The 124763-nt window shown below is 44.4% G+C and overlaps 1 protein-coding gene across 1 annotated transcript; it reads left to right on the top strand.

The window, feature by feature from the left end:
• Window positions 1-34131: 34131 nt before the first annotated feature.
• Window positions 34132-107299, top strand: NPSR1 (neuropeptide S receptor 1). The gene is made up of 9 exons (XM_081165203.1): window positions 34132-34794; window positions 46148-46280; window positions 86864-86967; window positions 87868-87961; window positions 91310-91511; window positions 95900-95976; window positions 98071-98160; window positions 104836-105016; window positions 106442-107299. The coding sequence occupies exons 1-9, from the start codon at window positions 34651-34653 to the stop codon at window positions 106527-106529; spliced, it is 1113 nt and encodes a 370-aa protein (XP_081021329.1). The 5' UTR covers window positions 34132-34650; the 3' UTR covers window positions 106530-107299.
• The last annotated feature ends 17464 nt before the right edge of the window (window positions 107300-124763 follow it).

Here is a 124763-nt window from a genome sequence, read left to right as displayed (position 1 = left end):
CAACCCTTGGTAATGATTCCAGAAACAGGATGGTTAGCAACAAATCTCCCAGGACCCTGGACAGAGCCAAATAGAGCTTGGTCTAAACTCCTAGCCCTGAATATCCATTTAAGGCTACTCCCGTTGCTTAAAGATGCAAAGCCCTCTGGCCTGGACTCTAACACTCAGTCAGCAGTTTGAATCCACGTGATGGGGAGAGCTTCTGTTGCTCTGTCCCAGCTCTCCGTCTTTCCTAGCAATTCAAAAGCACACCCTTGCGAGTAGATAAATGGCACTGCTGTGGCAGGAAGTTAAACGGCATTTCCATGCGCTCTAGTTTCCGTCACGGTGTTCCGTTGCGCCAGAAGCGGTTTAGTTATGCTGGCCACATGACCCGGAAAGCTGTCTGTGGACCAACGCCGGCTCCCTCGGCCTGAAAGCAGAGATGAGCACTGCATCCCATAGTCGAATTCGACTGGACTTACGGTAACTGTCCAGGGGTCCTTTACCTTTTTACCTTTACCTTTACACCCAAATATCCTTTATTAGGCATAGCAAACCACACATTATCAGACAAACACTGTATACAAACTGTGCAGAATACAAGCTCAACATAACAAGGTTTGTCCCAGTCAGATCTTTAACTCCAGAGAAAATCAATTTGCATAAATAATACAATACAACCACTAAATCTCTTTATAATGGCCCAGTCTTTCTACATGGACAGCACTCAAGAATTCAGCCACTATTAAAGTAATTTGATCATTACTGTCCGAAAGCAGGCCCTGAACCGTTGGTAGCATAGAAATCAGCTTATTGAGTTGTAAGGCCTCTAATAATTGTCTTCTGGCATAAATGCCAAAATCACAAGAAAAGAAAATATGCTCCAAAGTATCAGGTCCTGTTTACTACATTTGCAGAGACTCTCTGATTCGGGAGAGCTAAATATCTTCCTCTCACTATCATCGAAGGAAACATATTAAATCTTAACACTTTGTGGAAGAGGCAATTCCATAGTTGAACACACACTGTGTGAAGGAGTACTCCCTAATGTTCAGTGCTCTCTAATGTTCCAATGTTCAGCTTCATTGGATGGTTCAGGTACAGTGGTACCTCGGGTTAAGAACTTAATTTGTTCTGGAGGTCCGTTCTTAACCTGAAACTGTTCTTAACCTGAGGTATCACTTTATCTAATGGGGCTTCCTGTTGCTGCCGTGCAATTTCTGTTCTCATCCTGAAGCAAAGTTCTTAACCTGAGGTACTATTTCTGGGTTAGCGGAGTCTGTAACCTGAAGTGTCTGTAACCTGAAGCGTATGTAACCTGAAGCATCTGTAACCCAATGAGAGCCAGTGTGGTGTAGTGGTTAAGAGCGGTAGACTCATAATCTGGTGAACCGGGTTCGTGTCCCCGCTCCTCCACATGCAGCTGCTGGGTGACCTTGGGCTAGTCACACTCCTTTGAAGTCTCTCAGCCCCACTCACCTCACAGAGTGTTTGTTGTGGGGGAGGAAGGGAAAGGAGAATGTTAGTCGCTTTGAGACTCCTGAAGGGGAGGGAAAGGCGGGATATCAAATCCAAATCCAAACCCGAGGTACCACTGTGCTATGAAAGAGGGCAACTGCTTCTCCCAGTAGGTCTCAGCCCAGGCTTTAAGATCAGCAGGCAATACTCTGCTGGTCTGCATCCCCACTGCAGATGACACAGAGCCTTCACCACTGTAGGATTTTCCCTAACCTTTGAGTGTTCAGAATGGCTTTTTCTTCCAAACAATCCTGCATCACTTTCTAATTACCTGCCCCATAGTTTCACTCCATGCATGTGGTCCCTGTTCCCTTTTGCCTCAATTAAATTTCTTTGTCTTTTTCTCTTCTTGTTCCCGTTTGCCTCACTAGTCTGAATATAGGTCCTGATTTTCTACACAAAGGCATTTTTCTCTGCCTTCATGTGACTCAATAATAACAATAAGCGAGGAAACACTTTGCCAGCATAGTCTTATTTTTCTGAACATTTCAGCCGTGGACTGAGTCAAGAAAGATTTTTTATTTTCCAGTTGGTGGCCTAATGTCTCCAAAGATGTACCACTACAAAATTGAAGATGAAGTCATTGTCGCTTTAATGTCATTTAATGAATGGTTGTGCTGTTATAAATAACGTGATCCTTAGAGTGGGAGGTGATGATTAAAAGTGGCCAGGAATTTACACTGAATTATGTCATTTGAAGAGCTAAATCAATGCTTGATTACCCATAATTAGCTGCTATTGTAGGGAATAATCTCCAATCAGAGTCTTTGGAATGGGCTCTCCAAAGGTGCTGCATAACTATATATTTCAAAATGCTGGAGAAAATTATCAATAAGAGTTTGTGGCGGTGAAATTAGTCTCTATATGATGTCCATTTGCACGTACATCGTTTCACATGAGGCCTGCAATATATTGTTGCAGTCTGGAGTGCTCCTGTTCAGGATATCCCCCCCACTGCAGTCAGTCAGTTTTCTGTGCTTACTGAGAGTGCTTAGTTCATGGCACTAGTTGTGGGGGGAGAGTGTTCCACAATAAGGCCCCCATCCTAAGGTTCATTGTTCTTCTGGGAACCTTGAGGTTTCCCCAAGCTTGCTGATAGGACTCTTTTATGAACTAATAATAATAATAATAATAATAATAATAATAATAATAATTTATTATTTATACCCCGCCCATCTGGCTGGGTTTTCCCAGCCACTCTGGGCAGCTTCCAACAAAACACTAAAATACAATAACCTATTAAACATTAAAAGCTTCCCTAAACAGGGCTGCCTTTAGATGTCTTCTAAAAGTTTGGTAGTTATTTTTCTCTTTGACAGCTGGTGGGAAGGCGTTCCACAGGGCGGGTGCCACTACCGAGAAGGCCCTCTGCCTGGTTCCCTGTAATTTGGCTTCTCGCAGCGAGGGAACCGCCAGAAGGCCCTCGGCGCTGGACGTCAGTATCTGGGCAGAACGATGGAGGTGGAGACGCTCCCTCAGGTATACTGGACCGAGGCCATTTAGGGCTTTAAAGGTCAGCACCAACACTTTGAATTGTGCTCGGAAACATACTGGGAGCCAGTGTAGGTCTTTCAAGATCGGCGTTATTTGGTCTCGGCGGCCGCTCCCAGTCACCAGTCTAGCTCCCGCATTCTGGATTAGTTGTAGTTTCCATGTCACCTTCAAAGGTAGCCCCACCTAGAGCGCGTTGCAGTAGTCCAAGTGAGAGATAACTAGAGCATGCACCACTCTGATGAGACAGTCCACGGGCAGGTAGGGTCTCATCCTGTGTACCAGATGGTCAGGTTTGGGCATTCGGAGAACTATTAGTACGTAAGTGATAATAAAACAGACACCAGGAGTCATTGGTCCACCATGGAAAGCAGCAACTGATCACTCACTTGCTCACAGGAAGCAGCGAATCATGAGCTTAAGAACCAGTCCTCAGGGTCCCTTCCAACTCTACAATTCTGTGATTCTATGACTTTACATTTGCTCAGGTTAAAAACCATCAGGTTTCCATGAATGCCTCTCCCACCAATCCCAGAAATGCAGATGACTCTTCAGAGGAGTCTACCACCTTCTTCTTTTTAGCTCTTGATCTATTGCTTGATCTACACACATTCACACATGATGATGTTGATTTCTGTGCCATATAAAAAATTACCTGCTGATTCTTGCATATCAAACAGCTGTTAGACTGAGGAACAGGAGCAGACCAGGTTGCTTTGTTTCATTATAAGTATTAATATTAGTATCTTATTAAATTTGTTTTTAATATTTTAATATTTGATGTTTTATTGTGTTTTTAATATTCTGTTGGGAGCCACCCAGAGTGGCTGGGGAAACCCAGCCAGATGGGCAAGGTACAAATAATAAATTGTTGTTGTTGTTGTTATCACCACTCAGCAGAGAGAGGGGCAGGCACTGGGCTTTTGTAACCATATCATGACTGGTTGGTAGTGGATGGAGATGAGAAGAAAGAAAAACCAGCATCTAGCTCTTGTAAAGGGTTTTTCATCAATGCACAAAAGGAGAGAAAATGTTTTCCTGGAACAGAAACTCAAACAGTTTGATTTCTGTCACCTTTTGCACTCCTTCGGCGCAGAGCCATCTGCTCTGCTCCATCTCCCCTCTTCCTCCTCCAGTGATCCATCTGTCTGTTTGCCTTCTTGCCCCCCTCCCCAGCTCCCTCCCCAACTTGCTGCTTTCCCATTTTACGCTATTATCCTACTTCATTGAAACTATGAATTTCACACGCGGACCTAAAATGCTTTGCCTAAATATACAGTGACATTTGGCGGGTGCTGTTGATCTCGCTTTGTGTTTGAGGCTAACCCCTTATACGTTTTTCAGGCTCTGGTGGGGCTATTGTTCACAACAACAGAAACCTCTGAACTCTGTGTGAGTGGTCTAAATACAAGCCATTAAATATCTGCTGGTTTTTTCAAGAGATGACATAAGAAGATTATTGTTTTTGCTATAAAGGCCTGTTATCATTATGTCCTCTAACATTTCTCTTTTATATAATCTTCACAAAATCCAAGGTAATTGGAAGTCAAGCCACTGCTCCAGAAAATCACAGAGGCCTTCCAAGTCAGAGTCAAAAATCTTTTGCTAAAACTTTTAAAGTGCTTAATGGGCGCCCATTAAGTATTATTAGACCTCCTGTAATTTTAACAGAGGTGAGAACAGGGCAGGAACGCAACTGAAACTGACTCATCGATATACAGTAATGAGTACTGTGTCTCCCACCACCCCAGTTGTGTTCTGTCTTTGTTCTGTGTCCTTGGCTCAGTAAATGTTAAAAGTAACAGATGACTGAGTACAGTGGTGCCCCGCAAGACGAACGCCTCGGAAGATGAAAAACTCGCTAGACGAAGGGGTTTTTCGTTTTCTTAGCCTCTTCGCAAGACGCATTTCCCTATGGGCTTGCTTCGCAAAACGAAGCTTGCCCCGCAAGCTCCGGGGATAGCGGGGAAGCGCAGCGCATCTTCCCCGCTGTCCCCGGACCTCTTTTGAAGCAAGGGGCGGCGGGGAGAAGATCGCTTCTCCCCGTTGCCAGCCCCGCAATCTCCGGGGACAGAGGGGAAGGCGTGCGCGCCTTCCCCTCTCTCCCCGGACCCCTTTTGAACCAAGGGGCGGCAACGGGGAGAAGTCATTCTCCCCGCTGCCCCTTCCCTTGCTTTAAAACAGGTCCGGGGACAGAGGGGAAGGCGCGCGGCACTTCCCCTCTGTCCCCGGACGGTCTCCATAGGAACGCATTGATTGATTTTCAATGCATTCCTATGGGAAACCGTGCTTCGCAAGACGAAAAACTCGCAAGAAGAAAAAACTTGCGGAACGAATTAATTTCGTCTTGCGAGGCACCACTGTAGAGGAGACCAGGTCTGGGATGCCTTGTCTCACTTTTACAGAGGCCATGCTTTTTATTCATTCATTTCATTTCATAAGATTTATATGCCACTTAACTGTAGAAGAAGAACTCAGAGCGGTTTACAAAATAATAAAACAATAAAATTATCATTTTTTTAAAAAAAATGCAACCATAATTTTAAAAAATACAGAAAGTTCAAGCCGCAACAGAATAGACTAAAACAAATTAAAACTCATACGAACTTTCTAAACATCTATGCTTGGCCATAGCCAATGGTGCTGATGGAATCATAACCGTTGCAAGGAAATATTTTACAAAACCAACTGCTGCAAATACTCTTGAATTCACTGGTTTTTAGCAATCTAAGAGTGAGCCCTTAATGTCTGATGTTTTACTGTGTTTTAATATTCTGTTGGGAGCCACCCAGAGTGGCTGGGGAAACCCAGCCAGATGGGCGGGGAATAAATAACTTGTTGTTGTTGTTGTTGTTGAGCCCAGGGGTGGGGAACCTGTGTCCTTTCAGAGGTTGCGGCCATTGGTCAAGGATGATGGGAGTTGAGTCCATCAAGGACAAGGACTGGGGGGGGGGGTCACGGGTATCCCATCTTTGCACTAGATGATGTTCATTGGCAGTAGGGAAGCCAGCAAAAGATACTGAAGTTGGCAAAGGAGCCAGCAAAAGAGCAAACTCCATTGAACCTTGCACACATTTGCACAAACCTGTCTCAAGCATTGCTCACAAGAACTCGTGAACAGTCTTTGATACCGATCTTCATATATACTTTTGAAATCCCCCTCCCCATTTTCAATCTTCAGTCTTAAGCGCACAAATCTGCTCACAAGGTGCCAAGCCGAGAGGGTGCTGCAGGGGGCACCACAACAATGACAAAAAATGGAAAGTTACAGGTAGGTAGCCGTGTTGGTCTGCGATAGTCGAAACAAAATTAAAAAATTCCTTCCAGTAGAGACCAACTAAGTTTGTTATTGGTATGAGTTTGTTATTGGTATTGTCAGGGAACTGACATCGGAGCCAGACAGTGGCGTAGCGTGGGTTGTCAGCACCCGGGGCAAGGCAAGTAATTTGCGCCCCCTAACCAGTGGATTTGCGCCCCTAACCCTAACCCCAGATGTTGCGGCCGGTGCGGCCGGGCCCCCCTGCACCCCCCACGCTACGCCACTCTGCAGCAGTAGCTTCAAAACCCACCTTGCCAGTTCCCAAAGGGCACCATGCACAGCAAAATCCAACGCCTTTCGTTTTTCTCATTTATTTTTATTATTACTATGTATCTTTAAAAGATAAACATTCAGCGTAACAAAGAACTTAAACAGGAAGCCTTTCTTTAGCGCACACACACACACCCTTAGGGGGATGATCCACCACTCATTTACTCGTGAGCAAGCCCGCCAAACTTGCTGACGAAACCGAAAGCCTCTTAACCCGCTGGCGAGAGGCTTAGCCGGGCCTCGCCCGCCCACCGGCTTCCTCTCGGAGGTTTTTGGGGAGCGCAGGGCGCGGCGAGGCCCGGTGGCGCGTCGGGGTGCGGAGGCTGCCCGTGCCGGCCAGGCGTCGGTGGCGGCGTCGGCGCTGCTGCAGCGGCTGCTCCTCCTGCGAGCAGTGAGTGGAGCGCAGCCGCAGCGGTGGCGGGGGGCGCACGCGCGCTAGGGCGCAAGGCTGGCGGTGGCTGCGGGGAGCCCGGCGGAGGAAGGAACTTGTCCCTTCCCTCTGGACTCGCGCCCCCCCAGATGTTGCGCCCGGTGCGGCCGGCACCCTTGGCACCCCCCACGCTACGCCACTGGAGCCAGAGGCGGAGGGAAGGCTCCCAAGTGATGCTGGAGAAGGGCCCAGCAGGGAGAGAGGCAGCTCATCAGCTGGGGAAGGAAATCAGCGTAACACCAGGGATAAAGGGGGGCAGATGGGGGAATCGGCGAGAGGGCTCCAGGACTCTTCACCGGAGACCAGCAAGGAGAGCACGGGTCCTCTGCTACCCACACCCTCCCTGTGCAGACTTCCGCGCAGGGAGCGTAGGAGGAGACTTGGCGTCAAACAGCTTTTATGCTGGAAAAGGTTTAAGAAACGCCCACTGACGGATTCTGCTAGCGACTGAACAGCCACGAAATGTAGGGCTGTCCAGACAGAAAAGGTTTAACAAGGCAACCTAGCCAGGAGTGGCACCAACTTGCGCACGAGCAACCCCCACGTTTATGACAAGTATGTATCTGAAGAATTGTGCATGCACACGAAAGCTCATACCAATAACAAACTTAGTTGGTTTCCAAGGTGCTACTGGAAGGAATTTTTAAAAAATGGAAAGTGAGAGGTGGTGGTGGTGGTGCACTAAAATTTCAGGTTACTGCTGAAATTTAAAGTCTGCCACTGATGAGATTACAGGGGTTCCTGGTACTCACTTGGGGTTGTGTTTCCATTGGGAAATCAAGACACAGCAGAGAACAGGGCCTTTAAGAAATATGGTTTATTTTAGACATATTTACACCTAGGTCTACTTTGGGGAGAGCTCAGAGCACGACATCTCAAGAAGGCCATGATCCCTCAGAAGTGCAGCACTGGATCCCCAAGGGATCCCGAAAAACTTCTCTGTGCTTCTGCCTCCTTCTGCCAACATGATTCTGCCCTGCGTGGCCTCTGCCTGGAGATACGGCTCCACCTTTCTCTTTCCCCAGCGCTGTGTGGGCACAATGTGTCCCCCCCACCCTGTTTCCTCTGTCATGGAAGCTGGACTCCTAAACCTTTCTCTGCCCATAGTAACCATGGCAACTCTGTTTCACAGATTCAGCAATCCTGCTTTGATGTACTGATGACTGACTATTGTCCATTCACTACACATTGATGGCTTTCCTCCCCAGGCTGTTTCCCAGTTCGGTCTGCTAACATTTACTAATTTTAGGAAATCATAGAGAGAACCTGGCAACCAGGGATGCTGCCTATCACATTTACTTTATTTTAATGCAGATTCTCTTCACGGTTGATGTGACTGTCAGGCCTCATGCATTTGCAAAAGCAGAGGAGAAAGAATTGCCGTATTTTTTGCTGTATAAGACTCACTTTTTCCCTCCTAAAAAGTAAGGGGAAATGTGTGTGCATCTTATGGAGCGAATGCAGGCTTCGCAGCTATCCCAGAAGCCAGAACAGCAAGAGGGATTGCTGCTCTCACTGCGCAGCGATCCCTCTTGCTGTTCTGGCTTCTGAGATTCAGAATATTTTTTTTCTTGTTTTCCTCCTCCAAAAACAAGGTGTGTCTTGTGGTCTGGTGCGTCTTATAGAGTGAAAAATACAGTAAATACACTTTGCTTTTACAGAAGCAGATTTTGACGCCTCCTACCCCACTAAGAAAACATGGGCATAGCCAAGGGGGGCAGGGAGGCGCAGCTGCCTCCCCATCAATAAAAAAATCAATAAAAATACATAGCTGACTGAGGTTCTGCTCCCCTAAAGAAAATCCTGGCTATGCCCATGTAAGAAAACCTTTCCTTTTTCAGTGCATCATGGTAAACCAATATGTTACAATAACTTTAAATCTGCTTACAAATATAGTATTTCTGCTCCAAATATAGGATTTCCTTAAAACAATACTGTTGCTGTTGTTTAGTCGTTTAGTCATGTCCGACTCTTCGTAACCCCATGGATTAGAGCACGGCAGGCACTCCTGTCTTCCACTGCCTCCCGCAGTTTTGTCAAACTCATGCTTCCAGAACACGCTCCAACCATCTCGTCCTCTGTCGTCCCCTTCTCCTTGTGCCCTCCATCTTTCCCAACATCAGGGTCTTTTCCAGGGAGTCTTCTCTTCTCATGAGGTGGCCATAGTATTGGAGTCTCAGCTTCAGGATCTGTCCTTCCAGTGAGCACTCAGGGCTGATTTCCTTCAGAATGGATAGGTTTGATCTTCTTGCAGTCAGTGGCGTAGCGTGGGGGGTGCAGGGAGGGCCGGCCGCACCGGGCGCAACATCTGGGGGTTAGGGTTAGGGGGCACAAATCCACGGATTAGGGGCGCAAATTACTTGCCTTGCCCCGGGTGCTGACAACCCACGCTATGCCACTGCTTGCAGTCCATGGGACTCTCAAGAGTCTCCTCCAGCATCACAATTCAAAAGCATCAATTCTTTGGCGATCAGCCTTCTTTATGGTCCAGCTCTCACTTCCATACATCCCTACTGGGAAAACCATAGCTTTAACTATACGGACCTTTGTCGGCAAGGTGATGTCTCTGCTTTTTAAGATGCTACTTTTGTGTAAAGTAAAAACCCTGCAGAAAACTTGCAATCTAGTTTTTTCTATTTTTTATTTGCAAAACAAAACACATTTACATGAATCATAATCTGTATGATTTGGGCAGAGGCAGAACTAGACTCCTTTGCACTCTTGGCAAGGAGCTGTATTCTCCAACCCCCTCATCATCTCTTGTGCCCTTGCCAATGGGAATATAGCAGCACCTTCAAAGCCAGGAGAGACCATGAACCAGAAACTCAAAAAGTTTGATTTCCATCACCTTTGGCGCCCTGCCAGTGACTTCCTCCACAGCCATCGTGGTCTGGTCTGGTCTGGTCTGGTCTGGTCTGGTCTGCTTCCCCTCCCCTCCTCCTCCTCCATTGGTCCATCTGTCTGTTTGCCTTCCTTTTTTTAATATGAATATTTATTGAATATTATAACAAATAATGATACAAATCTCATCCATCATCTTATATGCAATTATTCTCCCTCCCCTCCTCTGAACTTCCCTCAACTCCCCCTCTGCTGAGTTATTTAGTTTTATTTATTGTATCCTGCTTTTCCTACAAAATAAAATCCCTTATCATTTCTCTGAAATATCTGTTACTCAAATGAAATTGTGAATGTTTATTCAAATCCTGCCAGTGAATCCAGTCCATTCTGTTGTTTCTGCAAATAAACTGTAAATGGTTCCCAGACTCTTTTGAAGTCCTTTTTGTCCTTCCCTTTTAGTTTCTCTGTTAGCTTAGCCAATTCTGCATAGTTCCTCAGTTTTTCATGCCATTGTTCCTTTGATGATTTTTCTTCCTTCTTCCAGTATTGTGCAATCAAGATTCTTTCCACTGTTGTAGCATACATAAATAATGTCCATTTTTCTTTTGGATTTGAGATACTTAACAAAAAGGCTTCAGGACGTTTAACAAAATTCATGAAATTACATGGAAATGGTGTACAGATGGTCTATCACACCAGTGAAAATGGCAAAGATGTTTAGGAAAGAAAATAACAGATGTTGGAGATGTAAGGAAAAGGAAGGAACATTTTATCATATGTGGTGGGAATGCAAATGCATTTAAAAATATTGGGAAAAGATATACAATGAATTGAAAAAAATGTTTAAAATGTCTGCCTTCCTTCCTAAGCCGCTCCGTCTGCTGGCTGTTTCCCCTTTTGCCTCTTCCCTTCATTTTGCCTCCTCTTCCAACTTTTGCCCACTCTCTCCATCTTTCTTCCCTGTAGCCTCATTGGGCACTCGGTTCACACTTCTAAAGGTGCCACCAACCATCTGGGGAGCGGGTGCCATAGGGTTGCTGTGATGGCCCATGCAAGTGACTAGATTTCTCCACTGAGGTATTACTGAGGCATTTGCAGTTTGACAGTCCCACGCCGAGCACCTTCTGCCAATTCCCTCCCTGCAAGAAGCCAAGCTACAGGGAACGAGGCAGAGGGCCTTCTCGGTTGTGGCACCCGCCCTGTGGAACACCCTCCCATCAGATGTCAAGGAAATAAACAACTATCAGACTTTTAGAAGACATCTGAAGGCAGCCCTGTTCAGGGAAGCTTTTAATATTTGATGAATCATTGTATTTTAGTATTCTGCTGGGAGCTGCCCAGGGTAGCTGGGGAAACCCAGCCAGATGTGCAGGGTATAAATAATAAATTATTATTATATATTATTATGACAGATCACTCTGCTTCCTAGGTGAAAAATGGTGAAAACAGGCTTTTTATTGGGCTACAGTGACTTTTGCAGTTACAGTGGTGCCCCGCAAGACGAATGCCTCGCAAGACGGAAAACTCGCTAGACGAAAGAGTTTTCCGTTTTGGAGGTGCTTCGCAAAACGAATCTCCTATGGGCTTGCTTCGCAAGACGACAATGTCTTGCGAGTTCCTGCTGGTTCCCCCCCCCTTTTTCTAAGCCGCTAAGACGCTTATCAGCTGATCCGATCAGCAGTTAAGCCGCAAAAAGCCGTTAATACCGCTAATAGCGCTAATCCGCTAATCCGTCAATGGGCTTGCTTTGCAAGACGAAGAAACCGCTAGATGAACAGAATCACAGAACAGATTCTTTTCGTCTTGCGAGGCACCACTGTATTTTTAAAGTTGTTTTAAGCATGGGACTGAGTGAGGGAGAAATTTCTGGAACAACAGTGGGATATCAGCTCTGCCCAAGGCATGATGGATAACAGCAACACCGGGAAAAGATAGACATAACAATTTACAGGGCAGGAAGAAGCACTTCAGACAGAATAAATGTCACACACAGGAAGAACAAGGATAGAGTTGGAGATCCTCACCTGTAGTTTCATAAATTATTTAATGTGTCAATATGGATAGAAGTTACAAATATTGCAGCTGTTGTATAAGGGATTATTATTACAACTGGAATGTAATTGAAATCAATAAGATTTTGGAATTCAGAAATAAATCATCAGATCAATTCTAGCACCTTATCTAAATTATATAATTTGGTATTTGAATGATTGCTATTAGTAATTGTATTATAAATTGGTATTGTTATAATGAGGCTACTATTGGATGATAATTGAAAATCAATGAAATTATTATTAAAAAGGGGAGGTGCCCAGAGTGGAGAGGCACCAATTTTGTGCCATCCTGGGCGTGGGCACTTGGTCAACCGGTCCAACCCCTAAGTACACCCCTGGTTTTGGGGGGTACTTTTTCGAAACACACGCCACTGAAAAACAGCATAAAAGTCATCACAAACAAAATAAAACCCATCATAAAGTACACAACCAAATTGAACAATGCCCATGTAAACCATAAAAAGATCTAAAAATAAAGAGACGCAAAAATTAATATCAAGATTTGAGTGTGAATTTCATGCTATTTATTCAGCTCGTAGTAGCAATGAATGAAACTTTCCCCCAAACGTCTAGCTATATACAGTGGTACTCAGGATGCGAACGGGATCCGTTCCGGAGCCCCGTTCGAATCCTGAATGGAACGTAAGACACGCCGGCGCATCTGCACATGCGCGGGTCGCGTTTTGCCACATCTGCGCATGCGCGGAATGTCATTTTGAGCATCTGCGCATGCGCAAGCGGCGAAACCCGGAAGTAATGCGCTCTGTTACTTCCGGGTTGCCACGGAGCGCAACCTGAAAGCGCTCAACCTGAAGCACATTCAACCCGAGGTATGACTGTATACATTATTTACACAATGGGCCCCACATGATTGGCTAATTCCGGGCTGCTCCTGTAGGCCAATCAGGTTGTTGATTCACTTAATCCAGGAGCCTGATTGGCTGCTCCTGCAGGCCAATCGGTTCGCTGATTCATTTCCACTTGGAGCTGCATTGCGTAGCTCCTGTGGACCAATCAGACTGCTGCATTCTGGATCCTATTGTTCTAGGATTCAGCTCACTACATAACAATCAATAACAGCAAGACGTTCCCCCCCACCAAGCAAAACCCAAAACTCTTTATTGCTTTCTCCAATTTCCTGTTTCCATTTCTGTAGCTCTGTAGGATTTTTAATTTTGAGATCAGATTGTACTTTAGCTCAATTGCCCAGAAAGGAAGAATAAGTATCCACTTCAAAACCCGCATATCCTGTGGCTCAGGACTGGCTTGAGGTATGATACTGCTGCGCTTGCTCCTTTTGTACAATAATGGGTTTGTATTCTTTACTGATCCTATTAAATTTGAACAGGGTGGTTATCTATGCTGTGGCATATAATTAGTCCTCCAGCAGTGCTTAATTCCAGGATCCTTTATGTAGCAGATGTGCATCTTCACACTGCTGGAATTCAATGGGTCACTTTAGATCTCTGTGGAAAGCATAATGATGTTGCCATGGGGTGATAACACTCTGTAGGAGACAGAAGCTTCCTTCTGACACTCTTTCCTCCACCATACTTCTCGCTTGCTACTTTTCACTTTTCATCTGCTGGGTTTTCTTCACCATATTTACAGAAAACAGATCCTCTCCCTTTCTCTCTCACTATATATGAGAGAAGAATATAAGGCAGCCGGAGATCTTATTGTCATTTTTCTGAATGTTTGATTTGGCCATTTCAGGGTGAAGGCAAATGTAGCATCCAGCCATGTGGTAGAAGTGGTTTGAATAATTTCTCATGGTCTCAAATTTGTACCGAATGTGTGTTCAAACCAAAGTTCCGCCACTCATAGTGGCACTTTCTATCCATGTTCTATCCATATTCTAAGAACATCTGGAGGGCATCAAATTCGCAGACCCGGCCTTATTTGAATCTCACTGTTGTCATTTAGTTCTCAGTGCATCAAACACGGCATCATCATAGGCCTGTAGCTTAGGAATGTCCCAGCTGCCAGATTTAGTTAGAAAATAAATATTGAAAGTTGCTAGAGAGAAATAACTCTTTTTGTTTTTGCAAAGTCTGACTTGGGAAGGGGTGAACAAAAGGAGAGGCTAGAAGAGGGAAAGGAAGCAGAGATGTTGTTTGACCTAGCAGGGATAAATACTTTCACCTCAAGTGTGAAAGTCAGTTTTTATCTTGTCAATAACTTGGAAATAATTGAAATGGTAAGGTTTTGATAAATTCCTAGGAATGTGAACCCCCCAAGTATTTGAGGGATGCAAAGCGTGGTTTTATATCTATGTTCCTTGCAACAAAAAGTTGTGTTGTAAGGCCTGTGTTCCAGAATATAGCCTCGGATTTATCACGGTTAATTTTAAAACCTGAAATCAAGCCTGTGGGGCCTAGTTCTCTCTTCAGTCCTTGCAGAGTCCATTCTGGGTCAGGTATCATTATAGAAATGTCATCAGTGAAAATAATAATAACTTACCATCTGGCTTGGGGCGGGGCCTGGGGCCTCACAAGGCCTGCTCTGCTGCCCAGGAAGACTCCCCTGTGGTGAGTGCCTGAGGGCCCTGCTCTTGCCACTTACCATCTGGCTTGGGGCGGGGCCTGGGGCCTCACAAGGCCTGCTCTGCTGCCCAGGAAGACTCCCCTGTGGTGAGTGCCTGAGGGCCCTGCTCTTGCCACTTACCATCTGGCTTGGGGCGGGACCTGGGGCCTCACAAGGACTGCTCTGCTGCCCAGGAAGACTCCCCTGTGGTGAGTGCCTGAGGGCCCCGCTCTTGCCACTTACCATCTGGCTTGGGGCGGGACCTGGGGCCTCACAAGGACTGCTCTGCTGCCCAGGAAGACTCCCCTGTGGTGAGTGCCTGAGGGCCCTGCTCTTGCCACTTACCATCTGGCTTGGGGCGGGACCTGGGGCCTCACAAGGACTGCTCTGCTGCCCAGGAAGACTCCCCTGTGGTGAGTGCCTGAGGGCCCTGCTCTTGCCACTTACCATCTGGCTTGGGGCGGGGCCTGGGGCCTCACAAGGACTGCTCTGCTGCCCAGGAAGACTCTCCTGCGTGAGTGCCTGAGGGCCCTGCTCTTGCCACTTACCATCTGGCTTGGGGCGGGGCCTGGGGCCTCACAAGGACTGCTCTGCTGCCCAGGAAGACTCTCCTGCGTGAGTGCCTGAGGGCCCTGCTCCTTCTTGCCACTTACCACCTGGCCTAGGGAGGGCCTGACAGGCCTCACAAGGACTGCTCCTGCCACTTACTATCTGGCCCAGGGTGGGGCCTCACAAGGATGGTTGTTGCCATTGATGCTGCTACTGCCCAGGAGGACCCGGAGGAGTGCAGAGCTCTTTTTAACATGTTTTGTTTTGTTTTTGTTTTTTAATATTTCCCTTTCCCTTTCGATTCTATATATGGGGGTGGGATGGATGTTTGGGTGGGCTGGGGAATTTGTTAGATTTTGATGAATTTGTAATTTTTGCAGTTTTTGTTTGTATTGTTTTATTGTTTTCTGGGTTGTTTTTGTTTTTTGTTTTTATTGTTTTAAGGTTTTATTGTTCTAGGCTGCGAAAGAATAATATTAATTGCCATCAATGGAGGCCACTATGAGGCCTGGGATTGCTACCGTGGAGGGGCGAGGGAGGTATGGCGGTGGGGGCAGATGTTACAGGCGAAGGGGATCGAGATATGGATACGCTCGTACCCTTTCCAATCTGCGCCCCATCCCGAGGGACGAGGGTAGGGTGAGCAAGGATTACTCACCTCCGTCACTGGTGCTGTGCAATGCCAGGTCTATAGGCAATAAAACCGCCACCCTGCGAGATTTCTTTATCTCGCAGGGGGTCGACCTGGCTTGTGTGACGGAGACCTGGGTGCGCGAAGGGGCAACAGTTACCTTACGAGAGATGGCGCCCCCGGGTTTCTCTGTCCTCCACCAGTCGCGGACTGTGGGCCGGGGGGGAGGGGTGGCATTATTAATCCGGGAAGATTGTCCTTTCAGGGCTCTACCATCGCCATCGATCCCCGGCATCGAATGTGTTGGCCTAGTGTGGGGCTCCGAGGAGAGCTTGGCTGTCTGGCTGGTGTACCGGCCACCTAGCGCACCAGCAGCCACCCTGTCAGGCCTATTGGAGGCGGTGGCCGGCTGGGCCTTGGAGTTCCCTAACCTATTGGTATTGGGGGACTTCAACATCCATGCTGATGCCACTCCCTCCTCACAGGCTCTGGACCTGGTGTCTTCCATGGTGACACTAGGGCTCTCCCAGTTTGTTTCGGGCCCCACACATCAAGCAGGCCACACGCTGGATTTGATCTTTGGCGTCGGTATAGATGTGATCATGTCTCCTTCGATTAAGGTGCCATGGTCTGATCACTACGCTCTGAAAGCCAGGATTGACTTTCCACCCCCACCCTGCTTAGGTGGCGAGCCAATTTGGGCTCGCCCGCAGAGGCTGATGGACCCTGAGAGATTCCGCCAAGCCTTGCGGGACCTTGCTCCCCCTGGCGACTCATTGACTGAGCTTGTTGAGGGCTGGAATGCCCAGCTCCTGGCAGCCATCGATGAGATCGCACCTAAGCGCCCTCTGCGACCCCGCAGAAACCGGGCTCCCTGGTTTACTGAGGAGCTCCGGAAAATGAAGCGGGACCTCAGACGGCTAGAGCGAGTATGGCGGGGTGCCCGTGATGGAGCCTCAAGAACATCTTATAGGGCTTTTATGAAAACCTACGAGATGGCGGTGAAGGCTGCTAAGAAGTCATACTTCTCGGCCTCCATTGCATCCGCTAGCTCTCGCCCAGCACAATTATTTAGTATAATCAGGTCTTTAACGTCCCTTGAGGGACAGCCAAATTTAAATAATAAATTGACACACGGCTGTGAGGCATTTGCGAGCTTTTTTGTGGAGAAGGTCTTGTCGCTCCGCCATGACCTCCCTGCCAATTTGGATACAATAAAGGAACTGGAGGCCCCTCGACTGTCCTCGGGTCCAGTATTGGACCACTTCGACCAGATATCCCCAGCCGATGTGGACAGACTCCTCCGAGCTGGAAAGCCCACCACCTGTCCTCTCGACCCGTGCCCGTCTTGGCTGATTAGAGCGTGTCCAGACGAGGTGCGGGCCCTCCTGGGGGATATCATCAATTTGTCCCTTGGCACGGGGACATTCCCAGGGGAACTGAAGGAGGCAGTGGTGCGCCCGCTCTTAAAGAAAACATCATTAGATCCTTTAGATCTATCCAATTACCGCCCGGTTTCGAATCTTCCGTTCCTGGGTAAGGTGATTGAGAGAGCGGTTGCTGAACAGCTTGGTGGGTTTCTGGATGAAACATCGGCTCTGGATCCATTCCAGTCCGGCTTCCGCGCTGGTCATGGGACCGAGACGGCTCTGGTCGCCCTAACAGATGACCTTCGTAGACAGCTGGATCGAGGCGGGTCGGGGCTGCTGATTCTTCTAGATCTATCAGCAGCTTTCGACATGGTCGATCACGAACTTCTGGACCACCGCCTTGCCGACGTGGGGATCCAGGGCACAGTCCTTCAATGGCTGCGCTCGTTTCTCTCTGGTCGGGGACAGAGGGTGGCGCTTGGGGGGGAACTGTCATCGCGCCACTCCTTGGTGTGTGGAGTACCTCAGGGTGCGATACTCTCCCCGATGCTTTTCAACATCTTTATGCGCCCCCTTGCCCAGCTTGTTCGGAGTTTTGGGCTGGGTTGTCATCAGTATGCCGATGACACCCAACTCTATCTGTTGATGGATGGCCATCCTGACTCGGCCCCAGACACACTGACCAGATGTTTGGAAGCTGTGGCTGGATGGTTACGTGGGAGCCGGTTGAAGCTAAATCCTTCGAAGACAGAGGTCCTGTGGCTGGGACGGGGCGATATGGGATTGGGGGGGCAACTCCCATCTCTTGCGGGGGCGCAATTAGTGCCAGCACCGTCCGTTAAGAGTTTGGGTGTAATCTTCGACACCTCCCTTTCCATGGAGGCGCAGATTGCAGCTATAACAAAGGCGGCATTTTTCCATCTCCGCCAAGCTAAGCAGTTGGCTCCTTACCTCTCTCGCCCTGACCTAGCCACTGTGATCCACGCGACGGTCACCTCCAGACTGGATTATTGTAACTCGCTCTACGTGGGGCTGCCCTTGAGACTGACCCAGAAACTCCAGCGGGTGCAGAATGCTGCAGCGAGACTCCTTACGGGGTCTTCGCTGCGAGATCACATTCACCCGGTGCTATACCAGCTGCACTGGCTCCCGGTGGAGTACAGGATCAGGTTTAAGGTGCTGGTTTTAACCTTTAAAGCCCTATATGGCCTAGGACCCTCGTACCTACGGGACCGCCTCTCCTGGTATGCCCCACAGAGAAACCTACGGTCTTCAAATAAAAACATCTTGAAGGTCCCAGGCCACAGAGAAGTTAGGCTGGCCTCAACTAGAGCCAGGGCTTTTTCGGCTGTGGCTCCGATCTGGTGGAACGCTCTGTCACAAGAGACCAGGGCCTTGCGGGACTTGACATCTTTCCGCAGGGCCTGCAAGACAGAGCTGTTCCACCAGGCCTTTGGCCAGGGCACAGCCTGACTCCCTCCCTCGGCAATCTTCGCAGAGCTCTGGCCCAATGGTTGCTAGTGGCTTGAATTAATTAAGTTTTTATAATGAATGATTTTAGAATGTTGTTTATGTTGTACTTTTGTACTGTTTTATTGTTGTTAGCCGCCCTGAGCCCGGCTTCGGCTGGGGAGGGCAGGATATAAATAAAAATTATTATTATTATTATTATTATTATTATTATTATTAGAAGAAGAAGAAGAAGAAATAAATAATTTTATTTATACACCGCCCTCCCCAGCCAGAGCCAGGCTCAGGACGGCTAACACCAATAAAATTTCAGTAAAAACATAATAAGAAAGAAAAAAAAATTAAAATACTGGTTAAAATGCATTTTAAAAATGCAGCCTCATTTTAAAAGTTAAAACCATAAGGGGAGGGGAACATAAGGGTCAGACTGAGTCCAAACCAAAGGCCAGGCGGAACAGCTCTGTCTTGCAGGCCCTGCGGAAAGATGTCAAGTCCCGCAGGGCCCTAGTCTCTTGTGACAGAGCATTCCACCAAGTCGGGGTCAGTACTGAAAAGGCCCTGGCCCTAGCTGAGACCAATCTAACCACCTTGCAACCTGGGACCTCCAAAATGTTGTCATTTGTGGATCTTAAGGTCCTCCGCAGGGCATACCAGGAGAGGGGTCCTGTAGGTATGTGGGTCCTAGGCCGCATAGAGCTTTAAAGGTCAAAACCAGCACCTTAAACCTGACCCTGCACTCCACCGGGAGACAGTGCTTAACAGGTGCTGCGAGTTATCAAGTTCATGGCAAGTGAATTGTCTCTGAGGATATTAGCCAATGGGTCTAATGACAAAATAAGTAAAAATGGGGACAAGGGGCAACATTGTTTCACTACTCTGTGAAGCACTGAAGGATGTGAATCAACATTGTTGGCTTGTACTTAATCAACTTGATCGGCACACAGAGTTTTGAGAACACTTCCTCCAATTTGTCACTTATCTGTAATTTCCGCCTCAGGCATTGCAGGAAAGGCCATTCCAAGTGGCCCAGGTCATTTTGTGTGGGAGAGAGATTTTTCATATGAGACCCGGTTTGCATCTGTATCTATACAATTTGATTTTGTAACCGTGACTACAGTGTACGTCTGACGAGAAGCCGCTGAATGGGTGAACAGACTGTTGAAAAATACTGTGTTTAAGGTGGTGTGAGTAAAATGGAAAGTTCATTCTCTTTGTTATCATTGTAATGTCCCATTCATACATGTAAGTCATCACTTGATGTTGCAGTCATCATGTGCTAAGTTGCTCCTGAATTTCACTGGTAAAAGATTTTTGAATTGAGAATGTGAAGTTAAATATATGGTGATGGTGGAATTGAGTACAAAAGTCATTTACTGTATTTGTGTAACTGAAGCCATTCCAAAACAAAATAAAATGCATTACGTGTTTAAAATAATTACTGAGACCAGACATTCTGTCAGATAAGAGTTTTCTCCCCTGATCATTTACCTTATCATCCCTACAAACATTTCTCCTTAAAATTGCCATTGTTTGCGTGGCATCATTACAAAGCCAAACCAGAATGAGAGCAGGTAGGTGTCATGATATCTGAAAGCGAATCAGAGCGAAAGAAATGCTTTTTGCTTATTCATCCTGGGGGTAACACAAGGGGAGGGGGAAAGCGTTTGCTGAAACAGAAAGGAAGAATGGTTGACGCTGCTGCCAGGACCACAAGCAGATGGCAAAGAAGGCTCAAAATGTGTGACAGATAATTTTTGGTTCAGCCTTAGTTTATTTCTTACTTCCTTTATTTACAACCTTTTCCAGAGAATGCTTACTTTATCCCTTCTGTAATTTGTACTGCAGCAAAACTTAGCAAGTGTTCCCCCCCCCCCTTCTCAACTTGAGACTTTTTGTGCGGTTAAATGTCACCAAAATGAATTTTCCCATCTATCTTTGGGAGGAGCAACAATGAAACCTACCCGCCTTTTTTAAACAAACTGCTAAAGATAGTTTCCTCAGCTTTTATGGACCATCCCTGCAGATATGCATCGATTATACATTATTTGGAAAGGCTGTTCAAACTGATGAAAAATGCCCCATTGGCTTGAATACATGGTGATGTTGGTGCCTAAATCACAGCCAGTTACTTAAGAGAGTTTTTGACATTTGCAAAAACTGGGGACACACTTATGACTGTAGAGATAAAGCATAGCCACATAACTGCCCTGGTTCCCTTGCTTTTTCTGCCTTTGCCACTCCTTTAATTAGAGTTTTGAATAAATCAATAGCTCCACCTGCTGACAGCTGAAAGAAATTTCGTTTCCCAACCCATCCACTGTTCTACTGCTACCAATCAACCTAGACCTACCAGAGATGACCCAAGACTGTTCTGCTTTGGGGTGCAATTGGTGATCATGGGGCCTGCATATTTGAGTGACCTCCCATGCGATGTGTGTGTGAGACTGGACCGCTTTCTCAAATATACGGTGCTTAAGTGCAGCATTTGAACATTATGATCAGAACATGGCATTGATTGACCTCAACCAGCTTTTCTTTGATCATGCTGTCCAGCGTCACATTACCAAGCTCATTTCTGTAAAATAATTTTTGCTCCTTTGCTGTACATTATTATGAAGCATCAAACCTGATTTTGAGATGATAATGGAGATGATAGTCACTCGTGCAACCCTCTTATCAAACTGCTGTCTCCCTTGCACATTTTCTACCATGAACCTTACTTCTCATCTGACTTCTCTCTCTCTCTCTCTCTCTCTCTCTCTCTCTCTCTCTCTCTCTCTCACACACACACACACACACACACACACATACATATATATGTGTATATGTATATATAAGGTCTGTATAGTTAAAGCTATACAGTTTTCCCAGTAGTGATAGTATGGAAGTGAGAGCTGGACCATAAAGAAGGCTGATCGCCAAAGAATGGGTGCTTTTGAATTATGGTGCTGGGGGAGACTCTTCAGAGTCCCATGGACTGCAAGAAGATCAAACCTATCCATTCTGAAGGAAATCAGCCCTGAGTGCTCACTGGAAGGACAGATCCTGAAGTCGAGGCTCCAATACCTCATGAGAAGAGAAGATTCCTTGGAAAAGACTGATGTTGGGAAAGATGAAAGGCACAAGGAGAAGGGGACGACAGAGGATGAGATGGTTGGACAGTGTTCTCGAAGATACGAACATGAGTTTGACCAAACTGCGGGAGGCAGTGGAGGGGAGTGCCTGGCGTGCTCTGGTCCATGGGGTCATGAAGAGTCGGACATGACTAAACAACAACAATATATATTAGCAGGTGTTCTGAAAACCTGGAGCTGTTATCAGGAAAAATGAAATGCAGCAATGTGGAGAAAATCAGGAAGTGAAATGAGCATTCTCTTGCTCAAGCAGAGTAGTGAAGCACACATTACCACTAAAAAAAAAAATTGTAAGCAAGAAGGCATTTATTAAGGACAGCAGCACTTTAGAAAGCAAAACAACCCTAATGTGTATGCTTAGCAAACTCATTCTCTGAATATGAATCCAGATAACTGCCATCTATAAGACCAGTGCGGGGAGGAGAGATAAGGAGGACCCAGAACAGTCAGAGAATTTCACTCCCTCCCCCATGATAAAAATACCCCCTCTCCATTTTTGCCATTCTCAGTGGGGCAGTGAACTGAGTGACAAATCCTGAGGAATGCTAAACTGTGGAGTTAGAAAATGTAAAGGTCTATTATACTGCTAGTGCCTGTCCGAGTGTTGGGGGGGGGGGCAAGAGAGAGACTGGTTTTTGTGGGCCTTTAAAAGTTATTCTTGAGAACGAGGGTTTTCAAACGCTGGTCCACAGACCATCAGGAATTCATGAGCTTCAATCAGGTGGTCCACAGCATGACTGTGGAACTGGGCTTGAAGTAGGGTGTGACAGCACATACATTGTATTAAAGGTAAAGGTAAAGGGACCCCTGACCATTAGGTCCAGTCGTGGCCGACTCTGGGGTTGTGGCGCTCGTCTTGCTTTACTGGCTGAGGGAGTTGGTGTACAGCTTCCGGGTCATGTGGCCAGCATGACTAAGCCGCTTCTGGCAAACCAGAGCAGCACATGGAAACGCCATTTACCTTCCCGCTGGAGTGGTACCTATTTATCTACTTGCACTTTGTTGTGCTTTTGAACTGCTAGGTTGGCAGGAGCAGGGACTGAGCAACGGGAGCTCACCCCGTCACGGGGATTCGAACCGCTGACTTTCTGATCGGCAAGTCCTAAGTATTCATATAAATTTTTATTTGCATTTTTATTGTTTCTTTTAATTCTATGTATTGCAATGAAGTGCAGTAGGTTAGAAATAACAGCAAAAAAGTGGAATAAAAAATCCTACAGCATCTAGCACAGCACATCCCAGTGCTCCTTTGTTCTATCATGCTCCACATTCTTTAAGCATGCTCAGTCCTCATTAGGCTGTTTTGGAGTTGCTCTTTTTAAAAATCAGTTTTATTGGTTTTTCAGCGATGCGCACATTTTATACCGTCCCCAAAGAGAAATTAAATATATTGGGAGATAAGGAAAACAACAAACAAAATCCTCCTGCCTATGCTGGAAGCCAGGCAAGGGGTCACATTCATGCTCCTAAGGTTTTTATTTATTTACAGCATATTTTTATACAGTGCCTGTAAGGAAATTATCTGGGTACCACAGAGAAAAACTGTTATCATACAATATAAGCCATGAAAAATTCATTTTCAGCAAAGGCAAATCAATAACACCAAGTGCAGAGAGGTCTGGAAACTTATTTTAAAAACCCCAAAACCAGAGCCTCAAAATCCATAAAAAATATCAAATATCAAAATATCAAAAGAGCTCTACAAATTATGAGAGAATAAAAGTAATACAGACTAGATGCCAGGTAAGCCTTGGGGTGTTATCAGCTGTAGCCACCAGCTGGATCCCCCTATGACCTTGAGAAGGAATAAGTAGGAGGAAGTGATCCTTCAAGTAACCTGGCTCCAAGCCATTTAAGACTTCAACGGTTAAAATTGTGGGGTATATCCATATAGCCAACAAGCTTAACTCTAATTAATGCATGAAGGGGTTAAGACCATAGAGTAAGCTGTCCTGCCAGGCCAGTAGGTCACACACCCTAACCATGCTTTGGGTTACTAAACTCTCTGTTCTCTCTTCTTCCACCATGTGAACTCTAGCAGTAAGGAGGTCTAAGCTGGATGTGCCAAGCTTACAGACCACATGGCTTAAGCAAGCCATTTTTGTGTTTCTATACAAATAATTTAGAAAGATTTATTACTTTTGGGAACCTAAGTTACACTGCCTGTCTTTTCTTGTTGCTGTATAGAAAAGCACATGAATTTGACCTTTGAAGAGTTTGTAAGTAAACCATTGTTTACCAAATACAGTGGTGCCCCGCAAGACAAATGCCTCGCAAGACGGAAAACCCGCTAGACGAAAGGGTTTTCCGTTTTTGAGCTGCTTCGCAAGACAATTTCCCCTATGGGCTTGCTTTGCAAGACGAAAACGTCTTGCAAGTGTTCCGATTTTCCCCCCGCTCCCCCCCTTTTTCTAAGCTGCTAAGCCGCTAATAGCCTTTTAGCTGCTAATCCGCTAATCCTTTAATAGCCGCTAAGCCTTTAATAGCCGCTAAACCGCTAATAGCGCTAAGCCGCTAAGCCGCTAATAGGGTTGCTTCGCAAGACGAAAAAACCGCTAGACGAAGAGACTCGCGGAACGGATTAATTTCGTCTTGCGAGGCACCACTGTATAAGGTCTTTTTCTATGCTAGAGGAAATGAGAATCTTTGGAAGTGGCTTAGAAGGGCATATTTTAAAAGTCCAACAACCTATATTTCCATGTTTTACTTTGCTGCTTGTTTGGGGATTTTAAATCTCTGCTGGGGCTTTCTCACCAAAGAGTACCTGCCCCAAACCTGGATCTTGACACCCAGGATTTCTCCTTTTATTTTACCGCATCTATTTTCTCTTTTACCAAATTCAGCATGCCCACATACAATAGGTCACACCAGGGTTGAGGAACTTTTGGTCTTCCAGATGCTGCTGCAGAGGCAGATTTAGGGCAGCACACCCAGTTCCCCCACACTGGGCACACAAATATCACCATCTCTCCCCCTTCTTTTCATTCTGCACCACTGGGGATGGAGCTGGCTTTGGTGTGCGCAACAGGGCTTGGTGCGCTGCTCCCGGAGGAGCCGATGCGGGTGGTGCTTGGCTGCATGGCGCTGGCACAGTCAAGGCTCCAATGCGCCCATTCCTCTTCCTCCTTCTCCTTTGTGGCTGGTGGTGGAAGGGATGTGATCACTGGCTGAGGAGGCAGCAGCTGGGGGTGCTTGCCTCACACTCTGCCAACGCCAGAGCATTGTGCGCATGGAGCGCATGGAGAGATCTTTCCACATTGCAAGAGCGATAAGGAGGCACTGTCGAGGGCACGGGTGCCTGGCTAGGTCACCTCCCGATCGGCGGAGTCACCTCTTACCGCCCCTGTTTCAGGCCTGAAGAATCTCTCCCTCCCCTCCCACTGGTTTCAAAGAGCTAGGAGAAAACAAGAAAGCTTTTAAGTACAGTGGTACCTCTGGATGCGAACGGGATCTGTTCCAGAGCCCCGTTCACATCTCGAAGTGAACGCAACCTGTGTCTGCGTGGGTCGCGATTCGCTGCTTCTGCGCATGCACGAACACAAAATGGCGCATGCCATTTTGAGCGTCTGCGCATGCGCAAACGACGAAACCCGGAAGTAATGTGTTCCATTACTTCTGGGTCGCCGCAGAGCGCAACCCGAAAACGCTCAACCTGAAGCAACTTCAAGCCGAGGTATGACTATATTATTTATTCAGTCGCTGTGGTAACAGACAAAGAATTCTAGTCTTTTCTTCATGATGGAGCGGCTCATTCTGGCTCCTCTCTTCCCCTTCCCCAACAGCACTGGCCTCCATGGAAGCCTCCCATTGCCAAACGCCGCTGGGTACATTGCTCTTGTACCCTCAACGACTGTCGCGCCCTAGGAGACGGAGGAGCTTCTACACTGTCTGTTGAAGTGTTCGCTGACTGCTCTCCCCCCTCCCTTAATTCTCCCAATTCAGCTTAGCTTGGCTGCTTGCCTGCCCGCCCCTCCCTTGTTATCATTCTCATTGTTTGGCTGCAATTCAAAACTGTCTCTCTCCCCCTTTGTCAGTCCACCATCCCTCTGCCTCTTGCCAAACTGGGCACTCGTGCACCACTAGGAGCCACTTCTCTTAGATGAGGGATTTAAAGAGCTACAGAGGGACGGTTTCATTGCACGCTCCCCATTGGTTAGGACAAAGGGAGGAGAGCAGAACTGTGAGCAGGGAGAAATCTTTTTTTGGGGGGGATGGGGCAAGTTTTGGCCTCGCTTAGGGAGCCATATTGTCTAAGTCTGCCCTGGCTTCTGGATGACAGCTCTGGTCACCCCTGACCATTGGCCAGGCTAGCTGGGGTTGATGGGTGCTGGAGTCCAAGAACATTTGGAGGGCCGCGGATTTCTCACCCCTCCATTACAGAAATCTTAACCAGAACACCGATGACAATAGTCAGGCTATCAAAGTCCCCTGCTTCTTTTTTCCTTTCGTTAGGAATGGGGGGGGGGGCAGCAGCAAATACATGCAACTGCAATACTTTCACATAGCTGGCTAAACCTAGATAGTATTGGTCCAAAGGTAAAAAAAGAGGTAAAGGACTCCTGGACAGTTAAGTCCAGTCAAAGGCGATTATGGGGTTGCGGCGCTCGTCTCGCTTTCAGACCGAGGGAGCCAGCGTTGGTTCACAGACAGCTTTCCGGGTCATGTGGCCAGCATGACTAAGACACTTCTGGTGCAATGGAACACCGTGAAGGAAACCAGAGTGCACGGAAATGCTGTTTACCTTCCCGCCGCCGCAGTACCTATTTATCTAGTCGCACTGGTGTGCTTTCGAACTGTTAGGTTGGCAGGAGCTGGGACAGAGCAACGGGAGTTCACCCCATTGCAGGGATTTGAACTGCCAACCTTCTGATTAGAAAGCCCAAGAGGCTCAGTGGTTTAGACCACAGCGCCACCCACATCTCTTTCATTATTGGTCCAAGCAGCACCCCAACAACAAAGCCATGATAAGAAGTAACATTTTGTGAAGACAATCAGAGGTCTCATAGCTACTATCATAAAACACACCAGGTATCTTTTATTATTATAATAATAATAATTTGTTATTTATACCCCCCCCCATCTGGCTGGGTTTCCCCAGCCACTCTGGGCAACTCCCAATTGAATATTAAAAACACAATACAGCATTAAACATTTAAAACTTCCCTAAACAGGGCCAACTTCAGATGTCTTTTAGGATAGTTGCTTATTTCCTTGACATCTGATGGGAGGGCGTTCCACAGGGCAGGCACCACTACCGAAAAGGCCCTCTGCCTGGTTCCTATTTTGACAGAATAGCTGCAGGATCCCTTTGGCTCTAGACAGTAAGTGCAATTTTATATCTGTCACTATCTGAGTGTGAATGATGTGTCCCATTTCCTGAATTGCTGCTTCCCAAAAAGCTTCCACCAGAGGGCAGGACCACCACATGGTCATGTAAGTCACTCTATGTTCACAACCCTTCTAAGAATGGGGAAAGCCTTGCTCCAATATCTGAGTCATCCAAGCAGGTGTATAACAACTTTATGGAGTTTTCTTCAGGTCAAAGTGGTGTTCCATTGTCATGTACTTGTTCACTTTTTCAATCTCTTGGTCCCCCATATCCCGTTTCCATTGATTCCTGAAACCTGAATTTCCCTCAGTGGTTAGCTCAAGGAAAATATTAGTTTCTCTCTGTCCCAATAAGGTTTTAGTTTGTTTATCAGCTGAATCTTATGAAGGGCACTCTGAGTCATTTGTGCTTTCAGGGACAATGTTGCATCATTGAGCAACTCCAAACTAAAAAAATTCCTTCCTGTAGCACCTTAAAGACCAACTAAGTTAGTTCTTGGTATAAGCTTTCGTGTGCATGCACACTTCTTCAGATACACTGAAACAGAAGTTGCCAGATCCTTCTATATATAGAGAAGGTGGGGAGGGGTATTACTCAGAAGGGTGGTGGGAATCGGAGATTGGCAGATAGCTGAGATGAGCCTGATGAGCCTGTTGACGACTCTTAACGACTGTAATAGGTCTTACAGGAAAAGGCAAGGGGTGGGAAGGTGAGAAATGGTTTAGGCTCTGTATAATGAGATAAGAATCCAATGTCTCTGTTCAGACCAGGTCTCTCTCTCTCTCTTAGACAACAGATCAACAGAGCCAGACTGATACCCAGAGAGAACTTGCTGCAAGACAGACCCAAAAAAGAAAATAACAGAACACCACTAGTCATCACATACAGCTCCCAAGTTAAAACAGTTCAACGCATCATCAGAGATCTACAACCTCTCCTGGACAATGACAGTTCTCTTTCTCAAGCTCTGGGAGGAAGACCTTTCATTGCCTACAGACAGCCACCCAATCTTAAACAACTCCTAACCCACAATAATACTACAACCAGACTTAACACGGACACTGGCACCAGAGCCTGCAATAAACCCAGATGCCAACTTTGCTGCCACATACACCCGGACAACACCATTACTGGCCCCAACAACATCACACATACCATCTCGGGACTATTTAATTGCTCATCGTCTAACATTGTGTATGCCATCAAATGCCAACAGTGTCCTTCAGCTCTCTATATTGGACAAACAGGCCAAACCTTACGCCAAAGAATAAACGGACATAAATCTGACATCAAGAATCACAAAACAGAGAAACCAGTAGGAGAACACTTCAATCTCCCAGGACATTCTATACAAGATCTCAAAGTAGCTGTTTTACTACAAAGGAATTTCAGAAATAGACTGGAAAGAGAAGCTGCTGAATTGCAACTCATTACCAAACTTAAAACAATGGAGAGACCTGGTCTGAACAGAGACATTGGATTCTTATCTCATTATACATGACTAAACCATTTCTCACCTTCCCACCCCTTGCCTTTTCCTGTAAGACCTATTACAGTCGTTAAGAGTCGTCAACAGGCTCATCAGGCTCATCTCAGCTATCTGCCAATCTCCGATTCCCACCACCCTTCTGAGTAATACCCCTCCCCACCTTCTCTATATATAGAAGGATCTGGCAACTTCTGTTTCAGTGTATCTGAAGAAGTGTGCATGCACACGAAAGCTTATACCAAGAACTAACTTAGTTGGTCTTTAAGGTGCTACAGGAAGGAATTTTTTTATTTTGACTATGGCAGACCAACACGGCTACCCATCTGCAACTCCAAACTGTGACTCTTATCCTTTATGGGTACTGCAAACTCTTCCAGAACAGACAGAATAATTCTCAGCTGGCGTCTACAACCTAAGCATACTTCAGCATCTCATTGCCCAGAGCCCTTACAATCGTGAGCAGAGAGAGAGAGAGAGAGAGAGAGAGAGAGAGAGAGAGATATTACTACTTGCATTGTCTCTGTTCCCTTTGTGACATCATATGGCCGCACAGGGCAAGAAATGTCACCGTGCTTCTTCCCGTCTTTGGTCTCAGCTTTGATGTGTTAAGAGTTGGGTGAAGATGAAAGACGAAAGTACCACAAAAATAATATTCGGGTATAAACTCAAAGACAGAGATTGTTGCTGATATAAAACTTGACATGGGTAAAATTTGTAAAAATGATTTTGAGTCATAAAAGCATCGTATATGACAATAGAGCAAGAAGAAACACCAAGGCAAGTCACAATAATCGACATGAAAAAATATACACCATCTTTTTGGGGGGTGGGTGTGGTTAAGGCCAGCAACACAGCTGAGGATCAATGAATGAGTAAACTTTAAAAACAGCCAAATAGTTTAAAACAAAAACCTCACTGTCCCTTCCCTTCTCTTGGTTTCTCCTCATTCTTCCAAGAAGCTATAGGTGAGTGGTTGTCAAATTCCTTTGCAGAGACTAAATTTAGAGGTGGGAATTGTGTGTGTGATTTAAAAGGGACAGGAGGGTTGGGAACACAAATTGCTTGGCAAGTATTGCACAAAGAGGAGAGAAAAGGCACTGCAAGGCAAACCAATTACAATACCCCCTGGAGTCCTGCAAATGGATACTTTAGAGTGGTGGGCAAACATTCACAATAGCAGCTGCGAATAGCGAAATCCATTGGGCAAGGAGTTCTTGCAACACAGTCCGAAGACTCAAAGTCAATGACGCCATTTTCACAAAACATGAGAGCGGGCCAGGCTTATTTGCATTTCACAGGCTGTGGACTGAAACAAACTGAGTTTGCTCAAGGGCACAGTGAGGGGGGGAATGAACAAGACTGCAAACCCCATCACTAGTCATAGCTGAGCTCCATAGAAAGCAGTGGGGTAGAGCTTAGTCCTAACTAAACCATCTCGGCGACTTTCAACTAGACTACAAGTGTGAGAATGGGCATATTTACTCATAAATCCCATTACGTTCGTTGGTTTTTGCTCCCCATTAAGGATGTAAGAAGTCACCATTTTCTGATCCACCTGTATTTGTTGCATGAAACACTGTTTTCATTCAGTCTTTTGTCCCAAACCATGCTATTTCTTTCACTGCCTGCTGTGTCAAAATTCTGCAGCTTACATAATTAATTCTGTAAATCATGTTGACATTACGTTATTTCAGCCCATTTTTTTTCAGTGCAAAAGGAGACATGATGTAAATGCTGAAATGTAATCATTTGCAGATTTAAAACAACAACAAATGTCAATCATATTCTCTGGATTGATTTCCATTCTGGATATGAGGTGAATACCCAAACACCATCAATTTCTGCTTCTGTTTCTCTGCCATGCCTACTCCCTGGGAACCGCACATAGTTGTGACCTTTTCCTGGATCATGTGTGTCCATTTCATCAGGAAAGCAGCTAGGATTCTGTTTCAATTATTCTTAAATGTCATTTTTGAAGTCCATTAGTAAAGTATCACTGCCTAACAAAATCATATTACGGCAACCACTCCAAATGAAAACTCTCCCCTAAATCAAAAAATTATCTTATTACAGATCCATTAGATGGTGTAAATGATATAATGAACTGATGAAACATTCCACTTCATCCCTAGAAAAGAAAAAAAAACTCCATGGCTTCTTCCCACTCTGTTAACTGCCAATGGATTGCACCGTTAAATGAATCTGGAAATGAATATCGTCATACTTTGTAAGCTCATGATCTTTGCAATGAATTATAAGTCATTTTGGGTTGCCTTGGGCAAGATAAAGAGACTAACAGATTTAATAAGTAAAAAGTAAAAAGAAAGAAAGAGAGTAATTGCTAGGTTCTGCTTATTAAATGGTGTTGGTCAGAAAATGCAATATAATGTTATAATATAAAGTTATAATGCTTATAACCCTATCATAGAATCATAGAGTTGGAAGGAACTATCAGCAGGAATCTTTCACCCAACATGGGGTTCAAACCTATGATCTGAGATTAAGAGTCTCATGCTCTGCTATAAGTGTCACACTTTGCTTGTAGCCCTTGCTGGGTGTTTCTTTCTGGTGGGTCTTAAAAGTCCTTCGTACACAATGAAAAGCCATATTACATGCTGTTTTGTCTCAGACACTACTTTGATAATTACACAACCTTAGTCTCCATCCTTTATCCCTCTCCTTCCAAACACAATAGTCCTTGCTGGCAGTGGCACACTTAAAATCTAATAGACACAATGCAAATGAAAAATGGAATAAGGAAGGGGAAGGGAATAGGGAGCCAAGTAAACCCAAGTACCAATTCCTACACAAAAATCACATAATTAAAAAAAATGCATCCTTTATCTTATAGGCACCAGCTGGAATTGTTGCTGATGGCACAGTTCTGAGATAGGATAGCTGGAACAGCAGCTGCTCCTTGCTGACCCAGTGGAATTGCTGCCTGTTCTTTCCCTCTGGTGCAGTCAGATGAAAAGGACTAGTGACGGTAACTTTTCTGGGAGGGGATGAGCCAAAAAGACAGTTTGTCTCAGCCAAGCTGATGGAATGAGCTTAGCTGTCTGTCCCCTGCCCCAGACACAGGGTGCTTCCAGATGAGATTTTATTGTTGAATTAGCACTTTCCCGAATTGTTGTTGCTTTGCAGTATCCACACAGTTTCTTTATTACCAAAATACCAATCTAGACTTTCCCCTAATTTGTTCTGGATTTCACCTTACCACAGAAAACCTGGTGAGTAAATGAGAACCTGTTTTACATTGGCAGCCACCGCTGGTCTGGAAGCTTGATGACACTTACTGGGACAGTGGTAGTCACAGGTATGGAAGCCCTCTCTATCGCCACAGCCCCTGGTTCCCCTTGCTCTCCCCTTGAGCACAACCTTGCCATTTTCTTCCTGAAAGCCCAAATCATAGAATCAACTCGAATTGTGGAGATGGAAGGGACCCAAAAGGTAATGTGGTCCAATCCTCTGCAATGCAGGAATCTCAACTAAAGCGTCCATGGCAGAAAGCCATCCAACCTCTGCTTAAGAGAGCCAGTGTGGTGTAGTGGTTAAGAGCGGTAGTCTCGTAATCTGGGGAACCGGGTTCGCGTCTCCACTCCTCCACATGCAGCTGCTGGGTGACCTTGGGCCAGTCACACTTCTCTGAAGTCTCTCAGCCTCACCCACCTCACAGAGTGTTTGTTGTGGGGGAGGAAGGGAAAAGAGGATGTTAGCTGCTTTGAGACTCCTTCGGGTAGTGATAAAGCGGGATATCAAATCCAAACTCTTCTTCTTCTTCTTTAAAACCTCCAAAGAAGGAGAGCCCATCACCTTCTGAGGCCACCAGTGGTTTGAGCCCACCCAGAAACAGCTGTGGGTAAGATTCCTGCATTGCAGGGAGTTGGACTAGATAACTCTTGGGGTCCCTTCCAACTGTACGATTCTATGATTCTATGATGGATTCTATGATCCATCCATCCATCCATCCATCCATCCATCCATCCATCCATCCAGCATGAGTTCTGCAGAAGTGGTCTCTTGCCCAAGCAAGAAGAAGCTGGGGCAGGGCAGCCACAGAACTCCAGGACCACTCTTAGGTCTGTGAGACCCTCTTGCCAGATACCCTGAAGAATGGATGTGGGAAACTCACTGAACTGCTGAGATTGAATGAGGGACCACCTTACTAAGAAGAAAGTAGAGTTGGATACCTTCTTCCATCAGTTTCCCTGGAACAGTCATTAAGCTAACTGGCCTCTGATTTCTAGGTTCCCCCAGGACCCTTAGAACATCATTGTTTCAGGGCTACTGTTTAAGTGCTTAAATGCATGTTCTCGCTTTGGCAGCACTTTAATAAAGTGCTTCTACCTTGGATGATCTGAGAGGAAATTGAATGCATGATACTTACCTGACTTCTGGTAGATCTATTTCTGCTACAGCATGACCCTTCCTCCCACCACCCTGAAAACCCCTCCATTCTGCCCATTGTGAAACGTGCCTACTTTTGGGAATTGTTTTTTTAAGGTGTCCACACACAGATACAGAAATAGCTGCCCACATGCCCACATGTAAAGCCCCATGGCAGAAATGATGAGCAACCAAAACAGAGAACCAAAATGACCCAGTGGAAATCATGTGAGCTGCCAACACATGCACCCATTTCAGACTAACTGCACCCTCTCCCCACAGCCGTGCAAGTGCCACCATGAGCTTGTAAAGGCAAAGGGACCCCTGACCATTATGTCCAGTTGCGGATGACTATGGGGTTGCGGTGCTCATCTCGCTTTATTGGCCGAGGAAGCAGTACAGCTTCCGGGTCATGTGGTCAGCATGACTAAACCGCTTCTGGTGAACCAAAGCAGCACACAGAAACGCCATTTATCTTCCTGCCAGAGTGGTACCTGTTTATCTACTTGCACTTCATGCTTTTGAACTGCTAGGTTGGCAGGAGCTGGGATCAAACAATGGGAGCTCACCCCGTCGCGGGGATTCGAACCGCCGACCTTCTGATCGGCAAGCCCTAGGCTCTGTGGTTTAACCCACAGTGCCACCTGCGTCCCAGCATTTACCTGAAGGCACCATTTGTGAGAACTGGAGGTACCAGCAGTGACTGAAACCTAATTGTTGCAATCATGCAAATTATAATAGCCACAAAAGACCATGTCAGCTCAAAGCACTCAGAGACTGCTTGTTGTGGGGGTTGGGAAAAGTTATTGCTTTTTATTTTATTTTCTCTGCAACACAGGATCTTAGGAAGCTCGTATGGAGCCAGCCCACTGGCTCATCTGGCTCAATACTGCCTACACTGATTGGCAGCAGCTCTCCAGGAATTCAGACAGAGGTATTTCCTAGCCTACCTAGAGATGCTGGACACTGAATCTGGGAGCATCCTTTCCCCTAATGATCAAATGTGATGTTTGAACATTGGGATTGAAATATACTCGGAGTCGAGAGTGGATTGCATGCTCTTTATTCAGCTCATAGTGGTGAGGAGGAATGGAAGTTCCCCCACAATATCTGCTTTATATACATTATTAACACAATGGGTTGCACGTGATTGGCTAATTCTGGGATTCTCCTGTAGGTCAATCAGGTTGTGGATTCACTTTCCCCTGGAGCTGGATTGAGTGGCTCCTGAGGACCAATCAGACTGCTGCATTTTGGATCCTATTGTTCTAGGACCAATCAGACTGCTGCATTTTGGATCCTATTCAACTCAGTACATAACAGGGATATAGCACAATCAGGGAATTGTGGCACGGATCATGGAAAATGCTGCAAAGAGAAATTACAAAAACAAAAAACGGTCTACTTCAAAATCCTGGTGGTCTAGGCAAGTTTCAACAACTGATGACACATTTGATGGGCTGCGCTGCATCCTGCCAGATACAACAGGACATGGAACAATTCTCTGTTTTGTAAAGAAGATGATGCTCACTTTGCCAGTTGACACTTAGACGTGTGGTGATCTACAGCCAGCTCAGGTACAAGGATGACTCAATGGGGATTCACTCGTAATTGACTCCAGGTGCTGACGAGAAACGTCTGGACAGCCAGGTCTGTCAGCAACCTGAGTTCCTTTAGACAGAAGGTTTCCCCAGCTTGAATGGTGTTGCTGAGTTGCCTTGAAGTTTGATGCCTCCCAGAGCCACTGGTGGAGCAGTGAAGCTGCCTGTGCAGCTGTGCTCCTCTGTGGAGAGAGCTTGGCTGTATTATTAACTCTCCGTCGCCAGAAGAGCAAGAGCAGTTCGGAAAAGAGCCACAAGCCATGCAAGCCAATGTCACAGAAGGCAGCAATCGCTCAAACGGGAGCTCTGACAGCTTGGATTCCACTCTTGTCACTTGCACAGAGACAGTGACTTTCACTGAAGCGGAGGAAGAGGAATTGGAATCCTTCTATTATTCCTTCAAGGTATGTTCCGCTTTCCTGCGGCCACTCGCTTTTCTTATTATGATGATCCAGAGGCTTGGCAGGCAGGCAGAGCTCGCCAGTGGGGCACTGAATGCTTTTGCTCTGAGTTGGCAGCTGATTCCCGCCCCTCAATTTGTTTCAGTGAGGACTTCGAGGTCAAAGAGGTCTGTTGTTGTTTTTTCCAGCTGGTGATCAGTGGGAGGAAATTTCAATGTTCAGCGAAGAGCAGGAAAGCGATCTTTGTATAACCAAAGGATGGTATATAGATATTGAATTGCTTAGCTGAGTATGGAGTTTTCCTCTTTTTGGAAGCGATGTTTCAGCTGATGTTTCTAATGCAACAATAAACAGCATATTTGTAATTGCATTCCTATTCCTGTGTCTTGAAATTAAGATTGCTTAGATTAGTTTACCTCCTTGTGTTTCTCTGTTAAGTGTGATGCAAATTGATGGAGCTATAGAAATCACTACCAACACGTAGCCATCCCAACAAATGTACTCTAAGCAACAGGCAGCTGAGTTCTGTGATTATGAAAAGCTGTGCCGTCTTTTGAAGCTGTCTACCTCCCCCTGCAAGTTTAATTGACTTGTATAAAAGTTTCTGAGGCTGTAATTTTCAGGGTGCTGTTGGGGAGGGAGATTTGTGAATGGAGACAATTTGATTTCAGCCCTCTCATTGGAGAGTACCTTGCTTTTGCCATCACTTAGCAGGTGAAGTTTGGGAGGGGGAAACCTGAACAGTATCATGGCAAACATTTAGTTTATAGCATAATTGTCTGGGCTGCTGCCAATCCTTTGATGGATTTAATTTCATCAGGTGGGTTTGTGTGTGTCACGACAAAATTGACAGCGATCAGGCAGCATCGGTCAGCGTGGTTTCAAAAATGAGAAGTTGGAAAAGGTCTTTCATCCCTCTGTGGAAGTGTAATGGATCCAGTGGATCTAGGGGTTTAGGGCACATCTGCATAGTAGGTGGCCATAGTCGTTTCTGGCTCTCTAGCACACAAGCAGAAAAGGCAGATCAACATGGCTGTGCCCTGAGAGAAAGGTAGTAAGAGCCCTGATAAATCAGGTGCATCTAATCCAACATATGGCACAGGGCAGCCCAAGACATTTTGGCACCTGAGGTGGACCCCAGAATGGTGCCCCTCTCTCTGCCAGGGAAGAAGGGGTGAGGGAAGATCGACATAAGGGTAAAAAAGTGGAAGCACCTTTGTAGAAAAGAGCGCAAGTGAATTTCCCAGTGCAAAGACTTCTTGCAATTGGTTGCAGCTGAAGCCCCATTGCCTTCTCTCCTTCCAGCAGGTTTACAAGAAGGACGTGTGTGTGTGTGTGTGTGTGTGTGTGTGTGTGTGTGTGTGTGTTGCTTTGTTATGAATTTCAGCTGGATTCTGCTTGAAATGGAAAAATAAAGTCAAGAAGCTCTTTCTCTCTTATCTTTCTGGTATTGACATCTGTCTGTGAGCCTAAACATCATCATCAACAACAAGAACAGCAGCAGCAGCAGCAGCAGAATAATAATAATAATAATAATGATGATGATGATGATGATGATGATGATAAATTAGCAGTAGTGGTAGTGATTGGGAATAAAGAGAGTGAAAGCTAGTTAACCTTTCCAATTTGAAGATAAATATCCAAGCAGGTCGTGCTGTTAGATACAACAGAGCATCTAGGACCAATCAAAAAGAAATAGGACACAACATAAAGAGAAGCAAATATTAATTCCTAATGTAACAAATGCCTCTTGATTGCATCACGCACACATGAAGCTGGGATGTTGTTTCCTCCTGCGGCATTTGTCTTGTAGGGACAGGTATTCATTACAGGGACCTGTTTAAAATATCCATTTTTAGACTTCCTGCTTTTTGAGCCTACGATCGTAAGCAGGAAACACCACTTACAACTTTGACTTAAGGCAGCACACTGTCATTGACTTTAGTGGCTTTGCAAATTCTTCCATTTATTTTTTTCTGAGAGAGAGGGGGGTCATCCACATGGTGGAGGCCCCCATCTCCAACCCCCCTGCCAACATCTACTAGCAGTTTCATGGAATAACATGGGAGCCATGCAGAAAGAGACGTGGAATAACATGGCAGCCATGGAGAAAGTACCCAATATAATCCCAATTTTTTTAAAAAGGGGTCTTGGAAATTATAGGCCGGTTCATTTAATGTTTGTCGCTGGAAAACTGGTGAAAAGTTCACACTGAGTCATCCACACTGAATCATCCAATATGGATATCTTCTGGGTCTTCTGGGAATTTGCTGAACTGGAGCTTTATGGGCAAAAAAGCACCATATATACAGTGGTGGGGGGGAGTATTTGATCCCCTGCTAAATTTGCAGGGGTTTCTGACTTTTGTCTTCTGGGTTTCTGGGGGGTTTTCCTGTTGTTATTCTGTCTCTCACAGCTACAATAAACCTACCATTAAAATTGTGGACTGGTCATTTCTTCATCAGAGGGGAAACGGACAAATTTAGCAGGGGATCAAATACTCCCCCCCCCACTGTACATAAAGGCCATATACACACATGGACCATGGAGAGGGGAGAGCAGGGGGAAAGGGGGGGGGAACTATATCAGAGGTGTGCAACCATCTCCATTCTACATCACAGCTGGTGCTTTATGAGAAAATGTGGGGTGAAAGAACCCATCTCTTGCCAGAAGTCCTTCCTCAAGGAAGCGGGAAGCCTGCTCCAGGAAGCCAAACTTTTCATTTCCAGAGAAAAAACCAAACAAGAGCAAACATAAAAACCCATCCTATAATATAATCAAAAGGGGGTGAACGCCTGCTCTTGTCCCACCCCGGAGAAGCAATTATTATTATTATTATTATTATTATTATTATTATTATTATTATTATTATTATTAACAATAAATTTTATTTATACCCCGTCCTCCCCAGCTAAGACCGGGCTCAGGGCGGCTAACAACCGATAATAAAAACAAGTTGATTAAAATACAATTCAAAAAACAAGATTAAAATACAACATTAAAACATTAAGATGCAGCCTCTTCACAGGAGGAGAAAGGATAAAGGAAAGAGGGGGAGGGGATCAGGCTGATTCCAAGCCAAAGGCCAGGCGGAACAACTCTGTCTTACAGGCCCTGCGGAAAGAAATCAGATCCTGCAGGGCCCTGGTCTCATGAGACAGAGCCTTCCACCAGCCCGAAGCCAGTGTTGAAAAGGCCCTGGCTCTGGTTGAGGCTAATCTGACTTCCTTAGGGCCTGGGACCTCTAGGGTGTTGCTATTTATGGACCTTAAGGTCCTCCGTGGGGCATACCAGGAGAGGCGGTCCCGTAGGTACAAGGGTCCTAGGCTGTGAAGGGCTTACAGGTTTTCCCCACAGGTAGCAAGACTCTCTGCCTCCTCTATGCTCTCCTTCCCTGGCACTGGGCAGTGCAAGCTGGGCTAGTTTGGAGACTGCCCTGGAAAATCCCCAGGGAGTGCTCAGTATGTCATTTGAAGCTTGATTCCACTTCTGCTGAAACAACGATTGCATGATTATGCTTTTCAGGCTGTAATCCTGCCCCCACTTATCTGGCCATAACTCCATTGAACTCAGTGTATAAGATTGCCCTGTTAAAGTCATCTCGTATGATTTGTGTTTAAAAATACAAAGCTCAATTTAATTAGACAAGGGGAAGAATGTCGACCAATCCTCCGTATCTTAGACAGGCTTGGGAGACGTTTTTATTGAGACATTATTTTGTTGCCTTTATATTGGCTCTTTAAAAGATGCTGAGCTTTAAATATTTTGATAACTGCTGGTTTTAGCTATCCTTTGAATATTGCTTCTGTTGTTATCTTTGACTTGCTAAGGCATCCTTGAGGATATTAAGATTCCTCTTTAGACACAATGAAACACATATCTTTTAAACAAAAATGTTTCAAATATTATACATATTTATTGAATAAATTAGGAAGAGAGGGTAGCTAGGATTGTCACTGGGAAATGGTTATACTTCAATGATTAAGGATCAGCAGTTGATGCTGAAGTGAGACTCAAATTAATTCTATCGAAATCATTATCATTGGAAGAGTTGTTTATCTGCTGCTTTGGGTGCTATGAATTCTCATGCACAACTAATTATTCCGCCTTTGTTATTTCCCCCCGCAATAGCTCAATGACTTATAGAAACTTCAGCCAACTTATTTCACCAAGGAACTTAATGTAATGACTTGCTTGGGAGATGCCCAATTGCCTTGAAGGGAAAGCTGGTCTGTGAAATCCCACCACACCTGCCACCCTATTTCCTTGCTCCCGAGTGAGAGGAGCTCCCTCCAAAAGGTGTATGCTAATTTTTCACCTGGGAAAGGGTAATTGCCAGTTAAATCCACAGTCACTGCTGAGCAAGTTCAGCCCGTTTCTTCTTCTTCTTCTTCCTTAATAATAATAATAATAATAATAATAATAATAATAATAATAATATTTGTTATTTATACCCCACCCATCTGGCTGGGTTTCCCCAGCCACTCTGGGTGGCTTCCAGCAAAATATTAATGTTATGTACTGAAGTTCTCACCCTGGGCCAGCAGGGGGATACTGTAGATAGTTATGCAAATGAAGGCTCGAAAGTGACGTTCAGTGATTAGTTTGTATGCAAATGAAGGATCGAAAGTGACGTTCAGTGATTGGATAGTTTTAGAAAGTTGTTACAGTAACAAGGTACTGGAGCTCTATATAAGCAGGCTGACTGAGCCCTTCAGTTCAGTTCAGTTCTGGCCTCAGAATAAAGAAGAGCTGTTTGAAGAATCACTGTGTCGTCTGATATGTTCGCCCACAACTTAACAATTAAAATACAATAATTCATCAAATATAAAAAGCTTCCCTAAACAGGGCTGCCTTCAGTTGTCTGCTAAAAGTCTGGTAGTTGTTTACAGTGGTACCTCGGGTTACAGACGCTTCAGGTTATAGACTCTGCTAACCCAGAAATAGTACCTTGGGTTAAGAACTTGCTTCAGAAACAGAAATCGTGCAGCAGCGGTGCGGCGGCGGCAGGAGGCCCCATTAGCTAAAGTGGTGCTTCAGGTTAAGAACAATTTCAGGTTAAGAACAGACCTCCGGAATGAATTAAGTTCTTAACCTGCGGTACCACTGTATTTCTTTGACATCTGATGAGAGAGCGTTCCACGGCTGGGCGCCACCACTGAGGAGACCCTCTGCCTGGTTCCCTGTAACTTGGCTTCTTGCAGTGAGGGAACCTCCAGAAGGCCCTCAGTGCTGGACCTCAGTGTCTGGGCAGAACGATGGGGGTGGAGACACTCCTTCAGATCAAACCATGTAGCATGAAAGTGCATTCTGATACACAGGGTAAAGATATTTAATAAATAATAGTAAATAAATAATATTTATCTGGCACTCCTCTTGCTCCTGTGACTCGGCTGATCAATGAGAAGTATGCTGCAGACCTTGTAACATTAGGAAAGAGGAAAGAAAGACAAAACGGTATATTTCTTGGAGACTCTTCAAACTGACTGGAGAATGTGACATCGTCCAGATAGTGTATAAAATGTTGTCAATATATGAACATATCCCAAGGACTGTTGGGGAGTCTTCATAATGGCCAGAAAATGCACAAAATTCAAAATTCTGGCCCCACTGATTGTACCAGGCTAAATCACAGGATAAAACACTTTGTTTCAGCCATAATAAAATAGCACATATCCTCCTAAGAAAATGAATGAAGCGTGAAGCATTGTAGATGTAGCAGCAAAGTCTTTCCTTGGAAGTGGTAGCATAAATAAGAGCGATCTTATCCACAAGAGACAGTTGTTGCCACCAAATAAATTGATTCTTTTGTCAAGTAAAAATATCGTTTTATTTTCTCCAGTTCTTGCAAAAATATAATTACACGGGTTTGATATTTTTGATGTTGGAAAGATTACTCTTATGCTGATTTAATGTGCTGCCAGGGCAGGGAGGTGCTCAACTCATGGAGGAGCAAACAGTCATAATAATGTGCAAGACAAACAGACAACCGTTGAGCCAGCCATATGGATGGGAATAGTGATTATACACAAGGAGTGTTTTGGGGCTTGGGGAAATTTCATGCACACATGGCTACTTTTTAAAAGCAAAACATGGATTGAAAGGTGAGTGTAAAAGTTTTCATTGTCACCACGAAAACACATTTGTTCAGCCTGCATATTTATGCTGTGGTGCTTAGTGTTCAATAGCCTGAAGCTGGAGTTTGTGCTCAGGGGCTGAGTATGTTATTCTTCATGGTCATACTCCCATTTAAGATGAAAACAGGCCAAACAGTGGTTGCATTTCCATAATCCACACATGGGGAATGAAAATGCAACTCACTGGACTTTATACATTTGCATAGTAATGTGAATACACATGCTATAATTCCCAGATAATAATAACAATAATTTATTATTTATACCCTGCACATCTGGCTGGATTTCTCCAGCCACTCTGGGTGGCTCCCAATCGAATATTAAAAACACAATACAGCATTAAACATTAAAAACTTCCCTAAACATGGCTGCCTTCAGATGTCTTTTAAAAGTAGGATAGTTGCTTATTTCCTTGGTATCTGATGGGAGGGCGTTCCACAGGGTGGGCGCCACTACCGAAAAGGCCCTCTGCCTGGTTCCCTGGCATTCGGAGCTGGACCTCAGTGTCTGGACAGAACGATGGGGCTGGAGATACTTCTTTAGGTATACTGGGCCAAGACCATTTAGAGCTTTAATGGTCAGCACCAACAGATAAGTCTGACCAAAGTCTGTGTTAAGTTGTGGGCAAACATATCAGACGACACAGCAATTCTTCAAACAGCTCTTGTTTATTCAAAGGCCAGAACAGAACTGAACTGAAGAGCTCAGTCAGCCTGCTTATATAGAGCTCCTGAACAACGTAACTGTAGCAACTTTCTAAAACTATCCAATCACTGAACGTCACTTTCGATCCTTCATTTGCATAACTATCTACAGTATCCCCCTGCTGGCCCAGGGTGAGAACTTCAGTGCATAACAGTCTGTGCGTGCAGCACTGTTCTGACATAGAAGCTTTCTCCCATTGGATGAACTTGTGGGAGAATCTTGGACTTGGAACAGGTTCCAAAGTTAGGACTTAGGTTTCATGTTTGTGCTTTAGCCGTGGAGTTCTTCTACACACACACAAAAGGAATGACCAACGTGTTTGGCATGTTTATGGGTGGACTTTTTTGATGGCATCCATTTGTCCCATAAGACAATGGAGTGTGCCTCCATTGGGGGTGAAGTCAACCAACTGGGGAATCACAGCACCTGCTGTGGCTGCAAAAACTGGTAACCCATAACTGTTGCTTCCTGCCTTACTTTTGCTGCATTGGTGGCATCTTCAAGGCACAAGCCTGTGCAGTGTGTCTGGAAGTCCTGGGCTGCCCAGTCAACAAGACCTCCCTCTCAGCCTTGCTGATGTGGTCCACAGGAAAGCAGAGCAGGATGTTTGGCACCAACTTGGCTTCAGGTGTACAAGGTTCCATCCAACTGCCTAGGGCAGGAGGCGGCAAGGTTTACCTCGCCTGGGCTGGTTGACTCCAGCGGAGATCACTCCGTGGGTTGGATTGTGCGTGTGCTCCCACAATTTCTGGCATCTGCGCAGACGCGATTTACGGCGCTGTGGAAGCGGGTCCCTGCGCCGCACCGGTTTAACACAGCAGGTGGGGACTTGCTGAGTGGGCAGCTTGGTTAGGGGGTGACTTATGGGCCGGTTAAACGACCCCCATGGGCCTTAGATTGTGGCCCATTGGCCTTAGGTTGCCTACCCCTGGCCCAGGGACTCCCCTCCGGATTTGTGAAGGGTTTGCCTTCTCGGTAGTGGCACCCGCCCTGTGGAACACCCTCCCACCAGATGTCAAAGAGACGAACAACTACCAGACTTTGAGGAGACATCTGAAGGCAGCCCTGTTTAGGGGAGCTTTTAATGTTTAACGGACTATTGTATTTTAATATTCTGTTGGAAGTCGCCCAGAGTGGCTGGGGAAACCCAGCCAGATGGGTGGGGTATAAATAAATTAATAATAATAATAATAATAATGTGATGGCCTGGGATTCTGATTCAGAGGCTGAACCGGAGGAATCCCAGCCTGCACAGGAGTCCCCGCCTCCAGGGCCGGCTGAACTGGGGCAGGGCCTTGAGTCTGAAGCGCCTGCACCTGTGCCGGATCCTCAGGAGCAGGCACCAGGTGAATCCACTCTCTCCGGAGGTGGTTGAGGACTCAGTGCCTACAGGTGAGTCTCCCCCTGGGTCCATTAACCCTTCAGCCTCTCCTGAACTGCAGAGGCTCAGGGCAGAGAGGCGAAGGGAACTGGTTTCTCCCAGGAGGAGTGCTCGCCTTAAGGCCAGGGGAGGCGGGTCTCCTGGGGGCCGGGGCCGCCCCTGGCCTCAGAGAAGATAAAGTCCAGTCAGCCCGGTTCCAGGTTGCGGGAGCAACGTCGTCGTTGAGTACCTGCTCCTACCCGGACCCAGACCTGACCTTCCAGTGTTCCTGTCCCCGCCCGGCTTCCTGCTTCGGACCTCGCCTCGCTCCTTGTGAACTGTTTCCAGGCTAGTGACTCAGGACTGATCGTTGACTACGATAACGGTAACCTTCCCCCCGGGACCAGCACAAATAATAATAATAATAATAATAATAATGATGATGATGATGATGATAATTTCTCTCATAGTTGTCCCACAAGGCAACGGGTACTAGGATGCAGTTGCGGAGCAAGCCAATCAGGCGCTTGGGTTGGCGTGCATGCCCTGCGCCCAGGGGTAGGGCCACCCCCGGCAGGACGCTCCACAGGGCCTCAGAGGAGTCTGCCTGCCTCTTTCCACTCAGCCACCCTATAGCTGAGGGGGAGGCGGTGGGTGGACTGTTTGGGGCAGCGCAGACCCTGTGGGCACCCAAGCCATTGTGTCACTTCCAGGAGAGACGCGTGGCTCAGGCACGCTGCAGGCCCCATGGTGAGTGCCACCCGGCATTTTGTCACCCCCCCCCCTCAGTGGTGACACCCAGGGTGACCCACCCTCACCACACACCCCTTCCTGCTAGGATGGACTAGGGCAAGTGTAAACATCAAAAGGCTGAGGAGCCCGCAACACAACTGTTTGCTGCACCCAAGGTACCAGTTCTTGTGTTCACCCAAGTTTCACCTCCAACTTCCAGGACCGGGTCTGGTGACTCTGGCCAGGACAATGTTCATGCAAGGAGGCCGTTTATGGCTCTCATGCAGGCAGCTGCTCATCGCCTATTAGGCAAGCAGAAAATGAGAAGGGAAAAGGTGACATGCAGTATGGTCCTCTGCATAGGATATGGATTGAAGCGCCAAATCCAGTGTTTCCCTTTATAGGCAGCCTTTGGGATAGGAACATCTGGGGGAAAATAAAGAAATGGTAGTACTAATAATCACATCAATAAAAAATACTACCTGTTGTTAGTATGTATTAAAACCCATCATTTATTACTTATATTTATTATTATTAACTGCTCGTAGCATTCTTAGAAGAATTGTAAAGCCCCACAGCTACTAAAAGAACTATTGAAATAAATTACTACAAATTAAGCTATGACTTGCAATTCAAGAAGTTGTAGAAATCATGAATCAGTTTAACATTTTTTGTTACTTTTTTAAAAAAAACTTAATTTCAGTCATTGTCAGCATGAATGATAGCAAAGCATTGGCGACACTTTTTCGTACATTTCTGTGTGCCGCACATCTCCAGCAGTATCCTTGCCTTTGGCAATGGTGTATTTTGGAATGTGGTGCCCAGAATACAGGAATAGCCTATTTTAGCTCACAATACAGCAATTGAAGCAATTAAAAAGCACCGCCAAGACATTTTTGTTGCTAGAAAGCATCCCTAAATAGTATGTTGCTATTTAGTCGTTTAGTCGTGTCCGACTCTTCGTGACCCCATGGACCAGAGCATGCCAGGCACTCCTGTCTTCCAGTGCCTCCCTCAATTTGGTCAAACTCATGCTGGTAGCTTCAAGAACACTGTCCAACCATCTCATCCTCTGTCATCCCCTTCTCCTTGTGCCCTCCATCTTTCCCAACATCAGAGTCTTTTCCAGGGAGTCTTCTCTTCTCATGAGGTGGCCAAAGTCTTGGAGCCTCCACTTCAGGATCTGTCCTTCCACTGAGCACTCAGGGCTGATTCCTTAAGAATGGAGAGGTTTGATCTTCTTGCAGTCCATGGGACTCTCAAGAGTCTCCTCCAGCATCACAATTCAAAAGCATCAATTCTTCGGCGATCAGCCTTCTTTATGGTCCAGCTCTCACTTCCATACATCACTACGGGGAAAACCATGGCTTTAACTATACAGTGGTACCTCGGGTTACATATGCTTCAGGTTACATAAGCTTCAGGTTACAGACTCTGCTAACCCAGAAATAGTGCTTCAGGTTAAGAACTTTGCTTCAGGATAAGAACAGAAATCGGGCTTCGGCGGCGGCGCGGCAGCAGGAGGCCCCATTAGCTAAAGTGGTGCTTCAGGTTAAGAACAGTTTCAGGTTAAGAACGGACCTCCAGAACGAATTAAGTACTTAACCCAAGGTACCACTGTACGGACCTTTGTTGGCAAGGTGATGTCTCTGCTTTTTAAGACGCTGTCTTCTTATAGTATAAGAAGGTTAATTTTGTGGGAAATAATTCATAATGAATTGAACAAAAGTGTTTTAAAGTACTTTTCCAAAACAAAACAATACAGAGTCCTTTTTGTTGGGGAAATTCAGACGGAAATTCCCAGGGGTCAAAAAAGGTTATTTATGTATGCCACTACTGCTTCCCATGTTTTTTTAGCCCCCCAAATGGAAAACGATTGAGGTCCCAACTAAAGAAGAATGGCATCTTAAACTAATGGAATATGCACAGCTTGTGGACCTAACATATAGAACAAGGGAATAAAAAGAACATATGTTTAGAGCAGATTGGAAAATGTTTATTGAATATATGGGGGGGAATTGTGTACATTTGATAACGTGGGCAGCATGAAGAGAAATTCAACAGTGTAAATAATTTTTGATGGAAGTAATAATGGAATAAAGAATGGTTTAGTTTATATAAAATATGCAGGGATTTATGTTATGCAAAATGAACCATGGAAAGAGAAGAAGGGAAGTCATTGATATTTTAAGGTTGTTTAAATGAATATTCTAATATGTAAAATGTAAAAAATGTAAAAAATTATACAGAAAAAAGAAGGTTAATTTTGGCTTTAAATGACTACGGCTTTTAAATACAGAATTAAGCAAGCACACGTTTTACCACCGCATCTTTCTGCCACTTGGGTAATGTGCTTAACTGCAGCTCAGCATCTGCTACAACCGGATCCATCCATTTATCACAATATTTTCTTTCCCCGCAGACAGAACAGCTGGTTACCCTTTGGATTCTTTTCGTCATAACGGTTGTTGGAAACTCCATTGTTTTGCTCTCCACCTGGAGGAGGAAGAGGAAATCCAGGATGACTTTCTTTGTGACTCAGCTGGCCATAACAGGTAAAGCTGTGTCAAAAGGGGGCGTGGACTTGCTCATTTATTTTCACTTGGCAGAAAAAAAAGTGATGGTTTTCATACCCAGGGAATGAGCCCTTGTGGGAAAATTTTGACCTGATACTTGCCTCTTCCATTCGCTGTCCTAGCTCTATCCGTCTGATAGAGTTGTCCAAGAAACTAGTAAATTTCGCCAAATGCACAGGAGCACAGGGCGTGCAACATTATCTGGCCTAGGTACTGGAAGGGACTAACAGAGATGAAGCCACAGCTTTTCCAGAAATGTGGGGGTTTGGGGCGGGGATAATGAATGAGGAAAATATAATTTCTTATTGACTGAGTCCATAGATCAGGTAAAAAAATCCAAATTAAAAAACATCTAAAACTTCACATAAAAATATAGATGCATTAAAATGTTGTGCTTGTTTCTGCTAAAACAACTAGAAATTCTATTTTTTGTAAATAATTTTTATTAAGTTTTACAATTTTATATTCAACACAAACATCATTATCACAAAAAGCATATATGAATCCCAATATCCCCCTCTCCAATGACTTCCCTCAACTTCCTCTTTGTGTTCCCTAAATATTTGCTTCTCCTGCCTATCTTATTCTACCTTAATTTTATAATCTTTTAGTTAAATATTATTATATTCTTATCATTTTTGTACCATATTTTTTCACGTTACATCTCACACTTTGTTATTTTCTAATTATTACATCTTAACTTGTGTGTTTGTTTTCTTAGTTGTACGTGTTTACTCAAACCCTACAATATTTCTGTAGGTACAGCATAAATGGTTCCTAATCTTTTTTGAAATTTCTATTGTCTTTGTCTCTAAGTTTTCCAGTTAGCTTCACCATTTCAGCGTATTCTGTCAATTTTTCTTGCCATTCTTCTTTCGTTGGTATCTTATCGTCTTTCCATTTTTGGGCTAGCCACCGTTGTAGTGTACATAAATAATTTCTTATGCTCTTTTGGCAAGTCTTGACCTGTAATAGAAATTCTAAAAATATAATCTAAGTTCAAAATCGAGCCTTTGGCATATGCACTTCTCATTAGTGCCTTGTAACAGAAAGGTTGATTTTTCTGTCACACATTTCTTTATTTGTAGAGCCCAATATCTTGAAGAGGGAAAGACTATATCTAGATAATATGATTTTAGTCGCTCTATTTCTTTAGAGTCTATGTACTAGTTGTGCAACATTTTTAACTTACCTAACACTACTGCGAAATTGATGTACAGTGGTACCTCGCAAGACGAATGCCTTGCAAGACAAAAAACTCACTAGACGAAAGGGTTTTTGGTTTTTTGAGTTGCTTTGCAAGACGATTTTCCCTATGGGCTTGCTTCGCAAGACGGAAACGTCTTGCAAGTTTGTTTCCTTTTTCTTAACACCGTTAATACAGTTGCGACTTGACTTTGAGGAGCAACTCATAGAACGCGGTGTGGTAGCCTTTTTTGAGGTTTTTAAAGACTTTGGTGATTTTTGAAGCTTTTCCAAAACTTTCCCGACACCATGCTTCGCAAGACGAAAAAAATCGTAAGACAACAAAACTCACGGAACGAATTAATTTCGCTTTGCGAGGCACCACTGTATAGTCACGAAATTAAAAGACATCTGCTTCATGGGAGAAAAGCAATGACAAACCTAGACAGCATCTTAAAAAGCAGAGACATCACCTTGCCAACAAAGGTTCGTATAGTTAAAGCTATGGTTTCCCCAGTAGTGATGTATGGAAGTGAGAGCTGGACCATCAAGAAGGCTGATGGCCGAAGAATTGATGCTTTTGAATTGTGATGCTGGAGGAGACTCTTGAGAGTCCCATGGACTGCAAGAAGATCAAACCTCTCCATTCTTAAGGAAATCAGCCCTGAGTGCTCAGTGGAAGGACAGATCCTGAAGCTGAGGCTCCAGTACTTTGGCCACCTCATGAGAAGAGAAGACTCCCTGGAAAAGACCCTGATGCTGGGAAAGATGGAGGGCACAAGGAGAAGGGGACGACAGAGGATGAGATGGTTGGACAGTTTTCTCGAAGCTACCAGCATGAGTTTGACCAAACTGTGGGAGGCAGTGGAAGACAGGAGTGCCTGGCGTGCTCTGGTCCATGGGGTCACGAAGAGTCAGACACGACTAAACAACTAAACGACAAACAGACTAGTTTGGATTTAGCACTGTTAATGACTAGATAATTTTCTGTACAAACTTCTCAGTAATCTCATACCAGCTTGTGGTGTTGAAAATAAAATCACACCATATGCACAAAGTGATATCTTCACAAGTCTAGCCATAGTGTTATGCATATAATTTTTTTTTGCTATGCAAACTTAGTTCAATAAATTGAACGAAGATAAGGTCTGGTCAGACTCCTTTGTATATAGGAATCTCACACGTAGGAACAGAATTTCAGTCTTTTCAAAACTTTAAATGTGTTTCTGTGTAAAGCAGCCTGATTGAAAATAATAGCTTCAAATCAAGATTTGTTTTTAAACAATTCATCCCCAGAAATCTATATACAGAATCAGAAGCAGCAATGAAGTCAATAAAAGCAGTATGAGCCTTTGCTGTGTATTAAATTATCAAATGGAGTAATTATCAAGGGTTCCTGTCCCAAAGCCTGCCTGCTCTAATCTTTGAAGGAGATGTGCTGTATAAATTTAGGCTCATCTATCAATGAGGGTGATTGATGTATAAATCATGGGACCCTTCTGATTTCCTTTTTAAAATACTGGGAGTATACTGTTACATTTTCAACCTTTGCAGTACAACCTGCCGATAGCAAGGCAATCCTCATTGCTCTTGAAATTTTCAGTTTGGCAGGAAGTCCTTTCCTGGAGTCTTATTATTCTTCAATGGTTACATATAAGATTTTACCTCTTGGGAGGATGCAGGAGGCCATAAAGAGATGGAATTAATATCTAATACAGTGGTGCCCCGCAAGACGAATGCCTCGCAAGACGGAAAACTCGCTAGACGAAAGGGTTTTCCGTTTTGGAGGTGCTTCGCAAAACAAATCTCCTATGGGCTTGCTTTGCAAGACAAAAATGTCTTGCGAGTTCCTGCAGTTTTTTTCCTCCCCCCCTTTTTCTAGGCCGCTAAGCTGCTTATCAGCTGACCCGATAAGCCGATAAGCCGCTAAAAGCCGCTAAAAGCCGCTAAAAGCCGCTAAAAGCCGCTAATAGCGCTAATCCGCTAATCCGTCAATGGGCTTGCTTCGCAAGACAAAAAAACCGCTAGACGAAGAGAATCACAGAACGGATTCTTTTCGTCTTGCGAGGCACCACTGTACAGGAAACGTTCCACAGGATATCCTTCCCATTGCAATTTCTTCTTTAAACATGTCTGATTAAAAATGCCCCCACATTGAAGCAACGACAGATATATCTCAAGATAATTTTATTTTGCTTGCCCTGCTTGCCATATGTCCGGATTTCCCCAGCATTTTGCCGATTCAGCGAAAATCTGCCTGCCCGATTCCCAGACATGTTCGGGAAAACCAGGATGCATGGCAGAAATAAGCTGAGTTTGGCCCATTTGCAACCAAAATCAATGTCAGTCCAAAATTTAGCCTTAAAAAAACCAGCCAGGTTTTCTTGGCTGCTATTATTTTTTGTAACCTCATCTAAGTTCTTAACATAATATATTATATACAGCCTTCAGGGGAAGTGCATGGAAGATTCACAGCAGATTTCTTAACTTCTATATTATTTGGGAAGATGGGCCTTCAGCTGTGCAATGGAGAGTTTGATGACTCCCAGCTATGGAAGGAAGCCATTGTTTGCAAAAAGTTGTTTTGAATACCGGCAGTTCCTCACTAGTACTAATGATGAGCCATTATTAATATCACACAGTTTTAATAAAAAAATTCCTTCCAGTAGCACCTTAAAGACCAACTAAGTTAGTTCTTGGTATGAGCTTTCGTGTGCATGCACACTTCTTCAGATACACTGAAACAGAAGTTGCCAGATCCTTCTATATAGTGAGAAGGGGTATTACTCAGAAGGGTAGTGGGAATGGGAGATTGGCAGATAGCTGAGATGAGCCTGTTGACGACTCTAACGACTGTAATAGGTCTTACAGGAAAAGGCAAGGGGTGAGAAGGTGAGAAATGGCTTAGTCATGTATAATGAGATAAGAATCCAATGTCTTTGTTCAGTCCTGGGAGATTGAAGTGTTCTCCTACTGGTTTCTCTGTTTTGTGATTCTTGATGTCAGATTTATGTGCATTTATTCTTTGGCGTAAGGTTTGGCCTGTTTGTCCAATATAGAGAACTGAAGGACACTGTTCTGAGTAATACCCCTCCCCACCTTCTCACTATATAGAAGGATCTGGCAACTTCTGTTTCAGTGTATCTGAAGAAGTGTGCATGCACACGAAAGCTCATACCAAGAACTAACTTAGTTGGTCTTTAAGGTGCTACTGGAAGGAATTTTTTTATTTTGACTATGGCAGACCAACACGGCTACCTATCTGCAACACAGTTTTAAGACATTATTCTAGCACCATAACATTTTGCTGCACGAGCAGTACTCCCATTGCAAACCTTATGCCTGCAGGCAGATAAAAGTATACTGTTATCGTTATCCTTCATTTCTTAGAGCATGTGATTGCCCTGGGAAGAATCAAAGGGGGGAAATAAATTAAAGACATTCTCTCCAGATACTTCATAGCCTGGTAATTAAGATGCAAAAAGCAGAAGAACAAAGTAAGAAGGTGAAGGGAAAACGAATAAACAGCCCAGCAAGGTATACATAAGGAAGTGTATCGTGCGCATGTTCATTCCTGCCTTGAGTATTTGTCCTAAAAGTAAGATGGAAAGAAGAAATATTTTATTTTATTGTCCTCTCATCATATTCTGGCATAAGCCAGGGGGAAAACTTACCCCTCCCCCCAAAAAATAAATATATATATATATTTAAAAACTTATCAAAAAATAGAAATCTTAGAGAAATTTTGACAGATTTTCCTGAGCACTTGGGGTCAAAAGAAAGCAATTTAAAACAACTGTGGCTGAGACATTTCATTCTGAATCTTCTAGACAGTGCCAGACACAGAATGTTGACAATGTTGACAGGGGGGTGTCCTGCTCTCCCCCCCAAAAAACATAAATCCTGGCTACGCCCATGTATCTAAGAGCACCAGAATGCAGTTTGTTAGAGGAAAACAAATTCGAGAAGTTTGCAAGCTGAATTATTTATTTATTTGTATCCCCACCCCAAGGAGTGTACAAGGGGGTGTACAAAGTGGTGCAGAAGTGAATTCTTACCAAGTAACGGCTGGAAGTGAAGCAGCCAGTAAATAAGAAATTAAAAAATGCTTCTGTTGATGTTAGCCAGTTATGACCGGGGGCTAATTCGTCGCATCCTGTGTGATGCTGAAAGTAAGGGTGTTTGACTCAGGCAAGGAACTCTGTCTAAATGCAAATACCGTATTTTTCGCCCTATAGGACGCACCGGCCCATAGGACGCACCTAGTGTTTTTTTTTTGGGGGGGATAATAATAATAATAATAATAATAATAATAATAATAATAATAATAATAATAATTTATTATTTGTACCCCGCCCATCTGGCTGGGTTTCCCCAGCCACTCTGGGCGGCTTCCATAGAAACCAAAAATACAGTAAAATATCACAGATTAAAAACTTCCTGGAACAGGGCTGCCTTAAGATGTCTTCTGAATGTCAGGTAGTTATTTATCGCTTTGACATCTGATGGGAGGGTGTTCCACAGGGCGGGCGCCACTACCGAGAAGGCCCTCTGCCTGGTTCCCTGTAGCTTTGCTTCTCGCAATTAGGGAACCGCCAGAAGGCCCTCGGCGCTGGACCTCAGCGTCCGGGCAGAATGATGGGGGTGGAGATGCTCCTTCAGGTATACTGATAAATAAAGGGGAAAAAATTATCCCCCCCCCCAGCCCGAAGCTCGGGGCGCTCTGCTTCGGCGCGCCCCGCGCTCCGTGCAGCAGGCTGCGGATGTCTGCCTGAAACGCGGGGCGGTCTGCTTCGCCGCGCCCCGCGCTCTGGGCAGCAGGCTGCTATCCGCAGCCTAGGGAGCCCTGCAGGAACTCCCGCGGGCTCCCCAGGCTTGCTGATAGCTTCCTGAAGCCTGGAGAGCGAGAGGGGTTGGTGCGCACCGACCCCTCTCGCTCTCCACGCTTCAGCGAAAGCCTGCATTCGCCCCATAGGACGCACACACATTTCCCCTTCATTTTTAGAGGGGGAAAAGTGCGTCCTATAGGACGAAAAATACGGTACTCCCTTCCTCCCCATTTCACACCTAAGGGGACTCTGGGTTCAAATTCCCACTAAGCCACAAAGCTTTCTGGGTGGCCTTGAACAAGTCACTATCTGGCTAACCCAGGACCTTTCAGAGGTCTAAGGAGGTCCAGGCTACTTCCAGGGTATGAGGCTGCCAGGCTTCAGGGAATCTGACCTCCTGCCAGTCTGCCTGTAATGGAAAGACAAGAAGCTCTTACCAAGGTCTTTTATTCAATATTCACAGAGTCGTAGAAATGCTGTCTCTTAGATAATGGCGTTGCTCCAAGTAAATCCCTATGTCGGCTGATGTGTGCTTTCTGCCTCTGAGCTTTCTGTTCTCCTACTTTCAATGCCCGCCGGGTCCTGGGTGAGGGGGGCAGGGGCAGAGGAAGGGGGGTGCGGTGGGGCGGATTGCCCCGGGTGTCTTCGCTGAGGGGGGTGAAATTTGGCACGCCATCTGCCTGCGACTCCCAAGCCTATCCCAAGCCGTCGGGGGAAGTGAGGGAGCTGCGCCACTTTGCCAGCGACATTTCCCCTTTCCCCCTTCATTTTGACAGCTGGGGGAGGCTTGGGAGTTGCAGGCAGGTGGCACACTAAATGTCCGCCATCGGCAGCTCACTCCGCCCTGGCTGCAGGGCGCACACGCGCCGTTCCGTGCACCTGAGCAGCTATTCTGCACCTGGGAGGGCACCCTCCAACCTGGCCCCGTCTGGATTGTGCCTGCCCTGGGCAGCGCAGGCATATGCTCTGCCGCTGGATGGGGAGAGGGGTCTGGGATGCTTTCTAAAGACACTGTCAGCTATCTCTTCCCTGGTGCTTCTTCTTCTTCCTACTCCTCTCCCAATATTTCCTAGCTTCTCCCCACTGCAGCCTCTGAACTGTGACCTTCTGCAAACCACTGTTCTAAATCTATACTGTCTCCCTCTTCTCTGGGAAGTGCAGCAGGAGGCTGGGGTTAGTCTCCACCATTCCTCCTCAGTCCTGTCCCTGACAGAGGACCCTAGCCGTAATAAAAATAAAAATGGCAACACCTGAAAACAAAAATTAAGGTACTAAAAATAGAGTGAGATATCATTTGATTTTTTACATATATAATAAAAAGAATTTTCTAGCAGATAGCGTATGTCACATTTTGTTATGATGTACATCAAGCAAGTCGCAAAATGTATCATAGGTAAAGGGACCCCTGACCATTAGGTCCAGTCATGGCCGACTCTGGGGTTTTGGCGCTCATCTCGCTTTATTGGCCGAGGGAGCCGGTGTACAGCTTCTGGGTCATGTGACCAGCATGACTAAGCCGCTTCTGGCGAACCAGAGGAGCACACGGAAACACCGTTTACCTTCCCGCCGGAGTGCTACCTATTTCTCTACTTGCACTTTGACGTGCTTTCGAACTGCTACATTGGCAGGAGCAGGGACCGAGCAACGGGAGCTCACCCCGTCACGGGGATTTGAACTCCCAACCTTCTGATCGGCAAGCCCTAGGCTCTGTGCTTTAACCCACATATGCCCCCCAAATTATCAAGTGTCTAAATCTGAGACCCCTTTGAGCTTGAGTCCACAAGGCCAAGTGGCCCTCTGGTGGGCTTACCTTGCAAGGTTGTTGTGATAATAACATTGCTCTGAGCTTCGTGGTGATCCTAGCCCAACTTACCTGACAGTAAACCCCACAGAATTCAATAGGACTCACTTTTAAATAGATATGGATAGGATTGTAATGTAAGGCAGGATTTTGGATAAAATCCAAAATATTTCAAATTGTTTAATTTATGCAGTTTGCAGATTCCTTTCTCTCTGACCTATTTAGACTTCCCTTATTCCTAACATTAAGAATAAATTTACTGGTAAATTTTAATATCCTGGTGTTCCAGTCCTAATACATTCTGTTGGACTTTAGACTTAGCAATTTAAACAAATACTGAGGTGTAATGCTCCAGTGCTTAAATTAAACAGTGTTTTTCATTACTTCACCAGAACAGTCTTCAGAATAGCTCAGTGAGTTTTGTGTGAAATGAACTTATGCCATCTGGGTTTGAGGACTGAAGAATATATTAATTTATAGAGAGTGAAATTGTAGGGTGTTATCTTGGTGTGGATATTTTGAATGATTTTCTATATATATATCTGGCAGACAAAGAACCAGAAGTTCTCTCTCTCTCTCCCTCTCTCTCTCCCTCTCCCTCCCCTCCCCTTTTCCTTCCTTCCTTCCTTCCTTCCTTCCTTCCTTCCTTCCTTCCTTCCTCCTTTCTTTTATTTTCTTCGTTTTGGTTTGTGTTTTTATTTGGATAAGTTTTTATCTTTGATAAAAAGATATCTGATATTTGTATTTTTTTAAAAAAAACTTTAATAAAATTTATTTTAAAAATTAATAATAACTCAGCCATTCACCTGTTATAAGAAAAAGAACTGCTCCTTTTCCCTTATGGGGTACCCAAGAGCCCATATAGAGTCCTTATGTAGGTTCTCTATTGGTAGGAGAAAATAACAGAGGCCAGCGAGAGAATATTGAGAAGCAAAGCAGCTAGTAAGCCTGATCTTTATTAAAGCTGTTGCAACAGGGTGCTCCCCCACACCCAGGAGAGAGGAGAAGGAGCCAGAACAACGGTGTGCCCGCCCTTATATAGACTTTTGAAATTGCCCACCTGTAGCTCAAGGTAAAGGTAAAGGGACCCCTGACCATTAGGTCCAGTCATGGCTGACTCTGGGGTTGTGGCACTCATCTCACTTTATTGGCCGAGGGAGCCGGAGTACAGCTTCCGGGTCATGTAGCCAGCATGACTAAGCCACTTCTGGTGAACCAGAGCAGCGCACGGAAACGCCGTTTACCTTCCTGCCGGAGTGGTACCTATTTATCTACTTGCACTTTGACGTGCTTTCGAACTGCTAGGTTGGCAGGAGCAGGGACCGAGCAACGGGAACTCACCCTGTCGTGGGGATTCGAACCACTGACCTTCTGATCGGCAAGTCCTAGGCTCCATGGTTTAACCCACAGTGCCACCAGCTCAAGGCCTCCCCCCAAAACATCATCCATACATGACAGAAGGGGCGGTCTACAGCAGAATCCTGTCTGGCAGAAGAAACCTGTTAATGGGTTTACCTGGAGAGCGTGGTCATTCTTTTGTGATGATAAATACTTAATTCCTGAGTCCAGGTCACAGGCTCACCCTATTCATACACCAATGTTCCCTTAAGGCAGGATTTGTGAGCACAGAGACAATGGAGAGGTTTTTCCCATTTCCATCCAAACTGCAGAGGAATATTTGAGGTCACTGAAAGAGTCAAAATGGCTTTAGGACTGTTTTCCAGTACTGTTTCAGACATGTGGTTTATATATTTATGTATGTGTTTGCATGGTATATTTATGAACATTTATTTTATATCTTAGACCTTATAATTATCGCAACACAACTTTATAATTAGCAAATATTTACCAAAGAGAACAAAGCTGAAGTTCATTCGACAGCACACAAAGCCAGTTTTCACAATGACTTGCTAAAACCCTCCAACTCTCACAAAAGCAAAGAGAATGTAATGGGGGGATAAATTGAATGATTTTCAAAAGCAAACCTTCGATCAAAGCAGAGCAATGCAGGAATATAACAAAAGAATAATAGTGTGGAGGACTGATCAATATTACAATATAATGAAACAAAAGACATGTATCATTCAATGAAATATAATAGAACGTGGTTCTAAAAAACTCTCTTAATCAAAGTAGGTTGTTTAGCAAAGTCATCTAAAAAGGGCATCAAAACTTGTCACCAAGAGAGCAGTTTAAATTATCCCTTGTCAGATTTTTGTAATAGTACTTTGCTTCTGGTTATTGATTTGGAGATTATGGGATGAATCACCACTTTGCAACATGCCGGAGCCCCACAAAGGATATCTTAAATCCCACAAGCTAGAATCTGAATGACAAGCCATGAGGAAACAAAGGTTGACAGACTTTTGCTTTTTAAGGTCAATGTTATTTTTGAATAGAATCATAGAATCATAGAGTTGGAAGAGACCACAAGGGCCATCGAGTCCAACCCCCTGCCAAGCAGGAAACACCATCAGAGCACTCCTGACATATGGTTGTCAAGCCTCTGCTTAAAGACCTCCAAAGGAGGAGACTCCACCACACTCCTTGGCAGCAAATTCCACTGTCAAACAGCTCTTACTGTCAGGAAGTTCTTCCTAATGTTTAGGTGGAATCTTCTTTCTTGTAGTTTGGATGCATTGCTCCGTGTCCGCTTCTCTGGAGCAGCAGAAAACAACCTTTCTCCCTCTATGTGACATCCTTTTATATATTTGAACATGGCTATCATATCACCCATTAACCTCCTCCTCTCCAGGCTAAACATGCCCAGCTCCCTTAGCCGTTCCTCATAAGGCATCGTTCTGAATTCTGAAATTATTCTTGGTTAATACCCTAAGGCAAGCAAAGAGGAGCCAGACTAAGGATAGTGCTGTGTTCATTTGCATTTTGGGAGAGAAGGGTGGTTTTGGCTTGCCTATCGGGTGAAAATAAATCAAATGAACTCTTTCCACGGATCAGACAACTGAGCCACACTCTAGTGAAAGATATTCAACTGCAGAAACAGGCTTTATCCACATAATTCTGCTGGCTGGATATGCAACAGGAATAACGACACTCAGCCAGGAAGCTCCTTCTGGTTCCACAAGGAGGAAATTTATAAATTACCACCTGCTTTTCTGTGTCTTCATTCCACACATGGGTTCCACGGGAGGAGGATGACAGAAGCTCAGGATTTTTTGTGGGGCTGGGTCTTTATTCCCCCTCCCCTCCTGTTCTAGCAATCTCTAGTGAAACAAGTTTTGCAGGGCCTTGAAGCCTGTGTAACCTGTTTGAACAGGGAAAAAAATAGCAGGGGGAATTGAATTTTCTATACAATGTATAAGCATGGAGCCTTTAAGATTCTGGCAGCACAATCTTGTACATGTCTACTCAAATGTAAGTCCCCCTGAGCTTAATGTGGCTGAAATAAGTGAGTACAGGGTTGCAGCCTGAGAAATATCCGTCTCCACAGAGACGGCTCTGAAGTGCCTTTTCCATGCCAGTTTCACCTGCGAGTGAGAGGCAGATAAAGGGAGGCTAGACTGAGTGTAAGGACAATAGACAGAGCCAGAGAAGAAAGAGCTCCTACCGCGCTAACCTCTTTTTAATACACAGGGACAGGCCTCCTGCGTCATCTCTGGCACATGAATCCTGATTCCTTTTGCCAAGTGCATGCTAGATTTTGCCAAAATGACTCAATGGCAGAGCAACACTCCTAATTCCCTTCTGAACTGAGTCATTCACTTCATTCTTGTTATGTACTGAAGTTCTCACCCTGGGACAGCAGGGGGATACTGTAGATAGTTTTCACTCAGGTCCGCATATGCAAATAAGGAATTGAAAGTGATGTTCAGTGATTGGATAGTTACAGAAAGTTGCTACTGTTGCTTTGTAGTTGAGCGCTATATAAGCAGGTTAGCTGAACCCTTCAGTTCAGTTCTGTTCTGGCCTGTGAATAAATAAGAGCTGTCTGAAGAATCGCTGTGTCCTCTGATATATTCACCCACAACGTAACAATTCTGAAGACTGCACATTAGACCAGGCAGTGGTGTAGGAAGGGGGGTGCGGTGGGTGTGGTCCGCTCCAGGTGTCATCACTGAGGGGGGTGACAAAATGGCAAAAATATGAGTTTTAAAGTAAAAAAATAATGGGCTAACTAAACTTTTTAGTTCAGTCAACAAACAAGACAAAACGCGGATGGCACTGGGCGCCACACCGTGGGGGCTGGCACTTCCCACAGGCCCTGCAGTGTGCCCGAGCCATGCGTCTCTCCTGGGAGTGATGTGCTGGCTTGGGCGCCTGCAGGCTCCGCGCTGCCTGAAACGGCCGTGTGGGACTTGCGCCTGCCCCCCGCCTCTCACTCAGCCCCCCTACAGCTGAGGGGGAGGCGGTGGGCATATGTGGTCTTAGAGTTCTTAACCGAAAGACATTTCTTCCAGCGATAGACCTACATTGGCTCCCAGTACGTTTCTGATCACAATTCAAAGTGTTGGTGCTGACCTTGAAAGCCCTAAATGGCCTTGGCCCAGTATACCTGAAGGAGCGTCTCCACCCCCATCGTTCAGCCCAGACACTGAGGTCCAGCGCCGAGGGCCTTCTGGCGGTTCCCTCACTGTGAGAAGCAAAGCCACAGGGAACCAGGCAGAGGGCCTTCTCGGTAGTGGCACCCGCCCTGTGGAACGTCCTCCCATCAGATGTCAAAGAGATAAACAACCACCTGACATTTAGAAGACATCTGAAGGCAGTCCTGTTTAGGGAAGTTTTTAATGTGTGACATTTTAATGTATTTTTAATCTTTGGTGGAAGCTGCCCAGAGTGGGTTACAAATAATATATTATTATTATTATTATTATTATTATTATTATTATTATTATTATTATTATTATTATTATTATCATTATTTATTTGTATTATTTGTATTGTTATTATTGTGTGTTTACTTCTGATACTTGATTGATGTGCACCATGTTGAGTTGTTTGAGTGGATGGCTTATGATTTTTGTTCTGTAATGTTGAATACGGAAAACCTATATAAAAAAGTTTTTGTTGCCTTTAAAAGTTTGGGGCAATGGAAATACAAATAACAATGTTGTTTTGCCTCTGAGTCACACTGCAATGGACTCCAGCTCTTGAGAAGTATGCAGCACAATGTATTATGAGATATATGGAATAATAAAATGTGATAACATCTTGTTACACGCAGGAAACTCAAGCAATAAAAAGAAGAAACTAAATCATTTTCTCTTTGCTTACTGCTCAGTGCTGATGCATTATCTGAATGCATAGCAGTTCATAAATCCCGAAATAAAGTTGTGTTTGTGTATAGGATCGCAGTCTTAGGTACTCATCTGAGCAATATGAGTAAACAGAAAAAAAATAAGAAAAAGTATGAAACAACCCCCTCACCTAATATTTATATGTGTCTCTGTGTAAACTTATCATTTCCTCTTATACAGTGGTTATAAACATTTGTACCTTTAGAAGTTAGTGTTAACATTTATTAATATTCATGCTTTTGACCTAAATTTTCCATTGGCAAGTTTAATAAAGTCATTTGATTGGCACCTCTTCAGAGGGAGATTAATTGAAAGCTTTTGTGAGGCAACTGTCAAGTTCTATTTAAGTCCCAAATCCTTTGGGATATGGTTTCGAAAATTAACTTGTTAATATTAGGGAAATTTCTTTCAGGTGGCCCGTGTCAACTTCGGGATGTCATCAAGGGACAGATGGTGTCAGAAAAGTCCTGCAAATTATTATTTATTAAACCAGCTTATCATTTCGTGAGGCAATAACTGTTCAGTTATAATCACTTATTGTAGAAAACCCAGCACAGTAACCTATAATTAAAAGCTTCATAAATATTCTGATGTGGCTCAAATTGCATATTAACAAAGAGCCTATCTGTAGTTTTGTTTTGTGTGTTGAAGAACAACAGTATAAAACATTCTGGATAAGCTGCAGTTAAGAGTGGAAGAAGGGTGAAGACAGACCCTCCAAGTGCCCCTATTTTCCAGGGATTTAGAGAAGCCGTCCCGGTTTCCGATTTGATCCCGGAATATCCCGCTTTTCCTTAGGATGTGTAATGAATATAGGGGTTGCTCATGCGTAAGTTGCCGCCACTCCTGGCTATGTTGCCTTGTTAAACCTTTCTGTCTGGACAGCCCTTCACTTCGTGGCTGCCTCAGTCGCTAGCAGAATCCGTCAGTGGGCGTTTCTTAAACCTTTTCCAGCATAAAAGCTGTTTGACACCAAGTCTCCTCCTACTCTCCCTGCGCGGAAGTCTTCTGCGCAGGGAGGGTGTGGGTAGCGGAGGACCCGTGCTCTCCTTGCTGGTCTCCGGTGAAGAGTCCTGGAGCCCTCTCGCCAATTCCCCCATCAGCCCCTCTATATCCCTGGTGTTGCGCTGATTTGCTTCCCCATCTGCGGAGCTGCCTCTCTCCCTGCTGGGTCCTTCTCCAGCATCACTTGGGAGCCTTCCCTCCACCTCTGGCTCCTATGTCAGTTCCCTGACAGGATGTCCCTGTTTTCATCGGAGAAATGTTGGAGGGTATGTGAAGAGAATCTACAGTGGTACCTCGGGTGGGTTAAGTACTTAATTCGTTCTGGAGGTCCGTACTTAACCTGAAACTGTTCTTAACCTGAAGCACCACTTTAGCTAATGGTGCCTCCTGCTGCCGCTGGAGCACGATTTCTGTTCTCATCCTGAAGCAAAGTTCTTAACCTGAAGCACTATTTCTGGGTTAGCGGAGTCTGTAACCTGAAGCGTATGTAACCTGAAGCGTATGTAACCCGAGGTACCACTGTACTTAACTCTTTCTCATATAGCTCAGAATCCTCATTCCCAAATGGACAGGTAGGATACAGTGGGGCTTTCCTGTAGTACCTTTTCCCTCTATTGACACTTTTGAGTTGGAAAATATCTAGATCGGAAAAGACCCAAGGAGTCACTCCCTGCCTGCCTTCCTTCCTCCCATTCAGAGCTGCTTTTGTTGCTTGTTTGCTTGGTTTTTTTAAAAAAAAACAGAACAAGAGAATGCAGAGAAAACAACTGCAGTTGTCAATGGATTCTGGAAGGGCACCTTAAAAGTCTAATGGGTTTGATTATGGCACAAGTTTGTATGGTTTTTTTGTTACCCAAGGGCCTGTGCATCAGATCGCATATTCACAGCAGAGACTTTGGTCACATCTCTAACCATATACAGTCATACCTCGGGTTAAATGTGCTTCAAGTTGAGCATTTTCAGGTTACACTCCGTGGCGACCCGGAAGTAACAGAGCGCATTACTTCCAGATTTTGCTACACGTGCATGCACAGACGCTCAAAATGACGTCACCCACATGTGCGGAAGCGGCAAAACGTGACCCGCACATGCGCAGACTTGCAGTTGCGGGTTGCATTCGCTTCAGAGGTACCACGGTATTTAAAGCATATGGTTTCCCTCAAAGAGTCGTGGGAACTGCAGTTCATCCCTCGCACAGCTACACTCCCCAGCACACTTGACAAACAACAGATCCCAGGATTCTTTCGGGGAAGTGTGTGCTCTAAATGCATGGTGTGAATGTAACTTTGGGTAGAATTTGCCATGCAATTTACACAGCACTTGTAATCCATGTTAGATACTTGGGGAATAATATGAACTTCATGAAAACATAGAATTAAAAGCTTGGGGCAGAGGCAGTCAGGGGTATGAATGAGCTTTCAGAACATCATCCAAAAGTCTCCTCACTATGCCAGGACTATGTGGGTTGCTCCAGCTCCTAGTAGATTCTAAAATCTACAATGCAGCCCTTAGCGATAGAGTAAAGATGAGGGCAAAACACCACGAAACAATGCTAAGTGGGTTTTCCCACAGTTGCAAAGGCAATGCCGGCAAATTATTCCGGGAGGAAAAACACAAGTATCTGTTTCACTGCATGAATGAAGCGTACCTCCAGTTTGAATCCAGAAGGAACAACAAACTCTTGCATGAAAAGAAACACTCAGCTGTGGCTTCGGGACTATGAAGTGCTTTTGTGGCGATCAAGAGAACTCTTTAGAATCTGAAGCATTTCATTTAAATGAATGGAGCCTGTTCTGCTTATATCTTCCCGAAGATGCAGTGTCATGCCCTTCCGTGCTAACGGAAATGCAGAATTCAAATCTGGGTGGAACAATAGAATTTGTGTACATTTGTGGTATCTGAATTTCCTGTTAAAAAACCAGTAAAAGTACAAATAGTAGATTTGTACAGTGGTACCTCGGGTGGCGCTGTGGCTTATACCACTGAGCCTAGAGCTTGCCGATCAGAAGGTCAGTGGTTCGAATCCCCACGACAAGGTGAGCTCCCGTTGCTCAGTTCCTGTTCCTGCCAACCTAGCAGTTTGAAAGCACGCCAAAGTGCAAGTAGATAAATAGGTACCACTCCGGCGGGAAGGTAAACGGTGTTTCTGTGCGCTGCTCTGGTTCACCAGAAGCAGCTTAGACATGCTGGCCACATGACCCGGAAGCTGTATGCCGGCTCCCTTGGCCAATAAAGTGAGATGAGCGCCGCAACCCCAGAGTCATCCGCAACTGGACCTAATGGTCAGGGGTCCCTTTACCCTTTACCTTTACCTCGGGTTACAAACACTTTGGGTTACAGACTCTGCTAACCCAGAAGTAGCACCTCGGCTTAAGAACTTTACCTCAGGATGAGAACAGAAATCGCACAGTGGTGGTACAGCGGCAGCGGGAGGCCCCATTAACTAAAGTGGTACCTCAGGTTAAGAATGGTTTCAGGTTGAAAGCATCACAGTTCATTGTTTATCTTTAGGCAGAAAGTAGCTGGGAATATTGTGAAATGCTGTATTTTTAATTCCCTTGCAAGCTTACGAACAGGGGCAAATAGTCATCTCTTCTCTGCCACCATTGGAGCATAGTCTGGGAAAATAGAAATTTTGTTTCCCCTCCATTCAAGGGGTTTAGTATATGATTTCCCCTGGAAATTTTTAAGGATATCGTCTCGCATCCTTGTGCATACAAATTGGATTATTGTTATAAAATTTTCCCCTCTTGCTTTCTTGGTTTTCAGTGGGAAACGTTTAACACAATTTATCTCCATCTTTAAATCCAGTTGTTGTAGCTCCAACAGTTCCATTAAACAGTTCACAGTATATAAGGTTAAGAATGGACCTCCAGAATGAATTAAGTTCGTAAGCAGAGGTACCACTGTACTTCTACTTAAGGGGTTGTGGTTTCCGAAGCTCCCTTCCCACTCAGGGCAAAGCTGGGCATTGGAACATCCCAGCAGGAAGGGGGAGCATTCCGCAAGGCATCCCTTCTTATTGTCTCTGTTCCCGGAGAGTGAAGAGGAGTGGGAATGGGGCACACAGAAGCACTTGCCACTCCTCCTGACTCAATGAGGGTGGTGAGTGTTCCACTCAGCGTCCCTGCTCCTCTTCCCCATCCCAGGGCAGGGAAGATAAGTGGCAATATGGTGCACCAGAACCTTCACCAACTCGGCAGCAGTGAAAGTGATGGAGCTGGTGGGGTGCCGCCTCTTGCATTTCTGCCACCTGAGGCAGCTGCTTCACCCTGCCTCGTTGATGGGCCAGCGCTGTACAAGCCTGTTCAGAAATAAGTCTGCTCAGCTCAACAGGGCTTACTCCCAGCACCAGTGGGCACAAGAAGGTCTCCCCTTTTGAGACAGGTAAAGGGACCCCTGGCCATTAGGTCCAGTCATGGCCGACTCTGGGGTTGCGCCGCTCATCTCGCTTTAGTGGCCGAGGGAGCCGGCGTACAGCTTCTGGGTCATGTGGCCGGCATGACTAACCCACTTCTGGCGAACCAGAGCAGCGCACGGAAACGCCGTTTACCTTCCCGCCGGAGCAGTACCTATTTAACTACTTGCACTTTGACGTGCTTTCAAACTGCTAGGTTGGCAGGAGCAGGGACTGAGCAATGGGAGCTCACCTCGTCGTGGGGATTAGAACCGCCAACCTTCTGATCAGCAAGTCCTAGGCTCTGTGGTTTAACCCACAGCGCCACCATCTATTTCCTTCCTTTTCAACTTTAAAGTGGGCTAGTGGGGCAGGGAGACCCCTTCTGGGTGTTGCATCTTAACAGCTGCCTTTTTAATATAAGGGAGCGGGGTTGATGTTATAGTTATTTATACAGAGAAGTTATTGAGAATAAGTGCCAGAATCGTAAAAAACAATGAATTCAATAAAATATTGGCTTTTGCGTTCAGTATGCCTCCTGCATGCCCTTGGATCAAACATCAGCAGAATAATTTTCTTTTATGTCAAAGAACAGCAGTCAGCCGGTAGCTTTTGTCTTTAGAGTATTCTGACCATATAATTAGTTCAAGGGCTGAGACTACGCAAGGTAACGTTCTGCTCTCTTCTTCTGCTTTCTTTTACCTACTGTAACATAGAAAGCTAAAACCAGAATTGCCGGGGAGGCAAATGTCTCCAACATATAACTGCAACTGTAATCATTTAAACAGAAGTTAATTAGAGAGAGATTAGCAATTATAGAGTTAAGAGTGCTGTTGTTCTACAGCAGCTGCTGAAGTTGCTAAGGATGTTTCTTTATATTCTGTTTTATATTCTGCTGCTTGAGCAGGTTTTATCACGGGGAATATTTGAAAATATTGTTTTGCAGCATTTGCCCAATCCTTCTCAGAGGGACTTACTCCCAAGTAAATGGGCAGAAGATTGCAGCAGTGGCCTACTTTCATTTTCCAAAAATAAATCAGCAACATCTGAGTGGCTGAATAGAGGAGAGACACAAAAGCATAATCAACTGCAAAGCTGAAGTTAGGAAACAGACCCAGTTCCTATTATGTTATGCAGGTCTCTCAGGGCAGTTATTCATTGCGACTCCTCATTCGCAGTTGAAATAGGAGCAAGAGAAATAATACCCTTATAAGCAAGTGAAATCTGTACCAACATTACTTTTACACAGGAATAGGGAGTGTGTGGCCCTCCAGATGCTGTTGGACTACAACTCTCATCATCCCCAGCTAGGATGGCCAAGATATAGGACAGTGGGACTTGTAGTCCAACAAGATATGGGGGTCACAGGTTCCCAATCACTGCTTTAACACCCCAAAGACAATGTACTGTATGACATTGTCTGTAAATACAATGCCGTGGAATGTGAGGACAGCTTGAGCAGTACAGATTCTGGGTATTGAACACACACACAAATCCACACACACGCTTTCACTGGTGTGGTCATAAATTAACGTTGCATGTTACCAGTTTTTTCTGAATCAAGGACTGCAAAAAACAAATAAATATTGAAGTGGTGTTCAACTATATAGAGCAAATCAACTATTATGCTGTATACTGTGCTTAGTAAGCAACCATGGAAGGGGCAGGCAGAAGGAATCCCTGGATCTACTGGTAGATTACACTATGATTCACAGTAGATCAGCAACCCAATGGGCAGGGATTTGGGGTCTAGAGTTCCATTCAGCAGAGTGAGCAGGCGAGTCTCCAGCAAGGCTACTTTAGCACATGTTGAAATAAATTAAATAGTACACTTCATAATCTAAACAGCTTTCCTGCCACAAGACCATTAAGTTCAGGGTTTAAAATGATCTAAGCATATCATTCTTTGAAAATGTTTTCTCCCTCCTCTGTGTAAGCGATTAGTAACTCTGCTGTGGATTGGTGCTTGTACAGGCAGGTTATCCCAGTGTGTGGGGAGGCAGCTGGCAGCTGGCTCTGACCGCTGGGCCGCCATTTTGAAATTGGCTCCAGCTGCTGCAGGACCATTTCGGACCTGCCTTCACCTCAAAGTCCAGTTGCTGGACCTATTTAAACAAACCACCCAAAGTAGATTCCACAAGCCTGAATCCTTCCTGTTTTGGCATTCAGGAAATCTGGGACATATATTGACTATAGTACAGACTGCTCTTGAAAAACACAGACGTTTGCAGTGGTTCTGCTACTCAACCAACCTCTGGTGTTCAGGGGCAAGCCAGCTCTGGGGTTGGTAAGACCAAATCAGAGGCCCTGTGATGTTATGTCATCATTCATTATTATTAGCAATATGTTTTGAAGTGTTTAAAGCATTTCACATGCAGCAATGCTTATGACAGAGATGGCCTTGGCGCCATGTCCAAGGGCACAATCCACAGGTACCACAGTGGGGATTCCAGACTTACAACCACCCTGTAGAATAGGGCATCCTTATTTTTTTAATATTGCAGATGAGGAGCTGAGGTCATCAAATTAATTCATAAGATTTGGGCATGGGGCTTGGCAGCTTCTTTGCCATCTCACCACCCAACTTATGAGGGTTACTGTCTCTGGCCCTCCTACCACTAAATTGCAGGGCATCCTTTGCGTTTGCTTTTTTCACTGAAGACAATCTGAAATGATGTTCTGGTTTAATGTCCTGAAGCAACTCCCCCATACACTATGAAATAATTGAAAAGGTTCTCAGGGATAAAAAGATGTCTTGCTTTAGATGCCATCATCTAGCAGGGAAAGGATGTTTCGGCTGCTTCAGAAATGCCAATTCCATCAGCTCATAGAAGGGGCGCTGCTCAAACTTTCATAAAATGCCTGGAGCAATATACCCAAGGCAAAATGCTAATGAAACCATGTTGTGTTAGGTTATTAAAGACAAACTTGTTGTGAATTAACTACTGCCTTACAGAGCATTTTTATTTGTATCTTCCGTAAGTTTTGTGGCAGTATACTTGAAACATACTCTGGGTGTATACGGTATCACTACACTTTGCAAGGACTAATTCTCCTTCCCATTTATCAGACTATCTGAAAGAAAATTATGTCCACAATATTTCATTTCTAGACATGATCAACTCCTTAAAGGATGCTACCTGGAAGGATTCTAATATTAACTACTAAGCAGTTTCGGGCCCCTATATAAGCCCTACAAAAGGCATCAAAGCAATAACCTGTCAGGTGGCATCAGTGTTTGAAATTCACCAGGCACACCTTGCACCTGGCTTTTGGTCACTTGCAACCAAGTGAAGATGCCCAGGTACCAAGATGGAGCCTGACGTCTCCACCACCTGGGGGTGCATGCCTGTGGATCCTTGGATATGGACTGTTTTCACATACGAGCAACACATCCTGTAGAATTCAATCTGTGATATTTTATCTGCACAATCAGAATGAATTTCCGGAACCAAAAACTCGTACTAAAATATAGGACTTCCGAGCCATCTGGCCCCCAAAATAGCAGCTGGGCATTCCGTTTTGGTGACTGTAACCCTGGTTCAAGGAGCCATTTGGCACCTAGCTTATATAGCTAACACTGGACGCCATCTATCTCCTCATGATAACCAAATTACTCTGCATGATTCTAATACATCTTCCACTCCATCACCCGACATGCAACAGTGGGCTACATTTCACCAGGTCTGTCTGCTTTCAACCGGACAATGACAAAATAGGGTCTACCTGATTTTTGTCTTTGAGGAAATTGTCAAGAATTTCAGCCAATATACCAGAGGCTGCAATGTGGCACCTGTGGGCAAAAAAAGTGCCCTTGAGGTCTTCTCCCGGTGCCCATAAAGCCACTGAACCACCTCTTCCCTCAAATGAACTGGGATCTAGTGAGTATAATTTGTATGGTTGGGCACAGGTAGGGGAGTGGGAGCTATGTATAATTTAAGGTAAAGGACACAGGTGACGCTGTGGGTTAAACCACAGAGCCTAGGACTTGCCGATCAGAAGGTTGGAGGTTTGAATCCCCGCGATGGGGTGAGCTCCCATTGTTCGGTCCCTGCTCCTGCCAACCTAGCAGTTCAAAATCACGTCAAAAGTGCAAGTAGATAAATAGGTACCGCTCCGGCGGGAAGGTAAATGGCGTTTCCATGCGCTGCTGTGGTTTACCAGAAGCGGCTTAGTCATGCTGGCCACATGTACGCTGTACGCTGGCTCCCTTGGCCAATAAAGGGAGATGAGTGCGCAACCCCAGAGTTGGTCACGACTGGACCTAATGGACCTTAAAAAGGTAAAGGGACCCCTGACCGTTAAGTCCAGTAGCGGATGACTCTAGGGTTGCGACGCTCATCTCGCTTTACTGGCCAAGGCGTTTATCCACAGACAGCTTCTGGGTCATGTGGCCAGCATGACTAAGCCACTACTGGCGAACCAGAGCAGCACACGGAACCGCCATTTATCTTCCTGCCAGAGGGGTACCTATTTATCTACTTGCACTTTGACAGGCTTTCGAACTGCTAGGTTGGCAGGAGCAGGGACCAGGCAACGGGAGCTCAACCCGTTGCAGGGATTTGAACTGCCGACCTTCTGATCGGCAAGCCCTAGGCACTGTGGTGTAGCCCACAGCGCCACCTGTGTCCCCTATGTATACTTTAATTTGCCCCAGTATCTTAAAACTGTCTCTTGGTATTGTTCTTGTGGGGAGGGGTTGCTTTTATCACAAAGTGCATAGTTGTTATGAAAAGTTAGGCTGTGCTGTCAAGCTAGAAGAACTGTATTCGAAGGTCTCAAGCGGAGCCAAGTTATGTTGCTTGCTTCTAATTAGAAGCACATGTAGGAAATGGAGGTGACTTCGGGGAGCTGTGATCACCTGTTGTTCATCGCACATTCTGTCAGCCTACCAAGCTGCCTGCTTCAATTAGAACGAACAATAGCCCGATTGCCTTTACCATTTCAAACCACTTAGCCCCAGTACTTTGGCGTCTCCCAACAGATTAGAATCTGAAATGAACATCAAGGCTATTAGTTGATACACTACAGTGAAGGGAGGTCACTGACCTTCCATACTGTGTGCTGCTTCTGTCTATGCAATTTTCAAAACAGAGCAGCACTCAAAGCAAACCTAATATTTTTGCTGTGGTTTCTGAAGCTTTGCTTAATTGCCTTAACCATCCCAAACACAAGCTCTCTCTCTCTCTCTCTCTCTCTCTCTCTCTCTCTCTCACACACACACACACACACACACACACTCTTTCTGTCTCTCTCCAGCTTGCGATCGATTTGCAAATGGGAATTAGAATATATTTGTCATTTTACAAAGCTGTTGTGACAATTTAATGGCTACTGCCTGCATGTCATCACAATGTAAGTAGATCACACTACAAGGCCTCTCTTGCCCAGTGCTGTGTTCTCACAATTACCAGTCGGATTCCTATGCGAAGCCCACAAGAACAGCACGAGTGCAATAGCTGCCTCCTGCTGTTTGCACACTAGCAACTGTCAATCACTAGCAATATGTCACTGAGGTAATATATAGCTTCATAACTAATAAGAGCCTTATCTGCCACAGATCTGCCTGTTCCTCTTTCAAAACTCCCCACTTGGCCATTTTGAGAGCAAATTCCATAACTTAACTATGCACTGTGTAATACTGCCCTGAATTTCCCATCATTCAACTTGGCCGTGGGTTCTAGAGAAAAGCATCTCCCTAGTCACTTTATTGGAAGTGAGAGCTGGACCATAAAGAAGGCTGATCGCCGAAGAATTGATGCTTTTGAATTCTGGTGCTGGAGGAGACTCTTGAGAGTCCCATGGACTGCAAGAAGATCAAACGCATCCATTCTGAAGGAAATCAGCCCTGAGTGCTCACTGGAAGGACAGATCATGAAGCTGAGGCTCCAATACTTTGGCCACTTCATGAGAAGAGAAGACTCCCTGGAAAAGACCCTGATGTTGGGAAAGATGGAGGGCACAAGGAGAAGGGGACGACAGAGGATGAGATGGTGGGACAGTGTTCTCAAAGCTACCAGCATGAGTTTGACCAAACTGCGGGAGGCAGTGGAAGACAGGCGTGCCTGGCGTGCTCTGGTCCAGGGGGTCACGAAGAGTCGGACATGACTAAACGACTAAACAACAACAAGGTCACTTTAGTCACGTCATGCATTATCTTATACATTTCTATCCATGCTCCTCCTTACATACATTTTCTCTAAGTTAAAAAGCCCATTGTTCCTCAGAGGGGAATTGTTCTAACTCCTTGATAATTCTCGTTGTCCTTTTCTGTAGTATCCTTTTTGAGGTGTGATGAGCAGAACTGCACACAGTATTCCACGTGGAGCTGCACTACATATTTGTAGGAAGTTATTATGATATTGGCAGTTTTATTTTCAATTGCTAATGCCACTCTCATCAGTAGTTTTCATGATCGCATGCCTGCTACCAGTAACCTTTAATGCAGACCAAGAGTCAACAATTACAGTCACCACCGTTGCCGTGGGAACTGCAGATTTAGTTTTGGCAACCAGCCTCTGTCAAAAAGCAGCTGTGGCATTTCGTCTGTTAAAAAGAAGACTCAAGCTGATGTTGTTTCCCCTGTTGAGCAGGTAAATGAGGCTGTCAGATCAGCCTCCGCTGCTGAATCACTAATCCTGCTGTGCTTCCCAAACTTTTGACTGACTGAACAGCAGCTAACCTGGCCAAGTTTAAATTCCTTTCTTGCGTATCTCTTTCTGCTGCTTTCCCTCACTTTACACTTTTAGGACTTTAAAATGCAGAAATAGATTTAGGCACTAGGACATGATACATTGTTTAGTCATCCTTCCTTGCTCATACATTCTTTAGTGCCATCCTTTGCAGCTTGGAAGATAAGACAAGATTGATTTAACCTTCTAGAAACAATAATCCAGGAGGCTTTAAGGCAGACTGGATTTTCGCTGGTATTACCCCTTTTCTCCCCCTGAAAAATAACAATCACACAGACATTGTTTTGTGAAGAAGTAAAAGTTGTATTTACTTTCATAATCCAGGTCTTGAAGCAGTAGTTACAGTAGCAAAATGAAGGCAGGTTTATGACTACTATTTAAGTTACAAAAGTACAATATCTAAGTTCAAAATGGTGTCTGAGCTCTTTAGGTGGGTGTGATTTTTTTTTTTTGGGGGGGGTGTGGCATTGCAAGCGAACTTGAGCCCTCTGGTGGGTCAAGATGGCCCAGAAGCCAGAGTTTCCTCACCTCTGCTCTACAGCTTAGTGTTATTTTCCTTTCTCCAGAGCCCTGCTGCAATTTGCACATCTGCTGAATCTCACATGAGGAATGTCTGCATATGACAGACGATACCAACTAGGTTGGTTTAACTTTAGAAGTAGATAAGCTCTATTGTACTAGCCAAAGGCCATGACAAAACCATACAGACACTATCAATGAAAGAAATACAGTCATACCTTAGGTTGAATATGCTTCATGTTGAATGTGTTCGAGTTGCGCTCCGCCGCAACCCGGAAGCAACGGAATGCGTTACTTCCGGGTTTCGCCGCTCGCGCATGCGCAGATGCTCAAAAATGACGTCACGTGCATGCGCAGAAGCGTCGAAAAGCGACACGTGTGTGTGCAGACGTGCCGTCGTTAGTTACGTTTGCTTCTGGATGTGAACAGGGCTCCAGAACGGATCCCGTTCGCATCCCGAGGTACCACTGTACCTATATATCTATATATCAAAACAGAACTGCTGCCTAAATCATCAGAATAATAAAATGCCTGTGCATGTGTAAATTAGGGGTCTCCACACAGCATACAGTATTTTTCTATTTAGACCTCTGAATCTCCCTTACATTTTACTGCATTTTTATCCAGATTCTTCCTCCTAATCTTTCTTGCTGCCACATTATGTGTCACTAGGGCAGCCATAGGACCCTCTCTGCCAGGGAGAGGCTGCTTTCCTGGACAAACAAGGGGTGGTTGGCTGATCTTGCTGGTAGCCATTCTGTATCTGACTAAGCACTAAGACTAAGTCTCAAACTTCCTCAAGGAGCATTATTCTGTGGCTTATTTTAATTAGAACACTAAAGGCATTAATCTATGTTATCTTGAATTTCCACATGATCATTCCAAGTGCCTATAATTATAAACATTAATCAAAATGGTTCTTTCTGTTGGCAGTGTACGTAATCTTTTTCTTTTCCGTAAAGAAAACGTAGAGCACACACTTCTGTTACCTGGAACTGAGCCAGGTGAAATCAATGGACCGTCTTGCAAGTACAAATAGTTCAAACTGGATTGCAAATGTCACCCAATTGGCCTACATGAACTACAACCCCTATTAAACGTGAGCTGCTCTCCCTATACTTGGGTTACAGCATCTGACAGTACATTATTCGCAGTTATTCACACACACACAAAGGTGCTTGCAAGGTGGCAGTATATTTTGTCAAAGTGACTGACCTTCTGTATGTGGAACAGTATTCAACCAATCTGATGCCCTCCAGATATTTTGGACTACAACCCCAGATTTAGGCAGATTTAGAGGAGCATGATCAGTTTGGTTGCACTGGGCACAGAGCCTGGGGGTGCACCACAACTATTATTTAGAATGGAGTGTGAGAGGTGGGGGTGTCAAATTTTGGTGTTGTAGAGAGCACCACTGGAATCTGAGATCCCAAGGTCCACCACAAACAACACGCCTAAGCCCCAGCAAAGCATGATACAGATATGTTCCAGCCTATGGATCTTAGTAATTGTCAATCATTTCTTAGACTGGAGGAGAACTACAAACTGAGAAATGTTATCTGTTCTAAAACATAATCACCTGTCGACTGAATGCTCTTCGACCCTGTCAAAAGCTCGCTGTCAATGGAAAATTTATACATAGCCAGGGATTTTTGGTTGGTCTTTTTGCTGGCATGCTAATGTGTGTTGAGAGTGGGGGTTTTTTGTGAGGGGAATGGGGGATGAACTCAAATGTGAACCACTTGCATAGAGCCACCTGCAGTCCTTGGAAGCTTGTACCAGATAGAATCATAGAATCATAGAATCATAGAGTTGGAAGAGACCACAAGGGCCATCGAGTCCAACCCCCTGCCAAGCAGGAAACACCATCAGAGCACTCCTGACATATGGTTGTCAAGCCTCTGCTTAAAGACCTCCAAAGGAGGAGACTCCACCACACTCCTTGGCAGCAAATTCCACTGTCGAACAGCTCTTACTGTCAGGAAGTTCTTCCTAATGTTTAGGTGGAATCTTCTTTCTTGTAGTTTGGATCCATTGCTCCGTGTCCACTTCTCTGGAGCAGCAGAAAACAACCTTTCTCCCTCCTCTATATGACATCCTTTTATATATTTGAACATGGCTATCATATCACCCCTTAACCTCCTCTTCTCCAGGCTAAACATGCCCAGCTCCCTTAGCCGTTCCTCATAAGGCATCGTTTCCAGGCCTTTGACCATTTTGGTTGCCCTCCTCTGGACACGTTCCAGTTTGTCAGTGTCCTTCTTGAACTGTGGTGCCCAGAACTGGACACAGTACTCCAGGTGAGGTCTGACCAGAGCAGAATACAGTGGCACTATTACTTCCCTTGATCTAGATGCTATACTCCTATTGATGCAGCCCAGAATTGCATTGGCTTTTTTAGCTGCCGCGTCACACTGTTGGCTCATGTCAAGTTTGTGGTCAACCAAGACTCCTAGATCCTTTTCACATGTACTGCTCTCAAGCCAGGTGTCACCCATCTTGTATTTGTGCCTCTCATTTTTTTTTTGCCCAAGTGCAATACTTTACATTTCTCCCTCTTAAAATTCATCTTGTTTGTTTTGGCCCAGTTCTCTAATCTGTCAAGGTCGTTTTGAAGTGTGATCCTGTCCTCTGGGGTGTTAGCCACCCCTCCCAGTTTGGTGTCATCTGCAAATTTGATCAGGATGCCCTTGAGTCCATCATCCAAGTCGTTGATAAAGATGTTGAATAAGACCGGGCCCAAGACAGAACCCTGTGGCACCCCACTAGTCACTCTTCTCCAGGATGAAGAGGAACCATTGATGAGCACCCTTTGGGTTCGGTCAGTCAGCCAGTTACAAATCCACTGAGTGGTAGCATAGTCAAGACCGCATTTTACCAGCTTCTTTACAAGAATATCATGGGGCACCTTGTCAAATGCCTTGCTGAAATCAAGGTAGGCTATATCCACTGCGTTCCCTTCATCTACGAGATCAGGTTAGTCTGACATGACTTATTTTTCAGAAATCCATGCTGACTATTGGTGATCACAGCATTCCTTTCTAGGTGCTCACAGACTGTTTGCTTAATGATCTGCTCCAGAATCTTCCCTGGTATTGATGTCAGACTGACTGGGCGGTAATTATTTGGGTCCTCTCTTTTCCCCTTTTTGAAAATAGGGACAACATTTGCCCTCCTCCAGTCTGCCGGGACTTCGCCTGTTCTCCAGGAATTCTCAAAGATGACTGCCAGTGGTTCTGAGATCACATCTGCCAGTTCTTTTAATACTCTTGGATGCAGTTCATCTGGCCCTGGAGACTTGAATACATCTAAACTAGCCAAGTATTCTTGTACTATCTCCTTAGTTATTCTGGGCTGTGTTTCCTTTGCTGAATCATTTGCTCCAAATTCTTCAGGTCGGGCATTGTTTTCTTTATCGGAGAAGACTGAGGCAAAGAAGGCATTGAGGAGTTCAGCCCTTTCTGTGTCCCCTGTTTGCATTTCACCATCTTCTCCTCTGAGTGACCCCACTGTTTCTTTGTTCTTCCTTTTGCTACGAACATACCCATAAAAGCCATTTTTGTTGCTTTTAACCTCTCTAGCAAGCCTGAGTTCATTCTGTGCTTTAGCTTTTCTGACTTTGTGTCTACATGTGCTGGCTATTTGTTTGAATTCCTCTTTGGTGGTTTCCCCCCTTTTCCATTTTTTGTACACATCCTTTTTAAATCTTAACTCAGTTAAAAGTTCTTTAGATAGCCACCCTGGCTTCTTTAGGCACCTTCCATGTTTCCATCTCATTGGTATTGCCTGACGTTGTGCTTTTACTATCTCCCTCTTAACAAACTCCCAGCCATCATGAACTCCCTTTCCTTTTAGTATTACTGTCCATGGGATCTCACCCAGCACTTCCTTAAGTTTTATGAAGTCGGCTTTCTTAAAGTCAAGAAATTGAGTCCTAGTATGCTTGGCTGCTCCTTTCGGCTGTATAGTAAACTTCAGAAGAGCATGATCACTCGCGCCTAATGATCCTTCCACTTCTACCCCACTAACCACGTCATCAACATTGGTTAGGACCAGATCTAAAATGGCTGTTCCTCTTGTTGCTTCTCCCACTTTCTGGACAATGAAGTTGTCTGATGATATCGAGAACCTTGGTTCTCGAACTTAATCCATTCCGGAAAAGTCCGTTCAACTTCCAAAGGAGAAACACACACCTTTCAAAGCTAGCTCAGCTATGGGAGATGGAATGGAATGGTTGGACTCTTGAGCAGGGAGCGTTTCACACTGAAGCATTTTTTTCTAGTTCCCAGTTGTACATTTTACTAGAAACATGTTTACTTTGGTGTGACATAAATTGTTCTTCATATCAGTATATGACAATGAAATTCTCCGATGAAAAGCATTACCATTCAAAGAAGCTGAATGTTGGAAGATTTGGGATTGGTAAAAGAAAATACTACTTTATCATAGTTCAAAGCTAAACTTTTAACTTGGGTGCTTATTGCCACATGAGACAGTTGTTGTTCTTTAGTTGTTTAGTCGTGTCCGCCTCTTCATGACCCCATGGACCAGAGCACATCAGGCACTCCTGTCTTCTACTGCCTCCTGCAGTTTGGTCAAACTCATGCTGGTAGCTTCGAGAACACTGTCCAACCACCTCGTCCTCTGTCGTCCCCTTCTCCTTGTGCTCTCCATCTTTCCCAACATCAGGGTCTTTTCCAGGGAGTCTTCTCTTCTCATGAGGTGGTCAAAGTATTGGAGCCTCAGCTTCAGGATCTGTCCTTCCAGTGAGAACTCAGGGCTGATTTCCTTCAGAATGGAGAGGTTTGATCTTGCAGTCCATGGGACTCTCCAGAGTCTCCTCCAGCACCATAATTCAAAAGCATCAATTCTTCGGCGATCAGTATTCTTTATGGTCCAGCTTTCACTTCCATACATACACGAGACAGTAATGGCCACCAACTTGGATGGATTCAAAAGAGGACTAGACAAATTTAAGGAAGACAAGCCTATCAATGACTTGATCTATTAACCCGATCTAACAGGCTCTTCTTGTGTTCTTAAACTCAAACTGTGTGGTGTTTCTTCTGAATTAGCACGTTGTTAGGGCTTGCAGTCAAAACCCAAGACCCTTCCTTTCCGTGTTGTACAACAGTTATTGTTTCAGCAAACATTTAATCTCGTAGAGCTTTTCGCTGTGGAGAGTGTGGACATCAATAAAACTTAAATGAATTCCACTTTATTTCATCTCTTGGTTCCTAAATTTGATACAAAATATTGATACCTCGTGAATAATTCATCCATGCTTGTCAATTTCTCTTTGGTCTAGATTAATATGCATCACAAACCTTGAAGCAAAAGTTGCTTTTTGAAGTCCTCTTTTATCTACTAGACAAGAGGTTTCATTTTATTTTAAAAAAATGTTTACCCCCTTTTGAGTGAAAAAGGCTCCCTGAGTGGTTTACATATCAATTTAAAGAGTACCAGTCCCTGACCTCAGCTTTAAAATCTAAAAGGCACACACAAAATGAAAAAGTAATGGAGAGGAAGCCTTGACAGAATTATCCATCTACTACATTAGCAAACACTAATATAGGAATATCTATTTGAACTGTGGATATTTTTTGGTTTCTGTTAGTCAGAAGAGGACAAGGGTAGATATAAATATTTCTGAGACTTGTTCAACTTTCAGATTTCAAACAGGACCATCTTTTGCAGTTATGCAGAATTAGCGTTATGGTTTTATGAGCTACTGCAGTAACCCAACTTCATGGATGATATGTGCATCTTTTTTCATTACAGGTTGAGAGGATCACTTAGTTCTTTTTAAAAAAATCTACATCTGCATCTAATGTGCATCAATTCAAGGTGCTGGTATAAAGCCTTAAGCCAGGCAGTCCAAAACTCGGCCCTCCAGATGTTTTGGGACTACAGTTCCCATCATCCCTGACCACTGGTCCTGTTAGCTAGGGGTGATGGGAGTTGTAGTCCCAAAACATCTGGATGGCTGAGTTTGGGGATGCCTGCCTGACACAGTTTGGAACTCTAGGACCCAAAGAAACATTTATTCCTATCATTTCTGGAGGTACTCCTTTGAGTTCCCCCATGGGCTGAAATTTGGAGAATGGCAACAAGTGTCTTCTCAGTGGTGGCCCCCTGCCTCTGGAATGCTGTCTCCAGGGAACCTAACCTGGTGCCCCTTTTACAATCCTTTTGGTGCCAGAGGAAGACTTCTTTTTTTTCTCCAGGCTTCGTAGCAATACCAACATTTTAGTGCTTTGGATTTAAATATCTTTTCTCAGCTGTTGATTTGATATTGTCTGTTGGGTTTGCGATTTTCTGAATGGGGATCCTGTGTCTTCTTCAGATTTTCGCCCTAAGAAGGATTTTGCTGTTGGTTGCTGTCTTTATGTCTAACTTACGTATTGTAACATTTTGCATTTGTGGTTTTCTTCCCTCTTTTAATTGCAAGTCGCCCAGAGGCTTCTTGCAAAGTTGACACATAAATTTAAATAAGTAAATAATCTGCAGGCATGGCTCTCAACCCAGCAAGGCATCAAAGCCATGGATTGGCACTAAGTCATAGCTCCCTCATGCTGGAGTGGACTTGCATGTTCCTATGACCCTTGTGAGCAAAGCCATTGGGAGTCTCATACTCCCAGCAGGGTCACAGCAGGGTCACCCAAGGCGGTAAGGTCAAAGGAGAGGAGCTAGATAAAGAATGATCCAAGAAGTCCCCAACGGCAGAACAAGCAGTATGTTACAACGGCTGTTGTATTCTACTCATGTAAAAACACCAGGCAAACCCCACAAATAACCCAGAGATGCATTTTAAATAAAAGCACACATTCTACTCATGTAAAAACACCAGGCAGGCCCCACAAACAACGCAGAGATGCATTTTAAATAAAAGAGCACATTCTACTCATGTAAAAACATTCTGATTCCTGGACTGTCCGCGGCCCAGATTTAGAAGGCGATTGGGCCGGATCCGGCCCCTGGGCCTTAGGTTGCCTACCCATGTCCTACAGCATCCTGCCCATTCCTCAAAATCAGAAGGAAACAGCCTTTTCTGAGTCCCATCTAGGGTGGAGGCATGTTGATGACAAGTGACAAGGCCCTTTCAGTGTCCTCACCAATATTGCCCCCTAAAGCATGGGTGGCTCCTTCTGATTTGTCTCTCGTTTGCCAACATATTTTTATTTTGGTGGGCTTTCATGTTCTTTTCTAACTTGCATTCTCTGCTATTGATGCTTTGAAATGGATTTTAATGTTGTGCAATTTTTGTATTTTAATTTAACCTTTTTGTATTTTAATATATTTGCATCATATTATACTTGATTTTTAATTGTTGTAAGCTTCCCTGAGTAGCACATGGGTGGCAGACTGTAATGATAGACACTTTTCTACATTGTAGATGTTGGTGTATTACTGCACTGCTCGTGTAGGCTATCACTGTTTCAGTATAAAATGTTAAACAGTCACATTATTTTAAGCGCTGGGTTTCCAAGATGTCAGAAGACAAGTTCAATGAAAGTTGGACTTCATAAACGTTTCCCTGTCGGGGTGTTCCTCCTGAAGAGAGACGAGTTTCATTTCATTGCCGATTGCTTCAAGCTATGGAGGAGGCAGGGAAAGATCTTGATATACTACAAGATTTGTGGGAGGCATTTTGCTCAGAAAGGCCTGTAGGATATGGGAAACAATCAAACTTAAGGCTACTAAGAACGGCAGAAATTATTTATGTGGCTCTCCAGAGGAGGAAATGGAAAGATGGTTTAAAAAGAGTGCTGGTGGCACTTGACTTGTGTCAGAGATAATTCCATGTGAAAGGTGGAGTTCTTTTCTTTTTTTAAAAAAATATATTATACAAGAACATGTAGTCACTAAAAAAACACAAATGTGTTCTGAGCTCTCTGCATGTCTGGCAGCAAGGTCCCAGAGCAGAGATGGACCTCCCTTAATTGCCCTCTTTGAAAGATTTCCCCAGTGAAGTACAGTGGTGCCTCGCAAGACGAAATTAATCCGTTCCGCGAGTCTCTTCGTCTTGCGAAGCACGGGTATTAGCGGCTTAGCGGCTATTAGCGGCTTAGCGGCTTAGCGGCTATTAACAGCTTAGCGGCTTAGCGGCTTTAAGAAAAAGGAAACAAACTTGCAAGAACTCGCAAGACGTTTCGTCTTGCGAAGCAAGCCCATAGGGAAATTCGTCTTGCGGAACGACTCAAAAAACGGAAAACTCTTTCGTCTTGCGCGTTTTTCGTCTTGCGAGGCATTCGTCTTGCGAGGTACCACTGTATTGCATTCTGCTTTCCCCTTTCAACCTTCACCTGGGATAGAAGTAGAAGCATGGAGATATTTCCTTTGCTTTAATGGTAAAGGTAAAGGGACCCCTGACCATTAGGTCCAGTCGCGGATGACTCTGGGGTTGCGGTGCTCATCTCGCTTTATTGGCCAAGGGAGCCGGCGTACAGCTTCCAGGTCATGTGGCCAGCATGACTAAGCCGCTTCTGGCAAACCAGAGCAGCACACGGAAACACCGTTTATCTTCCCGCCAGAGCAGTACCTATTTATCTACTTGCACTTTGACATGCTTTTGAACTGCTAGGTTGGCAGGAGCAGGGACCGAGCAACGGGAGCTTACCCCATCGCAGGGATTCGAACTGCCGACCTTCTGATCAGCAAGTCCTCGGCTCTGTGGTTTAACCCACAGCACCACCTTTGCTTTGCTTTACTAGCCGGAAATGGTTTAGCATTACACAAAGCGAAAGTTTGTAGCATTTTAGCACTTTCCTGAATCCTGACATGCCTGGATTTTATCACTTTTTATTTTTTCCTCTGTCTTTTTTTTGGGGGGGGGGGGAGAATTATTACACTAGTCAACAACAAATTTGTTGCCTGCATTTTTTCAGTTGATTTAGAATGAATCTGATGCGCCGAATCCAAAAATCACATTGGTTTTGCTCAATCAGGTCAAGTTTTTTAGCTATGGCCACATGTCATTTTTTTACGTTTTTGTTCACATGTACGCTTGTGTGGAGCATTTTAGAAGAAGTTGGTGGGGGTAAAATGCCATGTCTAATAATTGTTTTGATTGGAAATGATTATTTTAATGACAAGAAGTATTCAGGTCCGATAGTTCTGGGTGATTATGTCGAAAAGGGATCAGTTTGAAGTCATAAAACCTCGAAATCTTCCAAAAATTGGTGCGGCAAAGCATAAAGTTGGGGGATCAAAACTAAGTTAATCCTGATTTTCAATCAGCACGTTGTCCTGTAGCTCATTGTGATGAAATTCCAGTGCCTATCTTCAGAGAACTTCCTGACATTAGTGACGAAGATGCCTCCAGTGTTGAAGGACATGAAGAAGAAGAAGTGGTTCTTGAAGATGATGCTCCACATCCATTTTCCCAAAAGGAGTTGAATGATCTAGTTTGCGACTTCAGCTTGTCAAAGGACTCTGCTGAACTGTTGGCATCCAGATTGAAGGAAAAACACCTCCTCTCTGACAGTGCTCGCATCAGCTTCTTCTGCAACAGGCATTAAGAGTACCTCCGTTTTTTCTCGGAAGAGAAGGACTTGGTGTACTGTGCAGATATTGCGCAGCTTCTGCTCAAGCTTGGAGTGCCACAGTACGAACCCAAAGATTGGAGACTGTTCATTGACAGCAGCAAGTGATCACTGGCTATTCCAACTCTATGATTCTATGATTCTATGAATTGATTAAGGTATAAAGAATGCAAACAAGATTTAATAAGGATAAAGTTTATTGGAAAACAGAGGCAAGTAATTAAGAAAACAAAGAACCCATATCAAGGAAGTCGGAAGTTGATGGATTATTCTTGTGAATTTGTGATGTATTGTTCTATTTTGTATTTTGTTTGTAAGAGATGTATCGTGCTTCTTTTGTTTCATTTTCTTTTCTTTTTTCAAGCTTTTGTTGTGTGAGTATGTGTTGATTTTAAACCAAAATAGACACACACACCCCTCCTACAGATTCCATTTAAACAGTTCAATCTCACCCATGGACGTGTGCAGCCCATTTCATTTGGGTGAAGCCACAGGGAATGCCATCGTACTGGTACTCTACTACATCTGAGTGGGGGGGGGAGGAGCAGCCCATGCACTTGCTTCTGGTGGTGGATCCGACCCCCCACCCCACCCCACCACTGCCAGCCCCACCAGAACTTCTTCTGCCAATGACATTGCTTCTGTCCTCATCAGTGGCGTAGCGTGGGTTGTCAGCACCCGGGGCAAGGCAAGTAATTTGCGCCCCCTAACCCGTGGATTTGCGCCCCCTAACCCGTGGATTTGCGCCCCCTAACCCTAACCCCAAATGTTGTGCCCGGTGCGCCCGGCCCCCCCTGCACCCCCCGCGCTACGCCACTGGTCCTCATCACTGCATTGTGACGGCAGCAAAAATACAGTCTCAGGTGTGGACACAGTTGCACACAGTGATGGGATGAGGTGCAGCACTGGTGCAAGTGTGGGGGCAGGGAAGAGAGGTGGATCTGCAGGGGGCATTGGCATTGGGGCAAAACATCTCAGGGCGGCCGTGCAGAGGGGCATCGACTACCCCTTTTGTGATAACATAGCAAAACAGTAACACAGTAAGAATTTACAACATAGCTGGAGCAAATTTATAAATTACTTGAAAGAAAGTTGTAAGCACCTAAAAACATTTGTAGCATTAACATGAAATGTTTTGTAATGTGGAAAGAAGGAGCTAATTTACAAATGAAAGGGTGATTGTTAAATGATTATATATGGTAAAGAAGTGATTATAGAAATGTGATAAATATGTTAAAATAGTAGGAAAGTCAGAAAGAGTGACGGAAGGAAGTCGTTACTCGTTTGGAGTAGTGATGTAAGCTCGAGATATGTATAATATGTATGATAAAATGAAATGAAATATGAAAAACTCAATAAAAATCATGATTTTAAAAAAATTAACAACATAGCAAAATAAACAGCATCCAATAGCAAATATAACACTTAATATTCTCCCTTGATTTATTCCCTTTCCCTTAATGAATACGAATATTACGTATCTCTGTACACTTAAAGAAGGCGGCAGATCTGCCTTTGGGAATTTCATCTACTGTACTCTCATCTCTTCTTCCCCTTTTGACCTTTCGGACTGCAAAATTAATGAATTTTACTGGTTATGGACAAGCAGAATATAGCTGCATATTATCTATAAAGTTTATATAATACTGCAGTATTCTACCATTTTAAAAAAAGTTGATTTCCCCCTCCTTCGATATCTATTTGAAATGTCAAAGAAATAATTCCTTCTTTTCCCATTGCTCAGCTTATAACAATGCTTCTCGTTTCCCTCACCCAACACTATGTTCTTGTTTTAAAATGCAATATTGCGTTCAGTCGGTGTTAATGTACACCATCAAATCATACTATTAGGAGACCAAGAAACCACCCCATTCAGACACACCAATTTTAAATAATTTTTCCACCGGAAGAGAGTCCACTGACAACATTCTCTGCATTAGCATAATAGTGTGTTCAAATCGCCTAGCAACAGAATCAGACAGCTCAAGCAGCACAGAGTCCATAATCGTAGCTGTGATAATATTATACATAGGAAAGCAAAAAAGTTGGCTGTTTTGTTTTCCAAATGGAAGATTGCTGTGTTTTCAACATATTTAGATGCATAAATTGGAGGAAAGGTGAAAGGCCCATACAGGGACATAAAATATGTAAAGTTGATTATTTGTATCAGAACCTCAGATGCACTGATAGAACAATGCCTGCATTTATTTCAAAGTTTTCCTTATTTTAAACACAAAATGTGTATTTGGAGAATCATAGGGCACACAGTACATTAAACCAGGAGCAAAAAAAGAAAAAAAAGTTCCCTCTTTTTGCGTTTAGTTCTGCAAACCTTGGGGTTACCCCAAGCCCAGGGGCAGTGCATCCCATTTTGCCACCTGAAGCATAACAGGAACGTAATAACACTGCGTCCTCTTGCCTTGCCGGGGTTGTGTAGCAGCACCCATGAAGCAGCAGCAATAAGAGTGGCAAGATCTCAGAAGATCTCGCTGTGAGATGCCACCATGGCTTTTTCAGCAGTCGCAGGAGGCTTCAGGGAGGGTGGGGCACCCTGGGGACACTGTCTCTTGGTGTTCCATCACCCAACGCATCTGTGGCGATCACACAGGGTCCCCGGACGTTTCACCGTCTATTGATCCCAGTGCCACCACTTTATTTCTCGCTGCCACCACCCAGGCCCTACCTGGTACAATACTGAGTCCAGTCAGGGTTAAATTGCAACATAAACTTCTGTTTATTCATTGCAATTTAACAAGCGTGTGGTTTCATAAATGGTATCGGTCAATTACAATCATAATTTTTACTTGTCTTCCTAGCTCCTAACTGTTCCTGACTCAGCTTATTTCGCTACCCTAACTCAACCTACCCACAAACTCTATCCCAATTCACTCCCACTCCATCCAACCAACCACCCAACTCCCAACGAACTCTCCCCTTTGCCCCTCCCAGCACTGGTTTTATAGTCCCTCTGACTCCACCCCCTGGGTCCTGATTGGGTAACCTGTTTAACTATTTCACCTCCAGCACTCTGTCATATGTTAACGTCACAGCATCTACCTCAGCCTACTGCATGGCTGAGCCAAACCTGCCCAAGCCTTCTGTTACCTCCCTCCCCCCCCCTTAGCTGCCAAGTTTTTTTGAATCACAGTTGCCCTGTTTGCAGGGTATGGGGCTGGCTAATAGAGGAAGCGATTTCAACCCAAGCATTATAGCTTATTCAGAGTAAGATGCACACAACAAATTCCTGTATGCATTGTTGCTGTGGCTAGGTGTCTTCATCTCTATGCACATCTGGACCAACTGAATTGGCAGGACGTGTAATTTGATGTCTTTGAGGACCACTCCTTATTTCAGGGCTAGCGAATGTGATGCCTTCATGTGGTTTTGGACTCCAGTTCCCATCAGCCAGTGTTCAGGAATGATGGGAGATGTTGTCAAACAACACCCTGGAGGCATCCCATTGGCTATCCCTCACTGACTGTATTTGACTAGAGGAGGGGTGGAATCTAAGTCCCAAGCTTCACTGTAAAGACACCATGAAGGACACAGTCCTCTGAGACCGTCTGCTGAACAGCTCCTGCTGGAATGAGCAGGAGTGATAGAAAAACACACCCTTACTCTTTCTTAGTTGCCTTTCACTCCACAGGAACAGGTGGAGTGGAGCAATCCTAGTTTATTGTGGCCCAATAAACCCTGAAATAGGCAAAAGTAATTAAGCCAATGCCTTTCTCAGTCCCTCTCAGTGAGTTTCCTTAGTCTGTAACTCACTGAATGGCAGGAACATCTTTAATTACTGACCCAGAAATGAGATGAGAATGTATTTCTAGCAACACTCATAATTCTCTGCATTGGAAGTCAATCAAATTCAGTCCGTCCTCCTTTAAAAATGCTACAACAGGTACAATAGCTCACCCCAGTCCTCTTCAGCCAGGCCTTTTGCTGATTAACAGTCTACGCCCTTTGAAATATTTTTGTTTTGTTTTTGCAGAAGGGGGAGGGGTTATTGGTTTGGTTTGTTCTTTTTTATGTACTTTGTGGTTTTATTCTGTATTTCATGCTGTGAAATGCCCTGAGAACTTCCGATTCAAGAATAAGTAAGGCAACCATCTTTTATTGTCTTCCTCAAACGCAAAAGAAAATGTCCCAGCACACAAATCATTTTGAGTTGATCATGCCAATTGTGATGTTAACGTTTAAGTGTCTTAAAAGTCTCAGTTCCGGGCATATCAAAAATCTCACTTTGCAAGTTTTGTCACCAATTCCTTCGGGTCAAGCACTGATGCTTGGGAATGCTCCATCAATAGAGTTGCCAACTAGTCTCTTTTCGCAACACTGTAAGTTTTCATAAGTTTGGGCTTTGAGAAACCGTGTTCAGAATATAAAATAAAAGTAAAATGTCATCAGGATTTTGTAAGATAGAACAAAACCTAATCTGTATAAAACTGCACCCCTCTGAGGTCTGCGGCTGCCTGGTTGACCTAAAGATGGTACCAGCCCTGTCTCTGTGAGGGATAAACTAGAGTACGTACCCAGAATTCTTCGAGGAAAGAAAGTGTTTTGAATGTGTGTTAAAGGTATACACAGCCTCTTGCCTCTTATTAAGTTGTTTCCTCTAAAGAGCAACAACTCTAAGACAGTCACTTGTCTTAATCTAGCTCTAAAAATGCTGGGGGACTACAGGATTGTAACCATGACCTATTATGGTGTTCTGTGTAGCATAATGTTCATGATCCTGCTGTTATCCGAAGCAAATAACAGCTCCCCGCCGCCATCACACATCAAACGGGTACATTTTGCCTAACGGGTTAGCAATCAACTGACCAGCTATCCTTCATATTAAAGGTCACTGGATTCAACTGACGTCCCTTATTACAATTACCTTCTTAAAAATGAACACTGCAGCTCCTGCAGTTTCTGTTAGTTTTGACACTTTGGTTTGGCAACGAAAGATTAGAAATCAAAGCTGGCCCAAACAACTGTGTGTGGATGTGAAAATATTCTTTCCTCAGAGGCGAGGACAGTTCTATTCTGGCATCAATCGAACACAATTCAAACACAACAGCATCACACCTATGAATTATCTATCTGTGCCAAATCTGCAGAGTGGCACACAGCTCACACTCTCTCTTTAACTCTTGTTTCAAATCTCCTACCATCCCTGTGTTTCACTGAGAGCCTGGCAGCGATTAGGGATTTGGTGCAGGTGAAGCACCAGAAGTCAAGGTCTGAGTGGCAATTTACACTGCTTCACTCCAGAAATGAACAGCGTATGGTAGAGTTTATGAAGCCCCTTTCCAAAAGTAGCCCAACATCCTCTCCCAATTCAACCTCTGGTGTAAGAGCATCTTTGTTTTAAAACTCCCAGTGTGCTTTTGTATTCCCAGAGGACACTCTAGAGATTTAGGACATGGAACCTTTTCTAACCTGAGGGCTTTTATTTTCTTTTGAGGGCCACATGTCAGTGGGGCATGGGGCCAGAGGCAAAAGTGGGTGAACATTAGATCCTAACTGAAAATCAATGAACTTTAAGTGGAACGGAAACAGCCCCTAGCACTGTTTCTCAGCTACAAGCCCAGGTAAGGTTTCCAGGTGCTCAAGTTTTTTCCTGAACTTTTAGAGTCTAAGCCTTGTTTTCAGGAGACCTGTCAGGTGTTATAACTCGGGTCAATTGGTTAGAGCATCGTGCTGATAATGTCAAGGTTCAATCCCTGTATGGGACAGCTGCATATTCCTGCACTGTAGAGGTTTGGACTAGATGATCCTCAGGGTCCCTTCCAAATCTTTGATTCTATGACAGCAGGTGTATGTGTGTTGGAGGCGTACATCCCCACCCCGTCCACCTCTGACTTGGCTTCATAGAGTGGTCAGATCTGAAGGTGCTTTGTAAGTCTGGGATAACCAACATCATATAACAAACATGAAAGGGTTAATACCATAGATACTCTTCTGCCAGACTTAGCTCACCTTGGGAGGGGCTAGGTAATCAAGACATTGTTCCCCTAGTCTACCTGAAAAGCTCAACACATGTGTGGAGGTGTGAGCTGAGCCAGCTCGGACCGCATGACTCTTACAAGCTTCTCTTGAGTTCCTATACCAGTCATTTAGGAACTCTCACCACTGTAACTAAGCCAGGTTTTACTGCCTATGCAACTTTTTTATGAATGCTGTATGGAAACGTACTTATTAATCTGAGCACTTATTTTATCCCATGGCAGCTACCACACACTGATCTCCACAATCACAGCAGGTGGGAATAGGATTGAAGCCGATAATGGCATTGTAGCAGCTGCTTTTTTCCTTCCTTTCTAACTGTGCCTTTTTGTATTTTTAATAGATTGTTTTACAGGCCTTATAAATATAATGACTGACATAATTTGGCGCTTCACTGGAGATTTCATGGCCCCTGATCTCGTCTGCCGAATTGTTCGCTATCTGCAGGTAGGAGAATAGATAAATGTCTCTCTTCTTGACGTACTTATTCCTTAGCTTAACAATTTGCCTAGGGTGGGGGGCGGGTCAGAAATCACTCTGTTTCCAAGAAGGTGGTTGCATGAAAGTAGGGGGGGGGGAGTTTATTTTACATATCAATTTTGTTACACAATAGCCAAGTCATCTTTGTCCCAACCGGGCCTTGCTGGTGAACCAGATGGAGCTGAAAACAGGCACACACAGTCACCGAGTCCACCTGTGACTTCAGTTATGGTGGAGATGTAGACGTGCTCCTTCTAGGGGAGTGAAATCTCATTCAGGTCAGGCTACCTCTCCGCCTCCCAGACACAAGAACTCAAGACCCATAACACATTTGCTTTTTCAGGATTCAGCTTCAGTTTCTTGCCCCACATCCAACCCATCATCACCACCGATCGCTGATCTAACACCTCAACTGCTTCTCCTGATCCATGTGGACAGAGAGATAGAGCTGAGTGCTATCTGAATATTGACAACACTTCACTCTAAATCTCCTAATGACAGCTCCCAGAGGTTTCATACAGATGTTAAATATCATCAGGGAAAAGCTGACAGAACCCTGGAGGACATCATGGGGCAGGACACCCCATGACTACTTTCTGGAAATGGCCATGGAGATAGGAAGGGAATCAATGAAACACAGTCCTGCCAACCCTCACCCCCTTGAGACGCTTGAGAAGGATACCATGCCCAACAGTCACAACAGCCCCTGAGAATGGGCAGGGTCCCACTCCGCCATCTTTCTCCCAAGCCATACAATCATGGCAGCTTCAGTGCCATGCCCAGGCCTAACACCAAAATGGAATTGACACAATGCTCTGATGACCCATTTCCCTCCAATAAATGGTCACTTCTTTCTTTCTGCTCTAGGTTGTACTTTTGTATGCTTCAACCTATGTCCTGGTCTCACTAAGCATAGACCGATATCATGCCATTGTGTATCCAATGAAATTCTTCCAAGGAGGTAAGAGATTTATCCCACTCCCATGTTCCACACACACACACACACACACACTTTGTGCAACAACTTCATTTTCAGAGCAAATATTTTACTGCTATGAATAATGCAATAGACTCGTTTATTAATTCCTGTTCTTAGACTCCCTTGCCATTTTTCAAATATCTGTGGTGTTGGCCTTTGGCATCTTACAACCATTATTGCAATCATGTCAGATATCTGACTTAATGAATATCTTCCTTTTTTCTTACTCTGGTGAGAAAGGGCCATTAGGCACCCAAAAGTTAATAAAAGGATAAAATGTTTGAAATTTTATGCCTGGTGGAAATTCAGTGGGGAATTCAAAAATTTTAATTGGTTTGAGCCCCTGAAACTTAAATCACGTCATTTAAAATGTTGTAGGACTTCCCTTTATACCAGTGAAATGTTTCATAGTATTAGTTTAAAATAAAGTAAAAATCTGTGTCTGTGTAGGAGATATAGGGAAATGATATTTTCCAGTGTCAGTAAAAAACCGCAACCGGAACTTTGCAGGACAGTGGAAGATTTGCTATCAGGAAGACAACTAACAGAGTGGTTTTTAAATCTGGAAAAAAATGCTCTGCAGAGAAACATTTAGGGCAGGACTTAATGTTATTCTGAACATTGACTGTTGATGAAAACAGCATCCCCCACATCACATTATCCTAAAGAATGTGAACATACTTGTGATTGTGACACCATATTATTGACCATGTTGTGGCATCCAATCATGTTTATGTACCGGTACTTGCCAAGTAGATTTTTACTCTGCCCTTCGGCCAAGGAGCTCGGGCTAACACACACAGCTCTCCCCTCTTTACTTTTGGTGTGGAGGAAAGGCAGGGAAATACACGATGTGATAATGGCACATGGATGAGACGATTACACACCACCCCAATCTTCACAGCAGCGTGAGACCCCAGGGGTTCCAGGCACGCTTTACTCATAAAGTTCTGTGTTTCCTTTGGGAAAATTGTATCCTTATTGGAGTTCACCGATTGGGTCTGTGTTGCTCCCGGGAGGGAGGAAGGAAGTCAAATGACACCGAGGGTTGGTTCAGAGAAAGAGTTTATTCTGCTCTCCAGATAGCAGAAGGCACTTGCGTGGTCAGCTCACAGCAAGCCCAAAGAAATGAGAAATTTTATGCAGTATATATATCCTCCAGGCACCCTCTCCCCCCTTCCCCAGGAATCCAGGCATGTCAGCTTATACACGCAGGTTGACATCACAGATGTTCCTGCTCCGGTACTCTTAACCATAAAAGGGTTTTCCTTCCTGTATTCCTGACCATAAAAGGGTATTCCTGTTCCTAAATTCTTATCTTGGAACAAGAGGTCACCAACTCCAAGAACATACTCTGGCGCTGTTCCCGGACTAGGTCTGTGCGTCAGAGTGTGGTCAGGATGTAAGATAAGACCTAGACATGTCATCCCTACTCCACTGGAACAGCCAAGGTCATCCGTTGCTGTGACTGATAAAGGAGAGAGCTTTGTTTATACAGCTGTGTTCTTGTTATGCATGTGCTCAACAGCTCAAGTTTATGCATTTTAGAAATGCTAAGAAGAAAAGGGGGGTTGGGTCCTGTTTCAAACTGACTGCACAGAAACCCATTCCTGAGCAGAGACTGTGGTGTCTTTATGATATATGGTTTATTTACGCACACACATATATATAACCCGAGCCTGCAATTGAGGGGTTCAGAACATTGCCACCCCAAAAAGGTCTTGATTTTCACATAGCCGCAGCCCAGGATTCATGCAGAAATCAAACATGCTTCAAAACATGCCTCTCACCCTCTCTCCATTTTGCTGAATATTGCCAGTTCTCACATCACTGCAAAAACTCCATCCCAATATTCTCCTTTTGTCTTTCTCCAGTGAGGGACCATTTGCCCTCTGGCACAGAGCAGCTCCCTTTGTCCCAGCCAAAGACTCACCAAGCTGGCTCCTGACTTGCATTTTAACATGCTAAATTCAATGTCTGGCACCAGTGGGTGACCTTGGGGTCTCAAATTTCAGGGGTGCCCTGTGAGATGCCAATATTCGGTGCCCCTTACTCTCGCCTTCCATTCTGCATCATAGTTGCAGGCCGGTGCCCCCTAGGCTCCATGCCCTAAATCCCCCTCTGTTGGCACTCTGGAATTCGAAGGGGATTCCAGGCCCCACAAACCTTATAACAATACTATACGTTGCATTAAAGGAATCAGAATTGGGGATTTTGTGTTCTGCAGAACACTGGAATTGCAGGCAGTGGTGAATGGAAGTAGGTTTTTAAATAACATTTGTTTGTTTGTTTCAACAATTTATATGCCAGTTAATCACAGTCATCTGTAAGCAACGTGCAGAAACTTAGCTATAAAATTCAGAATTCAGTTGAAATGCCTACTGGAATAAAAACAAACAAACGCCATTCACTGAGATCATTCATTGAGCTAACTGAGGGCCATCTGCTTCCCTCACTTGCATTCCTAGACCTTGTTGTACCCGGAAAATAGCCATGCCTTTGAAATGTGCACGTTGTTAAAAGTAGGATGAGAGAATGAGCCACAAACGCAGCAAAATCATGTAATAGTTCCTTTGTAAAATTGCTACAGCTCAAATGGAAGCATTTTTTAATTTATCACTTAAAAAAAAGAAGAAAATCCCTATAGTTAGAAAACATAGAGGTTATTCCAGGTCCGGCCCTGGCATTTTGGAGGCTGTTGGGTCCCAAAATTGCCTGAGAAGTCTACGGCCATACTACCCTGAACACGCCTGATCTCGTCTGATCTCGGAAGCTAAGCAGGGTCAGGCCTGGTTAGTACTTGGATGGGAGACCAAAATTGCCTGAGAATACCATGTGCTGATGATAAGGCTGGGCAGAGATTTCTCCTGCCTCCCTGAAATCATGTTAATTGGTATTACCAGGGATCTTTTGTACATGGAGCCTAGTGAAGTTCTGCCACGGAGTGGTGACCATACTTGTTTGGGTTTTGTTGTTTCTGGAGCTCCCTGGAATTGAATGAATCCCAGCTGTTGTGCTGGCCATTCTTTGTCTGAAATCTCAAAAACACCTTGCAGCAAGCTTTTCCCCAACTACAGTGTTTGGCAGAGCTCCCAGTTATCCGTATGGCAATATATTTGATAAACCATCCCTAATTATTTTAATCCTAAAGCAGAACACAGATAGTCATTCATATTTCACAGAATGCGACCAGCTAAGTTTCTCCCCACACTGGGGGTAAGTAACTCTATTGCCTCTCATTCACCCCTCTAAATTTTCCTCAATATCCAGGTCTGTTCTTTGAATAAGCTGTACATGTAATACAATACCTTGTTCTTATTTCTCGAGCAGAAAGGCAAGCAAAAATCCTCATTGTAGTTGCCTGGGGCCTTGCCTTCCTGTTTTCAATTCCAACATTGATTATATTCGGGAAGCGGCAATTATCCAATGGCGAAGTGCAGTGCTGGGCTGCCTGGCCGGATGACTCCTACTGGATTCCCTACATGACCACAGTTGCCTTCCTGGTATATTTCATTCCTCTGATTATTATCAGGTAAGGATCTTGTACTAAGCATTCACACGCACTTATCAAACACGTCCAGGTGAGATTCCACCTTCATTTCAATGGAGGGCACTAATCTGCAGAGTTACGCAAAGGAAGAAGGGCACATATTGGTTTCCTCCATTGAAATAAATGGGGGAAATTGAGGTTCTGAAACACATGGGGAACTCTCTTGGATACATACGTTTTGGGCCATCACCCTCCAACTTGTAAAAGGCAACTGGGACAGCAAAAGAGGGAGGAATTAAATGTCTGCATAGGTCTTTAGGTGTGCGGACTTGGTTCCTTTTCATATTTTGCTTTAAAGGTAAAGATAAAGGGACCCCTGACCTTTAGGTCCAGTCATGACCGACTCTGGGGTTGCGGCGCTTATCTCGCTTTATTGGCCGAGGGAGCTGGCGTACAGCTTCCAGGTCATGTGGCCAGCATGACTAAGCCACTTCTGGCAAAGCACACGGAAACGCTGTTTACCTTCCCGCTGGAGCGGTACCTATTTATCTACTTGCACTTTGACGTGCTTTCGAACTGCTAGGTTGGCAGGAGCAGGGACTGAGCAACGGGAGCTCACCCCATCGCGGGGATTTGAACCACCAACCTTCTGATCGGCAAGTCCTAGGCTCTGTGGTTTAACCCACAGCACCACCCGTGTTCCGTATTTTGCTTTATCTGAAGGCAGTACAGGGACTCAACTAAAATTATCATTAGAATGGCAAACACATTAGTGAAGAGTTATTAAAGCCCTGGTAAGAGAGACTGGTCAGAGGAGCCACTTGAACCAAACACGTCCATGATCCAGACCTGGGAACCACAGGCGTCACTGTTCAAGACCATTTTTTTCTTGTTTCGTGCAGCTTTAAGAGCTATAAAGCTGAAAAGCAGCGTATTTATGAAACTAAACCAAAGGAAAAACCATACATTCTGTTCTGAAAGCTACTTCTGCCACATCCTACAAGCAACGTAATGTCAAAGTGGAAAACAGCCTCCTGTGAAGGGCAAATCAGTATCTTTTGCATTTGAATATATCTGAAAAGGCAGAGAATGCAAAGAAATACAAAGTACAATCATCTCTTGCTTCACAGTACATAGAACCGATATATTCAAGTGGTGTCATATTCCCGGAAGTTTGAGCACAGGTGTTTATAGATTTCTGGTATTAAATCTTGCTCATGGGTGTCCAGTAAGGTTAATAGGATTTGATCACTTGTTTGCACATGAATTTATGCTTATGTACTTTCCTAAGTCGGGAGGTTTTGTGAAATCGATTTTTCAGTGTAAGAAATGTACTGAACTGGGACCTGTTGCCGCGTACGAAAAAGGAGGCTAAAAGAAGCCAGAGGTTAGCATAAAATTGGAATGCCATATGCCTATGGTATTATATGATAGTAAAATTATAATCTCTATAATTGAAAGAGAAATACGAAACACCTCACCATAGTAGAGAATCCTATGCCCAGGTGCAAATTGTCACTTCCTATCAGTAGTATTCAACAAACCTTTACTCAAAGTAGACCCATTAAAACGAATGGGCATGACTAAGATAGATCCATCCATTCACTTCATTAAGTCTATTTTGAATAAAACTTACTGAATATCACCCTATGTTTTAATATTTAATCCAGACTTGGATGCCTGTTTTTTAGCACTGGAATAGGAGGAAAGCTGCCACACATGAAGGCACAAAACTATTCCGTGCAGACCTGTGTACATTATGAAGGTGTCAGTTTCATTAACACACACACACACACACACACACACACGCCTACAGCACATGGCTGTCTCTTTGAAATTTGTTGCAAAGATTACTCAATAATCTATGTGAGTTGCCGAACACTCAAAAAGTAATTTATAAATGCTTCATCTGCCTTATCCTTATTATTCAAAAACCTCTGTAATTTTCTTATACTGTGAAAAGAATAACTCACAGATGTCTTCTGAAGAGAGATCCGGGGGCCTCAGATGGCTTTATTTATCTGGAACAATCATACCATCATAGGAATTGAAAATGAATAACAAGTAGCTTTCTTGGGTAGGGTTGCCAAATTGCAAGCCCACTCTCTTTCTGTCTTACTTTCTTTGCATTCTCTTTTCCTTCAAGTAACTTGGTATGTTGGCTTGCTACCATGGCAGAATGATCTGCCATTCATACCTCAAAGAAGGCCAGTGTCTTCCACTTTGGCCATACCTATCTGGCAGAATGTGCAGAAGGCAAGGGCAGGCCGATGAAATAAAGTTACAGAACTGAATGTTTGGTTGCCTCTCTAGCGCCATTCATTTATTTCCACATATATGCTCCTTTTCAGCTTCATAGTTATCAAAGCTGCATGCAGCAACAACAGAATATTGAGTTTACTGGATGAGCGTCATTCTTGCATCAAACAGGCACTTGGATGGATCTAGGTATCTCTCCCTTTGTGACATTTGGTTTAATTATGCGGTTCTTGGCTGGAGCCAAGATCATTAAATTTGGTGACACACCAGCTTCAGAAGTGTGGGTATTAATATCTTTGCCATCATGGAAACTTCTTATCTTCTTAGCTAATACTTCATTGAATTGTATTAACCATTTTGATGAATTTGTTGTCATTTATTTATATGTCATTGTGTTTGTTGGATAGTATAGTGATTGTAATGTTTGCAGATTTCAGTGCTTTTGTGATGCTTGCGGGCTGCTTTGAGCTCAACGTTTGTTGTTGGAAAAGCGGAACAGAAATATTAAAGCAAAAAATCATTTATGCTTATGGTTTCCAGGCCTGGACTATCAACATGAATATTTCAAGCAGGTCGCTCAGAAGCTGATACTTTGCACCACAGGCAGGGGAGGAGAAGTGGACTAGAATAGGAACATGTAGAAGCGGTCACAGCTGCCTCACCTCCTGCCTTACCTGGATATATAGAAGACATTCTCAGGGCTGAGCTGCCCATGAGGCCAACTGAGGTAGCTGCCTCAGGTGGCAGAATCCAAGGAAACCTTCATGGGCATCTCCCGCTTGCTGTCAGAGGAGTGGGGAGAAGCGTCTGCCGAGGTTTCCAGGTTCTGGTATGATCTCACAAGAGCCTTGCACAATCTCATGGGGCTCTTGTGAGATCTCACCAGAACCCAGAAGTCATGGCACCCCAGTAAGCAAGGCTTTGGTGGGGGGCTGCAAGAGCAGGTGAGAGGCACATGGCATGCGCACACAGGCTGTCACCTTTCTGTTTTGCCTCAGGAGGTGTAATGTGACAGGTCACACTGCCTGTTCTCCTGCTTGCAAGCTAGCAGCCCTGCATAGACAAGCACCAAGTTTTTTTACCCTGTAGCTTGTGTGGGACATGGGTGGCGCTGTGGGTTAAACCACAGAGCCTAGGACTTGCTGATCAAAGGTCAGCAGTTCGAATCCCCGTGACGGGGTGAGCTCCCATTGCTCGATCCCTGCTCCTGCCAACCTAGCAGTTCGAAAGCACGTCAAAGTGCAAGTAGATAAATAGGTACCACTCCAGTGAGAAGGTAAACGGCATTTCCGTGCGCTGCTTTGGTTCGCCAGAAGTGGCTTAGTCATGCTGGCCACATGAAGTGAGATGAGCACCGCAACCTCAGAGTCGTCCATGACTGGACCTAATCGTCAGGGGTCCCTTTACCTTACCTTTGCTTGGTACATTTATGAACACTATATATATATATATATAGTATATATATATATATATATATATATATATATATATAATGAGACCTAAAATTCTTATAACACTAGTTTGCCAGTGTGCGTATGCTTGTAGCTGACACAGTGTGAGTTTTGATTTAAGCCATGAAGTTCTGCAGAAGTTTAACCTTAACACCACTTCCAGTATCATTAAAAGTATTATCATTACAAAAGAATGGCCAGGCTCCCCAGGTAATCCAGTTAAGTGACCATTGACAGGTAACCTGGCAGACAGGGTAAAAACAATGCACTCAGATTTCTGTTGTAGACCACCTTTTCTGTGATGTAGATATGATGTATCTGGGGGGTGATCTTGGGCTACACCCCCTTCTGTGATGTATGTATGATGTTTCTGGGGGTGGTCTTGGACTCCAAGGCGGCCAATTTAAAATGTCTATATAAGGGCTTGTATGCATGGCTCGGGGTCTTTCTCCTCTCTCCTGTGTGTGGGGGAGCACCCTGTTGCAACAGTTAATAAAGATCAGGCTTACTAGCTGCTTTGCTTGGTTGGCCTCTGTTATTTTCTCCTACCGATAGAGGACTTACAAAAGGACTCTATATGGGCTCTTGGGTACCCCCATAAGGGAAAATGAGCAGGTTTTTTTTTTTTTACTTATATCACTAGGATGATGAGACACTTAGAATTATCCCATCCTAAAGAATCACTAACTTGTTTGTTTTCTGTTCTTTCCCCAACTGTAGCGTTATTTACTTCATTGTGATCCGAACAATATGGGTTAAGAGCAAAGCTCATGCTGTCATTGTTTCCAACTGCTCAGGTAAGTAAATTGGGGCAATCACGCCCAAGCATTGAAACTAATGACATTGAAAGACAGTGGGTATGCAATTGCCACAGATCATTAAAAAGCCCACTGTAGATCAAATCTCCATGAGCTGCCATAGGCTAAATTGCCAAAAGCATTTAAACATGTGCTCACCAGGTTGGCTGGACCCCAGTCATTTTACCTGGAAGTAATAAGAGAAAATGACTGAGTGAAGTCTTATCCTAATAACCTGAGCATAAGCCATGAAAAATACACACTAATTCCTAACTGAGGACCTAAAATCCATCAACAGCGGTTGAAATAGATTCATGTAAGCAAGGGAAAAATCAAGACTCTTTCTTTTGAAGCACTAATTAATCAAATAAGCATTGTAAATATTCAAATGAAAAGGAAAGGGAAAAAACTGAGCCAAGCGTACTGTTACCTTAATTACTGCTTTAGTGACAGGAAAAGAAACATTGTGTTAATACATTCTAATGAATTCACAATTAGCTTTTCTAGAGTTTTATTTTTCTTTGGTTTCCACAAGTTATCTCATGCAAAGCTGTGCTCTGTTCAAAGTTTAAACTAAGAATTTCCAGAAATCCTTCTAAATTCATCATGGATGGAAATATTGACCAAGATTAAGCTGATCAGTAATAGCAGAATATCCCCAAATATCTGACTGTCTGTGGTTTCTTCCATTTTTGCCAGTTGATTGAGAAGATTCTGGAGCACCATTTACATTTCCGTTTTGAGTGTGAAATTTTAAATTCAAAAGTTTCAGTTTTGGCAGGCTTCGCAGATGAAATCTTTGAGCTACCAAGTAACGTAGAATTTCATCAAAAACAACAAGAAGTTCTGTGGCATCTTAAAGGACACCACAGCTACCCCTCTGGAAATTGCCACAATTTCTTAGGCTCATAGAATTGTAAGGATGGAAAAGACCTTTGGATCATATTATCCAATGTTATCAGATCCTAAAGGCCAATGTTGACCCAGCTATGGGGAATAGACAACCACAGATCATGAAGAATGCTTCATCTAAGTTGGGGAACAAAACTGGAAGTAGACCTACAGCGAGGCTCTTAGCAAAGATTCTGCTTATGAAAGCCATATGGAGAACTTCTAATACCCAATTATTCCTCAGCAGAAAATTATGCTCATAACATCATTTTTCAGAGGGGAGGCATTAACAGGCCTCTTCCGTCATTACTGGAGCCCTCTGCAAGCTGCTACCTTCTCTCTCTTCCTCAAGGTGAGCTCTTTTAGCCCTTGTGGGAGTAGAATGGGCTACCAGCCAAAGGAAGTGTTAAGCTGAGCACTCAGAGAGCTTCATTAAAACTTTCCAAGTGTTCAGGTTTAATATGCTTTTCAGGGTGGGCACAAGACTGCTTGCCTATCTCTAGCATATGGTCATTGGCTATAAACAATTAAAAAAATCTATATCTCTAACATCTCTCTCCCCCTGCAAAAAATAAAATAAAAAATAAGGCAGGAACAGTAAATTGGGAGTTGGAAGGCTGGGAACTGGCATCAAAATTGTGAGAGTGGTGGTGGCAGCAAACAGTTTAAAATCTCCCCAATTTACAGCTTTGCTTTGAAAATCAAACCTCACAAAAATTTGGCACGGCACACTATTATGTTGGCTGTTCTGCAGCAGGATGGACTGAGAAGATTATTTTACCTCACAGCTGGTAGCTAAGGGAGATGTCTTTGCAACTTGTTGAAAGCCACATCAGATAGCTGTTTACACTTTTTAAAAAGCATATAGCCACATCTATGATAAAAGAATATCTCAAAAGATTGTGTTGTGTGTGTTGTGTTGTTTTTAAGATGCTTCAGCATAACTGAGGTCCTTGTGATAGGCTAGGTGACTGTGCGTTGCGTAAGAATTCAGATAAAGAATCAATAAATAATGGGACAAATTGATAGGTTAGATGATATTATAGATGGTATATGTATTGCGAAATTGCTCATGATTAGTCATTCTAAAAATTTCCATTACAATAAATGGGCTTTTGGGGCAGTTTGATGAGAGAGGAGACCACATTCCAGTCATGGCTATGCATTTCTTAAATTTATTTTTCCCTTCTCTTCTCTTTGCAGATGGCAAATTCTGTGCTAGCTACACCCATCGGGGACTCATATCAAAGGCTAAAATCAAAGCTATCAAGTACAGTGTGGTCATAATTCTTGGTAAGTGACAACATATGCCAATGTGGAAGCTTCCAGAGAGTTGGAGTGGACATCTGCCCCCATGGTGGTGTCTCAGATCCATTCCATCCATTTCAGTTCTGCTGCCAGAGCAAGAGCAGCTTCTTCTGACTGCCTCAGCCTTTGATAGCCACATTTTTACTCAAGCAAGAATGTATACTGTTTTCTTATTTTTAAAGAAAGTAAACCAGGTTTTCCATGGCTGAGAAGCCCCAGTCTCAGCACCTGTCAGGGAACTGACATCAGAGGCACGGGAGAAGGAGAGGGTCTCTGATTCTACAGGAGAAGGTCCTAGCAATAGGGGGAGACTCAGCTGGGAAGAAGGGGAAGAGAATGAGTGTAACACCAGGGATCCAGGAGAGCAACCAGGGACGCGGACTTATAAAAAATATTGGGGGGGCCCGGGAAAGCTCATGAATAATAAATAAGCTCATGAATATGCAAATAAAGTGGCGCCGCCTCCTCGTGAGCGAATAGGGGAGAGCGTGCTGCGCCTATTAATCAGCTCCGAAGGAAATTGGGTGGAGCTTTTGCTCGGGAGGGAGGGCAGGAGGCATGCAGCCCGACCCTGTGCATTTTGGGCTGGGGGAGGGGCGGCGATGGCGCTCTGCTGGAGGGGCGCCGGAGATTATTGGGGGGGCAGAGCCCCCCCAAACGAATTTTTGAGGGGGCTCGGGCCCCCTCAAGCCCCATGGAGTCGGCACCTATGAGAGCAACGGGACAGGGAGGTGCAGGGGCTCCAGGACTCTTCGTTGGAAGTTAGTGAGGAGAGCCCAAGCACCCCGCTGCCCACGCCCACCCTGCGCAGGAGACTCCCACGCAGTGAGAGGCGGAGACGATTGGGCGTCAAACAACTCTTATGTTGGCAACGCTTTAAGAAACGCCCACAGACAGATTCTACGAGTGACTAAGGGCAGCCACACTGAGATGGGCTGTGCAGTCCGGAGGGTTTAACCAGGCAATCTAAGGCTCAAACGGAGCAGGATTACGTACGAGTAACTCCCAACCATTATAGCACCAAAATAAAACTTTACAGACAAGCCTAACCATAAGACAAAGTAGCATTAGCTTGCTTAGTAACTGAGGTTTCTTCAAGATTCAATTATGAGATGCTATTAAAAAGTGCTGACCTTTCCCCAAAGGATTATATCTGCTATGACGAGCGGAGTGGATAATGGACTGGTTTCGCTGTAACGTTCCTGGTTTAATAAAAACCACCAAGCCTGCATGCAACACACACACACTTGGGCCAGCTCTTTACTTGCAAAAAAGGAAAACTGTGATTTAAAGCCAGTTTACCAACCAGGATCTGAAACCACAGTTTGATTCCGATTTGAGATCTTGATTAGTAAAGTGACATTTCCGTGTCTTAGACTGAACAAGAAACTGTAGTTTAATTCAATGCGGATTGTAGTGGCGATAGGAACGAGAACAAGGAAGGGATGTGCAGACAGACTGTGCAAACAGGACACTGGGCCATTGGTCTGTACCAGCAAACGCTTCTTACATTCCTAGTTCGTTTACACAAGGAGCAGATAAAGTGAGAAAACTATACCTGGGCTGTAATTGTTCAGACTACAGGAAAGGGATTGCATGAGTGAATGCTGATGCTTTTTTAAAAAAATGAATTGTGGCTTTCTCGAAAATACTCAATCCCCTACCTGTAGTCTGAAACGAGAATAATAATAATAATTTATTATTTATACCCCGCCCATCTGGCTGGGTTTCCCCAAACACTCTGGGCGGCTTCCAACCAAATATTAAAAACAATACAGTATCAGACATCAAAAACTTCCCTAAACAGGGCCGCCTTCAGTTGTCTTTTAAAAGTAAAATAGTTGTTATTGCCTTGACATCTGATGGGAGGGTGTTCCACAGGGCAGGCGCCACTACTGAGAAGGCCCTCTGCCTGGTTCCCTGTAACTTGGCTTCTCGCAATGAGGGAACTGCCAGAAGGCCCTCGGAGCTGGACCTCAGTGTCCGGGCAGAATGATGGGGGTGGAGATGCTCCTTCAGGTATACTGGGCCGAGGCCGTTTAGGGCTTTAAAGGTCAGCACCAACACTTTGAATTGTGCTCAGAAACGTACTGAGAGCCAATGTAGGTCTTTCAAGACTTGTGTTATGTGGTCTCGGCAGCCACTCCCAGTCACAAGTCTAGCTGCCACATTCTGGATTAATTGCATTCTCCAGGTCACCTTCAAAGGTAGCCCCATGTAGAGCACATTGCAGTAGTCCAAGCGGTAGATAACTGGAGCATGCACTACTCTGGCAAGACTATCCGCAGGCAGGTAGGGTCTCAGCCTGCGTACCAGATGGAGCTGGTAAACAGCTGCCCTGGACACAGAATTAACCTGTGCCTCCATGGACAGCTGTGAGTCCAAAATGACTCCCAGGCTGCACACCTGTTCCTTCAGGGGCACAGTTACCCCATTCAGGACCAGGGAGTCCTCCACACCTGCCCACCTCCTGTCCCCCAAGAACAGTACTTCTGTCTTGTCAGGATTCAACCTCAATCTGTTAGCCGCCATCCATCCTCCAACCACCTCCAGACACTCACACAGGACCTTCACCGCCTTCACTGGTTTTGATTTGAAAGAGAGGTAGAGCTGGGTATCATCCGCATATTGATGGACACCCAGCCCATACCCCCTGATGATCTCTCTTTGACTACTACAGTGGTACCTCGGGTTACATACGCTTCAGGTTACATACGCTTCAGGTTACAGACTCCGCTAACCCAGAAATAGTGCTTCAGGTTAAGAACTTTGCTTCAGGATGAGAACAGAGATCGTGTTCTGGCGGCACGGCGGCAGCAGGAGGCCCCATTAGCTAAAGTGGTGCTTCAGGTTAAGAACAGTTTCAGGTTAAGTACAGACCTCCGGAACGAATTAAGTACTTAACCTGAGGTACCACTGTATATCTACTGGTTTCATATCTTCTGTGCAGGGGTCCTTCTCCACTTAAATTGTGACAAGACAGAAATGTGAAAGTTGCAAAGATGCAATCATTGCCGCTGACCCTGTTCTGAGATAGGTTGCAGTAGCATTTTGGATTCTGTTTTGTTTAGCCTGGTGTGCTGCAGTAAAGATTGACTCACCCAGCGGATATGGCTGAGATCGCTTCTACGGCAATTAAAGCATCCCTCCATGGCAACACAGTCACAGATTTCCGTTATCATCAACACAGTCAAGTCCTGTTCTACCTACTCTGTTCTGCCTCCCTCCCACCCCCATGAAATATTAAATGAGTGCTTATTTCTCCGTACAGTAGGGTCATTTCCCCCCATGGTTTTCCAAGTCCCTGAAATCTCTACAAGCTTTAGAACCACCTATATAGCAACAAAATAGATTTTTTGATTTTTTTTTGGCAAGTATTTTTTGCCATTCTTGGTATGTCCCTGTGCTTCATACCCGTTATTGAATTATTTCAAACTTTCCTGTGTCCCCTTTCAGTGGGTTACACAAATTCACAAAAGCAACCAAAGCAAGTTACTGTATCTCAAAATCAGTTTTTAACAACAACAGCAGTAAAGAAAAAACTGATTTTAACAGTTGCTTTAAAGAAGCAGCCCCACACAATTTCAAAGAAGCAATAACTCATGATAAGCACCAGGATAGAGACCTAGAAAGGTGGGTGGGATTCTTTATGCCGCCAGATATTGCTAGACCACGACTTCCATCACCCCTGTTTATTATCTATTATTTTTCTTTATTACATTTGTTAGTTGCTTTATCTTTTTTTTATATAAATATTTTATTGGATTTTAACAAATAAGAAAAAATTCAAGAAAAAATGCAAAAACAAAAAGAATACAAAGTCACAAAATACAATACAGAAGTACGAACATTAAATACAACGAGAGGAAAAAAAGAAAAAAAGAAAAAAAGAGATAAAAACACATAATAACAAAAAACAAAAATTCTCTCTTTCTTAATTTGACATCTCCAATTAACTTATTTTCCCGACTTCCTCACGTCTCCCGTTCTTGTATCCCTTTTAAGAATTAATTCAGCAAATTCATATCCTATTAATTTATCCATTATTGATCTAATCTTACATTTTACCTTGTTGCTAGAACCCCTGCGGTTCATTTCAATGTCATCAACATTCAAAAATTTTACAATATTTCTGCAAATAAATTTTAAATTTCCTCCAATCTTCCTCCACCGACTCTTCTCCCTGGTCTCGGATTCTGCCAGTCATTTCCGGTTAGTTGCTTTATCTTACCCAGGGCAACCCAGAACTACTTAGAGTTGGAGTGTGGCAACTTTTAAAGGGTCGTTGATTCGCAGGGACGCGGACTTAGAAAAAATATTGGGGGGGCCCGGGAAAGCTCATGAATAATAAATAAGCTCATGAATATGCAAATAAAGTGGCTCCGGCCCTAAATAGGGCAAGCCACGCCCCCCAGCCAGCCGATTGGCTGGCTGGGAGGTGTGGCCAGTCGGGATTCCCCTGTTCTCGCGGGATTTCCGGCGGTGCCTTGGCAGTGGCGGTGGTGCTGCGAAGCAGCGAGGCAGGAGTCCCCGCCCCCGGGGATTCCCTAATCTCGCGGGGGACGGCCGGGGCTCTCCGATTAGGGCGCGCGGCTGGCTGGCTGGCGAAGGAGCAGGTGGGGAGGAGGCGGGGGACGGCGGCGGCGCTCTGCTGGAAGGGCGCCCGCCCGAGATTATTGGGGGGGCTGAGCCCCCCCAAAAATTTTTTTGAGGGGGCTCGAGCCCCCTCAAGCCCCATGGAGTCGGCGCCTATGTTGATTCGCCACTCCTGTCTTGTCCTAGGTCAGGCTGCTGGTCCATCTAAATCAGCCTTTCTCAACCTGTGGGTCCCCAGATATTGCTGAACTGCAACTCCCACCAACCCTGACCACTGGTCTTGCTCACTAGGAATGATGGGAGTTGTAGTCTAGCAACATCTGGGCACCCACGGTTAAGATCTAGCTCAGTATTTGCCCTAACTTGCCAAGACACCCTGGGAGCAGATCAGCACATGGCTTCCCAGGGTTTCCCAAACTTGGGTCCCCATTTGTTATTGGATCACAACTCCCATCATCCCTAGGTAGCAGGACCAGTGGTCAGGGATGATGGGAGTTGTAGTCCAGCAACAGCCAGAGACCTAAGTTTGGGAAACCTGCCCTAAAGAATCCTGAGGACTGTAGTTTGTTAAGTGTGCTTGGAAGTGGAGTTCTGTGGGGGCGAAAATAACAACAACAAAACAACAACAATTTATTATTTATGCCCTGCCCATCTGGTTGGGTTTCCCCAGCCACTCTGGGTGGCTCCCAACAGAATATTAAAAACACGATAAAACATCAAATATTAAAAACTTCCCTAAACAGGACGTCCTTCAGATGTTTTCTAAAAGTCAGATAGTTGTTTATTTATTTGACATCTGGTGGGAGGGCGCTCCACAGGGCAGGTGCCACCACCGAGAAGGCCCTCTGCCTGGTTCCCTGTAACCTCACTTCTCGCAGTAAGAGAACTGCCAGAAGGCCCTTGGAGGTGGACCCAGTGTCTGGGCAGAACGATGGGGGTGGAGACGCTCCTTCAGGTATACTGGGCGCTGTTTAGATTACAATTCCCAGTATACTTTGGAGGATGCCATGTGCTTTAAATGTGCATTGAATGTGCTTTAACTTTACGGTGTGAATCTGCCACTGAGTTCTTGAGGAGTCTTTCCCAGCCCTGCCTTGAGATGCAAAGTATTGAACCTCAGAGGGTTTTTTATGCAAACTATACACTGCAAACATTAGGCTCTTTGATTTCCATTATAAGCTTTTCCTTTTTTTTAATCTGCCTGTCTGCAAGCATACAGAAGGAGTGACCTCCACCAGCCAAGCGATTAGGCTTCCTTTTTTTCTTATTCAAACTTAAATATGCATTTTCTGCAGATGCTATCAAATGCAAAACTGAAGAATCCCCGGCTTAGGTGCTGGAATTTATATTGATTCAATTAGGCTGGCTGTTAATGCAAGGGGACGCAGGAGAAAGCGCTCCTTGGCATTTGATAATGATTTAATTGGCTACACATCTGTGTTTAATGTGATTATATTGCTGTCGCTCAGTGTTTTGTTTGTCTGGATTAGTCCAGAGGGACAGGCAAACTGATATAACAGGAGGAGGGTGTGCCACGCATTTTCTTCTTTGCAGATGGGATGTGCAAATAAGTCTGTGCCAGTATTCTTGATCCTTTGCCGTTGAACCTCAGGGAACTTACAACAAAAGGATTATGCAAAGAGAAACACTTAGTTCCCTTCTTTGAAAGCCAGAGGCAGATGTAGGAATACCTTTGAGGTTCGCAGCTTAGAAAGCAAAGTCCTTTCAGTATTTAATGATGGCCAGCCATTAAAATAAGTTGTTACATTTTTATTTTTTTAAAAAGCTTTGTATATTTGCAGCTGAATCCCATTGACCCAGGACAGATGAGGCTCCTACACTTTAATAGATGGGATTTCAGTAGGTGTTGCAGGAACTCAACAGGTTGGTTCTACATAGAACCGGCATGCAAAAGTTTACCAGATTTCAAAGCAATTCCCTTTTTTCAGTGAGAAAAACAGAACACTTGTGAGAGTAGACAAGCCAATTTTGCCCAGATCTCCTAGTGCTACTTTCCCCATTAAAACGGAACACTTTTCAAACCATTTCCTTGATTTCTTGCAGCTTTTGTACTCTGCTGGAGTCCTTATTTTCTCTTTGACATTCTGGACAACTTCAGCGTCCTCCCGGAAACCAAAGAACGCTTCTATGCCGCAGTGATTATTCAGAATTTGCCATCTTTAAACAGTGCCATCAATCCCATCATATACTGTGTTTTCAGCAACACCCTTTGTGATGCTTTCAGGTATTAGACTTCTTGGGTCCCCCACCCCTTAATGGGATTTATATGGGCAAAAAATGCTACCAAATAATTGCCTGGTTACACATTGCGCTCACCAGGTGAGTAATAGGACTATAAGAGAAGACTTTAGAAGATACAGTTACCCCACCCTGAAGTCCTTCTTATTCTGCATTTATGATTTGTGCTCATAATGGTATTAGGGAAGTTAAATGTGATCTTGCTTTCAATACTGTTTGCAGCTGCAAAAGCCTCAGGGCAGACATACTGCTTCATTTCCAATTAGTATGTTGCCTACAATTTCCTGCTAGAATCCTGCAACTTTCCATACCACAAATGTCCAGCTTTCTCTGTGCAATAGTGCAAGAGTGCCCCTCCAGACACACTGATGTATTAAAATTGGGAAAACATTACAGAGAACACCTAATAAAGTGGAATGATGGATGGATGGTCCAGTTTACAGTGTTGTGAGATACCCCCATAACAGAAGTTGCCCTCAGTTCCCGTCACACACAGAGGCAGGTTAAGGTCCAAAATAGTTTACTGCTGCAGAAGATAAGGCTTCAGTAATACAGTTCCAGACATTGATACATACATACATACAGCTTGTAGGCTTTGCAGATATGTATATACACAAGTACAAAGTATTTCTGAGGCTTCAACAATTCAAGATGTAACACCGACTCTGACTCACTTCTCAACACACAGCACAAGACCCTGGCATCCTGAGCAGACTTACCTCAATCACTTATATAGGCGGCACTGGGCTGTTGCCATAGCAACTGGTTTGACAGGCCTTGCACCTGTTATCTTATCTCATACATGGGGTGATCTGTAATCATGAAGAAAATTAACCCCTTCCTCCAAGTCCAATTCCTCCAACACCCCTTCTGTAATTTTGCTCATGGCATTGCTTTAACACAGGTATTTGATATTGGCATGTTTAGACCTCTGTTAGACTTTCTTTAAAACTACTTGGCTCATATGCCGTACACATGGCCCATGCTGTAACCATTCAGGAGGCATCCCTTTTATACTGCATTTGGACCTCCTGGGAATGAATTCTTATTCATGTTTGAATTCAACCTCTTCTAAACCTGACTCTCCTTTTACATTAGATTCATTGCAATCATTGCATCAGTGACATACTGCAGAATACAAGGGGGAAGAAGCAGTTGAATGGAGTGGTTTAAACCTCTCCACACTCACACAGTGCTATGTTTACACTCTCTTTTGGCCACCACTGTCACTGGGGGGTGGGGGCGGCAAAATATTAGCAAGCGGGAGAGGATCAGGCCCTTGGACCAGGGTTAGCCACCCCCAGTCTAGACATATAAATTAGCAGATTAAAAAGGAGCATGTATGCACCACCCTTATACTGTGAATTCATTTCAATTTTTCAATTATTATTGTTATTACTTTGTTCTCTAGGCGAAGAAAATCAGGAAATTTGGGGACTTTCAGAGAAAGAACAGAAGGGCAAGAGATGCAGGCGGTATCCAAGCCGGAATATATTTAGCGTTGATAAAGGCCACGTTGAGTCTGAGGGGTGAAATAGAAGCCTCATCCTTGTTCGGAAATCTATTATTTAAGGAGAGAGGAATGAGGAGCAAAAATCATTCCTTGTACACCCTGGTGGCCAAGCAGAACTGCCATGGTTTGTTCCACATTTGCAGTCAGTCCTTGCTTTTCAAAGGTGCATCCACTGAGCACTATGTTTCAGTGTAAATGGCTTTTCTCCATATGGGAATATTTTATCTTGAAAAAGGTGGTGCCACATTTCTACATGGTACCACACAGCTCGTTTTTATACAATACTGTCACCTAAATCATCAAGACCCTTTGATGGCTGAAGAGCAGGAATAGCCTTTTCTCTCCTTTCCGAGAAAAGAGCATTCCCAGCGCACGTCAAGATACTTTATCCCTGCAGCCCTATTTGGGGGGTTGCTGTGGCTCAGTGGGAGCGCATCTGTTTCACAGGAAAAAGGACTCATATTCAACCCCCAGCATCTCTTGGTTGGGATGAGATTGTTCCCTCTCTGAAACCTTGGAGACCCACTGCCAGTCAGTGTTGACAATATTGAACTAGATAGACCAAGGGACTGACACCATATAAAGCATGCTTCCTGTGTTCCTATATATGCTTCACCAGAAAACCCTGCCCATTGTATAATGCGCTGAGGGAACAACATCTGGAACAATTTTTACACAGTGATGGGAAAGGTATGAGTCTATGGTTTACCTACTGAGTGAACAAGATAAATATGCCACTGTGAAGATTGCACATTTCCCATCTATTGTAACATTTATTTCCTATATCCTGAGGTAAGCTGTGAGAGGAGAGAATGATGTGTCTTTTGTCTGGGGGATTCAGTTTGCTTCCTGCTTCTCTTCATTTAGGCTTTGCATAATTCTATTCAGATTTGTGTAAATTCCTTTCATCTTAATCTTTTATTTTACTATTTGTTAAATGAAGGGCCTGTGCTCTGCCCAGGAAATTCAAGATTTGAAGTTTGGTTTTGGTTTACTTTGGGTCTGGGTTAACTTCTATTGGTGTTACTTTCCTATTGTCAAACCTTTGTTTCTTGCGGTGGTCTGATGACAAATAAATGAATCTTATCTGCTGATCATCTGATCAGATCACCGGAAAGCTTCCAAAATAGGGAAGGCTGCTGATCTTCTCCCCATTACAGTAAAGTGGGTCACAGGTGGAGGAGGATGAAGACTTATTCAGAGTTAGCTGTCAGGAAGAGAACCAAAGCAATCCAGGCAAGTCACAAATTGCTAGCCCCTCAGTCCAGCAAGAACGTGGCATTTAAATTTAGCCATGTCCCTCCCTTGGCAGGCACAGAAAAAAGGGATTTGTTGCAATTCCTGACTCCAGCAGAAAGGTATAATCCAAAACAAAGGAATAACAAAAGAATCAGTTATACATCCAGACAGTTGCTTTGAGATGGAGCCTAATAATAATAATAATAATAATAATAATAATAATAATAATAATAATAATAATAAAAAATTTCTTATTTATACCCTGCCCATCTGGCTGGGTTTCCGCAGCCACTCTGGACAGCTTCCAGCAAAATATTAAAATACAATAATTCATCAAATATTAAAAGCTTCCCTAAACAGGGCTGCCTTCAGATGTCTTCTAAAAGTCAGATAGCTGTTTATTTCCTTGACATCTGGTGGCAGGGTGTTCCACAGGGCGGGCGACACTGCCGAGAAGGCCCTCTGTCTGGTTCCCTGTAGCTTTGCTTTTCGCAGTGAGGGAACCGCCAGAAGGCCCTCGGCGCTGGACCTCAGTGTCCGAGCTGAATGATGGGGGTGGAGATGCTCCTTCAGGTACCGTATTTTTCGCCCTATTGGACGCTCCGGCCCATAGGACGTACCTAGATTTGGGGGGGGGGAATAAAGGGGAAAAAAATATTTCCCCACCCCCCCACAGGCGTGGGGCTGGGGTGGGGGAAGCCCGAGCTTCCCCCAACCCCAGCCCCCAGAACGGGTCCCAGAGCGACTCCGGAGGGTTGCGCAGAGCTGCGCGGAGCCCGGGAGCGCAGGCAGCTCTGCGCAACCCTCAGGAGCCTGGCGCGGCTTCGCGCTGGGCTCCCTAGGGTTGTGCACAGCTTCCTGAAGCCTGGAGAGTGAGAGGGGTCGGTGCACACCAACCCCTCTTGCTCTCCAGGCTTCAGCGAAAGCCTGTATTCGCCCCATAGGACACACACACATTTACCCTTAATTTTTGGAGGGGGAAAAGTGCGTCCTATAGGGCGAAAAATACGGTATACTGGGCCGAGGCCATTTAGGGCTTTAAAGGTCAGCACCAACACTTTGAATTGTGCCCGGAAACGTACTGGGAGCCAATGTAGGTCTTTCAGGACCAATGTTATGTGGTCTTGGCGGCCGCTCCCAGTCACCAGTCTAGCTGCCACATTCTGGATTAGTTGTAGTTTCTGGGTCACCTTCAAAGGTAGCCCCACATAGAGCGCACTGCAGTAGTCCAAGCAAGAGATAACTAGAGCATGCACCACTCTGGTGAGACAGTCTCCGGGCAGGTAGGGTCTCAGCCTGTGTACCAGATGGAGCTGGTAGACAGCTTAAGGAGAAGTCATCAAGGCATCAACTAAATGGCATGATATTGCAGAGGTTAAAACCCTAGTTGGCAATTAGTTATCCAGAGCAGCCACTTGAAGTGCGAAGGCTAGCTAAGGAGAGCCAGTGCTTTCAAAATGCACTCTCTAATGCAGGACTGTACCACTTGTGACCCAACTGCTGGGCGCAGCCATCGGTGGTGGCCCACCTAAAGTTCACTTGACCTGCCAGCCTTGCTGACTGACTGCTACTATAAACAAGGCAGGAGCTTGTCAAGCCACAATTCATGGCTGCTGGGCGACATTTGACTTAAGAAAGCCACACGTTATATAAGACTGCCCTATAGTGACATGCCAACACGCAGGGGAAGAGCAAGGTGGGGGCAGTGGGGGCTGTTCACCCCAGGTGTCACCTCTGAGGGAGGTGACAAAAAGCTGTGCGGCACTCAACGTCTGTGAGAGACGCTGTGGTTTTGGCGCGCACAGGTTTCCCGCTGCCAAAATGTCCGCCCGCTGCCTTCCCCTCAGCTGTAGGGCAGCAGGCAGGCTCCTTGGAGGCACCGCAAAAAAGAAGGCTCAACAACTCTGGCTCTGCAAAAAAAAGTTCAACAGCTCTGGCTCCCCCCAAAAAGCTCCACAACTTTGTTTCAGCAAAAAATAAATAAATGGGTGTGTGTGAAAAGAAATTTTTCTGTGCCAGGTACCACCTGATCTTGCTACACCACTGCCAACAAGTGTCCCATTCACCTTCGCTTTTAAGTTGACAGACTAATGGGAGGAAGCAGGAAAAGTGGTGGGGCACTCCGGAAAAACGGTTTGGGACAGATTTTGCTAAATTGCACTTTGTCTGGGAGCTCCGTCCTACATGTCTTTAAGGATTTGTTTGCAAAAATCGCTATTTTAAAAACAATGGGTGGAAACATGATATGACCCAATAGTTAGTCTTCCCATAAACGTGCTGGGCTAATATATGTATATGGCCTCAGATGTTACAAATTGTAATGCGCATTGATGCCCCTTTCATCTTGGCTTCTGTTTACAAAATTGTGTTCCAGCCTTGGCTGAAGCTTCTGTTCACAATTCAAGTGCATGCAGGTCTTGTGCTTCATGGTTGCCATGGTGACACTGACAGAAACTCCCTCCCAGAGTTTTTCAGGTAAAATAAAAACTTTCCTAAAATAAAAACAAATCCCTTTATTCGTTTCCCCCTTCATTTTCAAGGAAAGTTATTTTTATTTAATTTAATCATAAAGTCCAGCCCAGTATGTTGACAGTTTATACCTTCACTAGTTTTGAAATTGGCTGTATATATATTTTCAATCTGCTTTTTGTTTCTTCTGCTGTAAGACTTGCTTTCCTGTGCAAAGTGAGACTTGTTGAAATGGTCTGTATGCCTTTTAATTTAAAATAAAATAAAATAACTTTTGCAGCCAACATGTTCTCTCCAAAATAAATCCTATGCAGTCTATTCATTACTGACCTCCATCATGTCTATTAATTTTACTAGGGTCAAGGGCTGTAAAACAAACAGTACTTACTAGCTTAATCCCTCAAGTTGGCACTTGAAGGAACTGACCTGACATTGAAGGTGGAAGAGAAGTATTGTTTTACTCCAACAAAGGTATGATCATTCACTTAACATCACAAAGAAGTTCCCTTCAAAGATAAATATACCAATTTATGATGTAACCCCCCCCCACACACACACCACAGAATAAATATACAGCTGGTACAATCATCATCATTATATCTCTAGGCCGCCCTTCATCTGGGTGGTATACAACAATACATAAAATCTTACCCAAAAAATTAAAAATAAAACCTATTATGCCACGGTGTCTAATAACAATGTGCCAATAATAATAATAATAATAATAATAATAATAATAATAATAATAATAATTTTTTATTTATACCCCGCCCATCTGGCAGGGTTTCCCCAGCCACTCTGGGCGGCTTCCAACAAAATATTAAAATACAGTAATGCATCAAACATTAAAAGCTTCCCTAAACAGGGCTGCCTTCAGATGTCTTCTAAAAGTCAGATAGTTGTTTATTTCTTTGACATCTGGTGGGAGGGTGTTCCACAGGGCAGGTGCCACTACCGAGAAGGCCCTCTGCCTGGTTCCCTGGAGCTTTGCTTCTCACAATGAGAGAACTGCCAGAAGGTCCTTGGTGCTGGACCTCAGTGTCCGGGCAGAATGATGGAGGTGGAGACACTCCTTCAGATATACTGGACCAACACTGTAAGTATCATAAACCATAACGATTTATGATACTTGCAGTCAGAGAATCAAAGAATCCTACAACTGTAGAGTTGGAAGGGACTCTGAGGATCATCTAGTCCCGTTTTCCCCACCGTACACACAATATTGCCCCCCCCTCCCATGTGGCAGCTGCACTCCCCGCTCCCATTTCATCTGGGTCTTCCAGATCCATGTTTATCTCGAGATGACTATTGGACTCTGCTACTGCCTCATTCCTTACAGTTGAAATTGAATTGAAATTGAAATACTTTATTGTCACTTGTACAACTTGTATGCAGTGAGATTAAACGAGCACCCCCCACTCAGCTCTCTTAGTCTTAGTCTTAATTCTCCTCGTTTCCTGACGACACCCACCAAACCCAAAAGTCAGTTGCCCTGTTGTTATCTTTTCATTCACAGCCCACGGATAGAAGCTGTTCTTTACCCTGTTGATCAAGAAAGTGCCGGCCGGGGTGTGAATCATCCCTGAGAATTTTCCTCACTCTCCTGAGGCAATGTTCTTCCGCTATTTCATCCAGCGGATTCACAGGACAGCCCATAATATCTTGTGCTGTATTCACCACCCTCTGTAGGCACTTCCTATCAGATGATGCCAAACCAGCGTACCATAGAAAGGCCTGAATGAATAAATATATCTTCAGACAGTGCCCAAAGGACAATGCTGAAGCACACAATGGAAGGGAAATCCATTATTGGGAGTGAAATATACTCAGAGTCGAGAGCGGATTTCATGCTCTTTATTCAGCTCATAGTGGTGAGGAGGAATGAAAGTTTCCCCAAAGTATCTGCTTTATATACATTATTTGCACAATGGGTTGCACATGATTGGCTAATTCCGGAATTCTCCTGTAGGCCAATCAGGTTGTGGATTCACTTCCATCTGGAGCTGGATTGGGTGGCTCCTGCAGACCAATCATACTGCTGCATTCTGAATCCTATTGTTCTAGGAGATCAGGGCCACCTAAGACATTTGGGCACCTGAGGTGAACCACAATATAGTGCCTCCCCTTCTCACCAGGGAAGAAGAGGTGAGTAAAGATCCACATCAGGAACAAGAGGGGAATAAAGATCGGCATTGTGATCTGCTGCCCCTGCAGCTCCTGCCGCCTGAGGCAATTGCCTCATGTTGCCTCATTGGCAGCGCAATGAGAGGCACAATAATGTTTCCAGAACAATGCTTTTTCATATACTCTTTAGCACATCCCCATTCTTTTAATAATTTCTGGTCCAATTGTCCCCTTATGAATGCTGTGAGTCTTGCCAGATTTATATATTCACAAAATTTACAGTGTTCTGGAGTAAGCATATGTAATGAATGATGCTTTGCAGGGTTAAAGAAAAAGAAAAATGGTGTAAAAAGTATAATCTACATTAAACACAACAATTTAGAAAGAGTAAAATTTTTGATGTCCTAGAACAAAGGAAGTCAATATGTGTATATGTATGTAATGACTAGATTAGAATGAAGATATGGTTTTATTTGTAGATGTGGGCTTTGTTGTTGTTGTTTTTCTTTCTTTTGTGTTCTGTTTTTCTTTCTTGTTTGTATAGTTTCATTTTGGATTCAATGTTTGTAATTTTTGTTGTAATTTTGCATTGAAAATAAAATTTATTTTAAAAAAATATATAAAAAGAGAGAGGCACAATAATTAAGGAGAAGTTATGCTGGAAGGAAAATGGCTACCATTTTTCTCTCCTTACTAGACAAATCAAGGTCAAGGTCCCTTTGTGTATATGGGTAGGTACTTTGGAGATGCAATTTATAGGAGTGTGTGAGGATCCAGCCCAACTAAGAAGTCTCATCATGAATCCTTTGTGCATGTGGGTTGAACTTGGATATGCAATTTATTGTATGTGTGTGTCCATCTCACATAAGTTGTCCTTTCAACTATTCATTGATTTAAACAACTGGCTAATATATTGTTGATCTGGAAACTTGCATACACTTAAAAATAATGGAAAATATTCCCGAATAAGCTGTGCTTCGCATCCATTTTGCAATTCAGAAGCAGATGGGCTACAAAAGCCGTCTTCAAACAGAGAGGTTGAAGGGTTGACAGCGGTATTTGCTCAAGGGTATAAAAAAATGCAGCGAGGCAAAAGCACTCACTAGTAAAAGCATCAGAAAAATTAGCTGGAACTATTTTTTTAGATGCGAATTTAAAATTAAGCCATGAGTCACACATGGTTACAAATATAGAGGCACTGCATCCAGCATTTCAAAAATAAAACTTCCCACAAAGTACTATGACCAAGGTACTTACTGGTAGGTCAAACAAATATATAACAATAGTATATTTAAACAGAATTTAAAACTAAAACCACCGGTAACATTTGCCATTTCCTTCAAATGTATAATTTTAGCTTCGTTTCATCATTTGACGATGATCAGCAGAGGGTCAATTAATAAAATGCAAGCCGAAGCTGCAGATAGTCGGTAGCTAGAAAACTACGCCAAAAATAAGCATTTCATAATTATTCAGTTTTGCGTGTTTTCTCGTCTGATCACGTATTTACTTTTAGTGAGTGTGCCTGTGTCATCTGCAGAACTCAGGTGTTCTGTTTTGTTGTCATCCGTCAGTCTCGGGAGACAATGGAAGAAGGCGCGCTGGGGGGTGAAGTCAAACGATTATTTTGTATAATCACCTCATAAAAAGAGTGTGTGTGCCTTGAATTGATGGAGTCATTTTAAACATATAGAAAAGACCACATTGTCCATTGTTAAGTCTGCTTGGTTGGGTTGTTGTCAAGCTTTTGCCCTTTTAAAGGCCTTGGGCACGTTGGGATTTTTTAGTGAGGACCATCACATGTCACTCCTCTGGTCTAAACCACTGAGCCTCTTGGGCTTGCCAATCATAGGGTTGGCGGTTCGAATCCCCGTGACGGGGAGAGCTCCTGTTGCTTAGTCCCAGCTCCTGCCAACCTAGCAGTTCAAAAGCATGCCCGAAAGTGCAAGTAGATAAATAGGTACTCTTGGACTACATGGAATTGGTGGAAATGACTGGCAGAATCCGAGACCAGGGAGAAGAGGCGGTGGAAGAAGATTGGAGGAAATTTAAAGACTATTTACAGAAATATTGCAAAATTAAGGAATGTTAGAATGATGTTGGATTGAAGTTACGTGGTTTCTAGCTGTAATGGTTTAAAAGAATGTGGAAAAATTGGATTTTTAATAGGTAAAAATTTAATGTTATAATATATTAAGATTAAAGATCAGGATAATAAGGAGGGAAAGGAATTGCTGAACTAATAAATTGAACTGGAATACAAAAAAGGGAGGTATGAGGAGGTCCGGGAAACAAGTAAATGAAAGATAAGTGATGTAAAGATGGAATTATTTTTAACTGTTTTTTATTTCCTATTTTTTCTTTTTTCTTTTTCATTATGTAATACTGTGAAAACTTTAATAAATATTTATAAAAAGATAAATAGGTACTCTCTGGTGGAAGGTAAATGGCATTTCTGTGCGCTGCTCTGGTTTTGGTGTTCCGTTGCGCCAGAAGCGGCTTAGTCATGCTGGCCACAGGACCCGGAAAAACTGTCTGCAGACAAACGCCGGCTCCTTTGGCCAGTAAAGCGAGATGAGCACCACACCCCATAGTTGCCTTTGACTGGACTTAACTGTCCACGGGTCCTTTTTACCTTCTGGTCACTTTTTCGTTTGGCAAAGAGAACATATTTTGGTTTTTGAAGGGATCTGGGTACAAGTCAGACCCAGCTGAGTAACGGTGAGCCTTGAGAAGCACAGAGAGCTAAAAGAGAAGTGGGAAGGAGTCTCACTCTTCTAGTTTTCTTCTTTAGCTCCATGTGCTTTTCAAGAAAGGGACGTGGGGGCGCTGTGGGTTAAACCACAGAGCCTAGGACTTGCCGATAAGAAGGTCGGCGGTTCTAATCCCCACGACGGGGTGAGCTCCTGTTGCTCTGTCCCTCCTCCTGCCAACCTAGCAGTTCAAAAGCACTCCAAAAAGTGCAAATAGATAAATAGGTATCGCTCCAGCGGGAAGGTAAACGGCGTTTCCGTGTACTGCTTTGGTTCACCAGAAGCAGCTTAGTCATGCTGGCCACATGACCAGGAAGCTGTATCCTGGCTCCCTCGGCCAATAAAGCATGATGAGCGCCGCAACCCCAGAGTCAGCCACGACTGGACCTAATGGTCAGGGGTCCCTTTACCTTTACTTTTCAAGAAACAAAAAAGGCAGCCATCACACTACCTCCTGGGGCACTGGGGGCTCAAGGGCTCTGTGGGAACCAGGAGAAAAAGTGCTTTTGCGAAGCCAATTGCTGCTTGTGTTCATAAATCACTTGCTTTCCTCCGCATCAGCCAACAGAAGAATTATTTGACAATTAATTTAATTTTTCAGTCTCCACCAGCTGTTTTAGCTGCAGAGTGTTAGCTTGTTTTATTCTCACTCTAATTAAGGCTTGGTATTATTTTGCTGGCATTTCCCCCTTTCCGCTATATTCCCTTATCAATTAACTTTTCTGAAGTTTAAATGTTGTATATTCTAGGAACGTAGGGAACTGTATTGACTAGAGGGTCTTTGGAGATAGACAAGGTAAAAAGTAATGGCAAGGAACATCAGACCAGGAATGCTGAAAGTATTTTGATTGAAAGGGCATTAGTTTTGAGAAGAAGCAAAAGCTAACTTAAAGCTGAAGAACCCCAGACAATTCACATTAAAACAGCTATGTATTAAAAAAGTGAATAAAATCATGGTTTTTATAACAACAGAATGTGCTGATCCTCACTACGCAACCTATACACTGTTCAGACTGCAACACTTCAGGAGACAAAGGGATCGATTCAAAATCCAGCTAAATTAGAGCTCTTGAGCCAAGCTAATTTATCCCAATTGATTTCAGTGGGACTTAATTTTAATTTTACACATACCGTATTTTTTGCTCTATAAGACTCACTTTTTCCCTCCTAAGAAGTAAGGGGAAATGTGTGTGCGTCTTATGGAGCGAATGCAGGCTGTGCAGCTATCCCAGAAGCCAGAACAGCAAGAGGGATTGATGCTTTCACTGCGCAGCGATCCCTCTTGCTGTTCTGGCTTCTGAGAATCAGAATCCATTTTTTCTTGTTTTCCTCCTCCAAAAACTAGGTGTGTCTTGTGGTCTGGTACGTCTTATAGAGTGAAAAATACGGTACTTTGGCTTAGTAGCAGTAAGGCAGCGAACTGTGTCCTAACCCTTCCCTCTGTACTCCATCTTACTCCTCTATCAGGACTTGCTCCCCATTTGTTCTAGTGGTATGGGACCTAAGCTATAAGATTCCTGTACTATTTCTCTGTTCTTTAGGGCACCTAGAGCATAACACTGAACTGACAATAAATAAATGTTGTAACAGTGACTGGGAAAAGTGGTTCATAACAGCATAAAATGGTTTTGGTTTTTTTTGTTAAAAAAACACCCCAATCTGGTCCAAAAATTAGTTCTCTGACGCTGTTATACAAATGAACTAAGCAAGTTTTTCCTGGGAATAAAGGTGCCAATTTCACATGGCCCTGTTCCTGTATGTTGATCTGTAAACCTTAGTGAGTAGCAAAGATGCCCTGAGGTTCTTATTATTTACTCACTCAACCACTCACTCAAAACCAACAACAATTTTTAACAAGGTTAGAAATTCCCTTTTCATCCATCGAGTCCAGTGTGTCTGCTCCAGAAATCACTATTATTTATTTGTCGATCTTACCTCAGATAGTCTTTCCAAAGGTGTCAGTGGTGGTTTACATCTATGCCCTGACTGAACTGCACATGTAATAAAGCAATTCCAAATTGCTTGGAAGTTGTCCAGTGCCATTCCTTTTCGCAGTGCGCTACCCTTGTGTTTGAGTTTTTCCATTAATGTCGTTCCTCAGATTTCTGGGTTCCAACTATCCAGTAAGCTATATACTCTCAAGGTCCTGTTTTCCCCCTAGCAGCAATTGAGTTCAATGTTTTCAAGTTTCTTGTTGTAAGACAGGCAAGAAATAATATGCAATTTGTATCTTCACTTGGTGCTTCAGCCATTTTGTTCAAATGAGGTCTTCTCCTAAGAATAATTAATGTTTGCTCACCACCACTCTTCACCAAGTGATTCAGTACACTTGTAGCATCTCTGCCAAAACTAATAAAATGAACATTTCGCTCCTTTGTGTACTTTTGGATAATCCCTGGATTGCTTTGCTCCCATTGAAACGTGCATCTCTCTCTGTTACCATAATGAGAAATGAGACATGTGCATATCAATTTGACTAGGGCTAACAGGCTTGGATCCAATGGACTCTGAGCATGAACAGAAGGCAATTGTGCTTGTGCAATTGTGCCCCCACATCAAACCCCATCCCAGAAATCCTTGCACTCTTTGTAGCAGCTTTGTGGTGCTCTATTCTCCAATGATGTGGATGCAGGTGGCGCTGTGGTCTAAACCACTGAGCCTCTTGGGCTTGCCAATCATAAGGTCGGCGGTTCGAATCCCGCGAGGGGGGGGGCTCCCGTTGCTTGATCCCTGCTCCTGCCAACCTAGCAGTTCGAAAGCACATCAAAGTGCAAGTAGATAAATAGGTACTGCTCTGGCGGGAAGGTAAATGGTGTTTCCATGTGCTGCTCTGGTTGCCAGAAGCAGCTTAGTCATGCTGGCCACATGACCCGGAAGCTGTCTGCAGACAAGCGCCGGCTCCCTCAGCCTATAGAGCGAGATGAGCGCACAGTCCCAGAGTCGTCCACGACTAGACCTAACGGTCAGGGGGGGGGTACCTTTACCTTTACCCTCCAAGCAGAACTTCATGTGTAATTCTTAGCATCCATGTCATGGTCCGGCACAGAAAATGACATAGGTGCAGCTTCAAGTTTGAGAGGGCTCTCAACACAGTGCCCCATAGATGGCCCTTTCCTATATCAATGCCTCCTCATGAGGCCTGGCAGGCTTACTTGTGGGGAGAGGAAGTGGGCACAGCACTGGGGCAACTTGATGAGCACTTGGACAGCTTGAAATTCAAATTTCCTAAAATGCCCCCAAAGTATCATTGTTCCGGGGCTTCATAGGAAATTAAAATGGCATCTGCACACTTTCTGGAGCCTCCGAAAATAAGGCCTCAAGACAGGTGGCAACTTTCTGTACATCTCCTGTACGGAGGAGACTATGACATACACCCAGTGGAGCTGTATGCACTGTGATGGCCTGGGAATCCGATTCAGAGGCTGAACCTGAGGAATCCCAGCCTCCACAGGAGTCCCTGCCTCCAGGGCCGGCTGAGCCGGGGCTGGGGCCTGAGCCTGAAGGGTCCTCACCTGTGCTGGATCCTCAGGTGCAGACACCAGATGTATCCACTCTGGCTAAGGGGGGTGATTGAGGACCCATTGCCTACAGGTGTGCCTCTCCCAGCCCTGTCAGGGGAAGGTGAAGCTGCTCCTGGGTCCAGTAACCCTCCAGCCTCTCCTGAGCTGCAGAGGCTCAGGGCAGAGAGGTGGAGGGAACTAAGTTCTCACAGGAGGAGTGCTCACCTCCAGGCCAGGAGAGGCGAGTCACCTGTGGACCGGGGCCGCCCTATGCCTCAGAGGAGATAAAGGCCAGCCGCCCAGTCCCAGGTTGTGGGAGCAACATTGTTGGTTGCCTGTTCTTGCCGGTACCCTGTCTTGCTTTCTGCCAGAGTTCCTGACCACGCCCGACTCCCTGCCTTGGACCCCGTTTCAGCCTCGGACCGGACACGGACCATGCCGCATGGTACCCCCCCCCCCAGGACCAGCACATGCACGCTTAGCAGAGTTCCATAAGAAGCGAGGTTGTGTAGGCATGTGGCATCACGATTTTCTTTATTTACAGCAAATCAAAACAACAAAATATGGCTAATGTGAACAGCGTCTCTCACATGCGTCTTCTCTGTCCGAGAGCAGAGAACAAAGAGCAGAAAACAAAAGCACAAAGAACAGAAGTTCTGTATCTGAGTTTCCGTTCCACACTTCCAGCAGTGCGGAATGTAAATAAGGATCACATGATCCTGCGATGAGAGAATGAAATACTGACAGCAACAGTGGGCACTGCCTGGGCCCTGGCAGCTGCATGAGGAAGTTGTGTGCTGATGCCAGACCCACCCCCGAAATAATATAAGAATTGGATATTATTCATTCATCTGGAGGGAAAAGGGCTGGAGGTGAATCTGCTGTGATGCGCAGCACATGAATGCTATGGCAATGAAGTGAGTGTATAGGATCTGAAGGATAGGGTTAGGATAATCACCATCTTTCTGTGACCAGAAGCAAACACAACAATAGCAGACAATTGATGTGTGTCATTACAGAGACAGGTGATTGCCCACTTGAAAATGAAGAAGGTGCTAGCAGAGTTGAAGGTGCCCCCTCGCCATCAAGCTGAGCCACGTTTCTCCTAAAATGGGAGGCAACACATTCAAAAGAAGTCCCTGCAGATATGCCTGGCTGCATTCTAGAACACTGCAGAACTCATATTCCATTACAGAATCTCTTTTAAAGTTCAGGGCTTTCTCTTAAAGTTTCACCAATACCTACCTTGTCTAAATAATGCAAGCTCATCCTGTTTGAAGAACAGGACGGCACTCGTTTTCCCTCCTTCTAAATATCTGCCATGACTCCAGCTCTTAGCAGATTTCAAGAACCCATGGAGACTTCAAGGCACAGTTCCTGCATTCCAACCAGCTTTCAGGGTCCAGAAAATATAACATTCTGCTTTGAATTTTGCAAACATTAGTGGTGGCTCTGCGAACACATTTCATCATGGTGGCAACAATAAGAATGCTGTGTTGGCTTATCTTTCTGGATTCCTGGAAAGGAAGAAGGTTCGTTGACAAAATCTCAGCCACACATTAGTTTGCAAGCTTCAAGTGTTACGTAAATATTTTCTTTATTTCCACAAGCTAAACCTGTAGCTCAGTATATGCTGGAACAAGGCATATGGGATCCCATCTGGGACAGTTGCATATAATTTCTCCAAGGAACATCTTTGCAACCTGCTTTACCACTTCTGCAAAGAATTCAGCATAGTAATCTAGCTTTAGAAAAATCACAGTCCTTGCTCCATACCCAACCCAGAAAAGTTGGGCAGGAAGGGTGTTAGGTACTAAGCTTGGATCCTAGAACAATAGGCAGGTAGGATCCTAGAATGCAACAACTGATTGGCCTGCAGGAGAAGACCAATCAGACTCCAGGAGGGAAGCAGAACCAGCCAATCAGACAGGACTCATTGTGTAAATAATGTATATAAAAGCCTGAGGCTTGGGGGGGGGGCAATTCAATCACTGTTTTACAAGCTGCAATAAAGATCATGAAATCACTACAGAGTACAGTGGTGCCTCGCAAGATGAAAAGAATCTGTTCTGTGATTCTCTTCGTCTAGCGGTTTTTTCGTCTTGCGAAGCAAGCCCATTGACGGATTAGCGGATTAGCGCTATTAGCGGCTTTTAGCGGCTTATCTGCTGATCGGATCAGCTGATAAGTGGCTTAGCGGCTTAGAAAAAGGGGGGGAGGGAAAAAAACCAGCAGGAACTCGCAAGGCATTGTTGTCTTGCGAAGCAAGCCCATAGGAAATTCGTTTTGCGAAGCACCTCCAAAACGGAAAACCCTTTCGTCTAGCGGGTTTTCCGTCTTGCGAGGCATTCGTCTTGCGGGGCACCACTGTATATTTCAGAGGGGTTATAGGGTCATTGAGCACAGTGGGACTTTCCCCTGTCCTGAGTGAGTGTGCATAGGGCTTCGCTGTGTACATGAAGCTAAAGAACCACAAACAGCCCTTGAATTTTTCAACAGACGAGACTTTCAGGGTGGGAAGGGGACTTGTGTTACAAGTGTGCACCTGACTCAAAAATAATAAAAATGCTTCCTGGCCCTGGTCTTATTGGAAAGCCCTATGAATTCCTTCTCTCATTATGCACTCAGAACTGAAAGTCCCCCACATTCCTTCTCTTTGAAGGGGTGTGTGTGAAAGTACTGGAAAGTACTTGTTTCAGCCATGTAAAAAGGTAAAGGACCACAGGATGGTTAGATCCAGTCAAAGGCAACTATGGGGTGCAGCCCTCATCTCACTTTTCAGGCCAAGGGAGCTGGCCTTTGTCCACAGACAGCTTTCCGGGTCATGTGGCCAGCATGACTAAACCACTTCTGGTGCACCGGAAGCCAGAGTGCATGGAAAAGCTATGTACCAACTCTTAATAGATGCTCAATACCTAGACAGAGGGGGGTAGTGAGAGAAAAGGAGGCACATCTGAATGTCCAGCAGTTCACAGACACAGAGTGGATAAGTGAAGCCCATTTCTGCAAAACTCGGGAAAAAGGACTAAAATTAATACACAGGTGACATTGAATTCTGATTTAACTTGGTTACATTAATCTGAATCTGTCCCCTCTGTGCTGCAGAGGATGTTCAATTAAAGGTACACTGCTTTACCCATGGTGAACCTTTGAAAAGGAACTGAAATCCCGGGGAACAAATTTCATTTTAATAAGCTAGATTGTACTGCAACCTGAGCTACCTGACCCTGTCTTGGCACTTCTATTTTTAAAGATGGAAGTTGACAACCCCTTGACGCACAAAGTACTGAAACTTAAAGAGCTAGTAGCTACCAGGCTGGAGAAATTTTGCCACTGGAAAGATTTGAGGAACCCCTCTGTTAATAATTGGGAGAGGAGGCTCTGGTGGTAGGCTTCAGACAAAAAATGGACTCCACAATGTAAAGGGTCAAGGGGAGAAACATAATCAGAAAAATTATTGGGCGTTTGCTTCCTATTTATTAGTTACACTAAGGCAAGGGATTCAAATGCTGCTCCAATTTCTTTTGGAAGTGATTTTCTGGTCTCCAGCTATGCAAGCATGATTTTTCTGTTATTGCGTTGTAGGCTTACCTATCTGTAACAATACTACAGGAGGTTACCTAATTGTGGGTTTCTTTGTTGTTGTTAAACAAAAAACAACAAATTGATTTTTTTAAAAAGAATCAGAAGGGACTTTGAAAGGTCATCTCGTTCACCCTCCTGCTTGGTGAGGGATCCGCAATGTAGAACCCAACTGCAACAACTGTCCTCTTTAATGGAGAAGGGCAGTTCTGGAAGCTTCTGCAGTTGGTGTGTGCACATTTAGTTCACAAAGCTGGACTGCTCAAAGGCCACAAAGAACCATTGGCCATGTTTCCTCCCAGGTAAGGGGTGCATCCTTCAGTATTCTCCCAAATTCCGAAAAATTCTATGCTCAGTAGATATCCAGTCTTTAAAATTTATCCTGAAGCATACCTCACAGTCTGAAAATGAGAAGCCATTGTTGATTTTGAAAAATGGTTCTACTGCAACACATTTCTTCAGCTGCCACTATTTCTTTATTCTGACGGCAGGGAAGCAGCTGTAAGTCTGTGCACCTTAATTCTGTCTATTCTTCAGCCCTAGATTTCTTGCCATATACATATGTTCAAATAGCAGGTAACAATGGTGCTTAGCTGGCTGATGAGCCCACTCAAACAGATGGCCTTCTCGCTTGGCAGACTTGTAGCCATAATTGAAACACAGACACTAAAGCTTCAGAAACAAACGCAGGCTGAATGATGAAGTCTTTGGAACTGATGGATGCATTATCATTTTTTGGGGTTGGGTTTTCAACTTTCCCACACCCCAGGTACTTAGTTGAACTAATAGTCAACTGAAGCACAGTGCCCCAGTCAAGGGAAGTAATAGTCCCATTCTATTCTTCCTTGGTCAGACCACCCTGGACTACTTTGTCCAGTTCTGGGTACTGCAATTTAATATTGACAAGCAGGAACGTGTGCAGAGGAGGACGACCAAGATGATAAACGGTCTGAAACCAACCTTATGAGGAAATGATTGAGGGATTTGGGTATTTTTAGCTTGGAAAAGAGGACACTGATATGATAGACATCTTCAAATATCTGAAAGGCTTTCACGTGGAAGATGGAGTGAGCTTTTTTCTCCCGATCTGGAGAGTAGGATCCACACCAATAGATTCAAGTTACAAGAAAGAAGATTCCAACTAAACATTAGGAAGAACTTTCTGTAAGAGCTGTTTGACCGTGGAAAAGTCTCCTTCCTTGAAGGTTTTTAAGCAGAGGGTGGATGGCCATCTGTCATGAATGCTTTAGTTGAGATTCCTGCTTTACAGGGGGTTGGGTTTAATGACCCTCAAGGTACCTTTCAACTCTACAATTCTATGATTCTATATTTTAAGGGAAGAAAATGTATGAAGAATCCAAATTGCAATTGCAATCTATTTTAGGAAGCAAAATAGTCACCTTCAAATCTTGGACCTGAATAGGGCTAGCAGAGTCGTAGAATCATAGAATTGTTGACTTGGGAGTTAGTTAGTTAGTTAGTTAGTTGAGTTGAGTTAGTCCAACTTCTTGTAATGCAAAAATCATAGTCTTATATTCAGCCAGACAATTGGTCTGTCTAACCCAGGAATCCCCGAGCTGAGTGCAGCCCCAATTCTGCTTGGTCCCCAGCTCCCAGGTTTTCCCCAAGCTGAAATTCTCTAGAAAAACACGTGATCTTCATCGTCATTTTTATACAAAAAAACCCACACCTTTGGAATGTATAGCCTTTGATAAGAAGCCCAAGTGGCCAGCATATCTGCTATAGGCAGCAAAACGTTTGTCATATCCTGCTAGCTGGATATTTGACTCAGAAAGTAATTATCTTCAGCAGCAACTGGAGCTAATACTTTTGCTGTATTTGGCAGATACTATGATACATCTGTGCAATCAAAACATACTTGAGATAGCCCATTAGTTTTCTGCTCAATGGCGGAGCACATTGTGCTGTTCCAATGTGTCTTTTAAAGGATAACCTGCACTGTGACCCTCTCCCCGAGCAGTATGAAAGGAAGTCTCCATTTCTGGCGCAACTGCTCACTCAAAGGAATTTCATGTTGCTCCAATTATTGCTTAGAGGTCAGTGTTTGTGGCCGTTTTTGTCGAGAATCACTTGCGGTACTGAGAGCAGAAATGGATTGATTCACTGAGGTTGCTTCACTTACACACACCCAGTTTCAACATATTGATCTACGTTAGCCTAAGCCATTGTAAGTTTAAGTGCTGTCACAAACACGGCTGAAACAGTGTCCTTCCAAGCAAGCGAGACTGGGCTGTGTCTTGAAGAGCCCTAAGATAAGGAAAAGTGTGAGTCTCCACTATGCCAAGTCCAAGAATGTAGGGAAACTTTTTGATTAGCGTTTAAAACTTTGCTGGCAAACAGTGGCTCCCCAACTCCTGTCGCTCCCCTGCCCACAGACCATTTGAGAATTGCTTGGGGTCTTGGAAGAGCACATAATGAGTTTCCTACCTATGGTAGCAATTGTGATGCACTGTGCTGGAGGCCGTACGGTTTTTAATTGTCGTTTCCCCTGGAATTCAAAATTGTAATGCACTAAAATACAGTACAAGAAAT

This window comes from Podarcis bocagei (genome assembly GCF_964188305.1).
Source record: "Podarcis bocagei genome assembly, chromosome: 12".
Classification (NCBI taxonomy): Eukaryota; Metazoa; Chordata; class Lepidosauria; order Squamata; family Lacertidae; genus Podarcis; species Podarcis bocagei.
Note: the sequence above shows the minus strand (reverse complement) of the source record. Positions and strands in the feature narration are given on the sequence as shown.

What these genes read in the sequence shown, in the direction of transcription:
- NPSR1 (XM_081165203.1), top strand. Translation starts at nt 34,651, where the DNA reads ATGCAAGCCAATGTCACAGAAGGCAGCAATCGCTCAAACGGGAGCTCT. An exon ending in GACTCAGCTGGCCATAACAG is followed by an intron (nt 46,281 to 86,863) that starts GTAAAGCTGTGT and finishes TATTTTTAATAG; the next exon opens with ATTGTTTTACAGGCCTTATA. An exon ending in GAATTGTTCGCTATCTGCAG is followed by an intron (nt 86,968 to 87,867) that starts GTAGGAGAATAG and finishes TTTCTGCTCTAG; the next exon opens with GTTGTACTTTTGTATGCTTC.